The sequence below is a fragment of the Carya illinoinensis genome, chromosome 14 (assembly GCF_018687715.1).
Source record: "Carya illinoinensis cultivar Pawnee chromosome 14, C.illinoinensisPawnee_v1, whole genome shotgun sequence".
NCBI classification, from domain to species: Eukaryota; Viridiplantae; Streptophyta; class Magnoliopsida; order Fagales; family Juglandaceae; genus Carya; species Carya illinoinensis.
In genome coordinates, this window is record NC_056765.1 from 2,947,029 (window position 1) to 3,085,569 (window position 138,541).

A 138,541-nucleotide genomic window follows, 5' to 3' on the forward strand; every position below is an offset into this window, starting at 1 on the left:
TGCCATGTTTCGTGGAAAGCTAGCTAGTTAATTATTTAATTGGTGCCAGCTTAAAAACCGCTTCTTGTAATTAAATACTATCTCATAATTAATATAGTTTAAATAATATATGTCCATCTTACTCGCTCTACTCCTCAGTTGAAGTTTTAAGGAGGAAAGACACTAACTTAGGTAGAGAGTTGATGAGTTTGGATATTATGCGATACATCATTAATGTTTGAGAGTTTGTGGTTACTGTTTTTGCACGAGGAAATATCAAGGATATTTTTGTTACAATCTAAGGCTTGATTAATTTGGGGATTTTGTTTCTTTAAAGATGTGGCAAATTATAATGTGTTATAAGACATGGCAACTTTGTACATAGAGAAATGAGTGTGTAAGCACTACTTAATCATTTTTAAAAAAAGTGGATAATATAGGACCTATATGAAAAAAATTAAATTTTTAATAGTGGACTAAACTCTTTTTTAAAGTAATTACACGACGTTTGCATAGTATTCCATGATTATATGTAGTATTATTATTGTAAATATGCATGAATGCAAATTAAGTAATATTATATATAATCATGTGAATTGTGCAAGTGCCTTACGGTCACATTAAAAAAGAGTGAGGTACACTATTAAGAAATTAATTTCTTTTTATATGGGTCGTGTATTTATTTAGTTTATTTAAAGTGATTAATCGACACTTACACACTGAAAATTGTAAGTATTATTTTTATTTTATATATATATATATATGGCTGAAATATAGGTGAAAATGTCCCCCTTTTTTTAAAAGTGAAAGCCGAAGGATAAATTTTATTGGTTTTTGCAACTTAAGAATTACAAAATAAAAATAAAAAAAATAAAAAAAAAAAGAAGAAAAGAATAACCTAGTGAACAATATCTATATACCCCAATGTTTTATATACCAAACCAACATTGGTTTGTATTTATTAAAAAAATAACAAATAAATAAATTCCTTCTTTCTCATCAACTTAAATTTTTGAGACATTCAATAAGTCGATTGTGTACGATTATATTCAAGCCAAACAGAGTCTAATTTGTGTTAGTTTGATTTTAGAAAACAGTATATGTATTTTAAATGCTTTGTTTAATAAAACCCTTCTGCTATAGATAAGGATACCATCACGAGGTTAGATTATTCAAAGTGTTAAATTGTATTCATCTTACATTATTTCCTAAGTACATGAGGAGGTGCCAAGAGTGAATTGGGAGGATCATGGCTTAAACTTGTAACATGGGACCATGGGTTATTTGACATAAATCAACTCAAAGCATAACAAAATGGTCTTGACAAGTTATGAAATAAAATAGTAATACTACATATAGTCGTAGAATGTGTAAGGACCGTACAGTATTTTTGAAAAATAGTGAGATATATTATTAAAAAATTACTTTATTTTCATGTGAATTTCATTTTTTTTATTTTTTAAAATTAATTATACAATACTTATATAGTTATAACTGTAACTATTATTTCTCAATATAAAATATACTTGCAATACGATAATAAAATGGAGATTCGATTGAATGGGCCGGGTCCAGAGCGGGGCCTCCTTTTGTCAAACCCAGCCCAATCCATATTAAAAATCAAGTGTATATAAAGAAAGACGAGCCCACAGGCCACATAAATGTACGGCCCCATCGGATCGGATAGTCTCTCTCTCTCTGTTTCCTTTTTGTTTTTAATTGGTCTTGCCTCTTGCGTACGAAGGGAATTTCTCAATTCTCAGAACTCCGAAAGGCTCCGAGTCCTTGTTCGTCCCGACGAGTCGCTAGGGTTTCCAATTCCGATTCCCTTGCCTTCTCTCTCTTTCAAATTCCTAGGGTTTTATTTGTGTGTGTGTGAGAGAGAGAGATGGCTCTGACGCAGAGGCTTCACGAAGCCTTCAAGGGGACCGTGGAGAGGATCACGGCCGCCCGCACAGTATCCGCATTCAAAGAGAAAGGCGTTCTCAGCGTCTCCGAGTTCATCATCGCTGGCGATAATCTCGTCTCTAAATGCCCCACTTGGTCATGGTATCTATTTCACTCTCTCTCCTATTCCTTATATTATCTGAAAAATTAGTGTAGAAATTTACAAGACATACAAATTATGTTGAACTTAATTGTATTGGATTGCTTTCGGTGGATGTTATCGCATCAGGGAATCAGGAGAGCCAAGCAAGAGGAAGTCGTACCTACCTTCTGAAAAGCAGTTCTTAATTACTCGAAATGGTAATTTTTTCACTTTTATCTTTTTTTACCTGATTAATTCTTTTGAGAAATAAGGTTATAATGATGATAATTTGGTCATTCTTGTTCAGTCCCTTGTTTACGAAGGGCTGCATCTGTTGAAGAGGAATACGAAGCGGCAGGTGGGGAGGTTCTTCTTGATAATGAAGACAACGATGGCTGGTTGGCTACTCATGGGAAGCCCAAGGGTACAATACCTCTTGTAGTGTAATAAAAATCAAAGTCAAATATACACTTACCCATCTTTTACCTTTTTGAAGATAAAAGTGATGAGGTGGAAAACTTGCCTTCTATGGAGACTTTAGAAATTACCAAGCACAGGGCTGTGAAGTCGATCATCTCAGAATTTGGTGATCAGGATGACGAAGATATTCCTGACATGGCCGATTATGAAGAACCCGACAACCTTGTTGAAGTAGATGCTGTAAGTTTTTCTATGTTGTATCCTTCTAAACTAGTAGTGGATGATTTGATGTTTTATTACACGGTTAAGTACCGATTCAAGGATTTAAATGTCATGGCTGATCTACTTGTTTTTTCACTATTGCTTTTATTTCCTCTTTTTGGGGGCTGGGGTGTTGGTAATGTTGGGAGCTCAGTAGTTTTACGTTAGTGTTCATATTGCTGTACTTAGCAATATGTGATATCTGGAAAAGCATTTGATGAACAGGATACAATCATGCTATCATAGACTGTTGAGAGTTAGTAATTTGAATGGTTTTTTCCCCTTTATTTTACATAAATGAATGGAATACTAAAGTCAGATATAAACTTATATTGTTTATATGATGCTGCTACATCCTTTCAGTGTTTACGTTGGAGCAGTTTTAAGCTTCATACATTATCTTAAACATTTTCTCATTCTTCCTTAGGGTTGGAAGAAAAAGTTGAGCGGTTTTCGTTGGTTGTCTTCCTATTCAGTGCAAATCTTGGTGTTGGGAGCTCAAGGCTTCATAATAATATTACCATCACTATATCTGGGCCATGCTAATTGTTGGTCCAGTGATTTGATTATGCTAGCATGACTCTGCCTTTTGGTATAACTCTGCCACTTTGAACTGCATCCCATCACTGAGGAAACAAGAAAAGAAATTTTTACATGTATTTTATTATTTAAAACCAATGCATTTTATAAAAAGGAAAAAAGCAGTCTTTGTGTTTTATTTTATTTTATTTTATTTTTTCTTTTGGGTTTCTTTGCCTAATCTCTCTCCTATGCTTTGGCTCTTTTAGAGTTTGCCTACCTTGTTTTTCTAAGTTTTAACCTACTTTGCTTAGGGCTTGTGAATGGACCCCTCCATTAATATTTGCTCTAACTTCAATGACATAAAACACATGGTAGTTATTAGTGCCACAATGGGGAAATTTTTATTTTTAAATATTTTTTAAAATATAAAAGCAACAAAATAGAAATTTAAATTAAAAAAATTTAAATATAATCAAATTATAATTTTTCATTATTTTTAAAAAGGGGGGAAAGGGCTTGCCCCTCCCTCGCGGCTCTGCCTGTCCCCCGCTCCAAATGGGGTGGAGGGATCCTCCTTTTCGCTAGAGAGGTGGTGCAATCACCCTTGCATCATGCAAGGGATAGAATGGAGATCCCCGTTCCCTCGATCAAAAAGAAGGGGTGGGTAGGGTCTATCCCCCTCCTCAAGGGGGAGCTCTTGCACTACCATACAAAGGGTTTTGCCTGTGTTGTTAAAAATGCTCTAATCACAAAGCACAAAGTGCCAGGGCTAGAGCACTGCACTCACCGAAACCGAAGTGCATTTGCAGAACCAGCAAAACACCAAGGTAGAAACGCTTTGTTTAGAAAAACCGAAGCGCTCTGTTTTTTTTTTTTTTAAATTGGCACCGGGTGTCTGGAAACAACATCCCTAATAATCCCGGGGGTGCATAGAAAACCGAAGTGCCTTTATTAAAGCATGCTTTGGTAGTCTTTTGAGAAAAATATAGATTATCAATTTTAACGATTATTGTTTGTGTGGAAATCAGTTTAAATAAAGTTGATGAAAAAGATGATGAGGGTTACAAACTTACAAATCTTTTGATGACAATGATGATGGTCCATTAATGATGAGGATGATTATATACTATAGGATTGCATTGTATTGCTTATCTTAGAATCAGGGTCAATTTTTTGTGCCTTTTGGTCATTGCCTCTTGGGTATATTAGGATTTTACCATGTACTTTATTTTGATTTTGCTTTATCATGGTATTCTATATTTTATAAAGCACAAGAGAACTATGTAAAATGCTATATTTGAGTTTTACTTCATTAGTTGATCACTTGATTGTCATGTTGCATGAAATTATAACAAATTCAGTTAATAGGCTAAGTTATTACTATAATTTTCAAACATTTATAGTGTATTCTGTGAATATATGTTTTTTTGACAAGTTGTATTCTGTGAATATATTGTTATTATTATGAATTATTATTTTAAAAAACATATGCTCATTCTTCACTCAGTGCCTAAACTCTGGGAGGTGTCTGCGCTTAAGTGCGCCTGATGGTTTCATTATAAATAACTCTTTATAAACTTTAAATTGTTATATTTAACTTAAATTTACTCGTATGGGTCATGAATGGATGTCTTTGTTCATTCAGTTTATTTGGTGAGCTGAATTTACATTGTTGTCTTGTACCTATGTCTGCAGGCAACTCTGCCATCAACATATATTGTTGCTCAGGAACCTGATGATGACAATATTTTACGGACTCGAACTTATGATGTCAGCGTCACGTACGATTGATTGTTTTCTTCTTTCCTTCCTTTTTATTTTATTTAAACTTGCGTTGCTTTTCCCTTTTAAAATGGTGGAAACTGCCTTGCTTTTTTGGACATATAGTTCATATTTATTCTTTTCTAATTTTGTGGTGCTTATAGAAAAGAAAAAAAAAATTGCGGTGGCTATACTTTGAGCATCATAGTCAATAAGGTGGTAGAATTCCATGTATAGAAGTTTCTATGTACTTGATTGCACCTTTGCACTTTTTAATTAATTTTGTGTTACTCAAAAAAAGAATCCTGCACATAGAAATCTATTATTTTTGTATAGGTCATAAAAACTAATATAAGTTCTACACCTTTACTTATCAAAAAAAAAAAAGTTCTACACACTCCATGCATTGATATCTTATATCATTTTTGCCTTGTATCCAGGTATGATAAATACTATCAGACACCTCGCGTATGGCTTACTGGGTATGATGAGGTCTGTCTCATTAATTGTGTGTTCTTAGTTGTTACTTATCAAAAAAAAAATTGTGTTCTTACTTGTTTTAAGGTTCCTAGTAGCATTATGATTTGCTATTGGTGGTTGTCATTTGCTTTCGAACTAAGATGGGTTAAACAACAAGCTTGAGCTACATTCGTGGAATTAGGACTCCGTCATGGTGTTGTAGTTCATGTGCTAATACATTGAACTGAGCTAAGCCAAGTGCATGGGTTCATGGTGGCATCGGATTAAACCAACCTTAAATACGTCTATCTCGTTGAGCCCAAACACCTCAAGTTTTGGCTCAACTTTAACTTATTTACATATTTTTTTCCTATGAGTAATGCTAATCACTTTTGTGTACTCTTTGCGCAGTCCACTGATAGTCTGATATTGTTGGCTGCATCAATTTTTTTTTTAATACGCAGCCAATCATATCAGTGGAGTGCACAAAAAAGTACACAAAAATGACTGCACATAGAATTTTTGTATTGAATTTTGGGGTCACTGTATAGATTGATCAGTGTGTTCATGCTGAAGGATAGTGAATATCGGTTGGGAGAAAATAATTGAAGTAGGGTTTCATTTTTGTAAAAAAGTGAAACACAGAACAATGTTGAGGCAAATAGGAGAGTCCCCCGAATTCATTCTTTTTCCTTTCTAATTTTTTCATCGTTTTATTTTTTCCCTGATGTATTTAAGATTCGAATCATGCTGATAAAGTACCTGTGGCAGATGTTATTCATGGAACAAGCTTTTTAAGTTGTTAATGTGTTTTTAAGTCTAGATCTTCTCAAATTCTCAAAGTTTTATCTTGTAAGTTTTGGCTTCCATTTTGAGGCCATTTTCTCGAGTACTTTACACTGGCTGAAACTCTATTTTGGGTATGCATTCGCTAGTTTTATGAGCCTAGATGACAATTTATGAATTTAGTATGCCACTATGACGTTTGTTTTGTTCCTTGAATGTAACTTTTTTGAGCAGGACGTGTATATATTTTATGTTCTGTGTCACAAAGGAAAAAGAAAGTGGTGTATATGGTGCATATTGGCGGAAAGATTAGCTTTCATTCAAACATTTCAAATCCGTTTTTATAGGAAAGTTTTCCGTTCAAATATGCATTCATAGGACTTACAGAAAATCCCCTTTGCAATTGTGTTAGTCAAGGATGCTTTTGGAGCCAGAGCTTGTACTTGAGGATGTTAGTCAAGATCATGCTCGCAAAACAGTAAGTCTTGTCATGAATTAAACTATTTTCCACGTATATGAAGCCACCATCTGCCTGCTATGAGCTGTGCTTAATATATGTCTTGATGCTATGTCTCCTTGATTCTGTACATGGCTTCCTTGTTTAACATTGTTGCTTGATCGGTAATAAGATTTTATAGATCATAAGAATAGGCAAAAGTACACGGGTCACATACAAGAGCAATACTTCCTTGTGTATTATTATGACTTAAGAATATTCCCACTTTGACCGTCTATCATAATAGATATTCGTCTGCTTATACTTTTACCTCGATAGTTCCTTTTTGACTAGATTTGTACTTAATTATTCTTTCTGAATCCTCGACCTATAAATTATTTTAATTGCCCTGGTTTGCATCATAAGTTGTTTGTGATAGTACTGCACAAAAATGAAAGAACAGCTGTGTTCCTCATGCACCGCCCTGTTATGCATTTGTGTTTTAAAGTGAAATGTTGTGGGTACAGGTAACCATTGAGGACCATCCACACATGTCTGGGAAGCATGCGTCGGTGCATCCATGCCGACATGGAGCTGTGATGAAAAAGATCATTGACGTACTAATGTCACGTGGAGTTGAACCAGAAGTTGATAAGTAATTTTAATCTTCACCATCGTTTGCTCGATTTCATATCCCCCCCCCCCCCCCTCCCCAAAAAATAAATAAATAAATAACAACCTCACAGACACACTCTCAAATGTATGCTCGCATGGGTATGCATTTTTTATTGTTAAATATGCATTTGATTTGTTCCCTGTGAAAGAATTTCTAGCACACAACCAACATCTGATACCTGCACTCAACTTGCATTGTGTCGGAGACAATTATTTAATGTACTTTGAAATTTTTATATAATGTCCTTTCCATATTGGTCTTTCACACTTCCCTTCGTGAATGTTTCTTATTTTTTCTAACTATGAAACTGAGATTTTGTTGCCCCTCGCTTCTGAATAAGCAACACATTACTTCAAGCTTGTCAGTCAACATACTTGCCAGTGTCTTGCCATAAATGATCAATACTTGCTCATCTGCAACCTTCTTACCATGGAACTAAGAAAAACCAGTCAAGTACAAAATAGTTGTGACACAGACTTTTAAATAAAAGAACAATAATTGCGACATTGAAACTAGTGCATACACCCAGGTGGATAGATGTACATTTTAGAAATTGCTGCTTCATGTGCTTGTAGCTTTTACATAATTCTGTTAATGATTTTCATTCCCCATGTCACCTCTATTTTAATTCTTCAGGTACCTATTCCTATTCTTGAAATTTGTTGCCTCTGTAATCCCTACTATTGAATATGACTACACCATGGACTTTGATCTTGGCAGCTCCAGCAATTGACCCATAGGTAAAAATCTAAAAGTAAGATGTCTTTTCGTCCCGTGCTGTAGGTCTGTTATGTTTGGATAGATGCTTTGGAGTATATAATCGATTTGCTTAACATAATTTTGCATATTTTTGGTTTTGTTATTTATTACTGTTATACATTTGAACATCATCATTATTATATTTTTCAGCTGTTATGTCATTCTCTAAGCCATTTGTGCAAATTTCCATTTATTGTCCTTTTGTGGGACAGAAGTCTCCTTCACTTGGAATCTGACAAATATCCTGATAAATTGTGCATTTTTGCATTGCAATATTTGTATGTAGTAAATAATTATTATATGTTTTCCGATAGAGAAGTGTGCAAATTGTCCCCCATGGAAACAAAATTGCTTCTTTTTGTTTTTTTGTTTTTTTTTTTAAATTTTCCTGTACTATAGTGTTACCAATGTGAACAGAAAATTGGTCATTTACAAGATTTGATGACAATCTAGTGTAGATGATGAGATTTTATATCATTGAGACTGCTCCTGAAAACCCAAATAAGGAATATACCAACTTAAAACATGGCTTCAAACACAATAAGATGTATACATCTTATAAGGTTAACATTCAGATACTTGATAATAGGGTTAGTGAAGAACTGATTTCAAGTCACCTTGTATTTGAACATTCCATAGTACCATTGATTGATTGCCTTTGACAAAAATGCTTGCTGCATGTGGGAACTGTTCATGTTAGGGTCCCACTTTTATTGCGTCTTGCTTGACTCTGTCCCTGTTTGGACATATTGCAGATAATCGCTTATGGTGCTTTACGACCTCAGTATATGTTCCCCCGCTTAACCAGGCCTGTACATATGGTTCAATTTATTTTTAAATGAATTTCTCTTTCAGATGTTGAATGTGTTATTGGGAGGCAGCCGTTCAAAAGACAGATTATTTGCATATATATATATATATATATATATCGTGCTCATTATAATTTCCCGAAATATAGGAAGAAAATATGGACCTGTGTTCTTTCTTTTATCTTTCGATCCGCATGTCCCGAATTTGTTGTTTGATTGATTAGAAATCTTTCGCTTTTAGACGTGCGCGTGGGTGCGCGCAAATATGGAACCCTCCCATTGGATAGAATGAGTTAACAGGAGTATGGGACTCTTAAAAGGGTCGTTTGGTTGCAAGGGACTCTTAAAAGGCTCGTTTGGTTGCAAGGTTCAACTTATATCAATTCAGTTCAGTTTAAAATGTTTAGTTTAATTTTAAACTGAATTTTAAAGTTTAAACATCAAATTCTTAAATTACTAAATTAATTATAACTCAAAACCTCTTTAAATATATAATCTACAGCATTTTTTAACTAACATATTTTCTTACGTGTGACTAACAAAATTTTTCAATTTTTTATAAATAATATGAAATTTATCTTAATATTCAAACACATCTAAAATAAATTTTTAGATAGGTCATACATAACTCGTTAGTATTCATAAAAAAATTCGGCTTAGATTAATATCAGTTTCTTTTCTAATTTTCTTGTAATTTATGTAATCTGTCAAGAATATTCACATTTCAGGTTATCATTCAGCCGAGGGTAATTTTTGTTTTCTAATTAAAATAATAAAAATAATCTCATTCTACACGAGCTATTAGCTAAGTATAAAAGAAATATGGCCATTTGGAGAGAACCGTGAGAATTGAGATGGAGCAATGTGGTAGACAATGAAGGGACAAATCATACAATTAGGAAGGGGTCAACCAGCTGACTCTTACCTCAAAGTTCAACGAAAAAAGATTAAAAATTAAAAAATAAAAAAAAAAAATAAAAAAAATAAAAAAAAAAAAAAAAAAAACCTTCGCTGCCATGAATTATCCTTCCTAGCTTCTTGGCCGTAAATAAAACTATACTCTCTCTGAGTTTAGGCATTTCCTGCAAATAACAAGGTCAAACAGATTTCTCTCTTCCTACCCTAAAAAGGAGATGGAAAACCTGACTCGCATAGTTACAACAGACGTCATCACAATATTAAAAATACGAACTGCTTTGATATTTCAGATAAAATGAGAATGGATCCTTTTCTTTTACATCCCTGGCATACTGTTGAGTACAGTACCCTGCTACAATTAATAATTATACAGACAGATAAATAGCTCTAAAAAAATTGAAATTCACAAGCTCTAAGTCTTAGGTCTGACCAACATGCACTTAAAAAACTGCACAAGCCAAAATTTCATGTCACTGCCTAAAAAGAAACAAAAGAAATCTAACATCCCATATTAACCCAGTGACGTATGCAAGGATGCTTCAATGAAAATTAGCATAACAATTCATTTGATCACGCATCCTCCAAGGTCTCAAGGAATAAGCATTGGGTCGAAACGTATTAATCTGCAACAAATTGAAAGTTTCCAGGGGCTCCAAGCAGTTAAATCAGAAAACAAACATAATAAATACAATAAAAATTCAAAAAACAATAGTAAAATAATAATTTTTTAAAAAAAAAAAACCCTAAAACTAGAACCAGCAAAAATAAGATGATTTCCACTGGTGGATTAAAAAGGGCAAGAGCTTGACCGGGTTCGGCCAACGTTACTCCTACAATCCTCTTAATAACAATACATGTGAACCTGTTTGTATCCATATCAAGCTTCAAATCACGTGCAACAGGTCTTATGCCCCACAACATATCGTTATAGGCCTCATAAAGAATCAGGAAACAAAGTTTTCTCAGCTTCCTGTCAGATGTAAACGGGTTTGACATCATTACTCCCGAAACTTGTGGCACATGTCGGACACTTGCGGTGACGAGTTCCAATAATTCTTTGCACACAGGGGTTGCAGAACAAGTGGTAGCATTTTGTAATCACAACCTGGAGGGGAAAAAAAAAAAAAAAATCTTAAATCACAATATTTGAAATTTCATACCGTACAAAGACAATGATTTCATTCCAAACATACTGGAATACTTGCGTGCCCATTCCCTAGAAAGCTCCCGGTGTTAAAATTATATGTATTTATATTTTTTTGATCGGTAAAATTATATGTATTTATTATCATCCATCAAAGCACAACTCCATAACCAAGTGAGATTCCAGAACAACGAAATACCAGTAAATAGACCAACAGTTGTTCCCTATATCCAAATTTACCATGACACCATATTCTCTCTCTGTGAGAAGGGGAAATGAACAAAGCATACATGTTAAGAAGTAGGACACACTTGAGGTCATCACATTACGTGGAATTCTAGCTTGAACCAAGGGTTAACACTTTTTTTTTTATATATCCGTGGGTGTCCCGGCCAGTTTATACGCACCTCGACTAATCCCACGGGACCCTGAAGTTAACGGCTAAGTAAACCTCTAGTGGCCATGAGGAGACTCGAACTAGTGACCATTGGAGAATAAATCCAAGGCCCGACTAACTGAGCTATCCCTCAGGATTACCAAGAGGGAACACTTGTAACAATATTGATTATCTTTATTTCGCATTTTTTTAATTGGAAAGAGATGATCTTAGGAGACTCAGACTATTCACAGGAAACCTCAATGCAATAGACATCTGCATCGTGTAATTCATAAAAACTATAACCATAGTTATTTGGTAGCCTCTCCAAGTACTACTCGCCTAATTCCAACCTGTACAATTACAACATCCCTGAAGAGGAGGAAAGGGAAATAACTTCTGTTCCTAACTCACTTGTGTTGAACAGGTAGATCTGCCAAATGCATGAAAAAAAACGTAGCTGAAGCATCAAAGCTCAATTGCTATCATTTTTATGAGGTTGAGCCCCAATCAAGGACTTGGGATTTATTTTACCGAGACCGAAATCATTCTATTTTTTTTTTTTTTGGGACAAGTTATATACTACTAGATCATAACAATATGCAAATTACAAAAATCCACAGCCTTGGACACAAACTACCATGAAACAACAGTAACAATTGCTCCCCCTTTCTCCTTTTTTTCTGTCTCCCAGAAAACAAAAAAGAATAAAAAGAATGAACATGAAACTCAAACTACCCAACTTTTTAATCATTCGCATAGGATTATTAAAGTGCACACCAAATGTCAACTCTACTTATTATATATAATTTTATTGTCCTATTCTAAACAACAGATCGGAAACAGAACAAATAGAAATTCCAAATGGCAAAAAATAAGGTCGACCAACTCATCTTTGACAGTTTTTTGGATGTGTAGCAGATAATGAAACCAAAACAAGCTTACCCTCTTTCAACATATATAATTTATAGAATGAAATGTGTCATGTAAATTGTTAGCCAAGCACTAAGCAAAGTTTGGGGAAACTGTTTTCAGCTGCCCTTTATTAGGTGTGAAATAAGCTGGAACTAGCAGTCGTGATCCACATCATTAAACCTATTTCAGGTGAAAAATGTTCACAAATCCAGTTCTTAACCTGGGAACCATACTTCAATCACCACTTACTCCAAGATAAAAATAATACTAAAGCCCATACAATAATAAAATTGCAGATCCAATATTTATTTACCTCTTTTGTCCTGTCAAGGCAGATACTACACTTCAGAATATCCCGATATTCTCTAAGTTCCTCCTGGAGCTTTTCGACAATTGATGATCCCTCTGTCTCTGCTCTAAGACGTGAAGCCTTTCTCCTTACAACTTCCAATTCCTCCTCTATTCTTTTCTGGTCAAACCTGACCAAGAATGAAAAACTGATCACCACCCACACACTGCAGAATTTTTGATTGGTAATCAAGAAGTTTTATTCATAATAATAGGCAAAGCCCAAGTACACGGAGTATACTTGAGAAATACCTAACTAGAGTTTACAACTGAACACACTGCAGAAATTGGAAGTGAAGCACAATATTTTCTGTACCTTTCCCTCTCTAGTTCTATCTGCAGCTCCACAAGCGCCACTCGACTTTTTTCAACCTTAGATTGTGATTCCTCTAGTGACTCTTGTGCCTGCTGAAATGATCTTCTCACATCCAACAATTTCTTCTGTGTACTTTCCAAGGTAAATGAACCATGAAGCTTATCATCTACGAGTTTCTGAATTTGTTCTGAGCAAATTTTCAACTGCAAAGCAAACCACATTTGACTCAAAATATTCCTTCGCTCTGAGAAAAGTTTAAACTGGAAGTGTCAATTGAACTCAAGATATTTACACAGTTTGTTGTTATCAATTCAAACCCAAAATTATGGCTCAAAAATACCTGATCTTCGATCCGTGAAGCTTTCATGTCAAAAAAGCACAGAGACGCATTCGCTTGCTGAACCTCCCTCTCCATGGTTCGTTTTTCCATTATCAGAGTATCCTGAAGCTGTCTTGTCCTGACGCCCTCTAATACCAGCTGAACAAACACTTATTTCGTAAATTGATATTCTACATACAGAACAACATAAACAGCCAACCCACAATGTAACATATCAATTAATGAATGATGAGACAGAAGTTTCAGAGGTCCAAAAGTAAACAAATACTAGCAACAGCCTATAGGTTTAAGTGATACTCAACCACATATACAAGAGCTGTACAACGTTTAACTCAAGGCAGAACATATTTTACTTAAAAAAAAGTTTCTCAACATGATGAAATTTACAGGGCAATTCTATCATCAGCAAATGCATCATGTCTTGTAGTAGCAGCAATATGCAAGCTCTAACACTTTGCTTTAAATGCAGCTACACAAGTTCTATGAACATATGAAAGGACCACGATGTATATCATGGCACTAATGCCACATTTAGAACCAACTACCTATATATTTAAACTACATCTTCATAATAAAACGGCTGTTGTAATAACCCTTGACCGACCTTAGCCCCAATTCCATATATGGAGCAAGCAGGGCATGTGAACACAAACAAAAATGCACTATTTGTAATGAGATATAAACAACCCCACTTTTCATCTTTCATTAGAACAATACATGTCCAAAGCATGTCAATCAAGTCTTGTTCGGGTGTCCAAAAGGGAGTTGATTTAGATTTATGGACATGTACAAAACAATCTCTTAACCCCATATAGTGGGATAGTTTATGCAGGATGTTGATGTCACCACTTCTCTTTGTGATCATCATGGAGGCTCTAAGTAGGATGTTGATGGCACCAGTGAACAACAGGCTGTTGGCTGGTTTTTCAGTGGGTGATTTGAATGGGGGCCTTAGTTCGATATCTCACTTACTTTTTGCCGATGACACTAATTTTCTGTGAGGCTGAACAAGAACAACTGAGGACACTGAAGGCTCTTTTTTTATGTTTTGAAGCAGTATCAGGGTTGAGAGTGAACTTTGATAAATCAGAATTAGTTCCAGTTGGGAATGCTAGTAATACTCGACAATTGGCGAGCACACTGGGGTGTAAGGTCGCTGCTTTACCTATGACTTATCTGGAATTACCGTTGGGAGCTGCTTCACGAGCCGTATCTATCTGGGACACAGTCATCGAGAAAATAGAGCGAAGATTGGCTGGATGGAAGAAATTGTACTTGTCGAAAGGAGGTCGTGTGACTCTGATTAAGAGTACTCTTTCTAACTTACCTACTTATTTTCTGTCCTTATTCCCTATTCCAGCTTCTGTGGCGGCCCGGATCGAAAAATTGTACCGTGATTTCCTGTGGAGGGGGATGGGAGATGAATTCAAGTATCACCTAATCAGCTGGGATAAGGTATGCAGACCAATTTCTTTAGGGGGTTGGGGATAAAGAACTTGAGAACTTTTAATCGGGCACTTCTTGGTAAGTGGCTATGGAGATACAATATAGAACCGGAAGCTTTATGGAAACTAGTAGTCGACAGCAAATATGGCAGCTTATGGGGGGGCTGGTGCACTAGAGAGGGGAATGGGTCTTGTGGTGTGAGGATTTGGAAGCATATACGAAGAGGGTGGGGCGTGTTTGCCAACCATACTAAACTTTTGGTAGGTGAGGGCACACGAATAAAATTTTGGAGGGACATCTGGTGTGGAGAGGAGGCACTGAAGGATTCTTTTCCATCTATTTTCCGTGTGGCTTGTGACAGGAAGCTTCGGTGGTGGATCTCTTGGTTCGGTCAGGGGACCAAATACTTTGGAATGTCACTTTTAGTAGAGTTGCACATGACTGGGAAGAAGATAGCTTTGCAGCTTTTTTCAGCCTAGTGTACTCTACGAAGTTGAATGGTTTGAATGAAGATAAGCTGTGGTGGAAACCTGCGGGTAAGGGTACTTTCTCGGTTCGCTCTTACTATAAGTCCCTTACAATTAATACAAACTCTCATTTCCCATGGAGAAACTTGTGGAGGAATAAGGCGCCTCCCAAAACGCTTTTTTTCATTTGGACAGCAGCTCTGGGTAAGATCTTGACTACGGATAATTTACGAAAGCGTCAGGTAATTATTACTGATTGGTGTTGTATGTGTAAGAAAGCTGGTGAGTCAGTGAATCATCTCTTGCTACACTGTGAGACAGCCCGAGCCTTGTGGTACGAGGTATTTAGTCGTATAGGGTTAAACTGGGTGATGCCGAATTCAGTGGTTGAAGTATTGGCCAGTTGGGCGATGCCGGACGGCGATTCACAAATCAAATCTGTGTGGAAAATGGTCCCTACCTGCATTATGTGGTGTATTTGGCAAGAGCGCAACGCACGAACTTTTGAAGATAAGGAGCGGACAACAGAGGAGCTTCGTTCCTTATTTTTCAGTACTTTATTGTTGTGGACCTTAGCTATAGATTTTTATGGTTTGAATGTACATGATTTCCTTGCATCTACTATAGGGACCTAAATAGGTTCTTATCTCTTGTATACCATCTTGTGTACTGGGGCTATGCCTATTATTATTAATACTACCGTTTACTTATCAAAAAAAGTTTATGCAGGACCATGGCTCATGAAGCAATGGTCATTACTTCTGCAATCAAGAATGAACATTATTGGGGTAAGAGCAGTAATATTAGAGCAAAACAATGACACACATCTGACATCTTAATATCCATAACAAGAATTAAACCCATTACCTAAAACCAAAAAGGTAAGAAATATCTGCTGAAGGAACAAAAAATACTACATCATCTCATAAAAGAAAGGGAAAACACAAACCACAATCAAACTACGTTCCAATTTGCAACCACCTCCCGAGACTATCAATTTTGGAAATCACCCCCTCAAACTACAAAAAAGACTGTAATATACACCCTCAGAAAATTGACATAAATACTCTTTATAAAAGAATTAAATTTTAAAAAACAATAGAATCACATGCAATCAAATAAAAAAAGTAAAAAAATTTCAAATTAAAATATAATTTGTAAAAAAAATTTAAAGACGTTAAAAAAACCAAGAGAAACTGGAGATTAATTTTTTAAAAATTAAAAAGGTTTTCTAAAAAATCATTTTTGTTAAAAATTAAAAACCCTTTTCTAAGAGACCAGTTTTATTTTTTAAAAGGTAATTTTTATTTCTGTAAAAAATATTCAGCTTTTTTAAAAATGTTTTTCTTATAAGTACATTTATTACTTTTTGAAGTTTATTTTCTTAAAAACTAATTCTTTTGAATGTGAGCATTGTCTTTTTTTCTTAAGATTCTTTTTTTTTTTTTTTTTTTTTTTTTTTTTTTTTATTGGTACCGAGTGTCTAGGAACAACATTCCGACTAATCCAAGGGGTGCACAGGCCCTCGGCAAGGAGTTTCCCACAACTGCACCTTGGGTAATTCAAGAAGAAATCACCGTCTGATGGCCCCTAGAGATTGTTTGCACCCAAGGAGATTTGAACATTAGGCCTGGGGGGAGCATAGCACCAAGCCCAAGGCCTTTACCACTTGAGCCAACCCCTAGGGGAAAAAGGGGCGGTTACATTGCATTTTTTTGATTGTTTGAAGGGTGATTGCCGAAGGTGATAATTGGGCAATTGATTTCAAGTTGGGTGGTAGTTTGAGTGGAGTTTGTGTATTTTACCCTAAAAGAAAATTGCGTGATAGACAATTACCTTAATGTTATAGTCATCTCTCTCCGTAATTTGCTGCAACAGATGTTGGTTTTGATTCTGCATATCATCATATGCCTGTCCAATTGACTGAAGAAAAACAACATTAATTAAACCAATTTATGATTGCTCACAAGTCCCCAAGTTTTTTAGATTACAGGACACTAACCTCTATTTCAGATAAGTATGCCTCATTTTCTTCATTCTTGGACTTCAGGACATCAGTAAGCCTAGAAATATCCCTGAAACAGAATTAAACTTGAATTTTAAAAGTACTTCTTTTACACCGTTATCATGTTTAAACAACAAAAAACCAATAGTCATATAGGATGTAAATGGTTTCTACTTGGATCATGCTCAAAAGAGTAGTGGAACATGATTCCTACTTGGCCGGTATGGTGCACATGGTGGTAAAGGAATGAGAGGAACTTTGAGGATCACAACTGGACATTGAAGGAGCTCAAAACTCTCATGTTCTTTTTTCTTTTGAAAGCCTCTAGAGACTTTAGTAGGTTAAGTTTTTATGATTTTCTGTACCGTTTTCTATTTCCAAATAGATGACTTGTATACACGTTGTGTACCTGGATGCACCTTTTGTTTTTTTTTTTTTTTTTAAAGTATTATTGAGGAAGCTTTTATTACTTACATAAGAAAGTATAACATACAATATTCTAGATCATCAGGACACTAAGGCTTCATTTGGTTACACGTATGAGATGAGAAATCTGTGAATAGTAGTGAGATAGTTTGTGAATAATAATGAAATTGTTTAAAATTAAGATGTTTTATGGAGTTTTAGGAAATGAGAGAAAAAGTTGAATAAAAATATTATAAAGTTAAAATATAATTATAATATAATTTTTGTTTTAAGATTTGTTGAATTGTTTTTTGTGTTGTTTGGAATTTTGAAAAAGTTGTAATGATTAGATAATGATTAGATGAAAATTTTAAAAATTTGAAATTGAAAAGTGTTTATATTTGAATGGTGGATGTTGAGATGAAATAAAATGAGACCATCTGTGAAACCAAATGGGGCCTAAATGATAAAACGAAGCTATTAAGTTTTAAACACAATACCAACCAGGTTTACCTAACACATAAACCTCTCGCAACAATGTAACAAGTAATGGTTGTTTCTTGATAAGTAAAATACATTCAACATGCCAAGGTGCAAATCCATGGTAAACTAGAAATATACAAGAGAACAACTAAACATAAATATTTTTTTATTCAAATAGTAAAATAGTTCGTCAAAAAACCACAAAGGCCATAGCCCAAGTACAAGAGAAAACAGAAACATTTTTGATGACGACGTATTCGAGCACTTTCACTACCCTAGATAAGGCTCTGGTTCTCGACTAATCCCCAAGATAAAAGACGTCTCCGCCAGCAAATTTGTCACCTTCACTACAGTGCCTTGTTCGCAAGGGCCAGAGATCAGCCAGGAGCAACCCACCTGTTGGGTCTCCTTTCGATACCTTCCTCGCACAGATTAGGGTCTTTGGGGAGCCTTTTAACCTCTTGCTCAGGAGGAAGAGAAAACAGAAACATAGATAATAGAATGGAACAATAGTGTGATACCCCATATGATAAAAATAAGAGATCACACATTGCTCAGAAATGAGAAGTTTTTGCTCTTTATAAAGTTCCAATAGGGCTTCAATTGTATCATTAACTAGTCTTTTCACGTATAGATCATTGGTTTGGGCCTTCCAATAAGGCATTACAAGTGGTATCAGAGTCTATCCCAACCATAAATGTGGGACTTGAGCCGTACCACCTACAATGATAAGGGGAAATTGTGATACCACCCCCGTCCCCCACCCCCCCAAAAAAAAAATGATATGGATAAGGGTAGGTGGTTAATGGGATCCCACGTTGCTTGGGAAGAAATTCTTGTTCTTTATAAGTTTCCAATAGGACTCAAATGTATCATTGACTAGTCCTTTTTGAGTATATGCCATGTGGTTTGGGCCTTCTATTAGGACGTTACAAATGGCTCCCAGATTTAAGCCATCCAAAAAACCAAAATTAAATGACACTTGATGTAGCCATCCAATCTAAGTGTGATGTTCAGAACATTATCGTAGAAACATAAGCTTAAGATATTTAGAGTATTTCAGTATATCTGTGAATAGTCGTGAAATGATTTGAATCAAGATATTTTATTGGGTTTTGGGAAATGACAAAAAGTTGAATAAAAATATTATAAAGTTAAAAATTGTTTGAATATAATTTTTTAATATTATTTTTGTTTTGAAACTTGAAAAAGTAATATTGTTTTTGTGTTTTGTTTGGAAGTTTGGAAAAGTTGTAATGATTAGACGAAAAAGTGAGAGATTTGAAATTGAAAGTGTTGTGTGCTTTGAGTGATGTTTGGGAAGGAAATATCTAAGAATACTTGAGAATAGTTGTGTTGCCAAACAGAGAATTTCATCACTGGTTGTTAAACAACCGTAAACATTATGATATCTACTCAAAAAAGCTTGCATTAGTTATAAGAGAGCCACATTCAAACTATTACACTCCACAACATATCAACCACCACCCAAGCTTCATCCTGTATATCCCAAATAAAGGTATAAAGGGAAAAGAAAAACTACCAGGAAAAGCTCTCCAGAAAAACCATTGGAGCAAAACAGGTTCTACTGTCTCTTCACAAAACATACCCATCGATGACCTTTTTAAGATTAATAGAATTATCTACTGTCAGGATCTTTTTTGAAAGCAGCTTTCCAGATACCCAGATATATATATATATATAGAGAGAGAGAGAGAGAGAGAGAGCAACATGCACACAATGGTTTTCATAGAAGATATTTGAATTGAAAAACTGTTGAAAAAATCTAAAAAGAAGGTTCAACAGTAACAGCAGGTCAAATAAAATGTTTTGCCTTGTCAAAGTAAACCAAACCTTTTAGAAGTTTCTAGTTTCTGCCTCAGCTCAGCAATCTCAGCTTCTGCTGCAGCAAGCGTTTGTTGGGAAATGGCCTCAGCCTCATTTGCTGTCTTGACTCGCAATTCCAAGTTGTGCTCGTCAAGAGAGGATTTCAAAGTTTGGACATGAGACCATGCCTTGTATTCCAAGTCCCTGGCTTCCATGACATCCCTGCAGATCTTATAAGCTCCTAAGAACAGTGACATCATGATACCACACTAACTAATATACCTCACATCATCCAAGCCACCCATAAAAAATAATTGAGCTGAATGCGCAAAACTTACTTTATGCAGAATTTAGTTGTTAGACCATATTGACATTATGCAATCATAAGCATATCAAATTATAAATGTGAACAAAAGGAAAAAGATCTGTGCAGAATCTCTAACCTTGAATCAGTGGATTCATGTCTATACATTTCCAAAATCAACTTTAATTCCCTATCACTTTCTTTCAAATCTTGGACCTGAAAAAATAAAACAGGAAAACTTACTGAAGCCAAATCATTGGTAGATTGTATACTTCCAATGATAAAGAACGGGTCAAAGGCCCCTTTGTAACCAAAGATTCAATATGACAACAAATAACATCTAATCATTTTCTCAAGAAAACAACTCCACTCACAGCATGAATGTGTTGTACGGTTGTACCAAACAGGAGATTGCATCAGTACAGATAAAGGAACGGAAGTGAAAACACATTAGTGGAAAACATCAACAGGCATAGGATTCTTACAAAAAAATTCCACTTCATAGAGTAATGCTATATACAATCGTGGAATGCGCAAATACTGTGCAGTCACTTTGAAAAAGAGTCTCCACTATGAAAAAACTAATTTCTTTTCATATGGATCCTGTATTTATTCATTTCTTTCAAAATAATTGCACGGCGCTTGAGCAGTTACGACTGCAACTATCATTTCTCGTTGTCAAATGCACTCTTATAGTTCAGCCTGCTTTGCCTCCCTTTGAAGCAGCAATATCAGATTTTGAAGCCACTAATTACAATTCGATTTGGTGTGTGGTTTACAAATCCACCACTTAATTGTATAGCACACTTCAAGGAAGCATCGATAGCAGACAATTTAAAAATCAGGTATAATCTACCAAGTTGACGTGGGAGGTGAGAACATGTTTTGGGGCCCTTCCAAAAAAGAGGTGTTTGAAGTTAAATCTTTCTAAGAGGCCTTTTTTCCCATGATAGCACCACCTTTCCTTGGAGGAACATATGGTGTAGTAAGGCTCCACCCGAGAAGGGGATATTTAGCCTCAACTAGTGTTAGGGAATACCTCACCATGGACAACCTAAGAACAGCATCTTGTCATAGTTGACTGATGCTGTGTGTAATAAGGATTGGGGGACCATAGATGTTATTTCACTGTGAGATAGCTAGCTCTCTATGGAGTTTGATAAATGGCCTCTTCAAGCTAGCTCGGGTTATGACTCACCAGGTGGGGGATCTATTTTGGAGTTGCAAAGGGAAGTTTGAGTCACCAAAGAAAATATTTGCAGAAAATAATTTTGCGTCACTCAATGTAGTGTATCTGAAGAGAAAGGAATAGCCACAACTTCAAAGACGTTGAGAAGTCGATGATGGATCTTAAGGCCTCTTTTTGAATGCTCTTTACCCATTGATGGGTGCCATTTGTTGTCCTTCCAGTTTAGTTTTCATAAGTTTATGCATCTTGTCTTTCTGTCTAGGATTTTTTTCTTGCATACTCCATGTGTACTTGGCTAGTGCCCTTTTAGCTTATTAACAAAAGTATCCTTAAAACAAATGTCATTGAATAGGTCAAGTTTATACAATTATAGTACACAGCTATTTTCCCCCCAATATGTAGCACATCCTCAAACTGGTACCTACACAGTATAAATGAACTTCCAAAAAAACGTCATTTGTAAGTTGTACAATTCTTGAACGAGTGAAAATGTAAATGAGAAATATTTCACAGAAATTCCACATATATATACATTTGACAGTTTGGGGCATCCAGATACAAGTGAGAACATATCATACCAAAGCTTGCAGCTTTTGCATCTCTGCAACTTGGCCAGCAGATCTTGCAGATGAGGTTTCACATTCTTTCACCTGCTAAGGGAAAAAAGGAGCTTCTTCAACTGCATCTAAGAATATGACTGAACAGATAAGAATACTCACCTTCCTCTCAAGAATACAAGAAAGAGATTGCACATCGGCCCTGAGAGAATGAACATCTGAAGCAGCCTCTTTGTATTTACTTAGTTCACTTTGCATAATGCTCATGTCTTCAGGAAATGAAGAAAGTAAGGTTTTAAATTCTGCAATGATTTCTTTTCTTCCTGCAAAGCAGAGTATCTTAAATCATTATTGCAGCATAACCCCTTCAGAGATGCAGTAGCACATGTTTAATGATCAAAGAAAAGCATCAGGTTTATTATAACCTGGTTCTCTTGAGGCCTCTTTTAGCTTAGATTCAATCATATTAATCTCCTCAATCTGTTTCTGTATCTCTATCCCCAGATCAGCAGCTCGGAAATCGGCAACGGCAGATGATCTTCGGAAAACATCAGCAATGTCATTTTTAATATTCAATTCTCTCTCCCTCCACAGAATGTTATCCTTCTCAACCTACAATCACCAAGGAAAAAGTATGGTAAGCTTCAGAACCAAAACCCTTGCAAAAAAGATGACAGATAAGAGGTATAAATGAAACTACCGACCAGTTACAACCTGTAGTTTTTCATATAAGGCCTGATACTGCAAAACTTCTGATTTTGACTTTTCTGTTTGATCTCTCACCAGGACGTAAGCATTGGAAGAGGAAATACACTTAACATTCTTCAACATGTTCTGTCATGAAATATCCCCATTCTAATTATGTGACTGGATAAACAGAACTGTTATTCAAAATGATTCTTTAGAAAAAAGTATTTGCAAGTATGACACCAGCAAGACATCAATGTAATAGGAAGTGACCTGCAAACTAGATAAGTGCTGTAATATTTCTATCCTTTCATCATGAAGACCTTTCAGTTCCGTAAGCCGACATGAAGCTTGGTCCTGTGGAGCTCAACCCAATTAACGTGCATATCTCTTCATGTTTAAAATTTTCTCAAAATGCTAACCGAGAGATAGAGAAGGGGGGGGGGGAAGAGTCCAAGGCACAGGAATAAAATTGTCTCAAGTCAACAACTTACAGTTAGTTCTTTGAGAGTGGATTCCATATCATGCAGATCCTTTTGTGTATCTCTAACTCTATCACCAGCACCTTGATTATTCCCTAGATTCAAGATAGGGAAAAATGCCCCTTTTGCAGCATTTCTCTGTGCTTTCAGAGATGCTAAATTGCAATTATTTTCTTCTAGCTCTGAAAGTGCAACCTCCAACTCCTCTTCAAAAACCAATAAAATTGAGTCACTCAACCCCTAGCAGAGGATCAAAATCAATGTACCACAACCCGGTCTTTCTTTCTTTTCTTTCTTTTTTTGGGAAAAAAAAGGTTCTCTTTTTCTTTCAGGTTGAGTGAAGGGGGCTGTAAAATATCTGGAATTTAGAGTAGCATAACTTGTACCAATTGCATGTGTCTCATTATGTTGAAGGACAGTAGGCAATTTAAGTGTGCATATGCATGGTCTTCACACATGTTTCTATCATTTTTTTAGTGAACAAAAAATAAATAAATAAATAAAAGAGGGTACTTGGAAGCTAGAGTTGAATAATTCCGACCTTCACCTCGCACGAGGGGGCAGCTCTCAAGAATAAACACTTGCACTCAAAGGCTCAAATCTCTAAATATTGCTAGCAGTTGATCCCCAGACATAATTTTCTTGGTCCATCAACTAATCTTATTCTTGAATTTTGATAAGTAGAAAGAGTGAAGCATATTATTTTTACAAGTTATAAATTATACATTTTTATCAATCTTTCTGCCATGCAATATGAATATGACCTTTGTTTTTTAGATGAGTATGTCAGATGCATTGACATTTATGAAATTCATGATATCACCCTTGTTTTTCTTTTTATAAGTAAAGTTGCCAAAAATTATTAAAGAGCACTAGGGGTACAACCGGAGTACACTGTAGAAAGATATTTTTATAAGTAAATCAAAGAAAAGAAAAGTGAACATCAAGAATTCATCAAATATATATGTGTGTGTGATAAGTAATTCATCAGATATTTGCATCATGTGGTGTGTTTGGCAGAAGCACAATGAACAAACATTCAGGGACAAAGAGAGATCGTTGGAGGAACTAAAAACTTTCTTTGAACTCTTTGTACTTAGGCTATTGCTGTTAATTTTAATGGCCAAGATTTCCATGATTTTATTGTATCTATTGCTCCATTGCTCCTACGTAGTTAGGACATTCTTTGTACTGAACACGGCTGTTGCCTATTCTTTTAATTAATATACTTTGATTTACTTATCAAAAAAACGTAATTCATCAGATATTTTCACAAGTCAAAGAAGAGAATTCAGAAAATCTACAAAAGAGAGGATGATGTAAATAATGCAAGTGGAAAACCTTTATTGCTTCGGGGGCTATGTTAATAATGCAACTGAAAAGCATAAATATCAATTTGTATCCACCTCAGGAAAAAAAGTTTTCTTGAAAAAACACCTCCATTAGAAGCTACAAAAAAAAAAAAAATGCATAATAAAAGAGGAAAGACAAAAATTTATAACTGTATGTTAGGAATCCCTTTAATATCTACTCTACTACATTCACATCCCAAGACATTTGTCTTAGTAAACTAATCATTGCAAATTATTACACCATGCATTCCAGTCTCACCACAGGTTTCAATTCTGAACTTCTTTAATCTTTTTTTCTAATTGGCGGACAAAATTTTCCTGATCATAAGAATAGGCAAAAGCCCAAGTATAGAGGACATATACAAGAGCATTGCCAATGCATGCTATTTTAGTGATACAATAAAACTTTAATCTTTCATTCATTTTGAATACAATGTTCAAATAAAAGTAAATGGTATAACTGACAGCTGCTCAGGGATCGCTATTATAGGTTATACAAATGGTGATACAGCCAAAATTGCTACATCCGAAGCATAATCTTGCCTTTCAATAGACAATGCTAACTGTCATGTACTAGGCAGACAAACAATAGGACGCTTTGCCATCTGACTCATGCTAAGTGCATTTTGAATTTTGACACACCTGGGGATATGAATCCAGTTTTCACACCCATGCCAAAGCAACTGTATGGGCAAACATATTGCATATATATGATACTGATCTGCTACACTTATCTTCTTTTTATTTTTTGGATCAGGCTACTGATCTGCTACACTTATGGTATCAATTTGTCATTGCCTATATCGATGCATACCAAGCTGCAATATCTGCCTCCCCCCACTAGCCTCCAGATTGTGTCTTAAGCTTACTTGGGGGCAGGGGTGAGCTTTCTGAATTCCAACCAATTTTCAATTTTCAAATTTCAAATACTCACTTTCTTGCTGAGAAATGGGTCTATCCCATGTTTCATCCAAATTACTCACATTTCTCATTTAGTATTCAATCAAATGATTGATGCTTTTGAGAGGTAAATAACTGACCAGATATATAATAAGAAAGTTACCTCTTAAATGTTTCATTTCAGCTTCATTTTTTGCATGAACATTTTGCTGTCTCTGCAATTCCCTTGCAAGTGATTTGTGCTTCAAATGAAGATCACTAAATTCCATTCTCAAGTTCTTAACTTCTTTCTCTAAATCATGGGAGGTCTTTTGCCTGCATGCACCTAGCAAAAGGAGAAGTACATGAATAGAACTGAGGGCTAACTTGAGGACCAACAAGGTCACAACAGAAAGTGTGAAAGTCATCTAGCCCAATTAATCGGTACCATCATCTGGTAGTTCTTTCAACACTGCAGCTAATAATCCATCCTTTAGATACCACAGGTTATCAACGGCAGCTACTATGTTGCGTAAAATGTTCTCTGTCTTTTCAGTGGCAGTTTCGCTATCTTCTTTCACATGATTTGCACGATTATATGTAGAAGAATGTTCTGTTGCACCTGTTTCTGTGAGTCGACTAAGAAAAGCATCCTTAAATGTAGAGGGAACCCCATCTGAAAAGCATTTCAAAAGAGCGTCATCCACAAGTCAATTTGCACAATGGTGATGGCAATGATTAAATTAAAAACTGGAAGAGGGGAGCTTGGGATGATAAGATATCAGCAGATCATAAGAGTACAACAATTCATTATACTAATAACATTTCCAGGTACTCTCCATGTAGTTTGAACTTTATGCCCTTGATTGAAAGAGAACTTACACTTCATATTAGAATCGCCAATCGAATTGCAAAAAAGGCGGCATCCACATAAACAAGTGTTTGACAGGCTAGACAAATATAGCATAGGATACATTTCAGAATACCAGAGTCTCGAGTCTCTCATTTTTTCACTGTCCTATGTTCTGCTGCTTCCGAGAATTATAGGAACTTCTTATTTTTTCATGAGTGAGAATTATAGGAACTCTAACAAAGACAAACATGTCACATACAAACTCTCAGAAGCACCATTTGATTATTGGAGTCCTTAAATGAATACTGGAAATTTGAGGTTTTACTGCATACTATACTGACTTAGAAAATGGTTTCTATAACAAAGAAAGCCATTCCAATTATTAATACAATATAAAGAAGGCTCACTCAACGATTACAAAATTTTTAAATTTGCAACCATCTCTGCTGATTTGGAGTTTCTTGGGTTCTTACAAATATGGAGGCCTTCTAAGCAATGTCATTGATATTCATTAAAGGACACTAGGGCAGAACCCAATCACATTGGGAGTATGCATAAGAACACTTAGTGCCCGTTTGGTTAAGAGTTTAAACGCTTGAAAAGAACTTTTTGACAATTTAAAAGCTCTTTTAAAGAATTCGGTAAATATATAAATAGTGATGTAAGCACCTAAAAAATCTAAAACCCCATGTTTTTAAAAAGCTCCAAATTGAAGCTTTTGTTGAAAAGCACCTCCAGTGATTGCTGAAAACCACCCTAACAATTTTAAAAGTGCTTTAGGCATATGTTACCAATAGTAGAGCTTTTTAACAAAACTCTACAATTTTTTTTAATCAGTAAATAAGTACTTTATTATTTAAAAAACTCTACAATTAAAAGCTCTATTACCTACAAAAATCCCAAACAGGCACTTAGTTAAGAATGGGAGTGAGAACAAGAATACAAAAATCTACAAAGTCAGAAGAGCTATATGCTAATGGGAGGTTCGCAAATCATGCGATGATTTAAGCAACGTGATTTACAACTCTTATTAGGATATCTCCTAGTCTTCCAAATTCCACGCGTTGTGTTTGTTTTGAATACTCCACAATAAACACAAAGGAACTGTCCTCCATAAGTCTATTAGAAGAATTTTGTGAACTTGATTCATGGTCTCATCACTGCCTTCGAGAAGGGAATTCTGATTAGCAATATTTCTTGTTTGAAAGTACCCTTCACATCCTTTTAAGGAACCAAAGGAAATAAAACCAAAACAAATTACTTCAATAGGGAATTAGGTACTAGAAGAAGAGGCAAGAGTATTTTACCGACTCCTTACTACAACGAATTTCAATGCTAAGAGGCTAGTAAGCATAAGAAAACTAATTCTGAGGCACTCAAAATAAACTAATCATTCAATCAAATAAAATAGCACAAAAGAATAAACAAAACAATATTTAAGGCAGTTGATCCTCACCATCAATAACTGGTAGATGTTTGCCATCTTGTTCACTGCTCGACTCTCTTGTTTTGATGGAAAATGAGTCCAAGTCATTCACCAGCTGATCTCAGAAAAGAGACAATTACCATCAAGAAATATAATACAATTATGCAAATATAAAACCAAAAAAACTGCCCAAGATTATTGAAAAGCACAGCAATTTAAACAAAAATAATTATTACCTTGTCCAAAGACTTATTGACCACTGCTAACGTGGAATCATATGGTTGCTGCTTCTGATTCAATAGAGATAATTTATTCTCAAGTGAAAAAGACTCAACCTTCTGAGCTTCTAACTTCTGGACAAGCTTTTGATTTTGATATTGAAGAACAGTAACATCAAGCTACATCACCACAAATGGAAAACATAAATTAAAAACTATCAAGATAATTTATTTATTTTTGATAGGTAAAAGAAGTTTTATTGATCCTCATAAATAGGCAAAGCCCGAGTACACAGGGAGTATACAAGAAAAAACTATCAAGATAATGAAGAAGACCATTTATCTTTTCGCAACTCAAAAGCAGCTGAAAATGAGTGGTGTGAACATGTTATTTTGGTATCATCATAAAAATGCAAATGTAGGTTCCAACTGATAAAGGATGCAGTCATCTCGAAATTGGTGATCCAATTATATGATCAAAATCCTAACAGCCAGATCCCTTTTTCCCCTTAAAAAGTAGGCTTTATACCTCTATCACAGCTAAAAGCACAATGCTATCACCAATTTAACCAAATTCCAGATGCCAAAAATGCTGAGCAGATTACCATATTATAATCAACATCAAGTATATACAAGGCAATAACCACCAGAAATAAAGAAAAAAGATCCCTAAAAATTTGCGGTCATCCAATTTAGCATCCAACATTCATAAATGGTTTCAAGCTAGAAATGGAAATTCTATGCTAGTAACAAGCTAGCAATTCATAACCACCTCAACTGAATAAATTTTTCAGGCAAGCCAGATAACCCAAGGATAAAAGTAAATGTACCAAATACACAAAACACTATAAAGTCATAATAAACCCACAAAATTTCTTGAGCTACACAATATAACTTTCGAAAAATTAGAAACTACGGAAGTAAACGCTCCTAACCTTTTTGTCCTCGGAAATGGGCAAAAAAGGTTGCTTCTTAGGAGTAGCAGCAGCCGTGGGTGATATGGAGCCGAAATGACGCCGTTTTCGGTCTGACTCACCTGTGCTCCCCATGGAAACCCTAGCATCTACCCCCCACAAGCTCCACTAGCATTAAGCAACACCAAAATTTGGTATTACCATACCACTGAAAGATTAGAAACCGCCCTATATAAATATCAGAACTAGATAATACAGAAACAAACCCTAGACTAATCAATTACTCAAAACCCTAATTCAAACTTTCCACCAAAAATAATGTTCTTCTTTAGCTTCCAACCCCCAATTTCCCCAAACCTGCATCAAAGCTCTCTGTCTATATCTGCCTCCCTGTCTCTGTGTTAGAGCATGGATTCGAGGCTGTTTCTCTCTCAAACGACGCACTTTCTCCAGTTTCTCTATCCCTCTCCGAAGCTCAAGTAGGAGAGAGAAAATGTGCGAGATTTTGTGTGATTCTATAAAAGACCATGCACGAAATTTTGAGAAAGTTAGGAGGGTAATTTTGGTATTGAACGTGGCGGCATTTGTGTACGTCCACCTGTTCGAGGAACCTAAACGAGGTCACTACCGACTACGTCACGGGGAAGTGGGAGCGAAGCTGGTGACTTGGCGGAGTCTGATTGCTAAAACCCGTGGAAAGAGCGCTGCGCCCCATGCCTTGACTTGGAATTTTCAATTTTCTATAAAGAGTGAGGATCCTATTGGTTGTTGCAGAAGGCCTCCCCCGTGCCGCGAACTCTTTTAAAGAAATTTGATAAGAAAAATTGATATTGAGCAAGTACAAATCTAATTTTATAATAATGAATTTTTATTTATTTATAAATACTTTACGACTATTTTCAATATTTTTTTAAAAAAATTTAATTCTATTTTTTTTCCTTCTAAAATATTAAATAGGCAGTTTGATATCTGATCAACTGCAATTAAAAACAATTTCGAATTAAGGCCCCATTTTTAATTTCCAAATCTGCCAAACAAGAAATTGTGAATAATATTAAGGGAAACAATTGAAGACTTGGGAGTTATAAAGGGTTCGTTTTAATTTAAAAGGTAGTCCCTCTTTTGAAGGTCTCGCCAAAACTAACAACAATTTTTTTGCATCAAGTTTGTTCTTTTCATTTTTTTTTTATTTAATTTTCCAAATATATAACTTCATAAAAAAATAAAAATAAAAAAAGAGAGGAAAAAGATCATAATCACACTCTTGCAGTTTGATACCAGCACGTTTTGCTTTCTACAATTTTAATTCGTGTGGACCCCCAGTTATTATTTATCAAGGTATCTGTTATATTATGTACAAACAAATAACAGGCTCTAAACTAGTTTCAGCTTTGATTGGAGAAGAGAGAGCCAAGTGGTTAAGAAAAGAAACAGAAGGCTGATAGAACAACCACCTCATGACAATGAGATGAAAACCAATACAACTGGCCTCATTCATCTTTCATCGAAAATTCATGCCTTCTCTTCTGCCCAACTTCCACTAGTAACGTCAAAAGAGCCTCACACACTTGGGAGGCATCTGCTTCTGATGGGTCATCGTTCAATGATGAATACACCATCCAAGCATGGTCTAATTTTCGTTTCGGCCGCACAACAATGGATCCAGGGACTTCTGCATCACGACATGTGACGAGACCGTCGCTCTTCTCGCCATACCTGATTTGCAGCAGCTGGGCACATGCAGCCATTGCAGCTCCGAGGGGAATTACCACAGGGAGTTTTGCAGGTTCAGCTACAGATCGCGGAGCAACCACAGGTAGCTCAGCATGTGCAACATGAGATAATGTGCTCAAAACAGCAGGAGAAATGCCAGCTTCTGTGTGGAATGAAACCACGGGAAGTTCTCTCGGCAATTGGTGCTTCATCAAGAATTCTCTCCTCTTTTCATAAGTCAAATCTTCCAAAGCTTGCATGTCACCCTTCAGAGTTCAGAACATCAGATGATATGTCAACAATTAAATTGCTTTTGGCATATTTACTCAGTCAAACTCTTCATGCAAGGAGTGACCCATAAATCATTCTTATTATGTATTAGCCAAACCTACCATACGTAGAACTGTAGAAGTTATCCTTTTTAAAAGCAGACTCATTTGGAAAGTGATTAAACTCAAGTTACTGAAATTCAACTGGTCACAGCTCCATTGTCTGAAGTCAAGAACACCTCAGCAGCGTTTCTTACAAAAGAAAGAAGTAGTCTAGATTACAACAAAAGTAATTTATTCAAAACTCTATACTCTTGCCTAGCACCCATCAATCTAAACATGATTTTCTTTTCAGAAGCTATACACACGCATTTCCACAAGTGGGAAAGGTATCATATTCTGACACTCCTTACGTTATTTATGTATTTAGCACTTATAGCCATCCCCTGATCAAACGGCCCTTTTAGTAAATTAAGTGTATATAAATATGGGGACATGCAAATTGCATGTCTAGCCTGCTAAATGAACTTAGGAACAGTCATCTGATACATCAAAGCTAAATGATTACCTCCCTGAGAAGCAACACAAGATCAATGATACTGTACATAAAGATAATTTCTCCACCTTTTACTCTTATTGAAAGATACAAGAAAAAAATTATTGATGTATATCAATGAATATTATACCGGGGAAGAAAATATATTCATATCCAAGCAAATGAAACAAGAGTGAGTTTTTCTAAGAAAGGAGGGAGTCAGAAAAAGAATAAACAATGAATATAGGAACAATTTATAGCCCATGTAATGTAGTGCATGTAAAATTCAAAAGAACTCTTTCCTTTTCTTTCAAGTTTAATGTAACACTCCCTACAGATTGATAGTAAATAAAATAAAATATCTCACTTTGAGGGTGAGAAAACCTCCAAGAAATTCAGAAGGAAGAAGAAGAAGGCATAAAGAAAAGTTTCTATTAGTTTCTAGATGATGCACAATAGAGCCCTTGGCTCGTATATAAACAAGATGCTGCTACATGGGCCCAAGCTAACAGAACTAAAAGCATACGAAGAAAATAGAACTAAGGGTCCAGGCCCACTTGATATCTCATAGCCCAAATAACATGCTGAACCACAATAAAGGGAGTTAGTATAAAATTAAACTGGCCCATGGTCCATGGCCCATGTACTTTGTTCCGGGATTGTGACATTTAAATACAAGAAATAATGTATGACCAAGGAACAACACCCCATTCCATTCCCCCCTCAAAACCCCCCCCCCCAAAAAAAAAAAAAAAAAAAAAAAAAGCAACATCAACAAATCAGACATGCAGAAAGTATAGAGAGCAAAACTCAACACACCTTAATCACTTTACAGATCAGAATCTCCATAAGTTTCCGCACATTGACATAATCACCAAGCTGTCCTTCTCGCAGGATATCAGAAGCAATGGGGCTGCCACCATATGGACTCTGTGCTAATGCTAATCCAGCAACCTTATCTTTCAAATCAGACCAATACAATGATAAAGCAGCTGCTGCATCTACTCCCCCTTTGCTATGTCCAAGAAGCAAAACACGTTTCCTGGAACCCCAATAGATTTCCTCAATGTACTCTTTTATCTCTTTGGCATTCTTCTCAACTGAGGCCTGGTAAGTAATTGCTTAACATTTAGTCCAAAATCAACATGATGATAGAGCATATGAGTTTGACATGATCAAGTACCTCGCTGTGAATCTTGGCAATATGACAGGCCAGACCCATTTTTGAGAAACTCGTTTTCGTATTAACAAAATAAAGTGGTCCATGGTTGCTGAAAAGACCTGCCAAATGCCTATTTAGCCAAATTTAACAAGCAAAAAACCACTACCAAAGTTCCAAAAAATTCTAAAGTGGCAACTAAAATTCAGAGAAAATATAAACAGTGGATGGCATCAAAGAATGATCCCTAAGCCTAGCATTTGTGTCATGCACAGCTTGAACTCAGAGTTCAAAATGAAACTTCCTGCTCAATGTTCACCCTGCATCTGTCTCTCTCAAGCCATTTGAGGTTTTTAAAATTTTAATTCTTGAACCAATTGAACCAATTACATGAAGCTCAAGAAAACATCAAAATACCCCAAAAAAAGGTCCACATTTAAACACTAAATCTAAAACCCAAAACCTTAATTTACAATTATATCAGTTGCAGGTATTTAAATTATATCAGTTGAAGATATTTATATAAAATGATATATCTTGTGCAAGTACATTATCAAATAGATCTTAAAAATGAGTCTCTCATTGTGTAACATCAATAGATTGGTTTTACTAATAAAAAAACATCACTACAGCAGTTTTGGAGTTCACTATTGGATAGGTCAAACAATTATCACAGATAAAAGCTCCCTAGACAGATAATGACGTCTCCAAACTGGAACACCACAGTGTCAGGATTTATTAAATGTTCTAATTAAACTTCTAATTTCCACAACATCATTCAGAGAATAAAAATAAAAACGGTTCTCAGTTTCATACAATTGCTCTCAATAACAAATGTTACCTGGAACCAGCAAGTACACCATCGAGTTCGGCAACTTGTGCAGACCATGCCTGACAGATATTGAAACAACTAATATAACAACAGAGCACAATGCAAGGAAGACTTGGGCATATAAATAGAAAAGCAGCAAACTCTACCGGATATTGTCAAGAATTTCTATGAATCTTTCGGTCCCATCTTCAACTGGTGGCATTCCTGAAGCACGTTGTAGCCACCCTATATCATCTGCAGACCCACGGACAGTCCGTCGTGCCCGGTCAATAAGGCTGAAAGTATCATTATTGATTAACACAATCAGGATGCCTTGACCACCATTTGTAATGGGGATGCACAACAAAGAAAGAAAGGAACTAAATACATTTTGTAATCCTAAAAAAGGCCTTCTGCTATGGTACTGTTATCACAACTAACGCCAAGCTTCTTTTAGTTAAGCATTTGCTCCCAGCTAACAGTTCCTCTGTCCCAATTTGAATGTCTTGTCTTCCTTTCTAGGACTTCCGACGTATGTTTAATTACATTTCCTAAACTACCCTCGCATTTTTCATAGAAAAATTTTCCTATCAAAAGTTGTGCATTTCTCCCATTTAGAGTGAAAGGAATTTTATTAACTTAATTATATTTTATACTTTTCATTAATAGTCACAGTCTCCACACTTTACTGCTTTGGTTTTCTGCAATTGTACTAAACGGGGAGAATGTTCATGCATTCTTGTCTTTAATTCATCACTCATAGAATGTACTTAGGTGCCTTGTGTATAATTCCTACGTACACGGGCCATGCCTATTTTATTCTGATCAATAATATTTATCTTTTACTTATAAAAAAAAATTAATAGTCACATTACTAAGAAATTTAGTAACACATAAAAGGAAATCATGATTCAGGATCAACAAGAAATGCCCGAAATTTGGATTCAATCTAAAAGACAATCACTAACTAATATATTTGGAAAAAGTGTTCATGCATATTAAACTTATCGAGATGAAAGATTATTTCTGTTAAGTTCATTATAAGCTAAGACGAGTCTGGTCAATATTTAAAATCATGTTCTATTTCCTTAATTAACTTAGTTTAAGATCTTCAGACTTGGTATCTAAAGAATCAATACCTTTTAAAAAGTGAAATTCCATTTTGTTCAGTGCCATTTGATCTTACAAGCGCACTAGTATTGGGAGATGACTCTCCAGCAGAGGTTCTTGTTATTTCACCATGTACAGGAGCAGCAGTTCCACTTGAAGAGGGCTGATCATTGGTAGTAGCCACAGATCCCCCAGTTTGTCCAGAAGAAAGCGTTATTAATTCCTGGGCATGTAGAATGGAGTTCCCAGAACCTCTAGGGGAGGGTTCTACTGCAAAAATAACAGAAGCATACAATTGAAGAAAGTCAACATCAATGCTTCAAAATAACTCGGTAAAAATTATAAAAGTTCAATCATAGCAACAGCTGGTGCTTAAAAAGGAAAACTTGCAATTAGGTAACTAAAGGGCATGAGCAAAGCAAAAATATGATGCATTTTGAATTCTATGCAGAGATGAAAGCAAGGACATCTTTTAAAGGATTATCTGCACTAAATCATTTGATGGAATGTTAAATTACTCAATCTTTAATTCCAACATTAACCGGGATAGAACATTAAGGGAAGATGACCATGAAAACAATGCCATGATAAGGCTAAGGCTAAAAAATAAACTAGATGAGGTCACATACATAGGCTTCCTTGGTGGAGAGAGACTCAAAAATGAAAAAGAAAACGAGATTTCAAAATATTACTTAGATATGGAAACATAAGCTAGTAATTCCAAAATCCTTTTTGCAATGTTTTTATAGAACTTTGTATTGACCAATCAGACTGCATCAAACTAATTAGTTGTGTCATAAAAATCCAACTACATATTCAAGTAGTTTGATTAGTTAGCATTTGCATGTTTTTATGCTCACATATTTACAGAAAAAGGCAAAAGAAGAAGAGTACAAAATGCATGTATTTACAGGCATTTCTCCCAGAAACAGAAAAACAAAATGAAAGAGATGATAAATACACATATTTGGTAAGGAAGCTTACCAGAATAATCAGAGAAACAGCCGGTAAATAAAGAAGTTGTTTGTGCAATATAGGAGGCAGCCTCATTGAGCGATGGTACAGAGGTAAATAGCTGGGGAATGAGGCCATTATTCCTCAAATAATCATTCCGTGCCTGAAGATGGAAGCTTACCCAGTCAAAATACATCCAATATAAAATAAAAAAGAATCCTTATTCAGTATATAAATCAACTAGGGAAAAGAAATTAGTTATAGCTACAATAAGAGAGCTTCTTTTATTTGCCCACAAATATGCAACAATAATGACAGCTGCAGTGAGAAACATAAATCATATAGAGTAGTCACAACATCTCGATGACGATGCAGCAGACAAAGGACTAACAGTATCCCCAATGATTACAACAGATATTGATGGGCGAGATGGCCAACGCAGGTAGCACTCCAAAATGAAACAGATGACAAAGGCGGAAAAAACGGCAGGTTCCAGTTAAAAAGTGTCATTTACAGTTAAAAAGTGAGACTTCAGAGCATTATAACTTGAAACTGACCCATCAATAAACCACGCTCACAAAAACAATCACACCTCCTCCATTATTTGAGGAACTGTGAATTTTCTTTAAAAGTTGGATAATTCATCATTACCAAGTTCTAGCATTTCTATTAGGAAATTTTTCCTGAATTCCCGGTCAAACGGGTCAAACTAGAAGATTGATTTCCTAATTCTCATAAAGGGCTTCTGAGTTGCCCATCTCATTAAAACATCACACTATATTCTCTTAACATCCTGATTCACCCAGCTACAGCTTCAGCAGAACGCAAAGCAATATTGACCAGTCAACCAATGAAGCACTAAGAGTGAAATACAAAACACCCATATCAATGAACTAACAGCATTCACTCCAGTGCATTGGAAAACAAGAAAATGTCGCATAACAACATTCTGCACAATTCCGAAGACACAGAGACATTTACAAATTAACACTAACACAGCCTACATCAAATTTTGCTAGCGGAAAATCAAGTCCAAGAAATTGAGCATAAGGACTTGGAGTCCTGTCTTCCAAAATCTCCAAATTAGGGCCCCTCCAACTCCATCAGATTCCAAATCCAAAGCGCAATTCAACACCACCAAACCCACAGCCGCAATTACATTCGAATATTAAAACAATTCATTAACAAAACCTTCTAGATACTAAATTAGCGAGAAAATTAAGTATGTACAAAATTCTTCAAATTAACGACATCGAGAATATATTAAGAAGGCGATACTCACAACCAACGGTGCCCTCGGCTCTCCCCGTCCCTCGTTTCCCGCTTCCCTCATTGGAAACAATTTCTAACAAATCCACAGGAAGATTAATAGCAAGCAACCAAAAAATAAAAGAAAGATTGGGGTAAAAGACAAAAATACTAATTAAAAATCAGCAATAATATACCCTTAATTTCGGATAACTTTTATAAAGTATTACCTGAAAAATTATTCCAATTTTAATGCAGCAGCTTTTGGGGAAAAAAACAGTGGAATTGAAAATCGTTTAACGAAGGTTTTGGAAGATTCGTTTCTCCAACGGAAAGAGTCTAGAGAGATGTGTGGAGAGAGCGAGAGAGACAGAGAGGGAGATTCTTAACGGCAAAGCAAAAGCAACTGAAAGCCAATAGTAGACGACGTCGTATCGTACGACCCATTCGGTCCTGTGATGAGGGCTGAGACGCGGAAGCTGAGAAATTCATAAAGCGAGCGAGCCAAGTGTCAGATTGTGGGCCTGGAGCCCAAGTTTCGGCTAAAACAATCGATTCACTTTAATTGAGGAAATCTCGGCCCTTCATTTTTGGGCTATTCTTTAATCCAACGACAACCCTTTTGGATCACACCTAATTCTTATTATTATAAAGTATCCACATCTGGATTCTCGTATCATCAAATTTCTTAAATTTTAATAAAAAAAATTTTAACTTTTTGACAAAAACTTTTCTGAAAATATATCTAATGTGTTGTATGAAATCATGCCAATTTATAAGCCTATTTTTATAAATATTTTTATAACTAAAACATTTCTCTAAAACACATTATATGGACTCTACAACATTTAATATCTATGTACAAGATTTTTGGATAGTGTAGTTGCACATAAACATTAATTTGTTTAAGAACAATTCCCAATATCTGGGAAATAAATGACATTGATCGTTGCGGAAAAACTTCCGTGATAGCCAGCTCTCTACTCCCAGATGAGTTTCATCTTTCTTAACTTCTTTTACATACTAAATCAATCCCACACTTGTCTCTTTTTCTCTTCTCTTTTTCTCTTCCTTTTAATACTAGTGCAATGGATATGGATAATCTGATCAACCAAACGGAAGCACTTTCATGGGATGATTTATGCTTTTCTCCAGAACACGAACCTGCAAATGAGAAAGAAGACTTGTTACTCATTGGAAGAATCGTTGCCACTCGACCTCTAAACAAGACTGCACTTCATGCTGCTTTTAGAGCAACTTGGTACTTTGTCAGTAAGTTTCATATAGAAGATCTAGATGTCAACTTATTTCTATTTACGTTCCAAAGAGCAAGTGATATCCAAAGGATCATGAATCAAACTCCATGGAATTTCAAAGGACATCTTCTAATTCTGAAAAATTGCCCAGTAGGTTCGTCATGGAAAGATATCAGTCTCAGCAACTCTCCTTTCTATGTTCAAATACATGGTCTAATCAGAAAACACATGACAGAAAAGTTGGCCTCAAAAATAGGAAGGGCTCTTGGCAACTATCTTGGTGTGGATGAGGATCCTTTATTTGGTTTGGACAGTAAGAAATTTATCCGAATCAAGGTGGAAATGGATATTAGCAAGCCTCTGAAACAAGGAATATGGGAACCTAGAGAGTCAAGTGTATCATGGGTTTCGTTTAAATATGAACTACTCTCTGATTTCTGCTACGCTTGTGGTAGAATCGGTCACTCACACATTTTCTGCACCTTTCTAAGTGTTATCCCAGATCAACTACCTTTCGGTCCATGGCTGCGTGCAGACTCACTAATGTTCAAACAAGTTAATTCTCAAAGCAGTCATTCCGTCTTTTCTAAACTAGCTTTGGTCAAATTCATAGAGGAAGGTTTTGACAACTCAATACATCCAATAGAGTCTGAAGGAAATTTATTTGGAGAAACTCTGATATCTGATCATATTTCAACATTTAGAGGAACAAGTGCTTCGACTGTAAATGACAAAGGAAAAGGAATTGCCATCCCTCAAGAAGATCTTTTCCCGGATACAGAAAGCAATCACTCAACAGATGGACGGGAATCCCTTTGGCTTACAACCCAAGAGGGAAACCCCATCACAAATGAAGCAATGAACAAAAAGCCACAACCCATAAAGGTTAGGTTCCCTCAAGAACTTATCTCAAATTTTATTCCGTATGAGAATATTTTTAATACTTATGTGAAAGAAAAAGCTAAAAAAGAAAAGATTGAAAATCATTTATCATACCGGATCGGACATGGGAAGCAACTCGAACAGATGAAACTCAAAACTTTCCTGTCGACCAACACTTCAGCCATGCAAGGTGGTGCATTAGGGAAGGGAAAATTGGTTGATCCAATGGAGGAGATGAACTCTTTTACTATAGAATACAGTAACAAATCAGTCTTTAATGCTACCCCAACAACCGGAGAAAGGCAACTTTATGAGCACAATAAATTCTTTCCACCAAATCTCTTACACCCGGTCGGCATCACCCCTCTTCAACCAGAAAATCTGGCAATTCACAGCAAAAGTCAGTCCCTCTCACAGTTTTCCTCACAGCTGGCCATAGAAACAAGTACTTGGACATGGCCATCAGGTGTGGAAGTAAAACACAACATCCCATACTCGGTTTTGAAGCCAGAAACATGGCCATCACGCTGGACCCAGCTGCAGGATGCACAGGCCGAATATTCGGCTATTAACTCCACCCTTTTTACTTCAAGCATGGCCCCACCAAAAGAGTCAAACACGGAAGTTTTTATTCCAACCAAATCAGCCATAGAACCGGACAGCACAAAAGGAAGGGTTTTGGAGTTGGGTCAACCGAAAATCAACCAGTCAAGGAATGAGAAATAGAAATTGGGCCCACCTTTTAATGCGCACAACCCTTTGCAGCAAAAGCCAAAATCCAAACACTACACTCCCCCAGTCAAATATCAGCCTATCCTTCTAAATCAGGAAAGCCAACGACCAACCCAAACAAAAGGTTTACCCCAAAAAAATGTTGTGGGGTCGGCAAAGAGTTCAGTTACTTTAACCACGCCATCAGAAACTGAATCTTCCTCAAAAAGGCCACCCCCAGAGGCTGAAGAAATACATCTCCCGAAACTTAAAGTACAAAAAATTACGGAGATAGAGGGCAAGATTTCTGATAATAGAAATGAAGAAAAGGAGGCAGCACTCATGCTTTTGTCAATCAATAAAAAATTCAGAGGTAAAGAGAGCAAGGTTAAAGGAACAACAAGAACACAGCCTTATGGCAGGGCTACACAGAGGGCATCTTCAACTGGTGATATCAAAAAAGCTGATGAGGTGGGCTCAACCATGCCTCCAAATTTTCCATGAGAGCACTGATATGGAATTGCAGGGATCTCACCCGCCCAAATGCAATCAGAAATATTAGGGCCTATATAGCTAAATATAGTCCGGATATTATGTTTTTGTCGGAAACCATGGTGTCTAGTAAAAACACCTCTACTATTGTAAATAGGCTAGGTTTCCAGTATTTTGTAAACTTCCCTGCCTCTGGGAAAAATGGAGGTCTTTTGTTACTATGGCGACCTGGAGTAGACATCGAACCAGTTCATGTTAATGAAAATGCCATCTCTGTTTTGGTTTATTCTGATCCTTCAAATCATCCATAGTTGGCTACTTTTGTTTATGCACCTGCTCAATGGAAATATAAAGCAAATTTTTGGACACATTTGGAAACAACTCATCAATCATATCCAGGTCCTTGGCTTTGTATTGGAGATTTCAATGATTTATTAAGCCAAACGGATAAAGTGGGTGGAAGGCCAGTTACTTCCTCTTCTACGGGGGGATTAAAAAATCTAATGGATTCTCAAGGCTTAATTGATATAGGTTTTTCAGGACCAACCTTTACATGGACTAATAAACGACATGGGAAAGCATTGATTCGAGAGAGGTTAGATCGTGGAATTGCAAATGTCACTTGGAGTACGCTATTTCCGGATGCCTCTATTCAACACCTAATTTCCTCAACTTCATATCATAAGCCTCTTCTACTCAATACAACAAAAACAAGGAAGAATGCCTCCCCCTTTAAATTTGAAGAATTTTGGACCCGAGAGCCACTAAGCAATGTCATAATCCAAGATGCATGGAACATTCCTTGTAATGGCAATCCCGCTTTTATCTTATGCAGCAAGATCAAGGAAACAAAAAAAGCACTCAAACTCTGGAATAAAGACCACTTTGGGAGAATACAGACAAATATTCAACAAATAGAGTCAGAGCTTAGTCAGTTGCAAGATACCCCTCCCAATCCAAGGAGCATATATAGAGAGAATTTTCTTCTATATAATTTACAAGAACAACAAAAGTATGAAGAAATTTTCTGGAGGCAGAAATCGAGAATAAATTGGCTCACCACGACAGATCTGAACACAAAGTATTATCATTTGTCAACCACTATACGCCGAAAAAGAAATGTGATAGACTCAGTAAAGCTAAGCCCTGGCAATTGGACAATGGATCAGGAGATTATAGAATCAACCTTCATAGATCATTTCAAATCCATATATACCTCCTCTGAACCAAATTTCCCAGCCAATCTAGAGAACCTCTTTGAAAATCACATCTCAAGGGTTGAAAATGACTCTCTCATTGCATTACCCATGGAATCAGAAATATATGGTGTTCTAAAGCAAATTCTAAATCACAAAGCCCCTGGCCCAGACGGAATGACAGCCCTTTTCTATAAACATTATTGGCACATCATAAAGAAGGAGGTGATTGCAGCAGTGCAAAATTTCTTTAGAAGTGGGAAACTCTTGAAACAGATGAACCATACACACATAGCTCTCATCCCAAAAATATCAAATCCAAGTTCCCCTCATCATTACCGTCCAATCAGCCTGACAAATGTTATTTACAAAATAATCACAAAGATTCTGGCAAACAGGTTAAAGAGAACTCTCCCAAGCATAATCTCTCCATTCCAAACAGCTTTTGTGCCAGGCAGAAATATCAGAGAAAATTCCATCATTGCTTATGAGATGTTCCATCATCTAAAGAAACACAAAGGAAAGAAGGGTCAGATTGCTCTCAAGATAGATATGGAAAAAACCTTTGATTTTATTGAATGGAGTTTCCTTTTCACCGTTCTGAAAGTCCTAGGCTTTAGCTCAACTTGGATTAATCTCATAAAGGAGTGTATCACAACTGCCTCGTTCTCTATACTCATCAATGGATCCCCAACAGGGCTTTTCACATCACACAGAGGAATCCGTCAAGGTGATCCAATCTCGCATTTTCTTTTCATATTGTGTACGGAGGTACTCTCAAGGCTATTGGCAAGATCAGAAAACATCAGACACTTGGAAGGTATAAAAATTAGTAGAGAAGGTCTTTCTATCTCTCACCTTCTTTATGCAGATGATCTAATTATTTTTGGCAAGGCGAAAGAAAAATCACTAAAGGCCATTCAAAATGCCTTAGGAAAATATCAAGACTGGTCAGGCCAACGCATCAACCAGAATAAATCCTCAATTTTTATCACACAAAACGCAAGTCTGGCAGCAAGGAGGAAAATCTTGGAAACTTTGCCATACAAAGAATCGCCATCAAAAATGCGATATCTGGGGATCCAAACTACTTTTAGTCGTTCAAAAAGAGATGACTACAAAGAGATGCTGGGAATAATTAACAAGAGATTAGAAGGCTGGAATTCAAAACTCCTATCTCAAGCAGGCAAATCAATGCTAATAAGAACAATAGCAAGTACTATGCCCACCTATCAAATGTCAACGCACATGATCCCGAAGTCAATCTGCAAGTCTATGAATAAAAGTTTCAAAGACTTCTGGTGGGGGAAAACAAAAGTTCAACAACACAAGCTCTGCCTCAAATCATGGAAATCAATCTGCCAATCAAAAAGTGAAGGCGGTTTGGGTCTACGACAAATGGAAAATGTAAACGCAGCTTTATTAGCAAAGACAGGATGGGAAATGAGTCAACCAAATGTGGGCATCTGGCACAACCTTCTATCAAAGAAATATTTAAAATCAAATGCCTTTGCAACTGCTCTTGCAAAAAATACAGATTCAAGTCTCTGGAAAGGAATTCTGAAAACGAGGCCCTTGCTGGAAAAAGGTACGTGTTTCAAAATCACAAATGGTTCTTCGGTGAGAGTTTGGCTAGATCCTTGGATTCCAACTCTGGAAAATTTTAAACCACAACCTCTAGAACCTCAAATAGAGTTTACCTCTAGCCTCAAGGTTTTAGATCTCATACACAGACCACAAAACTCCTGGGATATTCAAAAACTACACTCTCTTTTCCAACAAAGCAGTGTTTCAGAAATCCTCAAAATCATTATTCCCATCTCAACACATAGACTGGATAGTCTCTTTTGGGCCAAAACACAAGATGGAAAATTCTCTGTTAAATCAGCCCACCATATTATTTCCAATATGACAAACACAAACCCAATAGCCATCCCAAATTTCTGTTGGAAAAAGATATGGAATTTCAGAATTCATGATCGCCACAAATTACTTTTATGGAAAATCGTTTGGGACATTCTTCCAACTAGAGAAAGATTAAAGAGATTTATCTCCAACATTCCTTCCATAAATTGCCCATTATGCGATGGGCAAGAAGAAACACTCTTACATCTTTTTATAGAATGCCCAATCTCAAGAATCCTGTGGAGCCAGAGTAGGTGGCCTTTAAATCTCTCATCCTTGACTATAAACTCTATGAGTGATTGGTTCCCTTTCATACTAAACCCAAAACAGAAGCTGGGTCTCAACTCACAAGATGAACAACCATTCAGACTTTTTGCCATATTAATCATGGATTACATCTGGAGGCTTCGAAATGATATAGTCCATAATGATACAATGTTATCTCCTCAACAAGCATCAAAACAGCTTAATCTTTCATATCAAGAACATCTTCATGCTTGGGCTGAAAAGAAACATGCAAAGGTAGACAAACCATGGCAAAAACCGCTCCCAAATCAAATCAGTATCTCCTTTGATGCAGCTATCAGAAATGATTTCTCTGTAGCCTCAGCAGTAAGTAGGAACGAAAAAGGGGAGCTTTTTGAAATATGGACTGAGAACAATCCAACCACAACTCCGGTAATTGCAGAAGCTCTCGCAGCAAATCTGGCTCTCAAAATGGCGAAACATCTTGCTCATTCATCCTTTACCTTAGAAGGAGACTCACAATTAGTTGTTTCTTCCATCAATGGAGAAGATGCAGTTTGGCAAATCGCTCCGATCACAGAAGATATAGCCATCTTTTTAAGATCTCAACAGGATTGGATCTTCAAAAAAATCGATAGATCACAAAATCGATTTGCGCACTCAGTGGCGCAATGGGCCGCTACAAACTCTAAGTTTGGTAGCATTCCTTTTTCTAGCATCCCAAATAGTATTTTGTATATTGATAGTGGCAAGGACCCTCCTTAGACTTGTTGTAATTTCTTTCCTATTTATATATATGCAAGCTTGATTAAAAAAAAAAAAAAAACATTAATTTGTTCTTTTGCTTATCTAGGCATAAGAGCTTTGCTTTAATATTTATATCAATGGTGAAAAATGTCAAAATAACGACACCGAGGTGACAAACATCAGCTATTTGCTGATCTTATCGAAATGAATCAGGCTCTTCGCCCCCATGGACGAGTACCTCGTTTCATGCGAGGGGAAGAATGATCCTGGCTGCCCTTCAGAAGCAGGGTTTGTAATCTGAGGTGTACATAGAAATGTTTTCAATTGCAGGCATACCGCAGGACAGATGAAGCAATCATAGAAGATTTAGTTGGGCATACCCATAATGATGTGGGTTTCTCTTCAAGACTTATGAAACAGATGTAGGTCTTCAAGACATTATTAGACAAACAACAACAAGGTTTTCCAATTCACGTACCATACATAAAAGGAGGAAAATTAATTACTTTTTTGGTAGTTCTTTTATGTTGATCTAATGTAATGTAGATTAATCCCACATTCTTTCTCTGATGTTTTGCTGATCAAGCATTCTGGGCTCGAGCCACAATCACAATCAAGAGGATCACAACAGAGAGAAGGAATGACGATCTAATTTTTTCCTCCATCTGCTTATTGTTACCACTTGTGGGTTGAATCCTTCCAGGAAGTTGAAACAGCTCATCCACTAGTGACACAAGCTTCTCAATGAGCTCCATAACTATTGCTTTTGTGGCATCCAAAATCCACCTCTGCAAGGTTGTAGCCAAGTCTGGTTCTTCATTAACGCCCCGAGGCCTTTCATGATTAACTACAGGGGAAAAACGTGAGCAAATTAGTAGTAGAAACAAGAAAGCAAGTGTTGGAATATACACGAATTGTAGTAATATGATTGATTGAGAGGTCAGGGTCTAACATCAGATAGTAGTGAGAGTAGTATTTGATTAATCTAAAATCGCTCGATTTTAACCCATTGTGGCACACTTTTGGATTAAAGTGGTATCCTGAAATTTGTGTAGAGGGTTTCCACGGTGTTAACTCTCAAGTCTCACAACCCAAACAAGAAAGGAATTGCGAAGGTTTAAATACTATCTGGATCACATCTAGCCAAAATCAGGTCTTAAAACAATTTTCCATCATCTTCATGCATATTGATGATGTTCGATACTTCAGGGCAGTAGATACAGAATACAAATTTTAGATTAACCTCCAATTTCTGTACTCTAAGAAGCACTTATTGCGAGTAACAATCTTATCCTTTCTTTTACAAATATTAGGGAGTATCTTTTTGGCAATCATCAACTTCTCTGCTTCAGTCACAAATGTAGTCCAAGAATGAGGGAAAAAAACGATTTCTTCAGTCTATTTTCTTTTATAAAAGACACAATATCAAGCAACACAAACCACTGAGTCAACCAAAAGAAGACGCAAAATATCACAATTAAAATCTAGGACCCAATGCTGCGAGTTTTGTTCAGGTCTAACGGGGTGCTCCTTCATATATTCTCATGACAACCTAAGGTTGAAAATTAATTTCAAACAACTCAAATTAATCGCAACAAGGGCACCACCATTTAGCTGTTTTGTATTGTCCAATGACGACAGCAGTGTTTGTACCCATAGTTCTATTGCACTTGAGATTTTGCATGTTGTTATGCTGCACATCTACTTTAAAGTTGTATACTTTACTGACATAATTGATCACACCACCAACAATAGATAATACCCAAAAGAAAAGAAACTATATTGAAAAAGTCTATCAACCAAACCAAATATGTGAAGAGCAGAGTACAAACCTGTGTAGTGTGATTCTCGAAGTTTTTGAACCTCCTCATTCTTCATAATCGCATCCCATACAGATTTATCGGATGCTAGTGAAACCACTAGTCCCTACAACAAATTTAGATCCCTTGAAGAAACATAAATTAACAAAAACATGCCTGCTGCTGTCCAGACAAAATAAAAATGCAAACTGAATAGTATCACTTCGAAGTATTAGAAAATCACATCTCTTGATTAATAGATAGTTATCTAAATTCCATAGGAATAACATCTATGGAGACGAAAAATACGCTCCTTACAGTCAAAACAATGTGGGATATCTACAGATAAAAGGAAAAAGATCCTAACAAGTTAGACCCCATGAAAAAATTAACATCATCACATGAACACAACCAAGGTTTTGTTGTAGGACTTTCACAAGGTTCAATCACTTGCAAAGGACTTATCTTTGAGGCAATCATTTTCTGCTTACTCCCTCCCTTGCTTATGCATCAATCATGTTAGTATTACTTTTGGTAAGAAATATATCAATATCAGAGATTATCCAAAGGAGGATTGAATTCCCTATTCTAAAGAATGCCACTTTAATGCCAAAACCAAGAAGGTACCTTGACAGAAGGATCTATTTGCAGTAAGCGAAAAGCATTAGCAACTCTTCTGTATCCATGAGATAGCAACAGTCTCGCATCAAAACAATCCGTCTTCTTCTGAAGCCATTTCAACTGGTATCCAGATGAGGAGTTCCCAAGCATAAAACTGGTTGCAATAGCAATCTGATTAGAAAACCAATTGTCCATACAAACACCTCGAAATTGATTAACAACTTGCCTCCGAGTCCAAGACGAGTTAAACTTGAGAAAAAGAAGTTTGTGCTAGAACGCAGATGATCTCATCGACTACTGCATTCCTTCACAGTAACACCAAGGATGCCAATATTTCCATCACAAAATTCAACATGCATCATATGTTTTACGGAATTTTGACAAGGACTTTAAAATAATCTTCAAAAAGCAGAAAAAAGAGACATGTTTCGTGAAAAAAAGAAAAAAGAAGAAACAGTAGAAAATAGAGATGGGATAAGGAAATAGTTGGATTTTCTTGAAATTGTCGTTAGATGCATCCCGGCACCTTTTCCGAAGAGCATCAACATGCATCAATCTTAACAAAGAAAATCTGAAAAGCAAAAACGTACGTATCGCAATAGTAGCAGAAATGTAACACTGTTACTCACTTCCGAAGAGCATCAACGGCATTTTCAACCTCCGATTGCGATGGAACATGTGCAAAAACACGATTACAGAGAGACCCAATCACTCCTTTTTCTTCTCCCCCATCTACAGCCTGTAGCCGCCCAGAATTTCCACCATGGCAGGAGCAGCTGGAAGCAGAACAAGATGTTCTAAGCGACCCAGTATATGTCGCTGAAACTGGAAGGATTAAATTGGAGGAAGGAGGTAGAGGAGGAACGTTAGAGGAAGAAGCTTTGAATTGAATGGTGGGGAGGTCGACATGCATGGCTCCTCCTCCCATATCTTTCCCACTTTACTGAGTACAACATCGCTTCACTTCCAAAGTTCCAAGTTATATCCTAGATTTTTTTAATTAAATTATTTAATTATAAATTTATGAAAACTTAAAAAAGAAGTCATGAAAAGAAATCCAAATTTTAACTACAATTATCATATAAAAAAATATTTACAAGTCGACCACCTCCTTAAAATATGGGATCGTTCGTGCTTGTTAGTGACGCTGAAGATGATTTTTTCTTTTTATTTTTTCTCATCCAAATTCGATAATTAAAATTTATAAATTATTAAATTGTTTCTTCCTTTCTTTCTTTTTTTTTCAACAATTGTTTCTTCCTTTCCAGCACGAAAAAGTTCATTCCGGCACCTTTTCCGTGCAATTAATAATATGACATGCTGGCTTAAAAAAAATTGAAAAAAAATCGTGAGAAATGATGTCTAGTAAAAATAAATTTATAATTTAATTTTTACTTAATTTGATTTGATTATTATAAAGACTATTTTATTATTAAATAGATTATTTGAATCACATCATAAGATTTCTTGGTGAATCTAGTACAAAACTTTTTTCTCATTGGATTTTCTCTATGAGAAGTATTATATATATATATATATATTTTATAAAATATAAATTTATATACCATGAAAATATTTTATAAAATACTTGACAGTAAAAATAATTTTATAATCTAACTAACTACATAAATAGTGTGATTTTCTATACAGTATATGTTGCTACAAATAAAAAGATTCAATTCATCTTAAATAATTATAAGAATATCTCAGGTGAGTGTACTAATAAAGATAATACCTCAATGGTCTTTAGTATAAATGTTAAGGAGGACTTGAAAGTAGAAATTATGCAGCTTTGAGATGGAAGTACTACACGGCAATATAATAAATATTTGGAGTTACCACCAATGATTGAGAGATCAAAACGGAGGGCCTTTTCTAGTATTAAACATCATTTGTGGCAAAAGCAACAAATTTGGAAAGGTAATATGATTTCACAAGGAGACCGAGAAGTTGTAGCTATGTATATTCTAACATATGCTATGAGTTACTTTTTATTTCCAAAAAGTTTATATCATGAGTTAGAAATGATGATGCCTGATTTTGATAGGGAAATCAAGCTCAGAGGAAGAAAATTTATTGTATTATTCAGATAAAATTTGTGACTAAGTTTCGTAGAGGTTTGGGTTTCAAGAAACTTAGTGATTTTAACTTGGCACTTCTTGCAAAATAAGGTTGGAGACTTCTAACAAATTAGGATTCTCTTATCTATTGAGTTTTTAAAACAAGACACTTTCCAAATTGTAGTACAAGATGGTGGAATATGGATGTTGTTAGAGCTCTCTTCAATTAATCCAATGTTGGCCAACTAGATTATGAAACTTAATATTTGTTTATCTCAAGAAGACTCATGGTATTGGACTCAAGAAAGATGTGGTAATTACTTTGTTAAGAGTGGTTATAAATTGTTGCAATTGGCTAATCTTCAGAATATGGCTGAGGGTTCAAGAGGTGGACAGATTTCGAGTTTTTGGAAGTGTTTATGGCATTTGAAGATCCCAATGGGGATTACAATTTTGTGCTCAATGGTGGTGTTCAAAAATTGATATTGAAAACTGATTGTTTAATTCTTGTAAATGCTTTGAACTCCCAAACTGAGTGTTTAACAGATTTTGCTTTTTCTTATTCAAGATATTCCTCGCATGCTGAGGTGCTTTCAACAGGTTCGGATTTTACATGTCGGTAGACTAGGCAACGTGGCAGCGCATCAATTAGCAAGGGATACATGGAATGTCGAGGATATTGATATGCGGTGGGGATCTTGTCTTTTTTTGTATCACAAGCTTTATAGCGTGATAGAAACAATATCTTGGTAGGACTTTTATTATTGAAATGAATGATTCATTGGCTTTAAAAAAAAAAAAAAAAAAAAACTACATCAATATATATTAATTTATAAATTTTTTTTTTATAAAATGAATAATATTAAGTACAAATTTTAAATAAACAAATTATGCATAAATTCTTTATAAAAAAGTTGATCCTATTAAAATAATAATAAATTTTATATAATTTTAAAAATATGATCCACTCTTTTACAAAAAAATTTGTTCATAATTTATCTACATGATATTTTTATAAAAAAAAATAAGTCGGTAAGTATGTAAGCGCCGTAAAGTAAATAAATTTAAGATTTATATAAAAAAAAAATTAATTTTTTAATAAAAAATTTTTCTTTGTTTTTAAGCGATTATACCGTACCGACACATTCCAGTACGTAGCTTTACCGTTTTACAAATTATTTCTCTTATAAAATTAGTCTATAAAAGCATTCTCCAACTCCCTCTATACTAGAAAACTGTTTCAACCATCAGGTTTTATGGTTTGGGTGGCAAAGTTGTAAATACGACTTGCGAAAACTGTATCTATAAATGGCAATGGCGAGAAGAATAATCTAAAAAAAATAAAAACTCTGGATTTCGACTGTGAATTGGAGGTTGGTTTGAAGCCTTGGAGTCTCCATTTCTCTCTCTCTCTTCCATTCGCATTATCCGTTTCTCTAATTTCACATTCCTCCCTCTCTCCCTCTCTCTCTGATCTCTTTGTTTTTGTTGACTTTTCTCTGGGGAGATACGATGGCTGATGGAAACACGCACTCGCAGTCGCGGTACGTGAAGTTGAAGAAGGATCAAGCACCATTGGAGGAGATCACCCCCGGAGAGCTTAACCAACCCATTCAAGTCCCTCAGGTCCTCCAGTTTTTCAAATCTCAATTCTCTTTTTGGAAATCATTATATCTTTTTATTTTTTCGTGTATATATGTATTCTACTGAATTCTGTTGATTTATGTTGTGCATTTTGGTCGACAGCACGACGTTTTGCTTGGATTTTGATTCTCTCTTTTTGATTGTTGGTATTTTTTGGCGTTGTATCGGAATTTGCTCTCTCTGTTTGGTTGTCTAGAAAAATGGAAAGGGTTCCTATTTGGGTCACGGTCAAAAGCAATATGTTATTTGTATGGTCAAGCTTTATTATTTCTCGCTCCATTTTGATGTTTTTCTTGCCAGCCGAATGTCGAGAGGATTAGTATCGTGATGAATTGCTGACTCTGTTTCAGAGTTGGTGGATGTAAAATTGTGTGTTTATAGTTTAAAGGTGAGTATCTTGGAATATGCTATTTGTCTTATGGAAAAATGCATTCGACCATGGACCGTTGATTCTTCGTCGTGAGAATGTTATATTTGTAGTGATTTGATTGGTACATACGTAGTTTCCAGTTTCTGTATTTTTTACTTATAAAAGAAGTTATTGTACTTTTGTATGTCGGCATTGTATATCTCCCTAGCTATACAAAAATTTAGCGTCAATTTTGCAACTTGCCTACAATTGCTAGATATTTTCTTTTGCACAAACGCCACGCGCAGAGAGAGATGTTTGGTAGAACATTGTATTAACTTTGAATACTCCACAACAATACACAAAAGCTACAGCTTTGCCTTAAACCCCTAGTCCCCTGCGCCTCCTCTCCCAACGCAAAAGGTTAACATTCCAAAGCAGAGAATGCATGTTATTATCACTTATAATATGATTTTTATTTTTGTATTATTTTTAGTTGCTGATTTCATCTCCTATTTCACAGTTAGTCGTTCATAGATGTAATGAATGTGGTCAACCACTGCCTGAAAGCTACCAGCCACCTGCTGATGAAGATTGGACAACTGGGATTTGTGGCTGTGCTGAAGATACTGAAAGTTGTAAGAGCCTCATTGCTGTACTGTTATCGAGCTTGCATTCAAATCTTGACTTATAAGACCTTTCATTTTATTTTTTCAATCTAATGGAATTCATAATCGATATTTATGGTAATTCTAGAAGTCGTGCTTGTTGATTGTTAATTGGATACATCATTCGCATCGGCAGGCAGTGGCACTTTGGAGATGTTAGTGTTTCCACTAAATTTTTTTAGACCATAGATTGCTTAGATTTGCGAGCATGCAGTAAAAGGGCTATAAATGGGAGGAGCGTAACTTCCTCATGTTTTTTCATGAATGTTGCTTATTCTAAAATCATGGTGGTTGTTTTGCAGGCTGGACTGGACTTTTCTGCCCATGTGTGTTGTTTGGACGTAATGTTGAAAATTTGCAAGATATTCCATGGACCAATGCATGTGTTTGTCATGGCATGTGTGTCGAAGGTGGACTTGCACTTGCAGCAGCAACAGCTCTGTTCCATGGTATTGATCCTAAGACATCATTTCTCATTGCTGAGGGTCTTTTATTTAGTTGGTGGATGTGCGGCATCTACACTGGTTTATTTCGACAATCATTGCAGAAGAAATATCATCTCAAGGTAATTTCAATATTCTCTCCATAGTATCTTGAATTTTTCACTTGCAAAAACCCAAAGCCAGATCAGTCACAGTCTTAAACTTGGAAATCATCTTCATATAATTAGATATTCATGTCTATTCCACTTATACTTTCAGTTTTTCCACTTGTTACAGTTGGCGTGATTTCTTTTAATTTTTTTCCTCATAATTAATGAGATTCAATTTATTATGTGGAAATGGATAAATTTTGTTAGATCTAGCTTTTCAAATATAACAAATATAGTTATAACATATATGATGTGCAATGACTGTAATGAGAGTTCCTCTATGTTGTATGATTTTATGGGAGATTTGTTTGTTTCACCAGTTTTGATTTAGACTTTTTTCTTTGAATAACTGCTGGGGGAAGTCTGCTTTTTTGTGACTTCTTTTCAAGGGGAGGGTATTTCTGTGTTTTTAACAGAATGGATGTGGTTTGTTGGAATAGTGCAAAGTAGCTGGTTTGTTGTTGATTTACTTTTTCGTGTGGTTCTCACTTGTTAACAAGGAAAAGGATATCTCCTTTTGTTTAACTAGCACACAACACGTCACCAACATTAGTAAACTACAGCTAAGGTTTAACTGCATCACTTAAGTTCATAAATCAAGTACAGTTAAGAGGAGGATTGATGAGTCAAGACGTGGAGAGAAACTCCCTTTCTTGAGGATGACATTTCCCCTAGTAACTACAAGAACAAGAAAAACAGAAAACAAAATCCTAATTTAGAACCAACAAAGACGCTGAAGTTAAGAAGGGCACCGATATCCAAAATCTATTATTATAACTAGTTTATATTCACCAATTTCAAGCCAGAGGGGAGATGTGAACAGATGAGCTATCCAGGTTTCTTTAGATACATGTAGACATGCAAACAAACCTGTAGCTATATTCACCCTGATGTGCTGAGTGTGATCATTTGATGAAAAGAGTAACTTGGTCTTGGCCATGTACAGCTTTTAACAACTAATCATGACCTTTTGAGTTTCTGATTTTGTTGTTGAACATCCTGAAGTTTCATTTGGGACAGAAAATGCAAGTGGAACTTTCCATTTTCACATGCCATCACCTGTATTTCATAGATGTGCTGGTGGATGTTTGCTGACTGGTTATGTTGCTTTTCTTTTTTGGCAGAACTCGCCATGTGACCCCTGCCTGGTGCACTGCTGCTTTCACTGGTGTGCCATATGTCAGGAGCACAGGGAGATGAAAAACCATTTATCTGATAATGTCGCAGTTAACATGACTGTTGTTAGCCCTCCACCGGCTCAAGAGATGGACACTCGCGATAACAAGGAGTCCACACCATCTGCACCCGAAAATGGCGAGCAAAGCAATTTGGAAATTCAGCATTTGTAGAATTTTCAAATTGCCTATTATACAGGACTCAAAGTTTTACCATTTCTGTTTCTTTTTTCATTTTTTTTATAATGTTTGAATATAACACACCAACAACACTGGCTTCCCATCGTAGCAACAATGTACCAATACATACATTTTTAGTTAACGGGAGAGCACCTTGGTTAAAATGGAACAAATAGATGAAAAGCAATGATATAGTGGACTCGAATGAAGAAACGCTCTCCTTTGTTAGATTTTGTCATTTCCGATCATAGTTATTGATGTGACACATTTTTATGCGATTTTCTATCAAGATTATTCTCAGTTAACCAACCATACAACATTGTATTTGTTTTGCCTTTTGGTATTGTCCTTTTTCATCTTGAATTAAACTCGTCAATTGCCACGGAGCTTTTATTATATACACTCCAAGGAATGTTTAGTTTGTCACAGAAATAGACCCCTGATGACAAAACTCAAAAATAGGAGTCTCTAGGGGTAGAAACATGCAGTGATCAGAGTCTCCTGCAGCGTTGACATTCATTGTAGTCGATGTCTACTTATCCATGCAAAATCTGTGACCCATTTATTTTTCATTTTTCAAAATTTTCATCCAAAGTCGGCAACAGGCTACAAAATGGTGGGAGTGTTCTTCCGCTTGTATTGAAAACTTACTACAACCCGGACAGTTTTCTTCGAATACCTTCATAATGAGCTTTTGTTAAAAGACATACGACCAGGAACTGGTTTCTAGAAATGGATGAATTATGTGAATGCTTCACGAAGTTTTGTGGGTAGCTCCAGATCAGGCTCAAACTCGTTAAGCCGGGAAAAGTAGTGCTGCACCATGTCTTCAGACACTTGCTCCAAACTCGGAGGATCCCACTGCATATATTCAAGAAACATGGAAGTTTTACAAATTTAAAGACAATAGATAGAAAATTATCCAGACATGATTAAACTGGAGTATCGATATTGCACCACTGCCTATAATATTCAATTTACACGTTTTTTATTCATGAAAATAATATGATCTTGACAATAATGCAACACCAATTGTCCAAAATCCAAATATGAAGATAATACAAGCAGCTGATTATACCTTTGGTGCCAAGTCCTTTTCCACCATCCGTGCCCTGACACCCTAATGAAAATATATAACAAATGAATTAATTAAGATTATCAAAGTTTGTTCTACTAAAATTAAATCAAGAGATTTTCTACCTCGCAAAAGTCTCTTGAAACTTGATTAGATATCCCTTGGAGTGACATTCGGTATTCGCGGATCAAGCACTGATCAAGGGTCTGAAATCTAGCTTCTCGTATCTGAGCCAGTATGTTGGATCAGATCATAATGAAATTGTTTCTCATAAGGGAAAAAGCCAAGAAAAGAGAAGGGCCATGCCATGAGGATAAGGAACTCACTGATTTCAAAGAAACCTTCAAACTTAATGGTGAGGTTTCTTTAAACCTCCGTAGGGTAGAAACGCACCATGCATCATTTGTTTTACCTGCTTCACTCTCCTGATAAAATTGTTTATTTTAAATGATCAGTTAGAAGTTTTATCCAGAAAGCTATAGAGTCTCAAATTTAGAGGAATAAACTTTGGATAATTATATAAAGACGATCATATTCGAACTCAACAACAGCAACTCACAAGGCCTAACCTTCAGCTCAGAACCTAAGACCCCAGCACACACTACATATAGATATACGCAAAAAGAAAAAAGAAGTAAACCAGTTATAAACAAACTTCAATTATCTACAAATAAGATGTACCTCTGAAAAATGCTTTTCAATCCATTGTGAGATAGTTAATAGCTCTGAACTATAAAGAGACATACACAGAAAAATATGCTTACCAAAGCATCGATAATTTCTTCAACTGTGTCATGGCAGAAAGTTCTATCAAGCATTTCAATCCTAGACAAAATGGCAGAATAAGTTCAGCAAAGTAACCCATCCGGTAGACAGAACGAGCATTAAATATTAACACATAAGAGTTCCCTCCAAAGTTAAAATATTGTAGATAGAATAAGCATTAATGTCAAGAGCTTCACCCAAAGTTAATGACATGTTAAATGGCTGTTTAAGAGAGACATAAAGGGTTTGTTTTCTCAATTTATAATGAAACCCATAAGGATGCAGCTTGGCGGTCAAAGAGTGGGCTTGGGATGAGCTGTAAATTTAGGCATTCTGGGTTTGGTTCTGCACTAGGAGTTTCTCTGGGATTATCTGATGCACAGTTCTGGTAGATAGGATCATGTATCCATTACTCCCCAAGGATGTGCCTTGGAAAGTTCCATGTCATCATAAATATTTATATTTGAATCTCCATCAGGTGGTTTAATAAAGCATACCTTTTAACTACACTTTTCTTATCTGGAGAGACAAGGTCACTAGATTTTTCTAAAGAGGTTTCAATGACTGAAGGATCATCAGTAACCAATTTTCCAAGTTGTTCTTCAATTAATGGAAGCCTCTGCATTAAAAAAAGAAGCAATACATACTAATGTTACATAAGCAAGAAAGAAAGATAATTTGAAAAATAAGGATTATCCAACAAACTTAACTGCAGTATGTGCATAATGTGTAGCAAGCCCGCAAGCAATCATTTCTGATCCATTGAGTTTGTCTCCTGTAAGAGCCAAGTACTCCCCTGCGAAAAAAATATATGAAGTATTAAATTTAAACAAAAATAGATGTTAATTGATTATGAACACCAAAATTAATTCTTAATTGCATTCTTTGATGAGCAGAAAGTGCCCAAAAAGGTTAATCCCATAAAATACTTGGAAAAAGACATTGAACTAAAGCCACCTAGCTATTTGTCATATCCAAAATAACCTTATGATTAGAAGATTTTTCCATTTTAGCATCCACTTCCAGTCTAATAATCGATGAAAGAAAGTCTAATCTTATGCTGGACTTGAACCAAGTGTAGCTCCTTATGCATCAAAAAACCAATAGCCATGACAATGCCTCAAAACTATAGTAAGACTTTGGACCAATTTTAAGGATAAATGAACAACTTTTGCTGCATTAGTAGTATGCCTCTGGTACATGTGGAATCATTTTGTGCAATGAACCTAAAAAAATCATCACAAGATTCCTAATGTAATTCACTTAAAGAACATTGCTAATGAACTGCCACAGTGTGCTTCTAGAAATGAGAAGAAGTAAACTTAAATAAATTTGCACACACTATTTACTTCCATTCTCCCAAAAAGAAAAGTATTTTAACCCCTAGGGTTGGCTCAAGTGGTAGAAGTCTTGGTCTTGGTGGTATGCTCCCTCTAGGTCTAAGGTTCAAATCCTCTTAAGTGCAAACAATTTCTAAAAGCCATCGGACTGGGGGAACTTTCCCTTGAATTACTTGAAGTGCGCTTGCAGGAAACTCCTTGCAGAGGGCATCCCCAGAATCAGTTGGAACTTTGTTCTCAGATACCCGGTGCCAATAAATAAATAAATAAAGTATTTTTATGTCATTTCAAAGGCTATTTTAAACTTTTAAGTTCATCTGTCCCTTATAAAAGATAGAGGCATATTCACAAAAGGGCAGCGAGTATATCACTCAACTTCTTAAAATATCGATATCATCACAGAATGATGTGAGCACGTGAAAGAGACTTATAAAAACTTCACTTAATGTCTCCAAATCAAACAAACAAGCCGCAAAATATTACATGGTAAGTAAGCAGATTACAAAGGAAAAACTATAATGCACTGCAAGCATACCAAGGTGACCAGGGAGACGTGAGAGGTAAAATGACGCGCCAGCATCTGGGTGGAAACCAATGAGAGTTTCAGGGGTAGCAAAAACCTGTGATTTGGGAAAATGGACTGTTTTTTAAACTTCTCAAAGCACAACGTAAACATCAAATGACAGATGTGAAATAAGTAAGAAATTTAACACTTCTCACAAGCACATCACCACAACAGAACTAAACATATAATATTCACTACTGTATTTGTATGGGAATGAAAGTAGAAGATTGTACTGCTTCATCTCTCAGAAACAAAGACCTTTCATAAATGGCAACATCAAAGCAAATCTGCTGAATTATATTATAATCTACAAGAGTAATTGCTTGTGGCAATACCATCAATACTGATTAACTAGTCTGATGTAGGGAGTGCATTCTAGCTTAAAAGAATTTAAGTCGGTAAGAAAACTATAATAAATAAAAAAATCATTAAAACCAACAACTAGAAAAGCGGGAACAGGATAAAAGTAAAAGCAATCTTACTACATACAGTTTTATCAGTTGCAACCCTAAACATCCCAGGGATTGATACTCCAGCCCCACCACCCATAGTAACGCCATTTAAAAGCGCCACCTGCATGGAGATCATTACAGCACTACCATAAACATACCGATTATGATTGGTATAGCTAAAATTAGACAGATCCATTCATGACTTGGGGACTTCGTTATCATTAGCACACAAGGAAAATACCACACAAACTCTCAAATGCAATATGCACCGGAAAATTTAAATAGATCCAAGTACACAACCAGAGGAATGCCAGATCACAAAGATGACAACAGGAAGAAAATTTGTTCAACTACTAAAGAAATTTGAGCAAAAGATCAGTAGACAGTGTTATGGACCAAGTACCGCAGAGAAAACTCTGTAAAAATGACCATATCAAAGATATGATTGAAATATAGCAAAGACTAAACCAAAGAGTGTACAGTATATTAAGCACTAATGCTTCACCAAAAACAAAAAGGAAAAGAACACTTACATTTGGCTTCAAATATGTACCTAGAAAATATATGAAAGTATATAATGTCCTAAAAAATTCCTTGCAATCGTCCATCTTCCCTGCGTAGAAGGAACCAAAGGTCAAAAGTTGAATGGAAACAAGCATCAACTCCAAAACAAGATTGTCGACATAAACAAGTATAGAGTGAACCAAGGGATCTAGCCTACGTTTACCCAACCCCATCACATCTTTCTCTAATTAAGGTTTACTTTTTCCAAGTCATAAACAATGAAGAGCAAAATTTGGTCATGAAGAATTTATGCACACAATTTTTCCAGGTAAATCTTAAAATGAAAAGCCAGATGAATTTATTGCCTGCGTTTATGAGATGATAAAGTGTCACAATATCTCCACCAGCACAAAATGCCCGGCCACTGCCCTTCAGACAATGCAAAACTATGTTTAAGTAGATACTCAGCAAAAAGTAATCGCAACTAAACATTAAGATTCACACTCAAAATATTACAAATATATGGATCCAATAACTGATTCAACATCAAAATTTTTACCTTCATGGTAACAAAACCAATATCAGGATCATTTTCCCAGCATGTGTACAGCTTTTGCAATCTAGCCCCCTAAAAACCAAAGATACATCATCAAGACACAAATCTTTCTTATTGGTGTCACAGAACAACACAAACACTATCTAAGAACACCAAAAGATCAAAAATTGAGCCACTAGGGAGCAAATTTAAGCTATATAACTATGCATAAAAGTGGCCACGCGAACACTGTAAAACAATGATGAAGGTAATGCTCATAATTGAACCAATTGGAGGACATATAACAATAAAGATACAGAGAATTACGTGCTAAAGACAATCATACAGAACGGTTCTCAACCAAACGCCAAAAGAACAAAGACCCAGATATTAATTCCTTCAACTGAACCAATTGAATATTAGATAAGACCTGAATTTCAAGGTTTACACTTTGGGGCCCAACCCAATAGCCAAGAACTCGCAAAGAAACCCGTTTATCCAATCTAATTAAGATAAGATAAGTCCATTTTAATAAAAGGCTCAGAAACACTTGCACAAGTAAATGGAAAAATGACTCAACAAAAACAAGTATATGAACAAATGGGAGCACATACCATTGCGGTACTCAGAGCATTTAGCACCGAGGGTCTGTTCAGAATCGCTGTTCTGGACCAAGGCTTGCCCTCAACCAATACCTGCACACAGAGAGAGAGGGAGTAATTGTTTTAATTAAACGGAGGGAACAAGCGAATGGGTAATCAAGAAACTGACTTGGTCGTCAAGATTATCGGTAACAGCACTGTCCGGAAGAGAGCAGAGGGCTCTGTATTGGTTGAGCAATCGAGGAACGTGAGGGTTGCGCCTCAGCACTAAGGCTGCCTTAAACCTCTGCATCATCTTCCACTCAATGGCTCTATTCCAATGGCTCCCTACTCTCTAGTGAAGGAGGTAAGACAGCCTTTCGGAAAGGGAAAAATATATGTTTCGTAAGATTTCTTCATTTTGTGAAAAGTTTTGTTTTAATTATTATATTTTGATTTTAGAGTAAAATTTTAATTCGGTTTCACCGTCTTTTTTTTTTTTTTAAGTAGTGCTATAATTACAAATAAATTATACAAATATAATTCTATAAATAAACATGATTTTATATAATTCATTAAATCTACTTTATATAAAAAATAATTTTAAAATTTGACGAACTATATCATACCATATCAATTTATAAGATTATTTTTATATAATTTATTTATGACTAGGGTATTTTTTATTTAATTATGAGTTATACCATATTACATCCTTAAATTATCATCCCTTTCACTACCCGTAAAATTATCAAAATCATCGTTTGGCAGTCAAAACTATCATTCTTTTTTATAATCTAATCATTCAATTATGATCTCAAGGTCAAGATTATGATACGTGACTATTAACTCGTGTTCGAGGAAGAAAGAAAATTGTTAAAAAGTTAAAAGATACAAATAGCTGGTTTTAGTAATCTTGGATGTAAATTTAGAAAAGAAATTGTAATTTTAAGACTATGAGCGGGAGAAGGCCTTGGACCAACAATACCAGGCATCGGGAAGCAGGCAAGCCACAAGCCCATCAGTTGGGGATCTAAGCAGACTAAGGGAGCCCGAGATGAAAGCCTAGTGCCGAGCTCATAGCACGCCTTCTTACCTAAAGAGGCCCTCGCAAAGGTGCCTGGCTTGGTCGAGGAGCCCACCAAGGGCAACGCCTACTTGGGGCCTCGACGGGAAACCAAGCCCTATATGGAGGTACATAACGGACAACTATCGCAGAGCACAGGTGGCTAAGCGTGTCTTGTAGCGAGTGCATAGAGCCAAGGACACGCCACATTTAATACATGTCAGGAAACCCAAACACGCGATAGCATGCAATCTGAGGCACCGGGGGACAGCTCGACCTTAGCCTGGCACCTTGCCATAGAAGCAAGATGGTGGCAGGGGTCATGACACCCTACGATCTCCCTCAGCAACCGAGTTTAAGATAGGTATAAATATATCGATCCCACCCAGGGAAATTCTTCTTCCACTTCACTGATTCATAGCCTTTTTTCTCACTCAAGTAATCTTCACTAACTTTGGCACTAAAGGGATCCCAGACATCACTTGAGCCCACCCTTCTTCCTTATTGCAAGCATCGAAGATTTAGTTGTTATGTAACTGCTCAATAAGTACACAATGATTTGTGAAAGTTTTTAACGTTGTAGAAGCTAATATGGGAGGGTTGTGAGTTGGCCAAAATCTCAAAGAAAGCCAATCCAAAAGTCTTACATCTCTTTTATGTATGTGTAATTGTGTGTGTGGTTGCAGTCTCATTATTCTTATTACTGATCATAATCGGGTCATACTTATCTCTATCCTTGATTGCTGTCACTCTTCGATCATGCTTTCTCGATATCCCCACTTTCTTTCTTTTTTCTATACATCGACCATTGTTCCACTTTTCATTATCATCATTGACTTCGCTCTCTATCTCTTTCTCAACAAGCACCATTATTTGCAACAACGGCGAAAACCCCAATTTGGATTCCAATCATTGTCGATTACAATTCTTTTATCATTGAATGACCTTATTTTCAATGTTCTATCTTTTTGGTCGCTAAGGATATGCAGGAAAATGAGAAAATTTGTGATTTTATATCTGAGATCATTATTCTTCATTACAAAACCTCCTCTATGCTAAGTCTAGGCCAACCGTTTAGCTTGATTGAAGTGGTTTGAAGGGTGTTTTTTTCTCAAAGAAAGCTTCAAACTTTAAATACAAATTTCTTTTAAGTTCCTTTTGTTGACTTTTTTGCTCATTTACTTAAATTCCACATGGATGGGAAGTGAAGGGGGAGCCAATTTGCAAGCCGGTATAAGGAGGCTTGGGTTCTTTAGTTTAAGTACACCAGTCAAATGCTTAACTAGAACTTTTGACTCTAATTAAATTCTTTTATTATCTATTTTTATAAAATGAGAAGATGTGTGAGTTAAAATTTTGCTAGTGGGGAAAGTTTTGTGGGTGTGTTTGGCGTGAAGAGAGAAATTGTGTGATTATAATAATTTTCACATAGTGAATTTTCTTATCTGGGTTTGGTTGTTTTTCTCCTGTTTAGTAGTTTCCACGTAAATATCTTATATTATTATTATTTTTCTTGTTATTCATGCAAATAGTAGATCCTAGGGGTGAATTTGAGAGGTCTAAATTTCCAACACCTTTAGTTTTCTTTGAAAACAAACAGAAGCATGGGTTATTTTCTTTGGATCGTGGAGATCTCTTTCTCTTCTGCTTTTCTTGTAGAGTGCGCTTATTACCTGAATGCCTTTTTTTTTTTCATATAACGATAAGATTCTTTGTTTCATCGATCGAATATAAGACGTAAATGTAAAATCCATATATGTTACATGACAGGTTTTTTTTTTTTTTCCCCTTTTTTTCTTCATATAAATCTAATAGGATACACATTAATGGATCCCCTTGTTATTTGGAAGATGGAGCATTTTAAAATGGTTTATACGAGTCTTCTTCTTTTGTTTTGTATTGCTTTCTTTTGGAAGCTTAATAAATATATGGAGCTTCCTAAAGACAGCGAGGGTCCAGTAAGAGTACTTGTTAGTTGTTTTTTTTTTTTTTTAAATAGACTTCATTCCATTCAATGAAACCAAAGTTACAACTGCAACTAATTAATACCAGAAAAATCTATATTACTAGCCAAATTGCTCAACTGTGAGGGACTCCCTCGCTCATAAATTTCTTTATGGCGGATATTGTCTTAACTTTTATATACTCTCTATTGACAACAGTCAAATAGAGAATGCGCTCTATTAAAAAATAGAACTGAAACGACCTCTCTTTCGAAAAAGCGAGGTACTCACACGCTCCACCCTCCCAATAAGGAGTACAAACACCCGCATTCCTTCAAAGGAGGAGTGAGACTCCACTACTATGAACCTCAAGTCCAATAGTCTATTTCTTATTATTTATAAAGTAAAAACAAACAAAGTACATAAAAAGCAAAATACATGATCCAGTCTAAAACAAAAACATATGGGCCCATTCTTAACACATGGGCCCATTAAACCACAAAGCCCATGGACCAAGTCTGATTGCAAAGGGAGCTAGGGTTTCATCATATACTTTTGCCGCCACTGACTCCCTTCCTCAACGGGTTCGCCAACGCACGGCCACCGGTAACTGCAAGCGGTTCACTGGAGCTGCACTTCAGCAAGATCATCGGCTTCTGCACATCCACGAGTCAACCATTTCGGCTCCTATCCCGCATGCAGGTCCCTCCCCCCCCCTCCCCCGGCCGAGGACCCATACCACCCTGCACCTCATTCCGCCACTTTAAAGGCCGTCATTACCTTTTGGTAACGTCCACCGTATATTGATCCTCTGTTTTATGCTCTGAAACCTTGGGTGCACCGTGTACTTGATCCTCTGTTTTATGCTCTGAAACCTTGGGTGCACCATGTACTTGATCCTCTGTTTTATGCTCTGAAATCAAAGCATTTTCAAAAACCAACCGATCGGGATCTTTCTTCGTCCACTTCTCTGACCACTTCTCGTGAGTGGATAACTGCATTTCAAACTCTGTTGTCGACCGGAAAAAAGGAGGGAGAGAGAGAGAGAGAGAGGGATGAACCATCGGGAGTTTGGACTATGCGCATGAGCCACGGCATCCCGCCATCACCGAGCAAACTTATTCCAAAACCAGACAAAGCAGAAAAAATAGCTAGATGAGCAATAAACCAAACAAAGCAGAAAGACAGAGGGGGGAAGGGGGAGGGAGGAGGGAGTTGAGGCTCCCACTTCCCTGTTGGATGGCTCTGGCTTTTCCTTAGAGAGTGGGGGGAGCTTCTCTTTCTAAGAACTGGTATATGGCTAGTTCATTTGCAGCTTGTTAGTTGTTAGTAGTGCTGCAGGCATGCTGATCAATTCAATACTTTTCTTCTTCTTCTTTTTTATTTTTAAAATTTTTCCTCTGCTTTGCAGGAAATAAGTCGTTTTGTAATTATCACGAGACTCAGTTGGGATTCAAAGGCGTACATTATGATACCCCTAACTTCAATAGCTGAGTCCTGCAATTTTCAATTCATGTTTCGTAATTTAAGTTGAATTTGGAAACATTCATCTAACATTTCTTTCAGATTAATAAAACCTTAAAAATGAATGTTATCCAAATGTCAAGATTCAATCTCTCCAAATTTGTGCAAACATGCTCTCTCTCTCTCTCTCTCTCTCTCTCTCTCTCTCTCTCTCTCTCTCTCTCTCTCTCTCTCTCTCTCTCTCTCTCTCTCTCTCTCTCTCTCTCTCTCTCTCTCTCTCTCTCTCAGCTGATACTAACCTATGTATTGGTTTCTGTTTCATTGATGGAAGTTTAAATGTCATAAATTATGATTGGTTAAATTTATTGGATTTGCTGCTTGTATCTATTAAAATGATAGTATGTTGACCCTAGTTTTCTAAACTTTTGTCGCAATGTTTTCAAAATCTAAAACAACGGAATGTACCGAGTTCTTTTTCCTTCTATTTTTTCCTCAGATTCATTTGAAATTACGGTTGTCTTTGATCCACGTTCCGTGATGATGTGATCTGATTCCTCATGTACAGCTATTGGCGAGTGTCTTTTTCTTTAAAGACGAGTTTAAATTCCCTTTTTGTAGATTATCCAAAGTAATCCGTTAAAATTGTAAGTGTGTTGTTATTTTGATAGTCGTAATTATCTTACACGTTGTACTTTTACAATGATGTGGGCACTTATAACTGTGAGAAGTATAGTTGGAAAGAGTGAAGATTGAATGGGATGCTTGATATATACATATTGTGGTTGTTACAAGTCAAGGAACAAGCATAATTGATTGTTGATTGTATAGGTGGGTGATTTCCCATTTTTTCTAGACATGGTAATAGTTCATTTCGGGTTTAGCATATATTATGATTATGTTCAACAAGGCAAATAAGCTATGATGTTGTTCCAATGATGGAAAGGGGAACGTGTTAGTTCCTGATCAGCCAATGTTCTTGCACTTGCTTGGTATTGAACCTGTAGCTGAAGCCTTGAATGAGGTGAAAATGGAATTGATTGATGCTGCCTTTCCTATACTGGAAGGTGTCCCTCGTAACTTGAGAGTTGAGAGCCAACTCAATGTGGATGGAATTATTTCCTCCCATGAGATTTCTTATAGCAATTAAGGGTTGTGGTTCAACTGATATGGTTGCCACCACAGTTGTATTGAACGATAAAAATAAATAAATAAATAAAAAGGGCCTGGATTGTTAAGATATAAAAATAAATAATAAAATCTATATTTTCTTGTCAATTTAAACTTTTGGAACAAATGTTGATTTCACATGGTATCAGATAAGAAGTTTTGAGTTTGAACTCTGACTCTATACTATACCCTATTTAATTAAACATTCCACGTATTGGATCATTCATTGAGGGGTAGTCTAATCCACATGTGAGGGAGAGTGATAAGATATAAAATTAATAATAAAATCTACATGTTCTCATTAACTTAAACTTTTGGAATAAGTGATGATTTCACACAGACCTTCTGCGGGAATGATTTGGAAGTGATGAATGCAAACTAGACTTTGAAAGCAAAAAATCCAAGATTTCATAGAAGAAGGAAAAATCAACATGGTGGATGAACAGGAAGCTCCTAAGAACTCCAACGATAGAATCACTTAGCAAAGTCCTGCGTTTTTAATAACAGTCGCTACCTCTTGGTATGTGAAGCTTTCCTAATCAAAAGAAAGGGGAGCACCCCTTTTCCCAAAGTTACAGGGTTGGATGTTATCACAGCTTGTAGAAATGTCAAATATTGCTGGAATATTTTATGGATTCCCACATAAAGAAGGTATGGAAAGGAAGGTTGGGATGTCTAAAAATGTGACAATTTACAAGGCTCAAGCTTCAGCCTTGGAGCAGAGGATTGCATATTGAGACACCCCATAAATTGCCCGCATGAAATTAATTTTATATTTAATTCTTCATGATGTATTTTATGAGCTGAAGAAAGGTGTTATATGTGTCATGGAACTAATGATGACATAATATTTATATTTGTGTGTGCTTGTGCTTGACTTTTAGATGTAAGATTAGTGTTTTCCTGTGTGCTAGTACTTGAGTTTTTGGACGTAAGATTTTGCTTAGATGTGCGAGAGTTTTAGGTGTAAGATTAGAGCACACACAATGTGCAAGTGCTTGAGTTTCAAACTTAAGTTTTTATTTGTCGTGATTCAAGAACACGCTAGCTAGCCACATCTACACAATATCCTAAACGAGCTAGTCATAGTCATTAACAGGGCTCCCTATAACATTTTATAACCCAAATCCATTTATTATACAACAATGCGGGACTAAACAAAACCTTTTGCAACTCATCACCCACACATTTCATGTATCATACTAAGTGTCTCCTACAACCCTTTGACACTCATTTGAAATGTATTAGGTAACCTTCATTTTTGTGGGCAAGTAACCTTCAAATTTTTATCTTTTTGTGCATATATGGCCACAAAGTTAAGATTAGATTTAGCATCCCCTGTTCTGTTGTTATTAGCATGTAACTTTGTTTCAAAATTCCATTCAGTTTCTCACCATGACTTTTTATGCATAATCATTGGCATACCCACTGGTTTTATTTCAGTTTTTATTTCACCATTAAGAGAAAATTGTCTAAAATTGAAGATATTTATTTTTGTTTCTATTGTTCCTAAGCATTGTGTGTCTTTATATAAATTAGGTTGAAAGCCAGATTATTACGAAATAACACACCATCTGTCACGTTGCCAAACAGCTCAGGAATGTAAAACAGAATGAGCAACGGACTCACACGGACAAGTAGTCATTTGTATAAATGTTTAGGGATATTTCAGTATTTTACTTTATATAGGTTTAACCGATTCCTTCTATATATTTGTAGTCACTGTACAGCATGAGATATACAACATTTTTACAGACTTATTCCCTTTTCGTGCTCTACCGTTTACTGTCCCCTGCTCTATTTTCTTTTCACCATTTATCATGCTTAACATTGCTCAGCTCCCTTTTTGCCAACTCTGACATGGTATCAGAGCGGTGAAATATGGCCGCCGAAGATCCTGCTACCAAATACACAAACCTCAAAAATCCAAACAACCCATATAGACTTGAAACCACGGACAATCCCGGTACTGTGCTTGTCACAGAACTTCTTACGGTTGAAAATTTTCCCATCTGGTCTCGTTTGATTCATCGAGCTCTTAGAGCCAAAAATAAGCTCAAATTCCTAAATGGAACTCTTACCAAACCATCCACACCCAAAGACCACTTTTTGAAAATTGGGAAAGATGTAATGATATGGTGGTCTCTTGGCTGCAAAATTCAATCAGCATTTCCCTTCATTCCTCTGTTGCGTTTGTCAATAATGCTCACGAAATTTGGACCAAATTGGAAGAACGCTTCTCACCACAAAATGGGCCACACATTTATGAACTCAAGAAGAAATTGGCAAACCTTACGTAGGACGATGACTCTATAAATGCCTATTACGGTAAACTAAAATCTATTTGGGATGAATTAAATGTTTATGACCCTTTACCTGTTTGTTCTTGTGGCTCATCCAAGCTGGTTTCGGCTCGATATCAACGCGACTGTGTCATACAATTTCTCATGGGTTTGAATGACTCCTTCAACAACGTCCGATACCAAATTATGCTGATTGAACCCCTTCCCCCAGTCAACAAAATTTTTTCCCATATACAACAGCAAGAACGTCACCGTTCCATTACTTCTTCCACCCCACCTACTGACTCCATCGCCCTTGCTGGCCGAACCATCCCCTCAAATTATTCCCACCATCAGACCAAAAGAGATAAACCATTTTGCAACCATTGCAAGATCACGGGTCATACACTTGCTAATTGTTTCAAATTAGGCAATGCAGCAGCTCCCACTTGCAAGCACTGTCCAATGACTAGTCATACGATCGAGCATTGTTATAAGCTCCATGGGTACCCTCCCAACCACAAGCTACATAAACCAAGGGCCAATGCTGTTTCCTCAAGCCCACCTGGAACAAGTTTGTCATTGACAAAAGAACAATATCAAGACCTCATAGCCTTGCTGCACAATAAGGATACTTCACCATGTGCCAATCAAGCTTAGGCAGTTATTTCTTCCAACTCACATTCTTCTTCCGCTGCTGGTATATCCTTGTGTTTTTCTTCATTTTTACTCTCCTCTGCCCCTTGGATCATTGACACCGGGGCTGCGGATCATATGATTTGTAGTCCTTTTTTCACCACCATTACTTCATCCATTTCACAATCTGTGAAACTTCCTAATGGGGAAGTTGCAGTAGTCACTCACGTTGGTATCGTGCAAGTGACAGCCACCATATTACTTCATAATGTTCTTTGCGTACCTTCCTTTAATTTCAATTTATTGTCTACTTGCAAACTAGCTCATCAATTAAACTGCTGTCTCATTTTTCTTCTTACTTCATGTTTTATTCAGGGCTTTTCTCCCTGGACAACGATTGGGAAGGGTAGCATGGAACATGGTCTTTATCACCTCCTCCAAGATCCAATCTCTCCAAATGCTTTGACCAACACTTTGTCACAGAATTTTCATTCACAAAATTACATCACAGCCGCTGTTCAACCTAATGATTGTGCTCATGATTTATGGCACTATCGATTAAGCCACCCTTACCCACTCGCATGCATTTAATTCCTGATTTACATCTAACCACTCATTTGAATACAAAGCAATCTTTACCATGTTTAGTGTGCCCTCTTGCCAAAAAAACTTGGCTCCCTTTTACTTCCAGCACTCATACTACCACTTCATGCTTTGAAATTATTCATTGCGACTTGTGGGGACCTCATTCCATAATTACCCACGATGGTAGTAAATTTTTCCTCACCATCGTTGATGATTTTTCACGATGTACTTGGGTCTATTTACTGAAAATAAATCTGATGCTCAATCATGCCTCACATCCTTTTATCATATGGTCAAAAATCAGTTCAATACTAACATAAAAATTTTACGCAGTGACAATGGAACTGAATTTTTCATGGCCGATTTCTACTCTAAACATGGCATCATCCACCAAAAATCATGTGTAGAAACATCCCAACAAAAAGGATTAGTCGAGCGCAAACACCAACACCTTCTCCAAGTTGCTCGGGCTCTTCGATTCCAGTCTAAAATTCCTCTCCGTTTCTGGTCTCATTGCATACTCACTGCCACATATTTAATAAATCAACTTCCCACACCTCTAATCCAAAATAAAACTCCATACGAAATACTTTTCCATAAACCGTCATCTTATTCCCATTTGCGTATTTTTGGTTACCTTGCCTTTGCCTCTACCCTCTCCCAACATCGCCGTAAGTTTGATCCTCGGAGTCGTCGTTGTGCCTTCATAGGATATCCTTTTGACGTCAAAGGCTACAAATTACTCGATCTCGACACCCACCAAATCTTCATCTCCCGTGACGTTATTTTTCATGAAAATCTCTTCCCATTTCATACTCCATCTCTAATCTCCAATCCAAGCCCAACACTTAACTCAAATACGTTGACCACTCCTTCACATATTCCTAATTTCACATGACCTGACCCAGACTCTTTTGATGACCCACACAATATTTCCGTGTCCCCACCTACCGAACCACAACTCATCTCCCCACCCTCAATACCTTTGCCCCCTCCACCACCCCTACTACAACGCTCCACTCGTCTACGTAAACCCCCAACACACCTTAACCAATATCTTTGCCCCTCCACACTCAATCCACCTCCCCTACAAATCACAGAATCTTCTCAAATGCAGCAGACTCATGCTTCCACTGCTTCTTCCTTATCATTGTCCGAGGATACATCATGCGCACCTGGTAAGCCTTTTCCTCTCTCTGCCACTCTTTCTTTTCACAAATTATCTCCCTCTTATTTTTCCTTTGCATCTGCTATTTCTTCTTCCATTGAAGCTTCTTCATATGGTGAAGCTGTTAAAAATTCTAATTGGTGTGAGGCTATGAAATCTGAGATAGCTACTCTTGAACTCAACACACTTGGTCTCTTGTTGACTTACCACCTGGCAAACGTGCCATCGGCTGCAAGTGGATATTCAAGATTAAACACAACTCAGATGGCAGTATCGAACGGTATAAGGCGCGCTTGGTCGCTAAAGGCTTTACCCAACAAGAAGGACTCGACTACACTGAAACTTTCTCACCTGTAGCTAAATTAGCTATTGTCCGAACCTTGTTGGCAGCTGCATCTGTTCAAGGCTGGTACCTCAAGCAATTCAATGTCCAAAATGCTTTTCTCCACGGCGACTTAGATGAAGAAGTATACATGTACAAACCTCCGGGTTTCTCTAAAGGATCCGACTCACGAGTTTGTCGACTCAACAAAAGTCTCTACGGCTTGAAATAAGCCTCGCGGCAATGGTACCAAAAATTTTCTAATGCTCTACTCCATTTTGGTTTTCAGTAGTCCAAAGCCGACTACAGCCTTTTCACTCAACTCAAGGATGGTTTATTCACTGCCCTTCTCGTTTACGTTGATGATATCATCGTGGCCAGTTCTCACATGGAATCCATTGATATTCTTCAAGCTTTTCTCTAAGATCAGTTTCGAATTAAATCTCTTGGCAATCTACGTTATTTCCTCGGCATAGAAGTTGCTCGATCATCTAAGGAAATTTTTATTTGCCAGCGGAAATATGCCACAGACATCTTAGCTGATGCTGGCTCACTTGGCTCTTGTCCCCTGAAAATCCCAATGGATCAAAATATCAAACTTGGCCAAGACACTGGAGAAACTCTCTCGGATCCTCTTCCTTATCGGCACTTACTTGGAAGACTTCTCTACCTCACCATCACTCGGCCAGACCTTTACTACTCAGTTCAGCAGTTGAGTCAATTTATGACAGCTCCTACATCAACACATCTTCACGTTGCTCAGCAAGTCTTACGCTACATCAAAAAAGCACCAGCTCAGGGCCTATTTTTTTCTTCCAGCTCCACACTTACTCTTCATGCCTACTCAAATTTCACCTGGGCATCTTGCCTTGATTCACGTCGATCAGTTACAGGATTTTGTATTTTCCTTGGTTGCTCACTCATCTCATGGCGATCAAAGAAACAGTCAGTTGTCTCTCGCTCATCTACCGAGGCTGAGTATAGGGCCATGGCCACCACTTCATGCGAATTACAATGGCTGTCTTACATACTTAAAGATTTGCACCTCCCTGTGTCAATTCCAATTGACTTATATTGTGATAATCAAGCCGCACTCCACATTGCCAAGAATCCGGTCTTCCATGAGCGCACCAAACACATCAAAATGGATTGTCATCTCATTCGTGATAAAATTCAAGATGGTTTCTTGCAGCCTTGTCCAATTCGTTCTTCTTCTCAACTTGCGGACATATTTACAAAGGCCTTACCATCATCCCAATTTCTTTTCTTACTATCCAAGATGAAGATAGAAAATATCTATTCTCTATCTTGCGGGGGGATATTACGAAATAACACACCATCTGTCACATTGCCAAACAGCTCAAGAAATGTAAAACAGAATGAGCAACGGACTCACACGGACAAGTAGTCATTTGTATAAATGTTTAGGGATATTTCAGTATTTTACTTTGTATAGGTTTAACCGATTACTTCTATATATTTGTAGTCACTGTACAACATGAGATATACAACATTTTTACAGACTTAATCCCTTTTCGTGCTCTACCGTTTACTGTCCCCTGCTCAGTTTTCTTTTCACTATTTACCATGCTTAACGTTGCTCAGCTCCCTTTTTGCCAACTCTGACACAGATCAATTACGATATATTCATTGAAAGCCAGATCATATTCGTCTGACTAAGATCGGAAGAGTGAAGCTTAGAGGGTTGTTTTCCAGTCAGATTGTCAATACGAGTTTGCTAATTGATGCATTTTAATTGGTTTTGTCATGCAGGTGCTAGGTGTTGCCAACCCAGCAAACACCAAGGCACTCATCTTGGAAGAATTTGCTCCTTCTATCCTCAAGAAAAAACATCACATGATTTATATGACTTGATCATAACAGAGAACTAGGCCAAATATCTGAGAGGCTAAATGTTCATGTTACTGACATCAAGAAGTAATCATCTGGGCAATCACTCTTTGACTCGACAGTAACCATGCAACTGTCACCACCAGCAGTGGAGAGAAACCTTCAGAAAACTTGTCACTAATGATCATTGGTAGCTCCAAATAGCCAACATGTTTACTTATTGATTCTGGTTTGATATGAATGAATCACTTGGAGGTAGTTTCTTCCAGTATCAGATTATCGGTATCTCTCGCCCGGGGGAATTGGGCTGTCTTTGGATTATCACAGTCTTTCAGATAATATTTGAGGTGTCGAGTCTTGCCTACCTACCCATGTACTGTACTTGATGGATCCCAGTTTGTAAAATCTAGGTGGTATTAATTATTCATATATACTTGATAATCCTGGACCTGATTGGAAAATCTTAAAGTTGTAATGCATTGCTCGATCGAGAAGTATCATACTTTAACTGAATTCATACACATAAAAATCTTTTCAGTTTAGAAGGCATGGAATTGGTGTGTTTCATGAAATTAGAATCCTTAGTGTTCCAACCCGTTCACATTGATGCCCAATGAAAAGAACAGTCAAGTTGACATTCATCAAATCTTCATGCACCCTTACCTGCTATTTACCTTGCTTCGCAAACAAATGCCCATTACTTTTTTTTGGTTTTCATAGGTTAAAAAGAGTTCATCACCACTGTGCAGCAGCGTGCGGCAGCCACCATCAACGCATAGAAACTATAAGTGCATTGTCTGTTTCGAATACAGCTTTTGGTCATATTCGTGATCGGGTTTGTGGGACTCCCAAAGTTCATTTTTCTTGTTTGACGGCATTCGATCTTGCAGAACTTATTTCTTCAGTATGTATGCATGTCTGCATATACACCTAACTTGCATACTTCCTTGTGTTGAATGGGCCAATAATTAGGACCTCGAGAATGTTAATCTCAATATGAATCTAGATTTTATGTATGTATGTATGTGTGTGTGCGTATATATATGTATATCAAGGAGGATCATTAGCTCAAAGCTATTTCTCGTACTCTTCATTCTCATTCAAACAATAGAAAAATATACTTAGTTTTACTACATAACGGGGAAGAGAAGAACAAGATACTCGTGTGATTGAGGAAGTTATAGTCTATCGTGTGGCAGTAACCTCACCTCAACTCCCCGATTGAGCAGAAACGATGGAACTTTCATCTCTTTTCATTCTAGTTCTAGCTCCCGATTCTAGCGTTCTCTCTACTGTTGTAAGTAACAAATAATCGAGTTCTGCAACATTTTCCCCTAACATTTGCTGCTCATGGATTCTGGCCATCTACAAACTCCATATAAGAACAAATTATATATATGATAGATACCAAACTTAGAAGTTGCTTATGTTTTTGACATCTTAATCTTTGTGGTTATGCTTAGTTTTCGATCCTAATTTAAACTTGCACTTTTTTGTTTTTTTGTGAACATGCGGTTCTCAGTGATCACTGTGTCCTTTGCATTATTGACACTGTAAACACGTGCAGACACCATGGTGAGTTAACTCTGGCAAGTGTCCAATAGCATATTATTATATGGGACCATGTTTCCACGTTTAAATTTGGTGGTGTTAGTCTCCTAAAAGTATGGTATATAATTCCACAGGCATGAATGGTAGCTTTTGACTAGTTTCCCTTTTCGTTTTGTTCACCAAACTTGGTGGATGCTGTCTCCTATGTTTGTTTGACATATTATTCTACAACCGCGAATGATAGCTTTTGGCAGCTGCTTTCTTTTGTTGTTTTGTTCACTAGATTTTGGTGGTGGTTGTCTCCCATGTTTGATTTTACAGCCATGATTAATAACAGCTTTCGGCTGGTTTCTTTTTCATTCGGAGGGTGTTTTATACTGCATTCTCATCTCACTTCCATCCTATTAGGATGATGCGGCATTAACCATCTATCTTTAAACTTGATATTTTGCAAAACAAGAGTTGGCCCGATAGTTGATGGGTACGTAATGCAACAATATGAGCAAAGAGTGATAGAATTTTGATGAAAATATAGAATATGGCATGTTGTTCGCTATGCTTTTTTCCTTCCTACTCAATTCATGTAGTAGAAAACTTTTCTTTCAGGTTGAGGGGCCATCTAGTTTTGTACTTTTTCCAGAAACGTGGAAGTTTCGTGGTGACTGAACAATATATATGTATAAATACACATGACACATCGCCTTCCTGGCATTTTGTGGTCCCTTAAAAGCAAGGGTCTCTAAGTGGTTTGGCTGTTCTAATGGGAAACTTCCCTTCATAGTTCTCCCCTTTGTTTTACCCTCTTTCACTATCATTTTTTATTTATTTTTTGTTTATTTTTTACCATAGTTGAGGTTCCTGGAGCTAGCAAGAAGGAAGCAATATACAAGACTTGGTGGCGTCGTTTCTCTCGGTATTCATTTGTCATAGAAATGATGATTCATCTTGTATATATCAGTCTAAATGTCAAAAGAATGTTAGAAATTTATGGAACTTATTAAACAAACTTGCTGTTTTGCACATTACACAAAAATTAGAAGAGAGAGTCTCGTGTTTCAATCTATATATGTGTGAAAACATGATGCATTCATTCAACAAAGTCCCACTTTTTTCAAACCCCAATAAAAACATATGTCAAAAACTCACTCAATTCAAGAATCAACATATTTTGTGTCTCACTCCCACCGTTTTCACAAAACTCCATTCAAACTTTTCCTGAAAGTCTGATATTTTCAAAACAATCTTACGTACTTCGTACATCCGAACATTCTCTTGCGGAGAAAGTGGAATAAACTGCTGGTTGCATGTGCCTTTTGGCTACTATATAATATTACAGTCTAGAGATCCTAAAAATTAAAGGATTAAATGAGAAAGATCATTAAAGTTTAAAGTCGCAAAAAGGTGGTTCGGCAACAGAATGAAAATAGGGAAGGAAGAGAGACAAACTGTCACCAACCTGCTGGGAAGATAGAAAGACATAACCCCCTCTCCTGATAGCTGATGGTGCAATTCCAACGAATTGTTGGATCGTGGGGGTGACAATGGTGTCTGGCAATTTGATCGCTGTCGAAAAGGATAAGACAGATTCTCACGTGTTGGAATTTGCATGTAATAGAAATATGGAAATTCAAGTTTTTGTATTGTTCATTATTATTTACTTAATTAGATAGGTTTCATGCATAATGTAAAATTATTGAAAAATTGGACATAATTAAGATATCAACAATCATGCCAAGTTCTACTCAATTTAAGGAGTTTCCATGATGGGACTTGACCTAGACAGGCTAGACTCATAGAGTCATCAATTAACAAGAAAAAATTATTGTAAAGTTGAACTCCATAAAGTTTGGTGGAGAGTAGCAGTTAAGCTTTGTGATGTAATTGGTCCTTTTTTTTTTATTCTTTTTTTTTTTTTTTTTTTTTATGGGAATGTTGCATTTAATTGCTAATAGTAATATTTTAAAAATTTTATTAAAATAAGTTTAATTTTTATAGATTAAGATGGATTTAATATTTTTATAAAAAATTAAAAAAATAATAAATCTGATTACTGGTTTATATGAAATGAGATGATTTAAATTGAATTATAATTATAATAAATATGAATAGTTGGAACTGTCGAGCTTTTGTATTAGAGCTTGAGTCGAACATTTGAGGCAAAAACTGATGGGTTAATCCAAGTTTATATCTGATAATGATCAAAGAAGATATTAGAGTAACTCAATGAAAAATTTGAATGTTTTGATTTGGGATTTTCTTCTTTGGTTTAAGTATTAAGAAAATGGTCGTCACAAAAGATAACTAATTTAATGGTTCATAATATAATTTGACTAATGCTTTGTTACCACATTTAGGAGTCATATATTTACATATATTTAAAAAAGAAATTTACACTTTTGCACCTAAATGAACTGTTGAGAAACATGATAAAAGTTCACAACATTGTATCCATGAATCAAAATACTAAAGTGGCTACAAATTTGGACGACCCAAGTACCATACATACATACATATATGTATGTATGTATATATACATACATATACAGCCTTCAATAAGTTTGACCTCTCCCCAGTAGTTTGAAAATATAATAAAATAATATAATCACAAAAATATCCCAAAACAACAATAATTGAAGGCTGCCAAATGAGGTATAGGCTAAAGAATCGGACTACCATGCCGCCAGTGGTACAGGCACTTTTTTAATATTTTTAAAAATTTTTAAAAAATTATATCAATATATTTTAAACATTTTTTTAATTATTAAATAAAAAAAATTTAACTACCTATCAATTATGATGGTCAAACATAGACGAGATAGAAGCTTTTTCCATACGCTAAAACACGTGAAGCTTCTTCCATAAGCTAAAACACGTGATAAAAGAGAGTTGAAAGATTTCAATTATTTATTCATTTATTTTTCAAGAATAATATTAGATTTTTATTTTTATTTTTTTACTGAATGGGAATAATATTAGATACCGTACGTTGTGTAAGCGCATTCTTTTTTAAAAAATTAATCTTTTGATTCTAAATTGTTTTATTTTTATTTTTATAAAAATGCACATATAATTTAAGAAAAATTCTAAACACAAGCTCACACTCTACGTACAGTACCCCCATGGATTATATATATATATATTTTAAATATTTGATATATAGATAATGAATAAAAAATTTAATTAATTTAAAAAGAATAAATTAAAATATATAATATGTGATTTATAACATGAAATCTTATATATAATATGATTTAATTGATATATATAATATGATATATAATTTAATTACATGCTTGTAAAGATGTGGAACAGTAAAAGACTTGGGAATTGGATCGATCACATTTAAAAAATAAAAAATAAATGATGATTCGTGCTGGAGCCGGGAGGGTGTAGCCGGATAAAATGTTCTGATACGGTTAGGCCGGATTGGATTCCAAACTCTTTTTATCCCATCCAAATTCATCTCATTTAATTATTATATATATTTTTAATTTTAATACAAAATATAATAAATAATTTAATTTTTTTAAATTTTTAAATAATAATGATATTAAAAAATAATATTTTATTTAATTTTTAATTTTTAACTCAACTCGACTCGACTCGACTCGACTCAACATTCAAATAGAGTCTAAATATATTTTTCTTACTAAGTTTTTTATATTTTTAAATATTTTAAAAAGAATTTATAATATCATTAAAAAATATTTACTTAATCGTTAAATAAAAATAAAAATAAAAAGTTATTAAGGACCCAAACCAAATTGGGGATCCAAGCATTTCTCAAAAAATTATATATATTTATCAAAGGAAAATAAAATTTTGAGTTTGTCTTCTCAATTTGACCGTTTATATATTTTATTTTATTTTATTTTTAATATATTTTTTACTTAATTGTTAAAAAAATGATTATTAATATATTATTTAAAAAAAAGGTTTAAAAATGTTTGAAATAAAAAATTAAAAAAAAAAGGTGTAATTTACACTAAAGACACTAAATAAGCAAACTTAAGTGGCATAATAACACTACTTTTTATCAAAAGAATAATGCTATTCTAACATAAAAAAGCCACCCTACTAATTTTTTTTTACTTAATAATTAAGTAAATATTTTTAAATAATGTTATGAATTTTTTTATAAAATATATTTATTTTAAATTAAAAATTAAAAAATTAAAAAAAAGAAAAAAAATAGTGGAATAGCTGGCCACTATCAGTAGGTTTAATACGTGCGTATGGCAGGATGCTTATCCAAACTCTGGCTACTGAGAATAGGCATCCCGTACATCTGTTTCAGGCTTTCAGCGGCACAGACAAAATGCCACCATACTCTACTCAGATCACTTGCACTTTCACTTGGATGTTCGTGTTTGGGAGCTAAGAATCTCATTTACTCCGCTTTATTTACAAATAATTTATTTTTATTTATAAATTATTTATTATTTTATCGTTATTTATAAATTATTTTATTATTATTTATAAACAATCTTAGATACTCTTAACGTCTAAATGTACTCGAAGGACTTCAACTTCGTTTAGCTATACAGATAAAATGAAATGAGAAACATGTGAATCAATAATAAGATAATTTGTTAATAGTAATAAAATAATTTCAGTTAAGATTTTTATAGAGTTTTAGAATAAGAGAGAAAAAGAAACTAAATAAAATAATTGTAAAATTAAAAAAAATGTTAGAATATAATTTTTTAATATAATTTTTATTTTAAATTTTAAAAAAGTTGAATTATTTTTATGTTTTATTTAAAAATTTATAATAATTATACTGAGTCGTGCTACTGTGTCGCTCATATGTTATCATTGAACAATATCACTAGTTTATTCTATTTTTTTAATGTAAAAAAAAAAAAAAAAAAAAAAAAAACATACAAAGTTACTAGTAATAATTTTTTTAAACATTAAAAAAATAAATTAACGATAAGGGGCAAGCTGGAAGAGCAACCTAGAATTTTCCTTCAATATTATCTAACCTTTCATTTAGCTACATGCCTGCGTAATAAGAATAAAAACTATAATAATTTTTTTTTTTTTTTATAATTAGTTCATTAGACCATAAAATGCAGAACTCTTAATTAAAGATGTTAAGAGAAATTATTTACTACTTATACATATGAATATATCAATAAAGAGAAATTTTTTATTCATAAATAATTTCATATAAATAACTTCATAAATTGATACAGTTTATTATAAATTGTAAAATACTTATTACTGCAAAGTATATCTAACATATAATATTTAACTCCATCAATATTTAACTCCATCAATTTGTAAGGTGTAAACTCAATACTTCTCATCAATGAATATTTGATCGAAATTTTGATTGATGATAGACCGTGAAGATTCAGAGTTTAGAGTCTTAAGATTATAAGTAAATTTTATTATTATTCATAAATAATTTATTATTATTTATAAATTATTCACTTTTATTTATAAAATTATCTGAGATCACGTCATTGGTATCATATTACTTGCTACGTATGTGAAAAAAATATATATATATATATAGTTGCAAGCACAATTGTGCATTAATCTGTGTAACAATTTGATGTGATTGGTCAAAAAATAAATTTTATTAAAAATAGTATTAATTTAAATTTTAAGTATGAATAAATCAGTATTGGTACACAGATTAGTACGCGACTTTATTTGTATATAAGAAAACTCGAAAAAAATTTATATATCTCTTCAAAGCATATAAAAGAGCTTTCGGATAATGGTTTTTCCTCCTTTACATGCATAAAGTTGCATAGATATATAAAGTTGCAAAGCATATCTATGGTACAATAATGATATAAGTGAGATAAGATAAGATAAAATAAAATTATTATTAAAAAATTATTTTAATATTTAAAAAAATTAAATTATTTATTATATTTAATATAAAAATTTTAAAAATTTATAATAATTATATAAGGCAAGAAGGGATAAAGAGGGTAAGCCCAATATAGCCCACCACGTAGCAATGCATCTGAATTCTGAGGAACCGCACACAGATCAGAACACAAAAGTATCCTTTCCTAATTAGTCGGACTTAGGAAATAGCTGTAGGGACCATCGTCCCCACGTACTACTATTACACAGAATTTCATTGAAGTGACTTTCCCAGCAAGTGTGTAACCTTCTCTGGGGTAAATCAGTAATTACGTAGCAAAACAACCCCTCCTCCTATCCTCTACTACTAATCCCACCTCGATCTCTCTCTCTCTCTCTCTCTCTCTCTGCAACAAGCGACCTGGGTCTAGCTACCTATAGAAGGAAAAACATAGCCTCAATTGCTAAAAGGGTCAGCTTTTTAGAGGAAGGACTTGGGAAAGCCTTTATCAAAGAGAAAGGAAGAAAATAAAAGAAAGAAACTTGATGTTCACGCCACCCTATAGGAATGCATGTTAAGGAACAGACTCTGCAAATGGCAACTTCAGGCTTTCGAAGATCTCAATCCTCTCCCTGATCGGTTCGACACTCTACCTTCCTTCGTGAGGTGAGACCTTCTACTGTTGAAATAATCCAAACCCACATATCCACTCCAAAAAGAGGAAGCTCCAGCTCTCTTTGCCCAATCCACTAATCTCTCTCTCACTCTCAACTCGTTGTTACTGTGCGCAGAAACAACCTGGTAGCCAGCCTGACGAAGAGACTGTTCGGCAGCAAAATGCTGGAGTACGAATGGGGCAATCCGGCCAGCACAATCATGCTTTCGGCCGAGCAAGAACCAGCCTCGGATTCGGACCAAACTCCTCAAATCTTCGACCACTACACCCAAGCATTCCACGACAACAGTTGTAACCCTCAACCCACAACCACCGCGTTCTGTCCCTTCATCCCGTCACAGAACCAAACACATCCCCAGCCCCACCACTCCCTCTTCGACCCACGGGCCTACTCAACCAGCTCGTCGCACTACCCACCTACTCAGCTTCTCACCCTCGATCCCCTACCCGTCCCCACCGGAACCAGAGGAGGAGGGTACCTGGTCGTCCCCAAGAGCGAAGAGGTCTCTCGGCCACCCTTGGACTTCGTCTCCAGACTCGGCCTCAACCTTGGTGGCCGTACGTACTTCTCCTCGGCGGAGGACGAGTTAGTGAACCGGCTCTACCCCCGGAGCAGACAGGCCGAGTCCGGTCCTACCAACTCACCCCGGTGCCAGGCCGAGGGGTGCAATGCCGATCTGAGCCACGCGAAGCACTACCACCGTCGTCACAAGGTCTGCGAGTACCACTCCAAGGCCTCAACCGTCATTGCCGCCGGGTTGACTCAGAGATTCTGCCAGCAGTGTAGCAGGTTGTGTCAATTTGACTGAATTCACCCTTTATATATATATATATATATATATTGCCATATTGCACCACCCTCGAATCACCATCATCGTCCTCTTCATAATAGCTTTTGAGCTTCCTTATTCTTCCGTCTTTTTTCTAATGCAGACTTTGTATGACGAAAATACCCCTAGGGTTTGTCTGTCTAATTAAAGCGTTAAAAAAAAAATACTTTCTATTTGACCGTGAATTGACGGAAAGACCCTCATCATGCGGTCGTATTTTCACTCGCGTCAAAACGGAAATGTACAACTAGAGCAATCATTAATCTGTCGGCCGATCCCAAAGATGGCTGAAAAGCCCACGTAAGGACGTAAATGGCCCTGGAAGTTGTGCTTCTTGCCCAATGATTGGGGCTGAAGTACATGTGGAGATCCCGAGGGCATTTCTGTCCGTAAAACTTCACTTATTCCTAATGGCAGCGACATTATCTCTTGATTTTTTAATCAGTGCATTATTCGTTAACGAATGCTTGATGACTGTTTCATGCAAATTTTCACAGATTCCACCTTCTCTCGGAGTTCGATAACGGAAAACGCAGCTGCCGGAAGAGACTGGCCGACCACAATCGTCGCCGACGGAAAATTCAGCAACAAAACCAAGAAATTCACACATCCCAACTCGGAAAGGCTCACATTAATAATTCGTCCTCTGATAAATATCTGACGAGTAAGTCTCTCATGTTCACCTGAAATTGCCTCAAATGATTCAAACCTAGACCTCTATATAACAAAAAAATGCACAAAGAAAAAATGAATTAACGTATGAATTATTTACAATTTCAAAATTAGGAAAACACCCATTATTGCAACGTTTCTTTTGTGATCGTTATATGTTCTTAAGCAATTGCTAGAATGTATGATCAGCAACTAATTCGAGGATTTGGTTTTCTTGGATTGATTTTTGTTCTTTTCCTCTCATAGGATCACCACTGGATTCCGGAGCTCACTCAATGTCGTCGGTATCAGTGACCTTGTCGCCGGCAAGAATGTCGTTGGATTGCTTCAGGCAGCGACCTTATCAAGCTACGGCTTCTTCGGCATCGTCAAGCTCGTTTTTATTCTCAAGTGGGTGACTGTGTCGAAGTGGAAGGAGGATTAGACTATCAGCAATAATACATTGATCACGGCTTGTTTAATTTGCCTTTTTTTTCTGGATTACTTTTGTTTTCCCTCTGAATTTCAGTGCTTAGTCAAGAATGGTGTTTGTAACATGGATCCTATATATATATGGAGCATCTAATTTTATATCCTCCGTCCATGGAAAATACCAGATTCTCAAGTTGTTTTTGTACTTTTCATTTTTCATCACCTAGGGAAAAGTTGATGCAGGAAACTGTAGATGAATATCTTCATTTAGATGTTAAGTTGAATTGAGATGAATTAAAATGAAAATTAAAAATTAAATAAAATATTATTAAAATATTATTTTAAATATTATTATTATTATTTTAAGATTTAAAAAATTAAATTATTTATTATATTTTATGTTAAAATTTAAAAATTATAATAATTAAATAAAATAAATTGAGATGGTTTTAGAATCCAAACTGCCCAATTTGATTGCAGATGGATGGAGTTGTTGCAGCAGGTTTTGACTTTCATTCTTTTGGGTAACTGATAACTCAAATGTAATTCAGTGTTTTGTTAATGTACGTACTGTGTATTTTCCGGCCGGGCGATGGAGAACGTAATATATATACATATATATATATATAAACGTAAAAACTTGCCATGCATGCATGCAGCAAATAATTTTTCTGGGAATAGTGAAGGAAATTGGTTGCTCAAGCCGTCCCAAAGCTGCCCCCTTTTGTAAGCTAGCTAGCTAGCACGCCGTTTAATTGCATGTACCGAACAAATTACTAGTATTATACAGAAATCAATCAGATCGATATGGCCCATAATCTAATCTACCACTACTCCTCTCTCTCTCTCTCTCTCACATTGTCGGGATCTGTGTAGAAATTAATCTTCTGGTCTCGGAAATGTAAAGATCTTGATCAAATGGTTCCATCCCTAACACACAAACTACACTGGTAATATTAGCCTCGATCGGTATTCTAATGTCTTTTCAGTACGGATGTCGATAACTTGTGGTCTGTATATTTAATTTTACCAGAAATAATACTTATTTTTCATAATCAGCCAATTTGAATGAGATAAGAGATAAGAGTCACTGTTTCAAGAAATACAAGCTAGCATTTATGACAAATTATAAATTAACTTCGGCTGACACAAAGTACAACCAAAAAATGCACAAGAACAACGTGGGTTGGAATATCTGTACTATGTTGTTCAACTTCTTTAATTTCTTCTAAACATGCTTCTGATCATTGCAAGCAAGGGTCCATTCAATTGAAAAAAAGGGGTGGGGAGCTTGATGCAGGGTTGATTTAAGTCATGAACGTACATCACTCCAAGGTGGGCATGTTCTACTGATGATCATCAATAGGTCGTAAAATTGACCATAGATATTTGCTAATAAGTCGTTGGGAAAGTACTCTCCGAAAAAAGAATGCCATAATGTTGATTGTTGACAGTAAGGTATGGATCGTAGCAATAAACATTTAATGTGTTAGCTAGCTATCATATTGAGACTCGATCCAGCTGTTGTGATGCATGCCTTTAGTACTCCTAATTACCAATCTTAATATCATAAATATTATGATTGTACCATACCGAAATTAGGGATCTTGTCCATGCAAATACCATCAAGCTCATGATTTCCTTAATAATTTTTATAATTTAAAGTAGTCAGATCATAGACAAATCGACCATGTAAACTCTACTATATTTATTACATTTCCAACAGTTAAGATTTTAGATTATCAGTTGGATGATTCTTAAGTGGTCACATGATGGCATTCTAAGATGAAGTTGTACGTACCCTTTGGCCATTGTATCATGTGGTACCGTATCAGTCGATAAAGTATGAATTAAACTGATGTTGAAATATGCAGGTGTTTGTTTTATTCTCATAGCTAGCAGCTAGTATCGATATTAAAATCACATGAAAATTATATATCATGTTTGGAGGCTGTGATCACTAAGGTTAGTTTACTTGATTAGGAAGCCTCCTTGCATCTTCGGGGAAACTTAAATTGTTGGCCATATATGATTTGATCTCATCATTTTTTTTGTTTTAACTTTGGCTTATTTGCTGTTTTTTGCTTAATTCGAAGGAAGCATGCATGCATCCGTAAGGTTTTGTTTGTTTCCCGAGAATATCGAAACTGCATAAAATAAAATAATTAAGAGAACTAGCTCGGAATCGTTAACGTGTCGTACTGGTTAGATTTTGAAATTTATCGTGATGCTGAACCAATTAATGCAAAAGTAATCGACCGTTCGTATAAGTTGCAACAATCCTCTGAAGTACTAAATTCAGAGGTCCAATAAGTGGCTGGCCGGGTTTCAGTGCCTGTCTGGATCTGTGATCACCGGCTAGCTGGTTATGGTTTTGAATAAGTACATACACACACATATATATATATATATTCTTACTATCCTATTACTACCTTTTCACTATTCAAATTTACATTTTTTTTTTTTTTTTTTGGTTCAGGTCTGCTTTCTGCCCTTCTATGATGGAGACGAGGTTTCACCTGATTCACGATGGAGATGGAAGAGAGGTATAAAAATGTTAGGGTCTGAGATTGTAATTATGAATTTTAAAAGGAAAACGAAACTTAATTGTAGGTAGATTTGAGTGATCTTAGAGGAGATGGAGTGACTCCTAGAAATGCTCCTAAAAAATTAAGGTTGTGGTTGGTTAGCCGATCAAACTCAATTTAACTCATCTCATCTAATTATTATAACTTTTTCAACTTTTAACACAAAATATAATAAATAATTCTAGTTTTTTAAATTCCAATTCAACTTTCTTAAATCTTGAAACAATATTAATATTAAAAAATAATATTTTAAACTTTCTTCTCAACTGAACCCACTATCTAAACTGGTCCTATGAGATTTGAATCTATTATAGTCGGACATAAAACTTATGATAGAAGGCACAGCAGAAGGCTAATTTTAGGTAATAAACAAGTAATACTGGGGCAATAATGATATTATAACCCATATATATATATATAATATATATGTATGTGTGTTATATAATCTTTTTATTTACATAAAAATGTATTTTATTGTAAAAAAACATAAGATGTAGTTTTCCACCTTTTGCCTCAATGTCCTGCCCTGGCCCTGCAATTAATATTGAGACCTATGAAATTTATATTTTCCCACTTTTTCGACAAAAGACCTATAAAATTTAATCGCAATAATATATCCATCAGAAAGAAGTATAATGGTGGCCGGAGACCATTTATGGCCACAAGAACTGAATTATTATAAAAATTGTACGCAATCACAGATCAATTTGACTCCTCGAAAAACCCATAACACTAAATGCTATATTTTTGTTGCTAGTACCTAATGGAAATTTTGGATCTTTCTGTTTTTTTTTTCCCTTCCCATTCAGCAAAAAAAAGTAATGGTAGGTAAAGTTATGGAATATGCAAATTTTGTGTATTATTTAAAAAAAATAGATTTATTATTAAAAATGAGTTTTTTTTTTTAATTCAATATTTAGTTTATTCAAATTTTTTCAAAATGAATATCCGCATGCATGTATGTGAGTCGGGCCAAGTCTTATCACGAAGTTTTGAGATCTTAACTCCTCTCTCTCATTACAAAATTTTGTTTTTTAAGAACGAAATTTGTTTATTTCATCCATAAAAATACTTTTCAGAGATAAAATTTATATTTCGTCTCAAAATAGAGAGAACCTTATAAATCTGTTTGAACTAATAAATATTAGTTCAAACCGAAAATTCTGGAGCAAATTAGATCGTTTCAAAAAATCGAAACCGTTCGAACTAATAAAATTTAATTCAAACATATAATTAATCTATTCGAATGCATTATAATCTGTTCGAATTAATATTAACTCGTTCGAACGGTATTATTTAATTGAAAAGATATATTATTAAAATTGTAATAATACATATTTTTTTTATTAATTTTTTATCATTTTCAAAGTAAATAAAAATTTCTATATATTATATATTATGATTTACAATGAATTAAAATATTTACGAATTTATAAATTAATTTTATGTAATTATTTTAAAAATATTTTAGTTAAATAAATATTCCTTTAAAGATTTTATCATTTTTTCAATTATCGTGAACATTAAGTATAATAAGAAGAAAATATAATTAACAATAAAGAGGCTAGCAAACACTAAAAATAAAAATCATACATTAATTATATTTCAAAAAGAGTTAGACGTTCTATACAACATCAAAAAAGTAAAATAATAACTAACAATATCTATTTATTAAGTAAATCAAAATCCTCCTGTAAAGTATGTAAGCGTCCTTCTACGTCATTAAACTTATCCATGATGGGCTGAATGAAGTCCCTGAATATAATTTGGCGGTGTTCTGCCAATATAACTCATACCTCATCTGGAGTAGCCCCAGCAGACTGTCTCTCAACAGGGGCAGTAGCAGTAGAAGCTGGATCAGTAGGTGGAGGCTGATTCTGTACTGCATGAGTCTTCGGCAAGTGACCCCTACTCTTGCTGAATGTGATCTTGTTAACGGACCCCATATGTGGTGTCCTTCGCTCAGTCGAAGTCACTTGATCCCCCGATTAAAGTAGGAGGTTAGATATTAGCAGTGCAAATGGTAGACTACCTCCACCCGAATAGCGTGACTCTGATCGAATGCGGAGGAAGAAATATAATGCCAGATCAATCGGCTCCCCCTGTGCTAACCGTAACAAAAATCTGGCCCGCTTGATCTCGAAATCAGATTAAACATTCTGAAAAATGCTATATAATCAGCCTATCGGATCACTTTACTGCCATCATGTGAAGAAGCCGAAGGCTCTCGCACAATGTCACAAAACTGATCGTCTGTGAGACCATCATCAGGTACCTCAACGCGGTTCTCACTATCATCCGAGCCAGCATCCAACTCTGCGGTCTGTACATTCAGTGCTGGCAATGAGGATGCGACTGGTGTCTCCTCTCCAGATGGTGCAGTCGCTACTCTCTCTGGTGCTTGTGCTGCAAGATATGCCCAGGGCTCCTGCCACAGATCAAGAAACTTAGCAATAACGCGAGGAAAGAAGATAATACTCACTCCTCAGACTACTAAATTGTAACATAGGGCATCACCAAATTGCTCTCCCATGGCACGGTAAAACTCACCGACCATCTCAGGATATGTTGCGCCCCTCTGTCGATAGATCGGGGTCCATCCACGATTAGTGATGATGTCATGTATGCTCCATCCCTCCCAAGTGAGATCACGGAAGTCATTCAGAAGGATCTCCCGCTCAACTAGTATAGGCCGCACGGCAGGCTAAGAAGGAGCTCCTTCGCTACTTTGGCCTGTCTGGGGTTGGGAACGTTTTCTTCCGCTGCTACTTGCCATTAGTATACTGTTGATCTATAAAATAATTATGTAATTTAATTAAAGTGAATTAGAGGACATAAATGTTGTGCTGCAGTGTTTGGCAAGCCTTTATTCAAATGGATTCAAATTCGTTCGAATAAGGGCTGCCAAATATCATGTTTAGTTTGAATGATTAAAATTCAATTCGAATGGCCTAAATTTTCATTCGAATGAAATAAAAGTCCATTCGAATGAAATTTAACATCATTCAAATGACCATAAAATTAATTTGAATGACCCATAAAACATCTATATGAATGAGCAAGAAGTCCATTCGAATGAACTTTTTTTCCATTCAAATGAGCATAAATTCCATTCGAATGGAAATAAATTTCATTCAAATAGAATTTACGCTCATTCGAACGGGACTGAGCCAAATAGACATGGCTGAGTCAACTCAGTCCCGAATCTACAAATCCAAAATATTCAATGTACCAAGATTTTAATTGGTAGAAATGATTGAGGAGTAAAGCCCCATCATTTCTACCGATTACTTTTGTATCATTTAACCCCAAAATAACAAAATGGGGTCGGATTGATTCAAAATCCGAACCCCCCAAAACCAATGATTTAATCGGTAAAATATTTAAGGAATTTAACCCATACCTCTTGTTGTAGGGGATTTGAGGACTTGGTCGGAGTTTGCGGCGGCATTGGGCTTGCGAACGGCGGAGGATTCGATTGGACGGTTCAAATAAGAGGATGCACGAATGGCCGAAGAAGAAACTGTATCGCGGCTTATATAACGTAAATTCGTTCGAACGGAAAGGGTATCATTTCGAGCTGAAAGGATATATGATCGAATGAATTATGTATGTAATAATTCATAAATAATTTGATATATATATATATATATATATAAGTACAAGAGGTAAAACAATATATACTAGTATTAGTACTAATACTTAAATTATGCATTAGATGAGTATAAAATAGTCTCAAGTAAAGCATTGCATTAAATATAAGTATAAAATACATATATCTAATATATTTAGTTTGTGTATTAGTAATTAATAAACCAAGTACTTAGAATATATTAGAAAGTATTATTGTACTATTAGTTTTCAAATATTTATGCTATATATCTATACTATAATAGATAGTATTATACGATTAGTGATACTTAGTATTATATTTATAGTGATACTAATTATAAGTATAACACTATTAGTGATACTAAATAAAATATTATATTATTAGTAATACATAATATTATAGATTGATAAGAAACTTAGTATTATGCTATTAGTGACACTTAGTATTATATAGTGTATTGTATTATATTATATACTAATAATAGTATTTGGTGTATATTTATATATTTCTATTATTATCTGTTTGAACGCATATAAAACTATTTGCATAGATATAAAGTTTGTTTGAACGAAGTTTTTTTATTTGGAGGGAAAATTCGGGCCAAATTATCAGTATATGCTGGAGAATATTCCTTTTTTTCGTTCGAACTATAATATTATTAATTCGAACGGGAAAATATTGTGGGAAAAATTTGCAGTTTTTTTATTTTCGCGTTCGAACTTAAAAAAAATCTGTTCGAACGTAAATTCATATATTATTAACCCGATCATTTCACTTCATTTTCACTCGGATTGAAGTTTGAGAAAAGGAGAGAGAGCGTGGTAGAGGCTATTAGACAGTGTTGTGGAGAGAGAGAGCTTCAAAGAAGTAAGAGAGATGAAAGAAGGATAAGAGACAAATGGTTTTTTTGTTATTTTTCATTCCGATTTTCGTTTACAAGTACAATTTCATTTGTTGCATTTATTTGTTGGGATAAAACAACTATTTAATGTGTTTTATGCATATATAGGTATTATGGATTGATATTTTTATTGGATTGCAAAAATTAGAGGTAAGTTTTTATAGTTTTCTAAATTATTTAATAATCATATTTAGAGATAATCATATAATTTTCAATGTATTGTATTGAAATATGCTATCATGTATGTGATAATTGTGTTTTGTGGTTCAGTTTTTTGCTCTTTTTGGTGACTGATTTCTGGTTTTGTCTCATTCGAACACTCTAAATATCGTTCGAATTGAATGTAATCAGTTAGAACGAAATCAAATTATGGCTTTATTATATTCGAACATATTGAGTGTTTGTTCGAACAGTATCAATTAGATGATAGTTATAATGTAATTATAAAATGTAATTATAATATATAATTGTAAATATTCAAGTACTGTATTGTAATATTCGAAAACTTAAAATATAATTATAAAATATTTAATAAAAGAAGTTTAATGTATGAGTGAAAATATTTAATAGATTAATACTAAAAAAAAAACATAAAATATTAGTTATAAAAAATTATAATTAAATATTTGAAAATATTTAAGTACTCTAATTAAGATGATTAATACTCTAAATATTCTTATTGTACTTAATTAAAGAATTATAATGTATAATTAATTCTATTTAGGTACTCTAATTAATAGATTAATACTTAAATTATAATTATAAAATATAAGTTATAAAAAATTATAATTAAATATTTGAAAATATTTAAGTACTCTAATTAAGATGATTAATACTCTAAATATTCTTATTGTACTTAATTAAAGAATTATAATGTATAATTAATTATATTGAAGTATTCTAATTAAATAGATTAATACTTAAATTATAATTATAAAATATAAGTTATAAAAAATTATAATTAAATATTTGAAAATATTTAAGTACTCTAATTAAGATGATTAACATGACGGAATCTTTAAGTAAAAAATTATAAGTACTTAAATATATTTAAGGGCCCATCATGTATACTTGTAATGTAATCTTGTAATGTATTTGTGATGTATACTTGTTATATTTATTACTGAGCGGTTGGATTTTCTAATTATTTTACATGCAGTTAAACTTTAGACCCGTTCGAGAGTTGTGGCCAAATATTCTCGTAAAGAATGTTTGGGTACAACTCTTGAATTGTCCAAAGTGGACAGTTTGGGATTTTATCATCTATATGGCATATATATTCAGTTAAAACTCATGTATTAGTCAATTAAACTTTTGGTTTAGCATTTTCTTATATTTTTCGAGTATGTAGTTCATAAGTTTCTCAGCCCATGAATAGGGTAGATAACTTACCGTGACCAGCATACTTGAAGAATTATAGGGAAATGCTGTCAAAACTTTTACTAACATACGAGTTTTTGACTGAGTATATATGCGATATAGATGATAGTCTCTCGAATGGTATAGGACGGCCAACTACCTTAAAAATAGATGGTATCCAATTATTGTAATAGTTTATTGATAGTACTTATCCCATGAATTAGATTTTTTATAGATGGATAAGAGTTGAATGTTGTTAAGAGATAGACTTAGTCGAGAATATAAGCAATATACACAAGGGGTGGAGTCTTTCTTAGAATTTGCTTGTGGGAGTATTGATAGTCGAGGATTTATAAGATGCCCATGTAAGAAGTGCAAAATCCTTAGTTCATATAATATGATGGCTGTGGAGGATCATTTATTCGTAAATGAGTTTGATCCAAAATATTCAAATTGGGTTTTACATGGCGAACCATTTCCTAAGAGAGTTCGATTTGGCAGTAATCTCAATCAGATGGATGAATGTAATGAGATCGGCACGGACGACATAAATGATGATGTTTCTGATGATAGTTATGATAATAGAAAAGATATGACTGAAATGATAGGGGATCTTGGCGCAGGCATATTTGGTGCCAGGGATGGAGAAGGAACATCTGCACAATCATTTGAGAGAAATGAAGAATTTGGATTACTGTGGGAGGATGCACAACGAGAATTGTACTCAGGGTGCACCCGTCATAGCAAGTTGTCATTCACAGAATCACAATCAGGCTGCTCCATATTAAGTCTATTTGTCGTATTTCTACAAAGGCCATCAATATGTTGCTTGAATTATTTAAAGAGGCTCTCCCACAAGATAACGTAATACCTCAAAATTTTTATGAAGTGAAGAAATTGAAGCGAGATTTAGAATTTCATTATAATATCATCCACGCATGTAAAAATGATTGTATTCTCTTCTGGAAGCAATATGCAAAATTTGATTCATGTTCGGTGTGTCATGAGTCAAGATGGACATCAGATAAGCGTATGTACCCCATAAAATTTTCAAACAGATATTTGTGTTGGTATAATTCTTATAAAAAGATTCTCCCATTTGTTTGAATAATGATTTATTATAATTTCAAACAGATATGTCTCCAAAATATGAAAGAACACGTGAGCCATCCCCACCACCTACTAACTCCCCGTGTGATTTACCTGTCAACAATGGTAGGCCAACATCACCAGAACCAGAAAAAGGTATTTTATCATTGTATATCTTTTAAATAAAATAATTTAATTAAAATATATGATTTAATTTTTGTATATATAGCTATTGTAAATCAACGTCGTGTTAGAGGCATTACGAGGGGTGTCGGCATAGAGAAAGTAAGGAAAGTTGGTAAAATTAAAGTTGAAATATCTGATGACACACCGGTGGCTTTGGGGATTCAGCAGCTTGGCTTACTTCTTATGTTGGTACACTTACTCGCACATATGCATCAATGGCTACATCCTCCTGGGTTAAAGTTAACCAAGATGTGAAAGATCACATCAAAAATCGTTGCCTGATAATAAGTTACTCTAGAGAACATTTGTATTTAAATAACTTTTGAAATTATACTAATTGCTTCTAATTTTTTGAAAGATGAGTTTGAACTAAATTTTAGCCGACGAGAGGATCGACTAACGATTGAAAAACTGATGTCAAATGCATTCCGGAGGTACAAAGGTCGATGTCATGCATACTATCAGAAGTTCAGTATTACGATAGAGGCGCGTCAAAATTCATTCCAAGCAATGCCACCAAACGAATGAGAGAAAGTTTGTGATATGTTTGAAGATTCTACTTATCAGGTAATTTCGCTGCTGTCTTTTTTTAATATGATAGATATATTAAACATAAAATTATAATAATTTTTTTTAGCAATGGAGTATGGTGAACAAAGCAAATAGATCAAATTTAACGATACACATCATGCGGGTTCTCGATCTTTTCATCACTTGTCAAAAAAATGGTTAGTTATTTTAGTCTCCATTAAATATTAATACATACACTTTTCTAGTTTAAATTCTGATATTAATTTTCATTTTGCAGCAAGAAGAAAATCCTGTTGATTATGATCTGACCTAATTCTATGTTAAAGTACTAAAAATCGTGATGGTATTTGGAACAATCCTGAAGCAGAGGCAAATTATGTAAATTTAAGTTTATTTAATTTCATTGTCTAAATATATTTTTGTTACCTATACTAATTTTAATGTTTTTTTTTAGGACAAGATGAAATCTCTTATAGACACTGCTGCAGATCCATCTGATGAACCATCTGTCAACAATGCTCAAATCTTTTCTCAAGTTCTTGAATCATGTTTTGGATATTTGAGGGGCTTAGGACGTTGCGTGAAGGCATCTTCAACATCGTTATCCTCTTCTTAAACCAGATTAAATGACGACTAGACTAAGAAGTTAGAGGAAGCTACACTTGAGATAAAACGATTGAGGTCGATCGAAGGAAAAAGAATTACTAACTCGATTAGATCGAGCAGCAAATTTAAATGTAAGATTAGAAGAGAGGCTACAATTAAATGACCAAAAAATATTTAAACAATTCTAGTCAATGATGTCTCAAAACCCTATTCCACCAGTACCATCACAATCATAGTTCATTTAATTTTTTTAATTACCTTTATTTATGATGTTGTAAATATTTGAACAATTGATGTATGTAGATTACAATTTGTATTAATATGTTCTTTTTAATTAAATTTTATTTTATTTGATCAATACCGTTTGAACTTTAAATAATTTGTTCGAATGGTAAATTACTATTTATGCATACATTCGAACAAAAACATATCCATTTGAACATAAAAAACCCATTTGAACGTATCGAAAAATATAATCAGTGCCTTTGTTCGAACAATTAAATACTCATTCGAATAACGATATTTTTCAAAACTTCGTTCGAACAAAATATTTCCGTAAATATATTGTATGTTCAAACAGTTAAAATTTCTCTTCGAACAAAAGTCATTTCAAAATGTGTTGTTTGAACGGATTCGGTCAAAGATGGTTGTTGGTTCGAATTAACATTTCCTGTTGTTCGAACAATAATTTTTCCATTCAAACTTCATTCTGAAATGAAATTTTTTTGTCTAAAAAAAAATTTCCATTTGAACAGTTTCGGCTGATTCCGCCCAATTTCGTCCCTAAAAGTACTTTTTGGAGATGAAATTCAATTTTTATCTCCAAAAACCTTCTGAGACAATCTTTCTGAGATAAAATAGAGACAAAAAATTTTCGTTTCCAAAAACTTCTAGGGACGAAATTCTGATTTTTTAAGACAAATTTTCCAATTCTCTTGTAGTGTCTTCATCTATGCAAATTGTTAAAGAAGACAAATATTGTTTGAGAATACAACTGTTTTAAAATTATTTTATTATTATTTATAAACAATTTATTTCATTACTGTTATTAACAAATTATTCATTAAATACATTCAAACGGAACTTAACTGTAGCATTGTTCATAACACGAGCATACTTTTCATAAGACCCCGGCCTTGCACGTGGAGCAAGCTAGGGTTTATTTGTATTAGCCATTAGCTAGGGTTGATGCGTGGGGCTCCATCAGGTTATGGATCACTGATCATCATATCATGGTGCTGCAGTTTTAAGCTGTGCACATGAGCACGTGATTTACAAAAATGAATAAGTCTTCGGAGCATCCACTGTTTGGGAGAAACCAGTGCACTCATGACGTGTGGACCGGATTCACTAAACACTGAACCGGTTTCCTCACCTACTCTGAAATCGTGTACCCCCCACTCATCTCCCATACTCTGGAAGCCCTAAGAGCCCTTCGTGCCCCTCGAGCCCCGTGCCCTTCGTCCGTTCGTCTTCTTCGAAGGCCATCGGACTGGACTCCGATACTCATCTCCCATACTCTCTCAGCCCTTCGTGCCCTTCGTGCCCCTCAAGCCCTTCGTTCGTTCGTCCGTTCTTCTTCTTCGAAGGCCATCGGACTGGACTCTCACCCCCCACGCAACTCCCACTCTCTATAACCTGCCCTCCCAAAGAGAAGACGATTTTTCATCCATTCCGCAGTGTCTAACTCATCTGGGCATTGAAGCCCATCACGGCATCCCTCAGTCCCAAAGGTCGGTCCATTCAAACGTAGGACACGAACCATCCCTCAGTACACCGAACCCCTTATTTGCTCAGTCCACCGAACCCCTTATTCCCTCAATCCCGAAGCCCTCAGTCCACCGAACCCCTTATTCCCGGATTCCCGAAGCCGTCAATCCCGAAGCCCTAATAGCACCGAGGCAAAGAGATATGCGTGAGGGAGTTTCTGATTCTAGGGTTTAAATTTGTTTAATTGTTTTATGGATTGTGGTGATTTGTTTAAATTTCTTGTGTTATAGCTACGGTTCTACATTATGGTGATTTGTTTCAATTTCCTGTGTTATATGGTTCTGCGCTTTGCTATGGTGATTTATTTCAATTTCCTATGTTATAGCTATGGTTCTGCGCTTTGCTATGGTGATTTGTTTCAATTTCCTGTGTTATAGCTATGGTTCTGCGCTTTGCTATGGTGATTTGTTTCAATTTCCTGTGTTATAGCTATGGTTCTGTGTAAATTCCTATGGTGATTTGTTTAGTGAATCTTTGGATTAAAGCTATGGTTCTGCGTTATGGTGTTCCAAGTTGCATCCTGATTATTTATTCCAAGTTGCATTGTGATTATTTATTCCAATTTGCATTCTACATGCCACAGTTAGTTGAAGTTAAATTGTTGTATGGTGCACTGATCCCTCAGAACAATATTACCTATGCATGAAGTTAAAGTGTTGATATGGAAATGATTGTAATGTAAAGTTGAGAAAAACAGGGGATACTAATCTGAAGTTCGAGTTGTTTCCTGTTTACTAATCTTTGTTAGTAAATTCCTGCATTTACTAATCTGTTTTAGTACTAATCTATGCTAGTAAATTCCTGTTTTTAGTAAGCTGTTTTAGTACTAATCTGTGTTAGTATACAATATGTATACAATAAAGCTGTTAGTTCCCTGAAAATTGAAATATACTAATCTGTGTTAGTATATTTCTATTTTTACTAACACAGATTTAGTACTAATTTGTGTTAGTAAATTCCTATTTTTACTAGACTGTTTTAGTAGTAATCCGTGTTAGTAAATTCCTGTTTTTACTAATCTTTTGTAGTACTAATCTGTTTTAGTACTAATTGTGTTATTAAATTCCCGTTTCAGTAACTTCATGTTTATACTAATCTGAACTTCTGTGCAGTGTCTTTTTAACCAGGCATGGCTTCTACACAATCATCATCGTCTGTAGTTGATGAATTTGTGTTGGAAACACCAAGTTGTTGGTGTGGTTTGAAAGCACCCCTAAAGACATCGCACACTACGAAAAATCCGGGAAGGAAATTTTTCGCCTACCCAAATTATAAGACGGTAAAGCAAGTTATTTAATCTTAATTAGTATAGTGAGTTTCATTTTAATTAAATGTTCTTATTGTGTGCAGCTTGAAACTAGGAAATGTGAATTTTTCATTTGGACAGATATATTTCACCTGGTAGAGGAGAACATTCGTAGAAGAGAGAGTCAAGTTTGGAATATGTTGGATGACGTATTGGTGCGCGAGAAAGAGGATCGTAAAAAGGAAGATAAAGTTCGTAAAAAGGAAGATAAAGTGCGAAAGGGAGAGACAAGGCTTCGTAGGGAAAATCATAAATTATTATATTTGAATTGGATTGTGATTTTTGTAATTATTTGGGCTTGGTTTGGATAGTTTGGTAACTCTAATACCAAACTGACTTTTTGTGTCCATGTAACTGTTGGTAGAGTGTAGTGTGGAAGTCCAACTTACCAAACTGACTTTTTGTTAGAATGTAACTGTTGGTAGAGTGTAGTGTGGAAGTCCAACTTACTGTGATGTGCAGAAAACATCTTGGACCTGTCTCTGGAAGTATAACAGCAGTGTAAATTGCAAGCTGTATAAATATCAAAATTCCTGTTTTCCTATTACCAGTATTGAGACTACAAACCGTACTGTTGTTGGTAGAATGTAAATAAAATTCCAGCAGACTTGATTTTACATTCCAAGAGGTATCTTTACCAAAAAATTACAATTACAAAACTTGATGCAAATAAGCATTGAAATAAACAGCCAGCCTACAATTGCCATTCAAGTGTTCAAAAAATATACCCCATGTAATTACATATCAACTGTCCACGAGTTATTTTTACCAAAAAATAATAATTACAAACCCCATATTGAATGCTGAATCCTACAGCCTTTACAAGTCAGGTGTACATATTATGCATTTGTATACAATTACGTCTTCATCAAAAGGAAGTGGCAGTCCATGTGCAAGAATTCAAAGTCATTAACTAGTGCAGTAATTGCTCCAGATATCACCCCTGAAACTATAAATGCATCACGTTAGACACAATTCAGCTGCAGGAAAATTACAACATTTTTTATCACCCCTGAAACTATAAATGCATCAAAAGAATTAAAATGCTACGAACTATAAATAAGGTATCTTTATCCACGACATACACATGCAAATTACGTACAAGCATCTCTAACTTGATGCAATAGCTCTAACCTCATTAGACGGCTAGGTTGATTGTGTGAGAATGCTGCTTTGCGTTCCAACACAAACTCCATCATCAACTTGGGGTAGGGGTGGGCAGCGGGGCCCCGCACCCCGCTACCCCGCCCCCGTTCGCCCCGCCCCCGCACAACGGGGCGGGGTACACCGCCCCGCATGGGCCGGGGCGGGGGCCCCCGCCCCGCATCTAGTCCCCCTAGCGGGGGCAGGGGGTGGGGAGGGCCCAACCCCGCCCCGCCCTCACCTATATATATTATATATATATATATAAACATAAATATTTATATATACAAAAACATAAATATATGTTTATATATATAAATATATATTTATATTTTACAAATTGTGTATATATAAATATATATTATAATTTGTTAGACTTGTTCACAAATTATGCATTAGTAAATTTAAAAACTATATAGTTTAAAAACTACTACACTACAACTTACACAAAATATGCATTAGTAAATTTAAAAATTACATCATTTTTAAATTATAGTCATATTTACAAAATTTAAATTTATAATTTAGATCTAAAAATATATTTTTTATCACTTTTAGATCTAGAAATAATTTTTTAAAATAATAAAATATAGTTAATATTTTAAGTGAAAATAAGGCGGGGCGGATTGGGACCCAATCCGCCCCGCACCCCGCCTAGCGGGGCGGGGTACCCCGCCCCGGGGATGCGGGGGCAGGTGGCGGGGAGGAAAATCCCACCCCCGCATGATGCGGGGCGGGGTGCGGGGAGGGGGCTACCCCGCACCGTATGGTGCGGGTAGCACCCCTAACTTGGGGTTCTTGAGATCTCGTATTGTCTTCCAATTGTGTTGCATCTGCATCCCCCAAAATTTTCCTGCATGTCTATGTTCGAAAACCAAAGTGAGCATATAGAATAATCAGAATATTCGAAAACCCAATTAGGCATGAGACAAATTTATTAATTACCGGTTTTTTCCTCTTTGTTGCCAACTTTTCCACAGGTGGAACCTTCCTCTTACTTGGGGGTCTCCCTTTCCCTCGGACCACAATGGGGCTTAATATTTTCTTACCCTTCTCCAAGACCATCTTTGGTTGTGCCTTCGTTTGCTCGCATGTCGACTCTAGTGTTGAACCTTCATATTTTGTCTCAAAGTCATTAACAACACGCAGGAATGCACTGACTTTTTCATTATCTGAGGAAATTTTGGTTGCCAATTGCGAACATCTTTTAACCACAAGCTCATAATTCTTGGCATCTGATCTGTCCCGCTGGTCATCGTAACTACTTCTAAGTAAGGTGTATCTCCTCTTAATGTCTTTTCTTCAGCGATCCAATACATATACGTCAGGCAACACGTTAATTCTCTTCAACTGACAAACTCTAAGTGCATGCCTAGCTACATAGAATCCCTCTCGTCTCAAACAGTGCACATGAGCATTTTACCTCCACCTCCTCCTCGTTATAGTAAACAGAGTATTGGACTGGTTTAATGTGGTCATCAATGGATATTTCATCCAAGACATCATATTTTAAAATGCACCCGTGTGTGCTTACCAACCAACAATTGCAACACATTAGGTCCAGCAACTCTCCTTGGACCTCTTTGAACTTTGCATTCATATATAAGTTTTGAAATTGCTTCTCGATGTTAAAATGAGACAAGCAGGGAATAGTTTGGTTGGTAGAATTGAAATCCGCAATTGTCTCTACCTCGACCTTCTTTCTAAGGGCGTTATCAAACTGGTCCACAAATTCTTTCAACGTTGTTCCAGCATGGACATAGCCGTCGAAAAAAGCATTCATGCTTTCAGACCGTTGGGTCGTGCTCATACCAGCCCAAAATACACTCTTCAAGTAAGCTAGAACCCAAGAAGACCTTTCCTCATATAACGAATGAAGCCATTTATTGCTGACCAAATCATAGTTCGCAAGTAGTTGAGCCCAATTTTCCTCAAATTCTGTAGTGGTCTGTGAGTCATATAATGCAGTTTGAATGTCAGTCTTCAACCCCGCATTAAATTTGGCATGAGACCCTAACTTCTCTGAAAGTTTGCGCATAATATGCCATAAACAATATCTATGTCTAATTTGGGGGAATACACATGCAATAGCATTCTTCATTGCCCGATCTTGGTCGGTTATGATAGCTTTGGGTGCCTTATCATTCATGCAACTTAACCACATTTGAAACAACCAGATAAAAGTATTTGTGTCCTCATTTGAAAGCAACCCCGCTCCTAATAATATGGACTGCCCATGATGGTTAACACCAACGAATGGGGCAAACGGCATCCCGTACCTATTTGTTAGGTACATTGTATCAAAAGTTAAAACGTTGCCAAAATATTCATAGGCCGCTCGACTCCGAGCATCAGCCCAAAACACGTTCCGTAACCTTCCATCATCATCCACATCCATATTAGAGACAAAACCGTCATTCTGATCTCTCATTCTTTGAAAATACTGATTAAGGGGGTCGCCACCTCCTTTGCCCAACCTCAAATGTTGCGCCTTATCAATAAAATTCCGACAATCTTTCTCTTGAAATTGAAGATTGTCAAAACCCCCCGCATCAACGACAAGTGAATAGTAATTTTTGCTCATTCGTATACCAGCTCTATCATTAAGCTCGAGAATCCTCTGATTGTATTCATCAAGACACTTGTGAGATCGCAAAAGTCTTGTCTTCTTGGGGCTCACAGTGATGTGGTTGTGCGCATTTATAACAGTGATGAATACCCATTTCTCATTCTTATTCAAGGTCACATTTACCCTCGCCTTACAATCTGTTTTGGTTGTTGGCCGTGGCCTCGAGATATTGTTACCCTTAGGTTGGTACTTCCCGCCACGGGAACAACCAAATGTCACGTACACCGGTCTCCCTTCATCATCTCTCCTAGTCCTAAATGACCGTACACCAAAACCCTCTTGCTTGGCATATTGCTTGTAGTAGGTCTTAACCTCTTTCGCACTGGGGAATTCCATACCCGACCTTGGTGCTTCAACTCGTACCTCATCATCCGAAACAACAGTGGTACCCTCTAAATCTTCTTCTTCATCTATATCTTCATTTATGTCGAAGAGCATTTTTAAAAAAAATAAACAAATGGAGCGATTAGTAGTGATTAGTATCGTTTTGAAAATAGCGGAAAATCTAAGCAAACAAAACTCTAATACCATCGGCGTCATGCAAACTTTCATCAGTCATCATGAATGGACTTCCAACATTTTGTTCATATTCTGCACTAGTACGCACATTCGACACCGACGGCGCTTCTTGACTCAGGTGGTCTAGATTACTCGGTGGCAGGGAATGTATATATGGTGGCATCTGCTCAAAGAAACACATTGTTAGGCAAAAGACTCTAAACTTTATAAAATGTAGATGTAAGGAATTTAAAAATTCAAATAAACGAACCTGAAATGAATCATCAAATGGATTAAACTCTACCAGATTGTGTGACGTAGGGTATGACATCTTTACATACAGTAGAAGTAGACCCCAGCTACCTATCATAAAGCAAGAAAATTTGTTAAAAAAAAATCCATTCCCATTCACTCAAGAAAAGACCAAAAAATACCCACAAACTTAATCAAGAAAAGACAAAAAAAACATGTATGGCCCATCTGAACTTTCATTTCCTTCATCTCTCTCTCTTTCTCTTTCTCACACACACACACATTTTGATGTATGGCCCGTTAATATATATATATATATATATAAAATTATATATATATAAATAATAAGCACTTTTTGATGGGATAGGCTACCTGAAGCCAAATAACTATATAAGATGCCTTTAATTACAAAACTGTGCATTATCATCTGTTTAGTGAGCATATTATTATAAAAAAGTTCAAGTTCTCTTGTAGAGAGTTCTCAAAATAAAGGGTTCCTTGTGGGTGGAACCCAAGAATACTTAATCTGTCCTTATTAAAGCACACATTTTTCCCAACTTAAAATGTGTTTGATTCATTTTATTTACTCTTGAACATTAATCTGTTGTGAAAACTTACAAACTTATGGTGTAAATAAATCTGAAGTAAAGAATATTGGATGCAGAACCAAATATTTTTCCCTTGCGGGACATATTAAATCCGTTGCATGTGTGAATGCCATATAAGGGAAGACACCACACCACAAATCAAGCAAATCAAGATCAAGCTCACAAGACCTGATTTAAGGCTGAAAATGTGCATGTAACAGCAGCCAAATACTCTGTATCAGCTACACATTTATCGACTAAATGCTTAGTAATTCTTATTCAAGTTTAGCATTCCAGCTTAAAATAAAATTTGAGTTAAACTCTACTTCTTAAAATAGAATATGTACACTTGTATATATTTTGATAAAATGTTTATACAATAAGTGTGGTGTTTTTCACTCGACATAAATAAGAAATTTCATCATAGTGTTTTTCACTCGACAGGAAGTTGAACTCTATGTTCATATTTTATTTAACATTCATTTTTAAAACTTCATCATGCCATTCATTTATGCCAGAGAGTTTCCTTATTTTTTGCAGGGTTTCATTACATCTACCCATTGAATAAAGTTCAGGAAGTGATCTTCAGGGGCCCAACAGAGAAATCCAACAACAGGCCATCATGTAATGTGAGTGCTGCAGAAATCCATTGCCCGTATACCAGCTAAAATGCAGTCAGTATACCCGTGCGGAAACAGCAAGGAAACAGCACACTAAAGCTAAAAAATAAACAAAATCGGCACCTTTCCATCAACAACAAGTTCAGAAAAGAAAAAAAAATTTCTCCATGCCCTAAATCCCGGAACATCCATCCCATTAAACCCTAGATTGACCTATCTCAGTACACAAGAACAAAGCTCTATATGGAAGAAAAAATGGACCTTAGACTCTTAACTAACGGCGAGAGCAGGGGCACCGGCGAAACCTTCCTCCACCATTCTGCACTGTCGCTGGATGCACAGAATTAATAATCTATTCAACAAGCTTGCAGGGACCAGAGGCGTTGGCCAGACGGACGATCGTCGTTCGGTGGCGCTGATGAGAGAGCCGGCGTCGACTGGTGGAGCTGGGTACATCGGACCTGGCGCAGGTTACTGTCGAGGGAGGAGGCAAGCAATTTCGCAGGGTGATTTCGAATGTCAACAAATAGACTTTCAAAACCCATCAAAATGCACGTTTTGGGCATTTTCTAAATTTAAAAAAAAAAAAAAAAAAAAAAAAAAAAAAAAAAAAAAAAAAAAAAGAAAGATTTGCTACAGTAGCATCCACGTAGTGAGTGCACTGCTACAGTAGATGCTCCGTAGAACTACTCTACAAAAATAGTGTTCCCGGTTTGTTGACAATCAAAGTATAACTCTCGTACAACTATAATTGAAATAAAATATTAATTAAAATTTTTTATAACTATTTTATAATTTTATAAAATTAAAATTTATTTTTAATGAAGTAGCATATTATATAACAATTCTTTTGAATAATTATAAAATCAGTTGTAAAAAAAAAATAAAAACCTATATATAAAAGAGTTGCAAACCCATGCTATGAAATTTTGAGATAGATTGATCAGGTTTTTATTTTTTAAAGATCGTTATGTTAATTTCTCATTTATTTTGAGACATTATTTCCCAAAAATAAAAAATTAAAACCAAAGCCAATGACAGTACGCAGAATCCCAACATATCTAAAATTAATGAAATGGAAACATCTTTTTTTTTTAAGGAAAATTGTCATCGTTCATTAATTAGAAAAATTTACATCCATGACTGGATATATTTTGGGGTGTTCCCGTATCAAACTTATCATCATAAATCAAAATAATGTATTTAGAGCCCTACTAATATATTATTTCCTATGGGAAACATTTTAATTAGTATAACCTATAGATCATCAAAGGAAACAGTTATTTATCAACTACTATAACCTATAGATAAATGACTATTAATATGCAGATTGAACAAAGACATAAAGCCAAATATATAGTTATGTGAAATTTTTTGAGGAGAAAAATTAATTAACATAAAGGAAAAGGAAAATAGAATATCTTAATTAATTAATATGTACATTGTAGTGTACAAAAACAAGAGAAATTAACAAGATCATGATCAGGGACAACATACGTACAGTACTATTAATTGCAGAAGAGTCTCGGTTGGACTAGGAAGGAAAATTCTTTTTATCATCCTCACACTTTACACATCACACTTCTTTTAATTTTTTTTTATTTTTTTATAATAAATATGTAGTGTGTAAATGATAAATAGAATAATTTAATTAGTTTAATAAGAATAAAATGAAATAAAAAATAAAAAAAATAAAAAATATTATTTTAATATATAAAGTGTGTGGTGTGGGATGATATGTAACATTTCTCGACTATGAATATTATTAATAGGGCACTTCTAGAGCAACGCTAGGCTAAATTAAATAAAAATTTTTGTTTTTTTTTCACATTATTTTTTAATACTTTTAAATATTTAAAAAAATAAAACATTAATAATAATATTAAATAACATTTTCTTAATCACTAAAAAAAGAAAAAAAAAAAAGAGAAGCGATAGCTCCCAGCGGAATCCCTAACTTTATTCTTATTAATACTCCCTACACGCCATGCATAAAGATGATGATGTGATAATTGATACGAAAGGAGTACTTATTATAAGTTTAGAGAGGTTAAAGAAATAATTAATCTTTAATTTCAGCATCATATTATATATATATATATATATTAATGATCATTATAAATTTAAGCACAGTAATTAGCTAATTACGTTGGAGATTTTAGGGTACTTTCTCATGAGTTTGATCTAATTTTAAGTCATTAACCATATTATGTTTTGGAAACGATCGAACCTTTCTGGAATCTTTTGAGTCAACACTCAAGCGCTGATTCATGAGATTGAGATTTTTTTCTTTCAAAAAAGAAAACGTACTTATATATATATATATATATATATATTTATCAAATTCGGTAGATTTCGTAGTTATACATACATATTGTACGTATGTGTACACAACACAAAGACTGACATTACAAGAAAAACTAATATTTAATTATTATATATATGTGATATTGAAGAATAAATTTATTTTAATAAAAAATAATTATTTTTATAATAAATAACTGATGATAAATAAACGTTTTTCTTTCTTAATATACCGTGAGCGTGAGCAATTTGCCATCGTGGAGTAGTGAGACTGGCTATGAGTCTTTAATGCATGTGAGCGGTGTACGTACGTACGATCCCAAACTCAAAGCCTAATTTCGACCATTAGAAACAAGAGGAAATAGCTAATTGAGTCCTGCAACAATGATCCGATACGTAGAAGTGGGATCTCATATTTTCGAATTGGTTAAAATTTTTGGGGATCACAAAGCTCACTCATTTTTGGGTCATGCAATTGCAGCATGCATCCGATCCATCCACTCGGTGAAAGAAACCTTTGTCTTTGCCGATTCTTTGCGACTTTAAGGAGCCCTTTCACATGATGGCCGTTTTCTTCATATATAGTCTTGATGCAATCTGGTATGTGTCTTTTACTTGTCAAGTGTTCGGAAGATAACATAAAAGATCACCAAGGAAGAGATATATACTGAGTAACTTTTAATTCCTGGAAAAAGATCATGCACGAGTATACTTTGTACGTAGTGCCTGATGATCAGGTAGTATCAGAAAGCAAATGTAGAATGAAGAATATTTTCCAAATAGATTATACATGAAATTATTCATGACACAGTATCCAGCTCCAATATTAATATGATTGATGAATTTATGAAGCAAATAAATGATCATGATAAACCTGAAAAACTAGTACTTGGTCTCATTCACTCTTGGTGTCCTCCCGTTAAAAGAGAGATACAATGATCAGGGAATGAGTTGAGTTTTTTTTTTTTTTTAATCTAGACTACAGGGTGGAAGCTGGAGTTGATCCAGAGGTTGGAACACTCTTCTTCGGCCTCTTCCTTACTTTTTCCACTCGCAGACAGTAATGATCCAAATGCCGAGCTGGAAGCCTGCATGAGGTCTAATGTCACATGCGTGTCACTTTCATGGAACCGGTTGCAACTATGTGGCTCGGGAAACATCTGGAGCTGCTGGCCGCCGGGTATGAGGGAATATGACGGCCTTGGTAATTGGGTCTCGCCAGCCAGGTCCTCCATTCCATGGCTTTGTGTGTACCAGTCTCGATCCAAAATGAGCTGCCCAGCTAGGATGCCTGCACGGTGCTCTGCTATTAGTTCGTGGAGTGCAGCACTGGATCTTGAGGAGAGATCGGCCGGAGAGACCGAAGAATTAGTCTTAGATGACAGAAGAGAGAGAGCACGTCCTGTCGGTGATGACAAAAGAACAAATTTGCAACATTGTTCAGTTTTCTGATTCTCATCTAATTTGCATGCAGTAACGTGATCTGTTTGCCTAGTTGACTTGTTGTAAATAAGATCTATATGTTTCTGGATGAAGAAGTGCTCATGGAAGAGACTAATTAAGTAGTACTACTACTTCTAATTATAATTAAAGTTGCGTCATTTTTCATGGCTTGTCTCAAACACATTACCCCGATCGAAATTCTTTCTGCAAGTTCTTTCAAATCATGAGCGCTATAAATATATATATATATATATACACACCAAAATCATTTCACTTTACGAGTGCTATAATCATTCGATCCACATGATGCAGTTCTAACACTTTTGACATGGTCAATGGATTTTTTGGCGTAATTGTATTTTCTATATACTTTGTGTTCGTACGTATGATCATCATTTGATAAAACAAACTAACGCTTCAATTCTTCAAAATTATTTGGGCATGAATTAAGTGATCAGGCACAAATTAATGCTATATATATATAATTTGAAGCTTGAAACGATGCATATAATCTATAAACAAGGCTGGAATCCTGGTATAATTCCCTTGGGATGGAATACATGAATTAATAAATAATTAGCTAGATATATACATATAACGTGTTGTCTAGCTTGTCTTGAGTCTCCATATGATCGATCCCCGTTTACATCGTCTTGTAATCTTAAAAAGGAAGCACATATTTTGTATCTACCTAGATTCTAGAATGCTAGCTGACCTCTCCTCCTCAACCCCAAGTTTTCTGCCTAATGAATTTACCAAGTGCACGTATGTGCATAAAAATATAGAAAAATTCTAAATATAAGCTCACACATCACACTGGCCACATTTTTTTTTTTTATCAAATGTTTAGTATATCGATAATGAGAAGAAGAATTCAATTAATTTGAAAATAATAAACCGAAATTTTTTCTTTTTAATAAAAGTGTGGTATGTGGGCTTATGTGTAGCAAAACTCTAAAGTATATATATAGTATTAGCTAGCTAGCACGGAGCAAAGATCAATCCATCATGTAATTAGATAAAAATAATAACCTACCTGCTTTGGGTTTATGATGCACATAAGATCAAGATCAGGATAGAAAGAAATTAAAAACTCACACTACTTTAGGGGGTGTACTCCATGTAATTAATTTTACCACTTCAATGAAATTTATCCAAACCATCTAATATCTCCAAATTAATAGTATCCTTTCCTCCCCTTTTTTAGGGATAATTATTGTTAGAATAAGTAATTTGAGCTATATGTTGGACATGATTAGCCGTGCATTTTCTACTTATCATCCTCATGACACACCATGCACTACATCTATTTTAATTTTTTTCAATTTTATTTAATAAATATGTGGTATATGGATGATAAATAGAACAATTCAATTAATTTAAAAAAAAAATAATATTAAAATATATAAACTGTATAGTGTGAGATAATGAATAACATCCCTCTTCAATATATAATAGCTTAATATACATACACAAACACACACACACAATGGAAAGGAAATGGAAGGACGTGATCTTTCTACATAGTCCGTCAGTTGGTCAGATGAAGAACAGTTCAACAGTGCATGTAAATAAATGGATTAAGAACTACAGATACAAAGGGATTGTACAAAAGTAAACTCACAAATTGACGTGTATTCTTATGATAAAAGTAACTCATGATGTACTATATCAAATCACTTCATTTTGTGAGTTTACTTGTATATAATTTCGGCTATAATATTTTTCAAGAACTAATATTTGTTTGAAGACATGGAAGGAAGCATTAAAATAAAGATCAAAGCATGTAAAAGTAGCTGTATGATCATCTTATTATACTCCAATTAATATCCTATAATCTTGTTATTACAATCCACAAGCAGTACTAATTAAAGAACTAATTACAAGGACTTGACAATAATCACGTGAAAGAAACAAGCTGTCCAATCTGTGGCATGCAGTATCACCTAATCAAGCCCTATGAATACTATCATGTATATATATATTGTGCTTCAGGATTTATAATAAATCATGGTCCTCGACTCCTTAATTGTATGCATACATAATTTCCATGGTGATCATCCAATTCAAGCTTTCACCTCTTTTTTTTTCCCAATCAAGCTTTCAATTCAAGCTTTCACTTAGCGGGCTGGTCCTCATATAATTAATATTTATGCGTATATATGCACGAAAATCAGTTGTACCATCTGTATATACCATGGAGATCATATGCATATACTGGGCTTGAAAGTCAGCATATTTGAATTACTTACTGCGGTAGTACTATTAGTCTAAACATTAATAGATTTGCAAGACTTATGATAGATTTCAAAAGGAATATTCGATCATGCAAGAGCTAGCTAGCTAGCTAGCTAGCGTTTAGAAACTATTTTTATAACCAGACAAATTGATGGATGAAGTTTGTGCCTCCATCATCATCATCATCAATGAGTGTTTCAGGAAATATCAGAAGCCGGAACTAGCATTGATGCATGCTTTTACCTGGGGAGTCTGGCGAAGATTTGCCCTAGACAATCCATATATATATATATATAAACTGTGTCAGGTACTACGTCATGTTACTCAAAATAGCATCCTGATCTAGGAGACGAATTAATAACAGTACTTCATGAGTAGCGTTTAGATATACATGAATCATGATGCGGTTACGTAGTAATGAATATATGATATTAAAAAGAAACATTGATGCCAATACCATAAAAAGAAACTAATTAATTTATAAAATAAAATAAAAATGGCTGAAACAAGTGGTTTATTTGTTTGTTTACCTTGAGCAGAGTTCCTGTTAGCGGAATCATGAGCGCTCTTCCTTCTTCGCTCGTTGTGCCCTGCTAATCTCCTCCTGCAGCTCCTCTTCGATTCGTCAAATTCTGACACTGGATGAAACCTGCGCTCGTTTTCACCGATTCACACCCATCAGCCCCAGTAATCTATACATGTTCTTTTCCTACCGATCTGCAAATATGGTATATATTTTCTGCTCCAATAAGGGTTCTTCTTTTTTTTGTTTTTTTTGTTTTTTTTTGGTTTGGGGGGGGGGGGGGGGGATGTTTAGGTTTACAGAAATCCGAAAAGGATTAACATGGAACACCGTGGGAAGGAGGAGAGGATCGTGTTACCTGCTACACTGCTGACAGAATCGCTGTTCTAACCCTAGAACGACAACCATGGGTGCCTTTGAGTGTATGTCACAGACCTTGTGCCTCCGGTGGTAATCCTTGGCGTTCAGAAGGACCATGTGGCAACCCTCCACCTGGCATCTCGGCACCGTCGGCGGCAACAATGGGGAGGATGAGGGCCCTCCAACAATACCAACATATCCGGCACCGTAATAGGGTTTGCCTCTCTTGCCGGCCACAGATGATGATAACCCAGCCATGTCGCGATTAGCCAAAAGGGTAGTATCCTCGAAGTACTGCCTCTTTCCCAGCTTCAAGCACATGAGCTGTGGGTCCGGCTGGCAGTGGGATCCAGCTCCGGAGTACAGAGACAGCTGCTCATGTTGATGCTGCTGGCTGTGGTGGTAATATTGCAATTGGTGGTGGTGAGGGAACTGAAGCGCGTGGTAGGCAGTCACAGCCTCACGCGTGGTGCTGAAACTCTCCGCCGGGAGGGTGGTGGCATCGGAGGTAGCTCTGGTGGGGGTGTACAACGAACTGGTGCAACTACTCCAATCCAACCTTGAAGTACTAAGCTCCCAGATATCCCAGCCAATATTTGCATTATTACCATTTTGCCCCCTCTCAACGTTGCTGATCTGACCAACCATGTTCTCGCCAATCTCCATTTCCCTCTGCCCCTCTGTCTGTGTATAAGAGCGTTATGTTATGGTCGATAGCTTCGTACCGGTGGGTCTGGACCTCTGGTCGTACCTTTCCTTTTATATTTATAGACAGAACAAAAAGAGATGGAGGGGGAGAAGAGGATTTTGGAGGGGAAAAAAAAAAAAGAGAGAGAGAAAAAAGGCAGAGATCAGTGAAGGTGGATCTGGTTTCTTTGTTCCACTGCAATGGCATGATAAAAATCCATGGGAGAAAAGGTGCAGAGAGAGAGAGGGAGAGAGAGGGGGGTTGGGGCGGAGGAGACAGAAGCAGCGGCACGTGATAAGCAGTGGGTGGATAAGGTAAATTATTAATTATCACCTTTAGGAGTCGGAGTCGGACCTACGATGCTGTCCAAGCTAGTAGCTTAACAATAAGCCATAGCCGAGAGAGAGAAAAAGGTAAAGAGAGGGCTTACTGATAAGACTCGAGAGAGCGAGAGCCAGAGCCAGTGCACAGTTTAGAGCGAGAGAGAGAGAGAGAGGTCCGTGTATGTTTGAAACTTGAAAGTTTCCACACTCACTTTTACATTGGCCGTCACTCCCATCGATTATTGCTCAGTTCTCCTTTCAATTCTTTTTTTTTTTTTAATTATTATGCATTTTTTGAACATATAAAAATTACATAATCTTTTGATAAAGAGAGACATATTAGTTTTTTAATTTATATTTTCAAATATATATTTTTATAATTAAAATATTTTTCTTAATTTAAATTATGACCCAAACTCTACGGAATATTTATAACTTTTTACTATCAGTCCCCAGCTCGTACGACTGAACATTAAACTTTTGACTGAGTACTTCTTTAGTTTTAACATTAAATGCGAGTACTGGTAGGTATACCTTACGCACTTTCTTGAATTATGAGTTTGGTATTATTCCCAAAACTATATGCAAAATACACGTGGAACTTTTTTTTTTTTTTATGAATAGAATATTGTGGAAATTTGGAATCCTTTTTATGATTTGATTTGCCAATGTTTGCTCAATATCTCACTCTTTTTTTTCACCTCTACAAATACATATATATATATATATATATATTAGGTCAGAGTAACATTTTTTTAATTAAGTGAAATAAGATTTTTAATAAAAATATATATATAATATTTTACAAAAAAATTTAATTAATGTATAATTTAATGCAAAAAAAGAGTAAATTTTAAAAAATATCTTTATATAATAATAAGTTAATAAAATATAATATATTTCAATATGTATAATCTAGCCAGATATCATAATGGTTAATTTATACTTGTACTTAAATTATATTTTAGTTTAAAATTAAAAATATAACATTATATATATACATGTAGGTACTACATACGTTCGGATTATTTTTTTCCTCTCGCCTTCTTTCTCTGGTCTGTTTTTTTTTTCTTTTTACAAATATATATATATATAGAAAAATAAAAATATCAGCTAACACATCTTGATCATACGATCTTTGTGCTTATAAATTAATTCCTATGCTTTGTATGCATGTCTTTAAATTAACAATTAATACTTGTGGTATTAGAAGATCAAGGGGCAAAAACGTAAAACTAAAAATAGAGTTTTTTTATTGATTTAAAAGTAAAAGTAACTTAGAGGCAAAAACGTAACTACACAATAAAAACAAGAAAATTACTATTTATACTGTTCATATGGTATAGACATTTATTATAATAGAATAAATATACATATATATTTATATATATGCTTAATTAATCATAACATCAAACTTATCAGAAAAGATTTATACAAAAATATACTATTATTCAATAACCCATTTCACAATCTATCAATATGCATGATAGTTTTATTTCATAAAAGTTATTAAGTTTTTTTAATTTAATTTTAACTTTATTATTTAGTTAAAATTTTGAATTTTGCTGTACCTTTTAACATACACTAAATTGTAAAATAGTTGTAGAAAATATTGTGTATATATTATTAATTTTCTTTTTCTTTTTAGGTCGAACACATTGAGTATGATCTAATTATTGTCGTACAATAAAATAAACAAAAATCATATTTGCAGTATTAAATTGTGTAAATTTTGCATATTTGTTTTAAATATTTAGAACCCACGTATAAAAATATTACTGTAAAAGAAATAATCAAGTTTTGAGAAATATTTTTCAAAATTAAAAAAATGGTAGAAATTTTGACACTTAACCTACCTATTTCTGTACTTTTTTTGGGAGAGAAGTTTAATATTGTGAGTTGGAAATAGTGGGGGAAAGAATGAGTAATACAATCAAGTTACCAAATTTCAAAGTAATGGGATCGGATGGAATAAGTGTCGTTTAGACCCCCACCTAACTACCACGAGATATTTCTCATTTCTATATTTTGGAATACTGTTCAATTAATCTCAAGCTCAGAAATATTAAAAATAATTATGATAATTATTTAATTAAGATTAAACACACAAAAAAAAATCTATGTATTAGAAGATTAAGGGGCAAAAAATTTTAATTAGCAATTAATACTTGTTGTATTAGAAGATTAAGGGGTAAAAATGTAAAAATAAAAGTAAATTTTTTTATTAGTTTAAAAGTAAAAATAACTCATAAAAATGTAATTATACAATAGAAATAAAAAAAAAATATTATTTATTACTGTTCATTTGAGATAGAAACTTATTATAATAGATAGATATGAAGAGAATACTGTAAGGGGTCTTAAAAAAATATTGAATATTGTATATCATCTTTCATTGAATTTATGATCAATTAAAGTATACATGCACAACACAGGCTGTAAAGTGCATGATGCAGTCTGAAATGAGCGTAAGCCACATACTTGACTGCACTGATGAGAGATCTACTTCCAAACACAGATTGACTGCATTGGCCTGCTGATTGTGACCACTCTTTGCGTTCTTTTTTGAAGGTTGAACATAAGTAGCTAAAACAAAGAGAAAAGAACGCAGGGATGCTGTACTTTGAGGGCATAATGCTTCTTAGAATTTAAGTTTGGAAAACACTATGGCCACCGCTGGTGGCTCCCGCTGGGGGCCACCGCTGGCCCAAAAATTTTTTTTTTTTAATTTTTTCTTTTTCTTAATGATTAAGAAATTTTTTTTAATATTATTATAATTTTTTTATATTTTTTTAAAATATTTAAAACTATTAAAAAATAATTTGAAAAAAAAAATGAAAAAAACAAAAAAAATTTTTTGCCTAACGGTGGCTCCCAGCGGGAGCCACCAACGGTGACTGTAGCAACGTCCTTTAAGTTTTGCATAATTTTTTTTTTTTGTAAAAATATGGATCTCATCAAGAAAAATGAGTTATAATTCACACTTTTCTAATGTAAAATTTATTTTTTTATAAAAGACTTGGAATAGATTTATACATTTAGAATTTGTATATATCATTTTTGGTGCTGCCATGGATTTGTGATGGAAACTTAACTAAAGGTAAATCAATCCCATTGAACATAAAAGGAGTAGAAATGTTTTAGTAATTAAGTGATTTTATAAAATATAGATTTATAAACTGATTTGATTTGGTATGATATATTAAATTGTGAAATTATTTTTATTATAAAGTAAATTTTACAAATTATATGAAATCATTTTATTTTATAAATTTATTTTTATAATATCCTTTTGTGAATATAATACTGTTCTTACATAAAATGAATCAAAATATTTATAGAAATAAAAGCCCCTATACTTTTTGGGATAATTACAAGATAAATTAAGTTATAATAATATTTTTGGGATTAATTAATTAAATTTGTAAAAAAAAAAATACCAGAAAAGGAAAGGAAGGGGAAAGCAAAGGGAACCAGCAACTTTGGAAGAGCAACTTTAACTTTTGAACTGTTTTTTCTGCCATAGAAAAGTGTGATTAATTCAAGTAATTGCAATAAGTGGTATGTGCTTATTTTAGACACATCCTTCGTGTTTCCAAAACCAGAACACCTTTGGTTTGTCATAACTCTGCACGGCATAAATGACACTGATCAGCTGGGAATCCAAAGTTGTGGGACCCAATCCATGGTGTTGATAATTAGTATCCACGTGTACGGTCATTATTGTCCACCTCGGTCTTGGGTATGGTATCATTGTGTTACACAGATGCCCAGGAAGCTGGTAACATTGTGGTACACAGCAGCATTTCCCGTTAAATAATAATTTTGCAGAAGATTTTAGCATTTTTCCTTACAAACAAACGTGCTCCCGAAAAGGAGGGAGAAAGAGAGGCAGAGAGAGAGAGAGAGAGAGAGGAAGCAAATCTCACATAGGACTCGTGTACTGGGTGTTTGACACGTGTACATCAACAAAACTTGGATTCCAAATTCCCTAGAGCCCGTACTCCAAACTGAGTTGGGTAGCTGTAACACGAGAAGAATGAGAATGCATTGTTTCTTTTAATGAAACACAATAAAGATTGCAGGAGATGAAGCAGAATAGGAAAGAGTAGGGGACCATGCATTCCATGCACTCTTTGCTGCTTTCTATATTTAATTATAATTTTAGGAGTTATTCTATTATTAAATGGTTGTTTGCATGATGAAATAAGATAAAAATAATTAAAGATAAAGATTAAAAGTTGAATAAAATATTACTTTTTAATATTATTATTATTTTAAAATTTGAAAAATAAATTATTTATTAAATTTAACATAAAATTTTGAAAAAATTATAATAATAAGATAAAATGAGATGAGTTAAAAGTGTATTTTAATCCAAATGATATTTTAAGTCAATACGTAATGCACACCATTCACATAATTTAAATGATAATATTTTATTTATAAAATTTAAATTTTAAAATTTTTCTTTTAAATAAAATTATGCCACGTAAGCACTTTATCACATATGATATATTTAACTAACTTATAAATAGAATTTTACTAATATTAGAGGGACCATTTTATCCATGCGGTAGTAGATATATATTTAGGAATTTAGTTCTCTAACACTTAAATTAATGTGGGTAACGATGGGTATCATTAGCCATGAAGTACTCATGTTGTTATGGAAATCATGTGTCTTTTACAAATAAACAACAAAAAGAAATGGCACCCTCCTCACTGGACAAGCTCCCTTTTTTTTTTTTTTTTCTTCTCCTGAATTCATGATTAGTGAATCTGGGTATAGATCTATCTGAATCTACGGACCTGAAACTGTACATATATGGGGTCCATCTTCCGCGACCTCTCCTTTGTTTTTGTCTTTTATAATGGGCATCCGACCTCTCCTTTCTAACAGCCCAAAAACGAAATACCTCAATAATTCTACATCTTGGGATCTTTCACATGGAAAGAGACCAATTGAGTAATGATATATACACAATATATTTCATAACACATTTTTTAAAATGAAAGCATTTTTATAAAATATTGCTACTTTCGTAAGGTAATTTACAGAATTATCCCCTATTTTAAAACATAATTGAGTAAAATGTATGAAAAGTGACGTGTGTTTATCATTTTTCAAAAAGATTTTAGAGGTGAATCTTGGTCAAATGGACGGAATTCATTCCGGGATCCAGATGTTGTGATGTTGTGATAGATCATTGGATTAGATTGTGCATGGAAAATTGGCAATCCTGAAGTTCATCAGTATGTACAAGCAATCTAAAGGGACAACAATTTTTTGATCGTTTAATTATATTTTGAGTGAAGATGGACCAAAATCTATCTTTTTTAAGGTTTTGGTTCTAGGAAAACTGAGCTAAGTTGTTGATTTCCCCCACTTTCATGAGTTTACAATAGAATAATGTTAGATATAATCATAAATTATGCAAACGTTGTACATTCTTTTTTAAAAATAGTAAGATCCACTATTTAAAAATAAATTATTTTATATAGATTTCATATTTATTTATTTATTTAAAAATAAATATGCAACACTTATATATCTTATAACTGTAAATATCATTCTTCCTACCGACATTGATAGAGATACTCTGACTGCACCTTCACAAATCAGCCGGATTTGTTTGGACCCAGCAATACTAGTCCCTTGGGCGGAGCCCGTTCATACTTCATCTCAAAAAACCTGGGCCTCTTGAATAATGTCAGCCACACTCTCCCAACAAACTAGGATTTGCAGAAGATTGATACGGCCATCGTAGGTGGTCGCGTCAAAAATTTTCAATTTCAAGTTGCATGCAACAAGATATTATTACATAGGTGATACGGCTATTTTTTGGGTGTGAAGTTATCCGTTGATGTAAATTTCTATTATATCTTATTATATGATTACCATATAAAGAGAGATTAATACCATCACCCATAAATTTATAGCTGATTCAGATATCATGCATGTAATTACCAATCAAACAGATCATCAGCAAACGACTAGTCATCATCAAGTGGGTGAAATGGTAAAATTATTTGCACACCTACTCGAACTACTATGTACCCAAATGATCAGAGTACTGCAGTCTGTACGTACACAATGAATTAACTGAGTATTAATTCCATGAATATGAGAATTAAAATAAAAATAAGAAATTAAAGAGAAAGAAGAAAATAAAAATAAAAATTAAAAAATTAAAAAATTAAAAAATTAAAAAAAATTTAAAAAAAAAAAGAGAGAGAGAGAAAGAAGTACGTAGTACCATCAGAGCTAGGGCCCCTCGAATATCATACGATCACAAATGGTAGTTTTGCGTCTTGATCAACACCAGTACTAACCCCCACCGAAATATTGGAAAATCCTCTACTATGGATCATAATTCTGTTCCTTTGACTCCAACTGCAATTGGTTGGAATAATAATAATAATAATTAATAATAAAATTTTTTATTATTAATTATTATTATTATTATTATTATTATTATTATTATTAGTTTAGTGATCATATACTCAGTTAAATACAATAACACTTTAATATTATATTAAGTCATGTCAATTGATATGTAATGTGTAAGTATATATATATCATGATCGTTTAGAAATTCAATTATTATTTAAAACATTAAGGCATCGATTAGAGGATGAGATGAGGTGAGAAATTTATGAATAGTAATGAAATAATTTATGAATATTAATAGCTAAATGGTTTGAGTTAAAATATTTTATTAGATTTTGAAAAATGAGAGAGAAAAAATTTAATTCAAATATTATAAAGTAAAATATTATTAGAATATATATATTTTTGTTTTAAAATTTGAAAAAGTGATTTTTTTTTTTTGTATTTTGTTTGTAAGTTTGAAAAAACTGTAATGATTAGATGAAAAAATTAATATTTAAAATTGAAAAATATTTGTATTTGAGTGATATTTAGGAATGTGATCAGATAAGATATATATGATGAGATCGGTTGGGTTCACAAAGAGTTTTGCTACATACAAGCACAGTCGCGTACTAATCTGCGTACCAATATTAATTCATTGATACTTAAAATTTAAATTAACACTGTATTCAATAAAATATACTCTTTAAAATAAGGCCTAATTATGTTTTATTAGAGAAATTAATGATAGTCGTGATCATCTTTTCCCATCGTCATTTGCATCCTGGATCACTAATTAAAATACCATGGATTACGAGTGCTAAGAGTTGACATTTTCGATGGTAATGGCATCCGATCAATCGAGTATCACAAAGAATTAGAATATTACTCCATATATAAAGAGTACTATCATTACCTCCACACAATCATGTATCATTAATTACCTCGTCCTATATATAATATAATTATGCATATATATATATATATATGCAGTGATCAAAGAATTTAAAACTCAACTCAGAAACACAAATATTTTATATTCACAAAAGAACACTCGATATAGTCATCATCAAGTATATATCTAAAAAGAGATACAATTTCAGGGTATACAAATACTGTGTACTTCATTAAAAAGTGAACTCCACTATATATTAAAATATAATTTTTTTCTTATGAGTCACAGATTTACTTATTTTTTTCAAGAGAGTATGTGAAACTTACCCATGTGGCCTGAAACTGCAAAATACAACTATCATTTCTCAATTTTAGAACCCTAACGATATATAGATGATTACTTGCTTTCGAACCTAAGAAAAAATTGCGCAAGACTAGTTAAACCATTCGAAACTTCATTTCTAATACAAAAAGATGCTAATTATATTAAGATAAACCATATTTTTATCCATATAAACATAGGTAGTATATAGTTCCAATAACTCTAGGATTTCAGAAATAAGAAGAACAAGAGTTAGTTGAAAATTGGACCGGCACTAGATGATGACATTAGGGTTTAATTTTGCATGTGCTAATCTTTAATTTATTATAAGATCCTTTATTTGGAAGTTGCTTGTAAGTTGGACAATGATACATAAATATTGAAGCCAAACAACATGTGAGACTCATCTAGCTAGCTTAGCTTGATGATATATATAGTAGTTTAGAAAGAAAGGGAAAGTGTGGGACAGAAGAAGAAAACCTTGTGTTCGATCTTTATGACGAGTTTCCTTCATCTTCAAATTATGTTGATCACATGATCATGAGGAACATCAATTTCGAGCATAACGTGAAATAAAAGAGTAGTAATACGATATATAGTTTTAACGTACCGTACAAGTTTTGAACATTTCCTTTAAAAAATAGTAAGGCTCATTATTTAAAATATATATATTTTTTTTTATGTGAATATTGGATTTATCTCATTTTTTAAAATAGATCAAGTACGTGATACTTGCACACATTAAATTGTATAAATCATTTCCCTAAGCAAAAATAAGAAATAAGATGAACTTCTACATGAATAATATTATTATTAATTGTAACTTAGGAGCCGTTTTGTTTTAGTGAAACCATCTCATCTCAACTAGAGACACTTTTTTATCCGAAAAATTATTTTAAAATTACTTCATATTCCAAAACCATTTCATCTCATCTTATCTTACTTCTTAATCCAAATGCATAATTTTTAAAAATCATCTAATCTCATCTCAACTCAATAATCTCACTATTATTTATAAATCATCTTAACTCGTCTCATTTCATATCACTTTCTAATCCAAACACATAAAATTTTTAAAAATTATCGCATCTCATCTCAACTCAATAATCTCACTATTATTCACAAATCATTTTAACTCGTCTCATCTAATTTTAGTGTCCAAACTTAATCATGAATAACCCTGTTGGGAAGGACATTTGTTAGTTGAATAAAGCTTGTAAGCCACTTCCACTTGACCGCTCAAAGTAACCGCTGGTCAATTTTTTATTTTTTATTTGCTTAATAATTAAGAAAATAATTTTAAATATATTAGTGTATTTTTTTATTTTGAAAAATATTTAAATCAATTAAAAATATTTTTAAAAAATGGCCAACGGCCACAAGCACCGCTCATGTTGGTTTACATAAATGGCCAAACCGGTACAGTACTACTAGAGGAAGCCTTAATGATCAACTTTACCCTTTTGAGATATTTCACAAAAAGTATGGGTCAAAAGTACTACAGTACATGCACGAATGAACGTACAATTATCTCAAATTCACGACTAAATGAATGGCCCATAAAGAGCGACGACGCACGCCTACTTCGATAGCAAATATTGGTGAAAGAAATTCCCGGCCCTCTAGAACTAAATTGAATTATTTCTTCGGATCATATTCATGAGCGTGTCTCTGTAATTTTCTTTTTCTTTGTCATGTTTTCGATCCCTTTCCACTTACAATAATGGAGGGCCTAGCCATTAAAGCCCTTCAATGAATCTGTAAATTTACAGTCACAAAAGGCTAGCTAGCTTCAGGCAGGCGCGCTATGCATTTGGCCGAAATACACTCGATCCAATGCCTTAATTTATAAATTATTACCAAAATATTAAACAGTTTAGTTTTCATAATATTATAATATTATATGTTAATGATCGCTTGAATCTAGACATGTTTCGGCAACACGTACAGTTACAGCTAATTCAATCCGCTCAATCCGCCATATGATGCACGAAAGTTACGATTAATATGGATCGATCGCCCGCGCTGAGGCAGCAATTTTGCTTGGCGCCCCCGGCCGGCCAGAGACATGAATCCCAGCTAGCTACTAGTCGAAACAAACGAAATCAGATCAAATATAGATGAGCATGAAAAGTTGTGCCACCGGCGATCCGATTAAGAAGGCTGCATTATTTTATTTACAAATAATACTGAAAACCACAGCACAAACGATCGAGCTAGATCGGTACACGTTCGGAAACGTCCAAATTTACGAACGCGATCAGGAACAACGTACGCCTTATATCATATTATTAACATTTGCTACTACTGTATGAACACATGTACAAGGCTATCTTTTTGACAAGAATCTTGCTCATGTCTGATCTCAACACATTACATCCTTGAGAAGCTTGTACCTGCGCGTAGCGGTTCGTGGGGAAGGTGTCGGACTCTTTCCCTTGTCGGCGCTGTCTTCACGATGATCATGCTGCTTTATTTTGTGATCTCCAGAATACTCAGACCGGCTTGTGATAATTCTGGCCTCGTTTACAGCCGCAGGTTTCTTTGATGAGGAGCTGCTTATACCTTGTCTTTTGCTCCTATTTTCCTCACTTTGGCACCAATCACACTGTTCAATCGGCTCCGCAAATTCGCTGTAGTAGTTACTACAATACCTAATATTCAACAATCGAACAAACACATTAATTTACCCATAACATATAATCAGAAATTAGAAAGGAAGACTTGATGACAGGATATATCAGTCCCATAGTTATATGCAGATAACAGCTAGCAGGCCTAAGCCTGTTAATTGATAACATGCTGATCATCATAATTAATGTTAATGAGGCCCAGGATCATGTCTTCTAGCCTTGTCTAAGGATGTGAAGATATGCATGCCATATCATTAAACATGAATGATGTTATTGTGGTTGGTTGAGGTAGCTAGGCACCTATTGCACATATATAAAAACGTGATCGTGTATATCATGATGACAGGAATGATGATGCGTAATCGATGGCCATGGATGGTATGTGAAAGGAACATACGAGTGCTGGAAGCGGTTGCGGCATTTGTTGCAGCGGAAGAGCTTGTCGGGGAAACCCACGTCGCCGCACATGCAGCAAACAGTACTCTGGATATCCACCATATGATCTGCTTGAAGCAGCTAGCTTTGGATCGCTCTGAGGAAGAGCTAGATAGAATGTGATGATCAAAGAGAAAACCAACAAGATGACCGGAGATCACTCCCAATGAGAAAGAGATCAAGGTGAAGAGAGAGAGAGAGAGAGAGAGAGTGAGTGGCTAGACGTTCGTAGATATATATTTAGTATCCATGTGTCCATATTGGATAGATGCTGATATACACAGGTAGACCACAGGTTGCTTGCAGTCGTTTTCAGCTATGGCAGGCAGAGACAGATGTGAACCTTAAAATTGGGATATACGAAATGACATTTACGTCCCGGTCTTACACAAAATGACCTCTATGCCCCTTGCGAACATTAAAAATATAATTCATCAAAAATCATTTTAGGAGGAAAAAATAAAAGAGAAATTATAGTTATAGTAGTGAGTGTGCAATAGTGGTATAATTATTTTGAGAAAAATAAATAAATATAGAATTTACATGAAAATAAAATTAATTTTTTCATAATGGACTCTACTTTTTTTCAAAACAAATACATGCATGCTTCACGACTGTATGTAAAAATACTCATAATAAAATAAGCTAAAATATGTCACTTCAACAAATATAACTCACAACAATTCTTGAGAAAAAAATAATAATATTAAGAACTCGTTTGGTAACACAGTTGAGATAAAATAATATGAGAAATATATAAATGGTAGTGAGCTAGATAGTTTGTCTATATATAGTAATGAAATGATTTGAGGCAAAATATTTTATGAGGTTTTGAGAAATGAGAGAGAAAAAATTGAATAAAAATATTATAAAATTAAAATATTATTAGAATATAATTTTTATTTTAAGATTTGAAAAGTTGATTTGTTTTATGTTTTGTTTAAAAGTTTGAAAAAGTTGTAATGAATAATAATGATTAGAAGAAAATTTTGAAAATTTGAAATTAAGATTTTTTTAATATTTAAATGATATTTGAATGTTGAGATAAGATAAAATTAGATGAAATGGTCGGCGAAACCAAATGGGGCCTAAGACATTTCTTATTTTTCTCCCTTTTTTTTCTTTTTTAAAAATTAAAACTGTATTTTTCATCTATCTGATTCTTGTATTTTGCTGATTTGAAGTTCTTTATCCAACACCACCCTCTTTTGTTGAAATTAGAAAGAGAATGCTATAGTCACTAAAAGATCACGTAAAAATAAATTCATAAACTGACATAATTTCATATTATACACTATATAATATCAAAACATCCTATATTTTACATCAACTTGATATCATCAATTTTAATCGGATGACAAAGATCCTTATCCTATTGGGATTCACGAAAGAAGAATTGATCTTTAACATTGACCATATCTCGAATAAGTTAAATGGATTTGTTAGGCATTGGTTTATCGATTTAGAAACCTCTATCTATGCACACAGATTTTAACTGCTACGAGCTGATAGCTTTTTGAAACTCATTGTTAGCCATGGGATATATATCGGGTAGCTTATTAACAAACACAACCTTAGAGCAGGCATCACATTTTAACATGATATTAAGAATATAGTATTTCGAGCATCACTTATGACGATTATATTATTTACAACTTCCCTTTTTTTCACAAAAAGATGACATGATCTTCGTGGATTATAATCCACGACTTCACCCTCTCATTCTAAACTGATCAGTTTTACAACCAGCGACACCTTCATCAAATAGTGGCTTGCCCAAGTTGAGTTTCATATTGGTGTTTTTAAGGACTTGGCGTCGATGGATGATAAAGTAAGGGAAGTGGCTGCTGAAGCAATGGTGAGAGAGCTACAAGAAGTTTAGGAAGTGTATGATCAGAGGATTTATAATAAGGAAATTATTGAGGTTGGATTGAAATTGGATGCTGAGAAGGACGATTGCTTGAAATATTGTGCGCCTTCTTTGAGATGTTGTGCGTAGGCTTGTCTGTGGAGTTCTTCATCAAGTAGGGCGTGCTTTGCGGCGGTCCGGAGCTCCTAATGATCTACGGGTTGAACAATACCTAGTGTTTTCAGAGGAGATACGACCCAATCATTGCTTCTGATTTACTTTGTAATCCCAAGTCATGCAGCTCATGCAATTAATTAATAAAGTGTCACTACAACAAAAATCATTTTTTGGGACGAAATTGCTTTGGGACGAATTGGAAATCGTCCCAAAAAGTGAGATTTTGGAACGAAATTTGAATTTCGTTCCAAAATAACGACGGAATGCCAGACCGTTCGAACGCGTTCGAACGCTATTCTTAGGGACGAAATTTTTTGTCCCAAATAAGTTAACCGTTCGACCGTTAATGATTAACCATTCGAACGTTCAATTGTTACCGTTTGAACGTAATATTGGCGCGATAGGCAAAATTATTTTGGAGGGAAATTGACAAACCGTTCGAACGGTAAATTATAAACGTTCGAATGATACATATTCACCGTTCAAACGTTATTTGAAGCGTTCGAACGTGGTACCGTTCGAACGGTAAGTTAATACCGTTCGAACGTATTAACTGAAAATTAATACCCTTCCCTAATTAATCCAAATTCATGATAATAAATGTTATTTAAATGTAATATTCGGTATTAATTATATTAAATATAATAATTAATTCAATTATAATATATTTTAACTGTTAAATATATTAAATGCAATATATTTAATGCGCTTATATATTATTAAACACTATATATTATATTTATAATTTTTTATATATATAGTATATATTATATTATATTTAATTAAAATATATTATACTATTGAATATTATATAGTATATAGTATATAGTATAAGTTATATTATATAGTATAATTAATATAATATAGACTACTATATACATGAAACTATGTTCATGTATTTATATAACATATATATTATATGTGATATTAACTAATATATATATATATATATATATAATAGTATATGTATTACATGACTTGTTTAATATATTTTTCATATTATATTGCAGTTATAGGCTAATTAGATGACACTCTCTATTCTAGCACTATAAATGACACTATATATACTCAATTTTAGTTTTTGTATCATTATAATACACTCTAATTGCTAGTAGTATAGATGACACTATATATAATAGTAGATATCCTATTATTAAATAATATTATAATAATAATATAATATAATAAACACTATATATATATGCATGTGATACATATAACCCTATGCTATGATACCATATATATGTTATATATAATAGGTTAATATATGTACTTGACTATAATACTAGATGTAATATGATATTTTATACTATATATGTTACTAAACTATATAATATATGTTTGATTATATATTATATAGTTATATTACTCTATCTCTAAACTATAGTATATTTACAAGTTATTATATTTAAAGGTATAGTGTAAAAAAAATACAATAAGCAACATTTTAATTTGACGTTTGAACGGTTTAAAATAACCGTTCAAACGTATAAGAAAACGTTCGAACGGTAATTTTCACGTTCGAACGGTAATTTTCACGTTCGAACGTGAAAATTAGAGGGGGAAAATTTTCCCGCTAATCTATTTGACGTTCGAACGTTCATTAAATAACCGTTCGAACGTCAATGTTCTACATTTACACGACAGAACCTCACAATCTCGCACTCGTTCCAGTCGACTTCCAATCTCTCCCACGCTCATTTTCTTCCAACCAACGCCATTATTCTTCAATCCAGCCCTCAAATATTACTAACTTCTATCAATCTCTTATATTTTCGGATTAAGAGGTTGTTTTTACCGTTTGGTGAAGAGTATTTAAGTTTTGGGCATTGGGTACGGGTGGATTTTCCGGTTTATCTCTCCAAATCAGGTATTCTCCTTAAATATATTCTCATTTTAGATTTTATATAAGTGTTTTCGTTTGCTATAATGAGTTCGTCATATAGTTTGCTGTCTTTTGATGTAATTTGGACTGTAAATGTTGAGGTTTTCGGAGGTTGAAGACGACTGTAATCTGGAATTAATCCGTTCGAACGGTACTCGTTTGCCGTTCGAACGTATGTCCTTAGATCGAACGGTGACTAGCACCGTTTGAACGTTATGTTGGTCAGTATTAAAATAATTAATACTTTAAATGCAGGAATTGAAATAAAAATTAATTATTTATAATCTACATTTAATAATACTTAAATACTTAAAAGATTAAAGTAATCAAATGAGAATGAATTCAATTACAAATCATCTAAAATTTAATAATACTTAAATATTTAATAGTTGAATTATTCAACTATAGGTTAATACAAATAGTTTTGTTTTAATAACACAAAAATACTTAATCTTTGAATTAATAAAATGAATTTTAAATAAAATACAAATAATCTAGATTTAATAATACTTAAATACTTAAAAGTTAAAAGTGATCAAATGAATTTGAATTAAAATATAAATTCCGAATTATAATTAATAAAATGAATGTTAATTACAATACAAATAGTTATAATTATTAACTAGAATGTTAATTACAATACAAATAGTTATAATTATTAACTAAAATGTTAATTAAAATACAAATAGTTATAATTAATAAAATATTTTGAAAGATATAAAACAACTATCTAATTATTTAATAATATAAATACTTAATTAACATATCTTGCATTGTTTGTTTGATACATGTTCTATTGAAGAATTGGTTGCAAAACAACAAGAGTTAGAGGCTCAATTGGCGAGACAAGAAGACATGGAAATGTGCCTCAAAAAACATGAAGAAGAACAAGCAGAGTTCAGGAGAGATATGCAATTCCAAATGCAACAGTACAGGCCTCCAACCAACTGATGGTTTTTTACGTCTAGCTTATGACATTATCTAATTATGTATGAACAATGCTAATATCATGGTTATTTATTTCTTCGCACTTATTATAAAACTTTTGTGAGTAATTAAACAGTTCCTAATTTATGTTTTTCAAATATTATGGATGTCTATTTAATTTTTTTTTATAATTATTGATTTTAATAAAAATAATATCCGTTCGAACGACCGTGTCACGTTCGAACATTAATGGGTAGGGCGTTCAAACGATAATGTACCGTTCAAACATTAATGACCAAACCGTTCGAACGATACCAGATGCTCAAAAAAACGTTCAAACGCAGGTCATTACCATAGCGTTCGAACGTTGATCAGCACCGTTCGAACGTTGATCAGCACCGTTCGATCTGTTCCTTTAACGTTCGAACGTAATTCTATTGATCGTTTGAACGTATCTTGATAACCGTTCAAAAGATACATTAACGTTCGAACGGTAACTGAGAAGCATTCGAACGCCATTCTGGAACGAATTTTAACCGTGACAAAAAAAGTCATCGTTCGAACGGTATCGAACGGTCAATTTCAAAATCGTTCCAAAAGATATATTTTGGGACGAAATTGTGATTTTCGTCCCAATATATCTTCTGGGACAGTGATGTTGGGACGACCTTGGGACGAAATTTTTTCGTCCCAAAAAATCTTTCGGGACGAAATCTATATATTTTGGGACGAAAATTTTCGTCCCAAAAAATATTTTTTGTTGTAGTGTGTTGAGGTGGCAAGCGTTTATTGGATAGTGCTATAGCCGATAAAGACATAAGAGAAAACAAAAAGGCTGGAAAGATGTTGAGTTTCTTTTTTTTTTTTTAATTCCTCACCATCCAAACAGAGAGTAGGGAGCTTAAAGCATTCGGTCTGTATATCTCATTTATTCTTATAATTTAAGAAAAAATTTAGGTTTTGAACAAAAACTCCTCTCCATCCTAATCTCTATTTTACAATCAAGGTTTACGGTCTATACAAGAATTTTCTATATTTAAAAAATGACTGTACATCCGCATCGTTTCCAAACCCCATTGTTGTCCATTTTGTCCTGCATCTTCATCTCTCTCAACGGTTGGCCCTTTCCTTGCAATGTAGCACCAACGATTGCAGCCACTCCATCGGCAATTTTTGTAAGGTTTCTTTTCCATCGCTCTCTCATTCTCTGTTTCTCTCTTCTCCTTTTTCTTCGTCCCGACGTCATGAAGTTTGTGAGAAAAGTCTCTCGCCCTTTTTCTTTTGTGTCGCCTACCATTGGTTTCTTTGAGTTAGGATTTCTTCCACTAATCTATACTTCCACTTTATTTGACTCTTTCATCTTCGTTGAGACCATTTGGCTGTCAAGAAAGTTGAGCCAATGAGCTAAAATGAAACTGCAAAAATTGTGTTAGATTTATTGATGATTTTAATTGTATTTTATGTTCTGCTTGTGTGGGATAGTTTTGATTTTGCTCTCATTTTCTCACCGCTATTTAGTTGTTGCAAAAATTCTTTTGATTTTGCTATTTTCCTTCATAGATTGTTTTGTTGTTGCGAAAATTCACTTACATTTATTGATAATTTTTATTGTGTTTTATGTTGTGCTTGTGTGGAATCGTTTAGATTTTGCTCTCATTTTCTCACTACTGTTTGGTTGTTGCGAAAATCCTTTTCATTTTGGATATTGGTTTCCTTCATACACTGTTTGGTTGCTGCAAAAATCCTTTCGATTTTGTTGTCATTTTCCTTCATACATTGTTTGGTTGCTGCAAAAATTCAGTTACATTTATTGATGATTTTAATTGTGTTTTATGTTGTGCCTGTGTGGGATCATTTTGATTTTGCTCTCATTTTCTCACCATTGTTTGGTTGCTGCAAAAATCTTTTTGAATATTTTGCTCTGTTCTAGTAGTTCTAAAAACTTTGTGGTAGTCTAGGATTCATATATGCATGATTTTTTTTTTTATCAACATATCTTAAAGCTAATCATGTTTTCTTTTTTTTTTTTTTTATCAAAATATCGTATGCAGTTTCTCAACAATCCAATGAATTATTTATTCATTAATATTTCTCAACACTTATATCATGTGCTATGTGATTTTCACTGCCATGGTCTCTTTGTGCAGACCCATTTCTGAGTTGCTATGGTTCTGAGTTGTACTTGCTATATATCATACAATATATGCCTCTTGGTTTGCTTGAATAAATTAAATACTTAATTACAAAAAAAAAATGTTTAAGGATATGGGACCTATTGTTTTATTTTTCTCAATTTTGGTATGTGATACTTTGAAGTATATCAATGCCTTGGGTTGATCTGTGCATACCCATTTCCGAGTTGCTATGGTATTGAGTTGTGCTTGCTATGGTCTATGTGCTGTGTTATTTTCATTGCTATATTGGGTTGAAGGGTGATATTATAATCTGTTTCAATGCCTTGGGTTTTAATTGGAGTTGATTGTCGTTGGTTTCTTTTTCATTTGAAATGGTTTCTATGCTTTATATTATACAATATATGCCTCTTGGTTTGCTTGAATAAATGAAATACTTATTTACAAAAAAATGTTTATGGAATATGGGACCTATTGTTTTATTTTTATCAATTTTGGTCTATGATACTTTGAAGTATATCAATGCCTTGGGTTGGTATGTGTAGACCCGTTGCAATGTTCTGAATTTTTTTATTGTTTCACAACTATGCTATGTGTTGTGTCATTTCTTATGTGCAGTTTGATTACCATGTGCACTTTCATTGCTCTTTCCATGGGTAATTTATTTTGTGTTGTTGGGTCCATTGTAGTGTTTCAGATCAATCAGGGGAGAGGGGCTGTTATTAGGCTATGATGATAGTGTTGTAGTGGGGGTTAATTCACAAATGTTAATGGGTCCCATCGATATGGTGGGGTAATCCTCACTTGGATGACCATATTGTAATTTTTGGTACTTTCCACAAAAGACAACCTGAGTTCAGGTGGGGTTTTGCAACTATTCGATGTTGGGCTCATTGCTTACGCATTCTGTCAATATTTATACCATTCTGAACCTCATTTATCATTACATTCGATATAAAGGCACCAGATGTGAATGACCTTATTTAGCATTATTGTGATTTGCATGTTGTTTAGTTGTTGTTTTGTGTGAATATGTGAATTGGTCAGTTCTGTTACATTGTTTTGTGTTATGTCATTCTTTTATGTTATGATGTGATAGAGAAGTAATATGTAAATTAAACCCCCTCGTTATGATGATGATAAAGCCTGGCGGGGATACAGAAAATTTATGATCATTTTCTCAATGGCTAGGTAACCCAGACGGCTAACAAGTAGTGACAACCGGTTGTTACAGTCATGAGATGGTGGCCAAATTTCCAACATGTCACCATTCGGTTCCTGAGCCGACAATGGAAAAACTCCAAACTTAAAATGTACGTGTCTGATATTTCAATATTTTTTTATAGATGGATTCACAAGATCCTGGATATATGTTCTTCACTAACCTGCTAAGTCAAAGTCCTCAACTCGACCCTACTTATGGTGGGCGAAGTAGAAACTCTCATATGATTGTTGATGACTCTCCACCTCTACCCCATAGCAATCCTATTGATATTAGGAAATCAGTTAGGGGTGCGAATTTTACCTCTAAAGAAGATAAGTTACTTGTCTCCACATGGCTTAATTGTAACCTTGATGTGTCTAGGGAACAGACCAAAAACAATCTCAACTTTGGAAAAAAAATTGAATACTTCCAGCAATTTAAAGAAATCACAAATGACCATATCATAAGGTTTTTAATATATCGGTAGTCGATTATTCAAAATGTGACAAACAAATTTTCTGTGAAACTAGCCCAAGTTGAAGGGTTGAATCAAAGTGGCATGACTGAACAAGACAATGTAGAATATCAATACTCTTACTTGTTTCATATAAGTGTTACTTTTTTTGTACATTGGTTTAACATAAAATTTTATGTTTACATGCAAATTTGACAAGGCCAAAGTTTTGTACCAATTGTTAGAGAAATCATCATTCCAGTTCGAGCATTGTTGACACATATTGAAGGACCAATCTAAATGGATTTGACGTTCTACAAATGATGATTCAAAGCAAATAAAGATGATATCCCCGTCCCCGACCCCAATTTGATGTTCAGGCGCTACTGTAGATTTAGTTTTTAACCGTGAGGCAAATAATGTGATGGATAATGACGTGATCGAATTGGACTGATCAATAAGAAGGAAAGCTAAGAAAGTAAAATGAAAGGCCAAAAGCAAGCCGGCAGATGAAATTATTGTCCTCAGCAAACTGAAGTATATACTTTTAGAGGAGTCACGTGCTTAAGAGAAAGATTTTTTTCATCTCAAAGCCGAGAAGATAGAATATGAAAGAGAAAAAAAGGTAAATAAAATATGTCTCCAGGATAAAAGACTGAGGTTGGAAGTCGAGAAGATGGAAAATAACAAGGAAAAAGAGTTAAATAAAATCCGTCAAGAAAACGAAAGACTGAGGTTGGAGGCGGAGAAAGTAAAGCTCGCAAAGAAGGAAGCGTATCAGCACATTATGATGATGGACATGAGTGCCAAGCCAAGACTACAGCGATTATATTTCCAGGAACTGCAAAGGAAAATCATAGCGAAATGCAATACTGCAGTACATTTGGATTGATTAAATTTTCTGTAAAAATTTTATTTCTTTATTTTATGTTTCAAACAATGATGGATGACAATATTATTGATACTAAGACAGTTTAATTTTTTTTTTATTGTGTAAATTGATATTTTGAAACAAAAAAATTGGCCATTACAATTTCATAAACTATTACAGATTACCTTAAATATAGTTACTTTTAGCATGAAGGAAATACGAATAGAAATTTAATTAACTCAAATATAGTGTATTCTAAAATGAAGGAAATACGAATATAAATTTGATTAACTCAAGTATAGTCACTACTAATACGAATGGAAATACCAATAAATTATGTGACATATCTATTGTTGGGAATATAATAGCAATTGATGTTCAATTATATATGCTTGGAGTTGATGATGTGCCGAACTGTCTCTAATATGATGATGAAGCTAGATGAAGTCCATAAATTTAGTTGTATGATTGCGCGACAGATCATTAACTTTATCATTAAATTGATCATATTCAATGTTTGGATCATCTCTATCATCACGCTCGTCTTCAATGATCAAATTATGTAAAATAACACATTCTTTCATTATATTTGCTAGTTCCTTGACTTTGTTCGAGAAGGTCCACGAATGATTGCAAATTATTGTTGAAGTACCTCGAATGCCCACTCGACATATTTATTGCCGATTCTTGTGCTTTCATAAAATTTTTCTTCTTATTTCCTTGTGGTGATGTAATCGTCTTCATAAAAGTTCGCTACTTTGGATAAATACCATCTGTAAGGTAATACCCCATAGTGTAGTCATTGTCATTGATTGTGTAATTGACTGGAGGAGCACACCCTTGGGCAAGTTTCGTGAAAATAAAAGATCTCTCTAACACATTAATATCGTTATGTGAACCGAGCATACCAAAAAATGCATATCATATCCAGAGATCATATGAAGCAACTACTTCTAAAATAATAGTTGGTTTACGAATGTGGCCAGAGTACATACATTTCTAAGCTGCGGAATAATTTTTCCACTTCCAATGCATACAGTCAATATTTCCCAGCATTCCTGAGAATTTCCGTTGTTCACCAACCGCAAGCAATCGAGCAATATCATTGGCAATTGGATACCACAAATATTCATCTGAAAAAACATCTACTATCGTCTCAGAGATTTTTGTTAGGCTTTCTATTGTAGTGTTTTCACCAATACGTATATATTCATCCATAAATTTTCAATAACCCCATACGCCAGCATTTTAAGTGTTGCGGTTATCTTTTATATAGGAAGATGAATTGAATCTTCCAGCATTATTTTTTCTTTGGACGAAGTATAGCTCGTAAGACTCTATCTCATTTAGAATATGGAAAAATAGGGAACGGTTCATTCGAAATCTCTTTCAAAATAAATTTGAGGGATATACTGGAATTTGTGCAAAATAATCTCGAAATAGGCACTCGTGCCTTTGAATATGATCATGCCGACTAAACTTACAGTGTTGGTAATTGTCACGATACATTGATGATTGTCCATTGGCCTCATCATTAAGAACAACATCTAACTCTTCTTCAAAAGATACGTATGAGAATAATTTGTGAAAAAATGTATGAGTCATTTGATGAAAAGAGTGGGAGATCAAGAGAGCCTTTTGAATTTCAGTTATTTGGATTAAATGAGACTTGAGTTTGTGAGAATGTGAATATAAGCAAAATGTGTATAGATAAAAAGGTTACAGTTACATACAGAACAACAAATATTACTGTTTGAGAAAATATAAAAAAAGTTACCATTTGAGAAAAAAGAAAGAATATTACCATTAGATATAAAAGTTCAAAATATTATCGTTTGAAAAGGTCTTCAAAATCTTATTTTTAAAAAAATGATAACAAATATTTCCCTTAAATAAAATTTTACCATCAATACATGGATAGATATTATGATTAGATAAACTGATATTAAAAACCACAATCACGTTATAAAATGCACATGTTAAAAAAAGTCTTCAACGGGGACGGGACATAGTAGTCATTAAATTAGTTAATGGTAGGCAATTTGGGAATCTAACAAACCAAGGGAACACAAACTGTACAGTACTCTCTTTTTTGCGTACCGGGGGAAGGAAAAGTCAAAGACCAGAAAGAAGAATCAGGAATACAGCACCTTTACATGAATGCCTTAATAGTGAGTGATCTGGGCCGTTCATTTCTCGAAAACAATTACTGGTGGGATTGAATTGAGAGAGCCATCAATTTTGCACGATTATCGGTGAAGTTGAAATATTTTATTTAGTATAATAAGTGGAAGGATTATTTATTTGAGAAATTGGAGAAATAATAGTGGTCAACTTTAAAGAAAATTTAAAAGCATATTCCCTTTATAAAATAAGATAATTGCTATATAATAAAATAAATTATACAAAAATAATTTTATAAATTAATATAATTTCATACGATTCATTAAATCTATTTTATAATTAAAATAATTTTATAAATTGACTTATTAAATCAAATCATGTCAATTTATAAATTTATTTTTATATAATTTTTTTAGATTTAAAATATTTTTTATAAAATAATAATAATAATAATAATGATTTGGACTCCAATAGCTTCACTTAGTCCAAAAGAAATCTCATTTAAAAAAAAAAAAAAAAAAAAAAGTCCAAAAGAAATCAATTTATCTCTGATTCTATGGAATAATTAGCCACGCCCACCTATGTCTCGTACCCACAAATCTTTTGCTCGAGATATTTACGAACTACAATCAAGACTGTAAGATCTATTGAATGTCGACATACGTACACATGATCGTATGTATAGTATCTGATTTTATTCTCATGGTTGCGAATTGTGAATTGTGTAATTTTGTAAACTCTTATGCATTTAATTGAATAAAAAATTTTATGTAATTATTTTTGTGTATATTTTCGTAACATCATTTTTTTAATATAAAATAACTATTTTAACTAATTACATTAATAAAATGTATAAAAAATATATAAAAATGACTATATAAAAAATAACTCATAAATATAGAGAAAAAAAGATATCCATCGAAAAAATATCAACGACATTATCTTAGTTTCGAATTTTATTCTGATTCTCGTATCAATGAAATCGTTTTCAAGACTTATATGGGGATGATATGATGAAATGAAATCTAAATCCATCTTATTGTGTTGGCCACCTATCTACTTAATTATAATGAAAAACATTATGAGACAGAGTAGTTTAGTATTTGTTTTGTTGAAAGTATAACCTATCAAATATCAATTGCATGACAAAATAGAGATTGCCCACTTCTGCAAATTAATGGCGCCTATTGCCTAACAAGGACGTCTGAATTGATTTCACTAAACAAAGCTAATTACTTGGAGGTGATGAAGAACATGCAGATTGTGTTATAAGTACCAATTACATAAAGTGTGCTAGTACAAATTCTATAATCATTGCTTAATTGTCCATTTTATTTGCCATTAACGTATTGTATATGAGTTATATTACATATAGCTACTTTTATATATTTTTTTAGTATTTCATTAATGTGATTGATCAAAATAATTATTTTTATTAAAAAATAATACAACCAATCATATTAGTAGAATACGCAAAAGTGACTGTACATATAATTTTTTATTATATATATGTTTAAGGAAAAAAATAATCTAGGAAAGTCTTTAAATTGAATTTCATTAGGAGAAATGTTAAGGAAATTATTTGTAATATTCTAGATTGTTTAAGTTTTACGTACTTTATTTTAAAAAATTGACAAATTTATGATATTTATTAAAAATTTTATTTTTTAATAATAGATCATATTATTTCTTAAAAAAATATGCGAAGTCTATACACACTATAACTGTTTCTAACTTTATTCAAATATTAATGTCAATCATGACCAATCTTGTATCTCACATTTTATCAATGAAAATAATCGAAAAACAACTCTGTTAAATAAAAAGGTAATTTTGTAAAACTAAAATTTATTTATGATAAATTAACATGCTTACGAGTGAGAATAATAAAGTCGGCTAGTTATTAATATAATTTTTATTATCTTCTCATTATTTAATAACGTGATATTAAATAATTAAAAATTTTTTATTATATTTTATTTATAAATTTATTATCTAATATTATATAATGATATGATAAAAAAATAGATAATAAATAAATTTTTTTAAAATATAATTATAAAATAAATTACTAAAACATTGTGTATCCATATAATTTTGTAGAATTCCAAGTTCCAAGAGAGCACGGCAATCTTTTGTGTACGTTTAACCACACGCCAATGGTTCCCAAAAGAAGGGACGTTTACCCCCCACAAACTCCAACTCCATCTCCCTTGGGACTGGATTCTTGGGGCCACCAAATATCTGACCAGGATTTCAGGAAAAATAAAGCAAATGGTAGTCTCAGCTGACCATGTTATCTTGTGAAAAGTGTTCGGGACGATCCTGACAATACCCCGTTCTTATATTTGCCGGGTGGCTCCGCTGGGCTCTAGAATATATATAAAAATATTTTTTAATATTTTTAAATATTTAAAAAAATATAAAAAATTAATAATAATATTAAACAATTTTTTCTTAATTAACAGTGGTTCCCCGCCAGCGGTAGCTTAAGTATTTCCCTTGCCAATAACACTGTCTCAAATTCAAACGGTAAATAATATTTGTAATATTAAATTATGTAAATCTTATATATATATATATTTAAAAAAAAAGTAAATAGATTTAAAAAATTTATTCTTTTAAAGATAGATAAGTTATGTTAAATATAATTATAAATTGTGTAAGTCTCACACACTCATTTAAAAAAAATGTATAATCTATTATTAAAAAAATAATTTTTTATTTAAATCTCATATTTACTCATTTTTTTAAAAAAGAAATGCAATGTAGTTGCCCGCTCTATAACTATCAATACCATTTCTCTCTGTGTATATTTTTCATGAGATTATCATGCTGAACTTTTATCTCTTTTAAATTAAGTATAATATTTTCTTTAGGGATTATTTGGATAGTAAGATGAGATGATTTTAGATCAAAATTAAAAGTTAAATAAAATATTATTAGAATGTTATTTTTTAAAATTAGTATTGTTTTTGGATTTGAAAAAGTAAAATTGAAATTTGAAAATATTTAATTGTTTATTATATTTTATGTAAAAATTTAAAAAAATTGTAATAATGAAATGAAATGAAATAATTTCTCAATTTAAAGAACCCCTTAGTAGGGAGGAGATATGAAATTGATTTGCGAATGAAACAAGATAGAAATGGATAAAGAAGACATATCCTATATTTTGTATATCTGACATTGAGTGTATGGCTAGATTACAACATTCGACTGATCAAAAGAATGAGGTAAGAGTTTTTTTACTCACCATCTCTACATATCATATTTATTTTTATTTATTTTATTTTTTATTTTTTAAGTTAATTGAGTTCTTCTACTCATTATCTATATAACATATTTAATAAAAAGAACAAAAATAAAAATATATGTAATGTGTGATATAAAAATAATGAGTAAAATTTTTCGTTCAGAATGTTTAACTTTTGGCAATTAGTCATGGACTCACAGATTCTATCTCCACATTTGATTATTTCAAATGGTGAAACTAGAATAATATCATTCTACCTTATGAATTAATATTGCAGCAACTGGGATTAAAATAACTAATGCTAAATCTAATCTCTCATCCGCAATCAAAATTAATGATTTTAAAACATTGTCGTGTTAATTTGTAGTAAATATTTTTTGAATAATATTAAATATTTAATATTATATTAAATCACGTTAATTTATAAATTTAATTTTATAATTTTTTTTATAACTAAAATATATATTTTCTATAATAGGTATGACATGGATTTTCAACCAACAGACGAAATACCAAGCAAATATTAGGCAATTCCTTCTGAGCCTCGAGGACTCAGAATTTATCAGAAGTAAGAGTGGAACAAGCTAGCTAGCTAACACTCCTTATTTACGGAGTGCTAATTAATTATGACTGACTACAAAAGAGCAAAAGGCCATAAAGGGTAATATTTCGTATAATTGTGGGTGTATGTAAGTGTTATATAATTATTTAAAAAAATAGCATAATTTATTATTAAAAAATTATTATTTTTTATATAAATCTTATATCTATTTATTTTTTTAAAATGATTGAATGGTATTTATGCATTTACAACTAAAAATATTATTTCTTATTATAATAACCATGGTCTAACTAATTAATTAGCGTAAAAATTTAAAATGGAATAATGGTGTAGATCGTGGAATATTGTGATGCAAAGGTTACATTTTATATATATAAATAAATAATTTACTATAAAAATAATTATTTATGATAAAAATTAACTCTTTTTAATAATAATAAAAAATACCCATGTTTTCATGTCGTTTCACTTCCACTTACATGCTAGCTAGCTATACCTATAAATTAACCATGTAGATATAGATCCCCAAAAACCACACATCAAAGTGAAAAGACAACGTCGCCATTAATAAATAAAGTGGACATCCATATAGCAAAGAAATCAAAGACCATTCCCTTGTTTCAGTTATCTTGTGTCATTTGGTATTTATTATGTCTTATTTTTAGATGTGAAATCTATTGATTTCTTTTCTTTATTTTTGATAATTATGAAAAAGAAATAGAATAGTATTGGGTGAGCCTCTATCTTTCTTCCCAATAGAAATAGGTTTAATTCTTTTACTTTTGCTTTTGAGATATTGAAGATAAAAATTGAATTTAAAAAAAATGAAAATTAGGACTGGAAGAAGTCTCATCAAATGCAGCACAGCATGATAACTTAGTTAATCTAAGGTATAGTCCAATCCAAAAATTAATAGCCAATGACAAGAGTATTTATTATAAGTTTCTTCATACCATGCGTAATGAGACTTTGCAGGATAATTAGAAGGGGTCTAATTCTCTCGAGGGCTTGGGTCGTAGTACAGCCTGATAACCTAGTTAATCCAAAGTCTAGTCTAATCCAATAATATAATAGCCAATATCAAGAGAACTTATTACAAGTTCCATCATGTTACGCGTGATGAGATTTCACGAGACAATTAAAAAGGGTCTAATCCTTTCTCGGGGGCATGCTGAGTCGTATCATGGGCTTGAGTCGTAGCACAACCCAATAACTTAGTTAATCCAGGGCCTAGTCCAATCCAAACATTTCTTGGCTAATCCCAAAGGAACAACTGCTGGATAATTTTGAGAAAATGGCTATAGGCTCATTTAAAGATAAACTAAGTCCTAATATTTCAAAGGCTTGGATTCGAATAATGGGTGAGATGGTTATTGTATAACAACAAGAAGTATCGTGAGCTCTATTTATATCATTTATGTATAATTATGAAATCCATCTAAATGAATAGATAAAAAAAAAAAAAATCTCTATTATCTTCATTGACTTAGTCATCAAAGAAAATCTCTCAAATCGGCAAACCTTATTTCTCTTTGTTGCAAGTGATTGTGGATACAAAAGTGCAAATCACGTGGCCTAAATATTTGGTGGACAATGCATCATTGTCGTGGTTGAAATGCGACCTCTGTAATTGGGCGGTCTCAAATTTTTTTTTGAGATAAAATAAGATAAATTAAAATAAGTTAAATAAAATATATTATTTTTATATTAAAATTTAAAAAAATTATATTAAAATTTAAAAATATTAAATTATTTATTTTATTTTATATAAAAATTTAAAAAAATTATAATAATTAAAATAAAATGAGATAGGATAAAATAAAAATTTTATAAAAACAAACAGACCTCATCTGGCCCATTATGGACCCACACCCACGCAACCAGACTTTCGTCCCCGCCTCCCCAAGATATACCCCACAAGCCCAACAATCAGGCTTTTTGTGTAACCACAAAAAGGGTTGGTTTTTATTCCGTACGTCAGGCACCACGTTTTCAGTGGGTGGCTAATGGTGGGACCAGGAAGAGTACGGATGCGTTGAATGTGGTGGGGTCCAGGCCCAGCAAACCCAACATCAGAATTGACGTAAACCTGGCTGGATTTACGTACAATTTCACTATCAACTTTGGAGCCTTCGTCCACATTGCATGTGAACAACTCAGCCGATTAGGGTTGCATGATTTGAGTGAATGAAATTGGTCTTATTGCAATTATTTTGCAGTGCAAGAATTCCCAGCAATCTCAATTTGAGTAACTAAATTTTTGAGATTTACATATTTGCTCGGGTTAAATAGGTATTACTCACAGTTTCAAGTTCAGTTGCTTGATCGCTTCACTTCCCTTTACTAAGTTGGTTTTATATTTTGTTAAGAGTTCATTCACTTAATCAATCTATTAATTTAAGAAATAAATGGGTTTAATATGTCTTTACAAATAATCATTTAGGGCCATACTCCCTGATAAAAAATTAGTTTACTAATTTTATGTAGAAAAATTTTATGGGATGCGATATGCGGGATCGGGATTTATTTTGCAAAGGTAGGTCCAAAGGGTCCTATCTTGAAAAGGTTTTCAGACATTATAATAGAAACAAAAAAAAAAAAAAAACATTTCAAACTTTTGTATAGGTGAATTATATATTTTTTTTCCTTTGTATTTTTATAGATGATCGTTGGCTAATTTTTTATCTTTGATTTTCTTGACATTTGATACCAACATGCGGATGAAATGTCATTGGTTGGCCAGCCATCACAAGGATAGAAGGATTTATATATGACGAAAATGATTTTTTTTTTTTTTTTTTTTTCAGTAAAAACTTTCCATATCATGATTCAGAATTTATTTCCATGAGTCACATGTGCCACATAAACAAGAGAACCTAAAAGTAGAGGAAGAAGAAGCAAGGATTAGAGAAACTCATTATTGAGAACAAGGCAGAAAACCACTACTTTCACAATTGAGAAGGTAATAGTATTGAAATGCAAACATGCATGTTAATGTTTTTTTGAATGATCTTTTTTGACTTTTATATTAATTTTGATGTATTTTAATTTAAATATATATATTATTTTATCATGAAATTGTGAATTGGCTACCACTTCTTACAATCAAGGTATTGCACCTCACACTCTTTCCAACAATTATAAGAGCAGAAAAAATAATAATAATATCTTTTAAATTCTAAAATAATAATAATAATAATAATAATAATAATAATAATAATAATAATAATAAATAATATTATAACAATAGTTTATTTAATTTTCAACTTTTATCTAAAGTCATCTTATATCATCTTATTATCCAAACCTCACCATAGAAAAACAAGCAAATATTGGACAAATAACTTTGCAAGAGATGAACATTTTCTTAGTAAGTTAAAAAAGATATATACATATATATATATATATATATATTAATGAGTTGTATAAGTGATGTGCATTTATTATGAAAAGGAGTGAGATCTATCATTAAAAAATTAATTTTTTTCTTATGAATCCCATATTTACTAATTTTTTTTTAATGAATACTTGGTGTTTGT

General features: G+C 34.3%; 10 protein-coding genes and 1 pseudogene across 20 annotated transcripts; 4 read left to right on the forward strand and 7 right to left on the reverse strand.

Annotated features, from left to right (window-relative positions):
• The first annotated feature begins 1,663 nt into the window (after window positions 1-1,663).
• LOC122294598 (autophagy-related protein 3-like) lies at window positions 1,664-9,078 on the forward strand. 2 transcript variants are annotated; one of them, XM_043103487.1, is made up of 10 exons: window positions 1,664-2,028; window positions 2,156-2,226; window positions 2,316-2,432; window positions 2,505-2,668; window positions 4,907-4,992; window positions 5,413-5,464; window positions 6,630-6,695; window positions 7,181-7,308; window positions 7,966-8,083; window positions 8,844-9,078. In XM_043103487.1, the coding sequence occupies exons 1-9, from the start codon at window positions 1,868-1,870 to the stop codon at window positions 8,060-8,062; spliced, it is 942 nt and encodes a 313-aa protein (XP_042959421.1). In that variant the 5' UTR covers window positions 1,664-1,867; the 3' UTR covers window positions 8,063-8,083; window positions 8,844-9,078. The 2 variants fall into 2 exon arrangements, with proteins under 2 accessions (XP_042959421.1, XP_042959420.1); XM_043103486.1 differs by having other exon boundaries at window positions 1,665-2,028; window positions 7,966-8,069.
• A 1,493-nt stretch (window positions 9,079-10,571) lies between these two features.
• Window positions 10,572-29,393, reverse strand: LOC122294597 (E3 ubiquitin-protein ligase BRE1-like 1). 6 transcript variants are annotated; one of them, XM_043103482.1, is made up of 20 exons: window positions 29,106-29,333; window positions 28,770-28,956; window positions 27,853-28,014; window positions 27,647-27,731; window positions 25,786-26,013; window positions 25,522-25,683; window positions 23,119-23,312; window positions 22,898-22,981; window positions 22,652-22,771; window positions 22,363-22,549; window positions 22,100-22,260; window positions 21,959-22,033; window positions 20,331-20,407; window positions 19,915-20,109; window positions 17,170-17,242; window positions 17,004-17,090; window positions 13,255-13,392; window positions 12,915-13,117; window positions 12,564-12,765; window positions 10,572-10,920 (listed from the first exon to the last, which is right to left on the reverse strand). In XM_043103482.1, the coding sequence occupies exons 2-20, from the start codon at window positions 28,881-28,883 to the stop codon at window positions 10,789-10,791; spliced, it is 2,679 nt and encodes an 892-aa protein (XP_042959416.1). In that variant the 5' UTR covers window positions 28,884-28,956; window positions 29,106-29,333; the 3' UTR covers window positions 10,572-10,788. The 6 variants fall into 6 exon arrangements, 5 of the variants coding, with proteins under 5 accessions (XP_042959416.1, XP_042959415.1, XP_042959417.1 ...); XM_043103481.1 differs by having other exon boundaries at window positions 28,770-29,292; XM_043103483.1 differs by having other exon boundaries at window positions 21,959-22,030; window positions 28,770-29,283.
• Window positions 29,394-29,996: 603 nt separating this feature from the next.
• LOC122294749 lies at window positions 29,997-36,973 on the reverse strand. Of its 3 annotated transcripts, none has more exons than XM_043103684.1 (9): window positions 36,778-36,973; window positions 36,582-36,644; window positions 35,330-35,462; window positions 34,375-34,612; window positions 33,403-33,531; window positions 33,266-33,315; window positions 32,449-32,546; window positions 32,085-32,372; window positions 29,997-30,727 (listed from the first exon to the last, which is right to left on the reverse strand). In XM_043103684.1, the coding sequence occupies exons 2-9, from the start codon at window positions 36,630-36,632 to the stop codon at window positions 30,239-30,241; spliced, it is 1,476 nt and encodes a 491-aa protein (XP_042959618.1). In that variant the 5' UTR covers window positions 36,633-36,644; window positions 36,778-36,973; the 3' UTR covers window positions 29,997-30,238. The 3 variants fall into 3 exon arrangements, with proteins under 3 accessions (XP_042959618.1, XP_042959617.1, XP_042959619.1); XM_043103683.1 differs by having other exon boundaries at window positions 34,375-34,615; window positions 36,778-36,972; XM_043103685.1 differs by lacking the exon at window positions 33,266-33,315 and having other exon boundaries at window positions 32,449-32,536; window positions 34,375-34,615.
• A 7,374-nt stretch (window positions 36,974-44,347) lies between these two features.
• LOC122293276 lies at window positions 44,348-47,364 on the reverse strand. Its single transcript, XM_043101799.1, has 4 exons — window positions 47,032-47,364; window positions 46,409-46,556; window positions 45,815-45,908; window positions 44,348-44,829 (listed from the first exon to the last, which is right to left on the reverse strand). Exons 1-4 carry the CDS (start codon window positions 47,328-47,330, stop codon window positions 44,564-44,566), a joined length of 807 nt encoding a protein of 268 aa, XP_042957733.1. The 5' UTR covers window positions 47,331-47,364; the 3' UTR covers window positions 44,348-44,563.
• A 2,310-nt stretch (window positions 47,365-49,674) lies between these two features.
• On the forward strand, window positions 49,675-53,382 carry LOC122294473 (cell number regulator 6-like). Its single transcript, XM_043103240.1, has 5 exons — window positions 49,675-49,835; window positions 49,970-50,088; window positions 50,979-51,093; window positions 51,426-51,688; window positions 52,840-53,382. The coding sequence occupies exons 2-5, from the start codon at window positions 49,975-49,977 to the stop codon at window positions 53,062-53,064; spliced, it is 717 nt and encodes a 238-aa protein (XP_042959174.1). The 5' UTR covers window positions 49,675-49,835; window positions 49,970-49,974; the 3' UTR covers window positions 53,065-53,382.
• Window positions 53,383-53,606: 224 nt separating this feature from the next.
• On the reverse strand, window positions 53,607-59,297 carry LOC122294472 (3-hydroxyisobutyryl-CoA hydrolase-like protein 1, mitochondrial). Of its 2 annotated transcripts, XM_043103238.1 has the most exons (15): window positions 59,078-59,128; window positions 58,921-59,001; window positions 58,737-58,809; window positions 58,331-58,399; window positions 58,137-58,200; window positions 57,801-57,880; window positions 57,305-57,388; window positions 56,786-56,870; window positions 55,621-55,706; window positions 55,408-55,529; window positions 54,910-54,970; window positions 54,472-54,570; window positions 54,271-54,372; window positions 54,149-54,190; window positions 53,607-53,931 (listed from the first exon to the last, which is right to left on the reverse strand). In XM_043103238.1, exons 4-15 carry the CDS (start codon window positions 58,334-58,336, stop codon window positions 53,812-53,814), a joined length of 951 nt encoding a protein of 316 aa, XP_042959172.1. In that variant the 5' UTR covers window positions 58,337-58,399; window positions 58,737-58,809; window positions 58,921-59,001; window positions 59,078-59,128; the 3' UTR covers window positions 53,607-53,811. The 2 variants fall into 2 exon arrangements, with proteins under 2 accessions (XP_042959172.1, XP_042959171.1); XM_043103237.1 differs by lacking the exon at window positions 58,737-58,809 and having other exon boundaries at window positions 59,078-59,297.
• A 3,081-nt stretch (window positions 59,298-62,378) lies between these two features.
• On the forward strand, window positions 62,379-71,485 carry LOC122294692 (annotated as a pseudogene).
• Window positions 71,486-79,136: 7,651 nt separating this feature from the next.
• Window positions 79,137-81,505, forward strand: LOC122293443 (squamosa promoter-binding-like protein 8). Its single transcript, XM_043102022.1, has 4 exons — window positions 79,137-79,421; window positions 79,547-80,221; window positions 80,759-80,925; window positions 81,180-81,505. Exons 1-4 carry the CDS (start codon window positions 79,327-79,329, stop codon window positions 81,329-81,331), a joined length of 1,089 nt encoding a protein of 362 aa, XP_042957956.1. The 5' UTR covers window positions 79,137-79,326; the 3' UTR covers window positions 81,332-81,505.
• Window positions 81,506-86,114: 4,609 nt separating this feature from the next.
• LOC122294693 (protein FAR1-RELATED SEQUENCE 5-like) lies at window positions 86,115-99,894 on the reverse strand. The gene is made up of 6 exons (XM_043103610.1): window positions 99,835-99,894; window positions 99,594-99,747; window positions 97,840-99,481; window positions 97,382-97,736; window positions 97,226-97,297; window positions 86,115-86,360 (listed from the first exon to the last, which is right to left on the reverse strand). Exons 1-6 carry the CDS (start codon window positions 99,892-99,894, stop codon window positions 86,115-86,117), a joined length of 2,529 nt encoding a protein of 842 aa, XP_042959544.1.
• Window positions 99,895-104,083: 4,189 nt separating this feature from the next.
• Window positions 104,084-109,139, reverse strand: LOC122293982 (squamosa promoter-binding-like protein 7). 2 transcript variants are annotated; one of them, XM_043102452.1, is made up of 3 exons: window positions 107,889-109,139; window positions 107,538-107,656; window positions 104,084-104,617 (listed from the first exon to the last, which is right to left on the reverse strand). In XM_043102452.1, the coding sequence occupies exons 1-3, from the start codon at window positions 108,554-108,556 to the stop codon at window positions 104,301-104,303; spliced, it is 1,104 nt and encodes a 367-aa protein (XP_042958386.1). In that variant the 5' UTR covers window positions 108,557-109,139; the 3' UTR covers window positions 104,084-104,300. The 2 variants fall into 2 exon arrangements, with proteins under 2 accessions (XP_042958386.1, XP_042958385.1); XM_043102451.1 differs by having other exon boundaries at window positions 104,084-104,728; window positions 107,889-109,134.
• Window positions 109,140-118,640: 9,501 nt separating this feature from the next.
• LOC122294832 lies at window positions 118,641-119,801 on the reverse strand. The gene is made up of 2 exons (XM_043103818.1): window positions 119,524-119,801; window positions 118,641-119,147 (listed from the first exon to the last, which is right to left on the reverse strand). Exons 1-2 carry the CDS (start codon window positions 119,622-119,624, stop codon window positions 118,859-118,861), a joined length of 390 nt encoding a protein of 129 aa, XP_042959752.1. The 5' UTR covers window positions 119,625-119,801; the 3' UTR covers window positions 118,641-118,858.
• Between the last annotated feature and the right edge of the window lie 18,740 nt (window positions 119,802-138,541).

Coding starts and splice junctions, on each gene's coding strand:
- LOC122293276 (XM_043101799.1), bottom strand. CDS start 47,330: ATGGGAGGAGGAGCCATGCATGTCGACCTCCCCACCATTCAATTCAAA. Junction 45,909..46,408: donor AAATAGATCCTTCTGTCAAG/GTACCTTCTTGG, acceptor AATTTGTTGTAG/GGACTAGTGGTTTCACTAGC. Junction 44,830..45,814: donor TCGAGAATCACACTACACAG/GTTTGTACTCTG, acceptor TTTCCCCTGTAG/TTAATCATGAAAGGCCTCGG.
- LOC122294832 (XM_043103818.1), bottom strand. CDS start 119,624: ATGGTGGATATCCAGAGTACTGTTTGCTGCATGTGCGGCGACGTGGGT. Junction 119,148..119,523: donor CGCAACCGCTTCCAGCACTC/GTATGTTCCTTT, acceptor GTTGAATATTAG/GTATTGTAGTAACTACTACA.
- LOC122294749 (XM_043103683.1), bottom strand. CDS start 36,632: ATGAGGGAAGCGGGAAACGAGGGACGGGGAGAGCCGAGGGCACCGTTG. Junction 34,616..35,329: donor CTGTTTCTCTGATTATTCTG/GTAAGCTTCCTT, acceptor TTATTTTTGCAG/TAGAACCCTCCCCTAGAGGT. Junction 33,532..34,374: donor GGAATTTCACTTTTTAAAAG/GTATTGATTCTT, acceptor TGATACTTTCAG/CCTTATTGACCGGGCACGAC.
- LOC122294598 (XM_043103487.1), top strand. CDS start 1,868: ATGGCTCTGACGCAGAGGCTTCACGAAGCCTTCAAGGGGACCGTGGAG. Junction 2,433..2,504: donor TACTCATGGGAAGCCCAAGG/GTACAATACCTC, acceptor ACCTTTTTGAAG/ATAAAAGTGATGAGGTGGAA. Junction 7,309..7,965: donor GTTGAACCAGAAGTTGATAA/GTAATTTTAATC, acceptor TTAATTCTTCAG/GTACCTATTCCTATTCTTGA.
- LOC122293443 (XM_043102022.1), top strand. CDS start 79,327: ATGTTAAGGAACAGACTCTGCAAATGGCAACTTCAGGCTTTCGAAGAT. Junction 80,222..80,758: donor TTCTGCCAGCAGTGTAGCAG/GTTGTGTCAATT, acceptor AAATTTTCACAG/ATTCCACCTTCTCTCGGAGT. Junction 80,926..81,179: donor CTCTGATAAATATCTGACGA/GTAAGTCTCTCA, acceptor TTCCTCTCATAG/GATCACCACTGGATTCCGGA.
- LOC122294472 (XM_043103237.1), bottom strand. CDS start 59,203: ATGATGCAGAGGTTTAAGGCAGCCTTAGTGCTGAGGCGCAACCCTCAC. Junction 55,530..55,620: donor CACATTATGCACATACTGCA/GTTAAGTTTGTT, acceptor TTTTTAATGCAG/AGGCTTCCATTAATTGAAGA. Junction 54,191..54,270: donor TTTCAAGAGACTTTTGCGAG/GTAGAAAATCTC, acceptor TATTTTCATTAG/GGTGTCAGGGCACGGATGGT.
- LOC122294693 (XM_043103610.1), bottom strand. CDS start 99,894: ATGTCATACCCTACGTCACACAATCTGGTAGAGTTTAATCCATTTGAT. Junction 99,482..99,593: donor AAGTTTGCATGACGCCGATG/GTATTAGAGTTT, acceptor ACATAAATGAAG/ATATAGATGAAGAAGAAGAT. Junction 97,737..97,839: donor GTAAAATGCTCATGTGCACT/GTTTGAGACGAG, acceptor GGATCGCTGAAG/AAAAGACATTAAGAGGAGAT.
- LOC122294473 (XM_043103240.1), top strand. CDS start 49,975: ATGGCTGATGGAAACACGCACTCGCAGTCGCGGTACGTGAAGTTGAAG. Junction 50,089..50,978: donor AACCCATTCAAGTCCCTCAG/GTCCTCCAGTTT, acceptor CCTATTTCACAG/TTAGTCGTTCATAGATGTAA. Junction 51,094..51,425: donor TGCTGAAGATACTGAAAGTT/GTAAGAGCCTCA, acceptor GTTGTTTTGCAG/GCTGGACTGGACTTTTCTGC.
- LOC122293982 (XM_043102451.1), bottom strand. CDS start 108,556: ATGGAGATTGGCGAGAACATGGTTGGTCAGATCAGCAACGTTGAGAGG. Junction 107,657..107,888: donor TTCTGTCAGCAGTGTAGCAG/GTAACACGATCC, acceptor AAACGAGCGCAG/GTTTCATCCAGTGTCAGAAT. Junction 104,729..107,537: donor TAACAGGAACTCTGCTCAAG/GTAAACAAACAA, acceptor CATCACCGACAG/GACGTGCTCTCTCTCTTCTG.
- LOC122294597 (XM_043103482.1), bottom strand. CDS start 28,883: ATGGGGAGCACAGGTGAGTCAGACCGAAAACGGCGTCATTTCGGCTCC. Junction 26,014..27,646: donor ACATCTACCAGTTATTGATG/GTGAGGATCAAC, acceptor AATGCTTTTCAG/ATGGGGTTCCCTCTACATTT. Junction 22,034..22,099: donor CTTGTATTCTTGAGAGGAAG/GTGAGTATTCTT, acceptor TTTTTCCCTTAG/CAGGTGAAAGAATGTGAAAC.